This window comes from Oreochromis aureus, linkage group 4, assembly GCF_013358895.1.
Source record: "Oreochromis aureus strain Israel breed Guangdong linkage group 4, ZZ_aureus, whole genome shotgun sequence".
Classification (NCBI taxonomy): domain Eukaryota; kingdom Metazoa; phylum Chordata; class Actinopteri; order Cichliformes; family Cichlidae; genus Oreochromis; species Oreochromis aureus.
In genome coordinates, this window is record NC_052945.1 from 13505627 (window position 1) to 13627522 (window position 121896).

Consider the following 121896-nt stretch of genomic DNA (forward strand, 5'->3'; position numbering starts at 1 on the left):
TTAAAGGGATTGTATATAGAACTTTGAGGTGGAAATCTATTTTGGAATATGGCACAATGTGGCACAAATAAAGCCCTATGAATACTTTCTGGATGCACAGTGTAAAGAAATCAGAAAACTATTATTTTCATCTTTATTCTATATATCTTCATGCATCCTTGAGTCCGAGGACAGACATGACTCTGGGAGATGTTGCTGTGCATTTTGAGGGTCTTGTTGCAGGATGTAGCGTCAGAGGTCATGGGCCAAAGGGGAATTTCAGGTTCCGCATCTACAACTTTGCCCAGACTGTCAGGGCCGCTGTCAAAGTGGGCAGCCAGCCGCGCTCTAATGTGAATTAGCAAGACAATGGGAGAGTTGAGGGGCGGGTTTAAGATGGGCTTTGATTTCTCAGAGATTTATAGGCGTGATGAAATCAGCTTTGAATAAACAGGGTTTGGCCATTTTCTCTATCGTTTAACTACATCTGAAGGCTCCAGGGTTTGTTACGGGAGACAAATACTTTGGATAAAAAGGCAGAAAATCTAAAGAGAAAGAAGAAAGGCGGGCTGCAGCTTCTTCTGAAGTCCACACATGTCCCATCCGGGGACCCATCAGCTGGCTGAGGCCCATTGTATGTTCTGCTTCACGACTATTACTGCCTTTCCAGAGAAATTCCCAACTGAAGACTTATGGAAATTATTCTGATGTGTTCCTGGGATACCAAGAAAACATTTGGCTGCCAACATGTAAAGGTCCTTGGCTGCTGTTAAACAGTTTAATGCTAAAAAGAGTCAGACATGTCAGTGAAGCATCCTGGTCTTTATCAACCAGTTAAACAATTTTTATGTATGTATACCTCAACCACATTACCCAGTGTATAGTGATAAGGTTTGCTTCCTCTCAATCCCCTCTCCTCTATCCTCCATGTCCTGCAGTAAATACTAAGTGCCCCCAGTGACCCTAGCAGTGATAAATAACCCTTAAGGTTAACTACGTTTCAAATGGAGCAGTGAGGCCATTATAGGCCTCCAGAGTTTTCTTGACGTCCTCAATATGTTATCTGTATGCCCAGGGACCTTTACCAGGGTAACATTAACTGAGCGCTCTTTTGTGTCCCGACAGATGAAGTTGGAAGAACTCTTTTAACCCAAAAACCTGAGAAGAAGTTTTCAATCTTCCGTCTGCATGTTTTTACATGTTTAGCAAGCATAATAAGTCTTGGAATAAAACGCATGCATTGTGTGTTGAATGTGACACGTTTTGTGTGTTCTGAATTAACCTGCATTTATCACTGAAGGAGCACACGCGCATACAAGTGTCTGCAGAGATAGTGCTGGGTAATGAATTCATGATAACTGCAAATTGATGTCTTGGAAGCAGCTTTGAGTTTATCTTTCTCGGTTACCGAAGTTATCTTTGAAAACGTCTGGAGCCTGGAGATGTTGTGATTCATGTCAGAAGTAACATGACATAAAGTGTCACTTCTCCTGTAAATGCTGTTGAAAAAAAAAGAAAGAAAAATAGACAGCGACGATCAACCACATTAGTCGGGGGAAAGTAGCTGTCAGGAAGTTCAGCAATCATTTTGTATAAACACCATCTGCACACTGTAGTTTTATGCAATTTAGAGCTTTCACCCATAAACTGATGTGAAGTGCAAGACATCTATAGACTCTTGTAGATCAAAGACTGTCTCAATACACTGCGGTGGCAACTTCTGAGAGCGAGCACGAGAGAAGATTAGCGTCATATTACCCCAGTACATATGCTTTAAACAGGAAACAGAGTGGAGATGTATGTCTTCCTTATGATTCGAAAAGCCAGTAATATAACCTATACCGTATGTATTAAACAATGTACTAACTTCCAGCTATAGCTTTATTATTTTCTGAAAGCCATAAAAATAAATCTGGATTATCCTACACCACTACCAACTCTTTGTAGTCCAACACCTCCAAATTTATCGCCTGTCATTTGTTGGAAAAACATATGTACTGAAAATGTTCCAAATGTGTGTATTGAACCTCTCATTTGCAAAGCAGACAATTAACACTGTGTGTTCTCTCAACACTTGCAATTTCAACAGTATGTCACAGTGAAGCTACAAAAGCACAAAAGCTCCATATGTTACAACTTTGAATAGAAAAAAAAAAGATTTGAATTTCCACATATTTACACTTACTGTGTCCTCAAAGCAGAAATGGCTGTGCATCTTATTAGATGATGATGAAGAAGAAGCTATTTATGAGTTCACTGAGACACTTTTTACCCTCTGCACATTTAACACCCATGACCTAATGGACAACAAAAGTGTGTTGCAGTCACCACCTAGTGGCATAGCATCATTGTCTGCTGACAGCTTTCTCTTTTTTTGACCATGTTACATTTGTGACAGGTTCTGTCATACACAGCTCTATTGCTATGTCTACCTATGGACAATGCATGTCTAAGTACACTTTTGCATCATATGTTGATATGAAATAACCGAAGACCCACCAGCAAGAATGATTAAATATGTCGAGAAGTAGTAGTATTTTTTCAATCTGATCAATCTTACAAAACCTGGGAATATTCTGACCACCCTTGAGACAGTCAACTTTTTTTGTGTTATTTTACATAAAGCAGTTAAGCACCCAGACGATTAATGATCATGGAAAAAGAAAAATGTTCTGACGTCTGCTTATGATTCCACTAGGTGGTGACTGCAACACACTTTGTTTGTCAGGTCCTTTATTTTTGCTCCTTCAGACTTGTTTTTGTAGTAAAATGATTCATTAAGCTTTGGTGCTCTTTAGTTTTGTGTTAGCATACAATTTAAAAACAAATGTCGAGACAAAATTAGAGAGGCAAGGCTGAGATGGTTTGGACATGTGCAGAGGAGGGATGGTGGCTATATCGGACAAAGGATGCTAAAGATGGAGCTGTCAGACACCAGCAAAAGAGGAAGACCGCAGAAAAGATTCATAAAAAGTGAGGAGAGACATGCAGTGGATAGTAAAGACAGGGTGAGACAGAGGCAGGCAGTTAGGGTGGTGACCCCTTGAAGTAACCAGCTGAAAGAAGACGAAAAAAGCAATAAAAATGATGATCAATCTCATAATTTATGGGCTTGGGGGTAAAATACATCCATTCATGAGATTAACTCTGTGTTTAATAATCTAGTAATAGCAACAGGATCACTGATCAGTAACAAAATCTTTATTGCAATTGTTTATCATTAGCAAAAAATATATTGCTGTTTAAGTGTTTTATGTGCCTCAGTGTCATCAGAGTGTAATGTTATCTTATCAGCTCGTAATTCAGGACTACGATAAAATAGTAATCATAAAGCAATGTTTTGCCCAAACAAATAAAAGTAAATAAACTGATCATTTGACATGGTCAGATCATGTTAATAGTATAAAGAATCTAAACTTATTCTTAGCCAAATTGACATTTTGTTTTGTTTTGTTTTGTTTTAAAGATATAGCATATGTAAATCTACTAGTATGCTTTCAATATATCACATTAAATAGAAAGTTAAACACGGGATGCTGGGGAGAAACTGTCTAAGCAAATTCTAAACAGATCAATGTCTTTGCGCTATTACATTTTTCTTGTATTTTTCCCCTTTTTATTTTTGGTTTATCCTCAGAGATGCTGTTGAGACATTTTTTCCTTAACCACGTTTTAGTGGGATCTTTGATTTACGCTGTTTTGCTGAAATAATGTCTGCATGTGGTGCCAAGTTTCCAGAAGTTGATAAGCACGTCCTCGAAATGTAGCCAGGTGGAGCTATTTGCATTCATAAAGTTGTTTGTTCTCATTTCACCCATACTTGACAATCAATGGAAATTAAATGAAAGCTTCATGAAAAACTGCAGATCAGCAGTTTACCTCTATTTACTTCCAACTGTATAAATGAACAAGACAGAGACTCCTAACTTTTCAAAACCTTTGATTTACATGATTGTTTAATCTGCACCATTCTTCTTCTAAGATGCCACACACCATGTAAATATAATGTAGCACCATGCTTACATAGCGAAAGTATTTATCACGGTAGTTTGTGGCTATGGTGAACACTCTTATTCGCAGGCATTTACGTGTTTTGTGTGTCATGGCGCCACCAAGAGGTACAAAAAAATATGGCGTAAAGAAACAACTGTGCCATTTCATAGTATGCCCTATACCTACTAAAAGAGTGCAGATAGCCCATCCTACGGACGTCTGTGAAGCGTGCACATGATTAAACTTTTCAGCAACAAGCAGAATTATTTTCAAAAGGTTTATTTAAAATACTGACAAAAAAGGCAAACTCGAGTTTGTACAAAAGCAAATTAATCACAGGACATGACACACTTGCAACACAAAGTAGGCTATACAGTTCAAGGATAGTAAAAAAAAAAGAAAAGAAAAGAAAAAAAAGCACCATTTTTAAAACTAGGTTACAAAATGCAAAACATTTTTATTTGGTATATCAAGTACAATGATAAGTCAGGAAACAAAACTTCATGAGTATTAACACTTATTTTCAATTTGGAGGGTTTTCTTACTTCCTTCAAGAATTAAACAGATTAAGTAAGGCACATGGATCAAACATCTGACAGTTAAAACATAAAAAACAATGTTAAAAAAATAGGAAGCTTGATATTCTGGCTTTTGAAGCGACATCTCTTTGGCACAGCTGCATGACTTGTGAAAGACACAAACTCTATCACATAACTGAGCATGACAATGTTAACTTGACGACATTATGTACACAATGTATGAAAAAATGTTATAAATATGTCTAAAAACCACAGACACTATGTACATCTTTGTACTGAAGCAATGCAATGTTATTCATCTCATCACCGTTGATGGATTTGTTGAAATCAAGTGCCAGCATGCATCAAAAATCAATATGTCACCAATGCATTTCCAAACACACTCTGATAACACAGGTGTGCTGTTGAAATTCCCCCCAAAAAACAGGTGTGATGTTTTCAGAGAAATAATGGATACTGAAATACAGCAAAAAAAATCTATTTTGTGTTGGTGACACATGCACTTTTGTTGGGATGTCAGTCTATGGTCTGTGGGTAGTAAGCACAGTGCGCTGTTGTAGTAAAGGGCCTCCTAACTACCCTTCCTTATTTCTCCTCCCCTGATTCTTTCATTCTTTCTTCCTCAGGACGATATAAATTAGGCCACTGATGAGACACAAAGGGAAAGCCACCCAAGCCAGCACGTACGCATACCCGAAGTGTGTATAGATTTTTTTATCCTCTGGACGCATCACAGTATAGATGATCGCCCCGCACATCACAAACACACCTAGGAAAGATGAGAAGAGAGGTGAGGGGACTCTGAAGCAAATTGGCGTGAATGTAGATGATCTCACCACTCCACCCTATTCTTCTCGGGGTGTGACCGTCAGCATGTGATGAAGTCATACTCACTTGCTAAGATCTGGAAGATGGCAGTGAAGAAGAAGCGTCCGCCCTTGACCAGTCTGAACAGCTGATATAAAAACGCAATGAGGGAGAAGAAGCAGAAGAGGACTGACAGGATCATGAGAGCTTGCACTGCCTGAATCCAGTCTAGGAGACAGACAGAAGAGATGAATGGCATGACATTTGATTTGTGTATCGCTTTTCAGTAACAAAGCATGCTGCATTTTGTTTGTTTTTCTATAAACATGAACAAACCTTCATTGCTGGATGGTAGGCAATGGTAATCTCCACTGTTTGAGCATTTGTACCATAGATCTTTGCGACCACTGTTAGCTACAGACCAGGCCTGACAAACACAACAACACGGAACCATTTAACCTGTTACTGCTGTACATCCAGTAGCAATATTACAAAGCAATCAATCACTGAAACAACTCCTTGTCTATTCAGATCACATCCCCGTGCTCCATTCTGTATTTTTCACAATTTAAAAGTTGACCAAAGGTCTCACAGAACTTACAGTGGCAGCTGTCGACACGATGAGGAGAATGAGAATGATTACGTGCAAGATCAGCACTCCAAGCAGGATGAGCAGCATTTTTTTTTCAAGTAGGTCTGCAGGGATATAAAGAAAAGAGAAGACATTTCACGTGAATTTGCCATTACACCAACTCTCTTCTAGGTGTGTTCACTAGCCTATCTCCACGCCAGAGGGCGGCATTACCTCACTTATGCTTCGACCGCAATGTTTACCTCAATGTGAAAGTATTCCCTTACATTCAAACACAGGGCGAAGAAGGGAGGACCATTGACTATTTCCCGAAAATAGTTAATAATTAATATGGAGTTTAACGTCGAGCTGCACAAATGAATCTATTTTTTTCAAGGTGAGTCAAGTATTGAACTTTCGATCTATTTAAATCCCCAAATGACTTAACTAACCGATTAAAGTAATACAGGTTTGCATAAAAAATCATTAAAAAACGTGGTTAAAAATCAGCTGTCGATGTGAGTAAGGGAGACGGTTTCTTGACTAATCGGGAGCACTGCTGGAAAACAAACTCAACCCATCCGCATGAAAAAACATTCCAGCAAAGTACCGCCATGCGCGAGCCACAACTTTTCCTGTTTGGTAATCTCAAAGCACCTAACTTTAAAACTGGGAGAGACGAGCGAGACACTCAGGCAAAATCGCAGCTTCAAACGGTTTAACGGGTTTTGCGTCATAAAAGTAAAATCCACGGTCGATTTTAAGTCCCGGGGAGAAGTCCTGCTGTATGAGGGTAAAACTCAATGGGAAAAAAATGAAATCACTGACTAAAACAAGAGTATGGAAAAAGCCAATATATTAATCCCACTTACAAAAAAAGGCAAAACAAAAGTTGTTGGCTTTTTTCTCCGTTTAACAAATCGAGATGAAGAGCTGGGAAAGTATCACCTTGCTTCTGCTTTCGGACTCTCTGTAGATACTATTCCAGATGTAGCTCACACACCCCAGTCTGTCTGTTTCTCCGCCTGAACACCGCCCTGCAGGCCCTGCACGTCACCAGAGGCCTACTCCTTTCTTTCCCCCCTCTGTCTCTCTCTCTCTTTCTCTTTCCTCCCGTGGAGGCCCATCAACTAAAGTGAAATCTACAGGACTGTAGTATAACCTGTGGCACTGCTGTGCAAACCTAAAGCCTTCCACAGACACTCAAACAGAATTCCACACTTTCCAAAACATTAACGTAACCTGTCGATATAAAACTATGTAAAGTTGGTATATGATCGAAAGAGTCATTACATCCAGAGTGCTCATTCATTTTCTTATTTGTACACTGACAGTCAGGATGATTCTTGACTTTGTTGCATTTGATTGCAAACTAAACTCATTGATCGTCATAAAACACACGTGTACACATGTCAAGCATTATGTGTGTGTTTGCATGTGAATCAGCGAGGTGCGCTGGGGGCCCTGTGGTATGCCCAGAATGCCTGTGTGTGTGTGTGTGTTTGTGTGAACTGAGCCTCGTGTGTTCTCTCTCCGAGTCTATGAATAAACGGGGGAGTTTGTCCAGTGCCAAAGGGAATTAAAACAGTGCAGTATTTTGGTCATGCTACACTGATGGAACGGCTTGACTCGAGGTCCATCGATGGGTTACTAAGATTGCAGGCCAAAGCCCGGCAGAGTTCTGTATCCCTCATTACACTGCGGTCTCGTGCCATTTCCTCACAGTGACAAAGCTGTAAACCCAAATGAAGAATGCCAGTGACAACAGCGATAAAAGAACAAGCACACACTGCTGCTTTGAAACCATCGCAGTTCAAACGTGATAGTCATCACCTGCTGCAGTCAGAGAACACAGCTCGTGCCTGCCCTCTTTCCTCTCCCTTGCTGTTCTTGGCCCATCAGGTGGATTCCTGTGGTCTGTGTTTGTAAACACGCAAAGGGATGAACTGTGGGCTGCTGTACAGCCTCCCTGTGGGATGCCCGGTGAGGCAGCACTGTGTGTCCTGGCAGAGCTGGAGAGGCAAAAAAAAAAAAAAAAAAAAAAAGACAGCTCTTTGACAACCGCCCAGACCACTGGATGGACGTGCCACTGTTTATGAAGATGTAATTGGTGCAGTGGTCAGTGGGGGCAGGCTTTGCCAGCAGCAGGAGAAGCAGGGGGGAAAAGATGAACCTGGCTGTGCAGCTGGAGCAGGTGTGAGAGAAGACTACAAATGTCACTGGTGTAACACTAGTCTGTGGTCAGGGAGAATTCACAGGCAATGCGGTTTTGTTACTTACAAAAAGGATACAGAGCAGGAAGGATAAAGCTGGATCTGGCTAAAAATACAGAAAACTTCAAACAATAATATCAATGAAGGACATGAATTATAAAGTTAGATTGTTGCTGCTGCTGTTGTGAAACCTCCTAATGTAGTATAGGTGATGCATTCCTTAGCAAATGAAGCATTATTGCAGTAAGCCTTAATGTGCCCCACCCTTTACTTTTTTACTTCATGTGATTTAATAACCTCTAATAAGAAAGCATTTCATTAATGCAGCTGTCGGATTTTTAAGCATATTTATAAAAACAGACAAAAATTGCTTTTCTAATGAAATTTTTATGCGGCTGTTTGATGTTTTAGTGATGAATATTTCAGTGTGAAACACACACTTGGACTACAACAGAAGAAGAAAAAATCATCACATACTCCGGAATGCTGTAAAAGCTATTGCTGCTCGCTTTGACTGATTACTTGGTTCGCTCAGTGATAACTCAACTGTAACCCTGTTGAGTTATGATCTCTGTTACATGGCTGATAGCAAACCCAAAGCCATCCAATACCTCCCCACAAAAAAAAGCCAAAACAAAACATAGAGCTTGTCCTTTTGTAGAGAGTGATTACAAAGCAAACAGGCAGAAGCAGCTCAACACCAGCGACAACAGACCGAGGTTATTGCAGCTTGGCTGTAGCTGAGCTTAATACTGGTACAACCTTTTAATTAAGACTTTCACTAAAAGTGAGGTATGTTAGATGGCTGTTTAAAATGTCAAGACTGCAAGGTTTTCAGACATTTACTGCGCATGCTCAGATTTATTCTCTTAAATAAACCTCCCTTATTTTTGAGACCTACTTACTTCAGGCAAAACAGCTGACCTGAAACCAAACCACAAAGGCGTCACAGTGAGTGTACTGTTTGGTTTGTATTTATGAAAAAAAGAAAAGAAAAAAGTTTTAATACAAGATTAAAGTTACCTCACAACAACATGCAGCCTCCCCAGTATCAATGACTTTATTTGCACTGCTGCTGACATCTTTATTTGATTCTATTCAACAATTTCCCCTACCTACCTACCTACCTACCTACCTACCTACCTACATACATACATACAATTTTCTGGATCCAGTGTTAATCTCAGAGCTAGGTGAGCACATTCTGCGTTTTCTTTCGTAGTTTGATACCACTTGGTGTTACTTTCATTTTCGTTCTTATATTCTCAAAGTAGACATACTAAGACTCAAGTTTAGACTTGTGATGAGCTCGGTTAACTGGAACAATTCGCTATTTTGTCATAAAAATGACTCAGCCTCAGCTCAAGCCCAGCCTAGTTTTACAGCACTGGTCTCCACCTGCAGGAGTGGCCACGGGGCTTTTTGGGCTGCTTCCTCACCAACAGGAAACATATGAGTGAAGGAACAGTGACACAACTGGGGATTAGGGTTTGGTTTTGGATGTGACCCTGAATTGGCTGCCTTGAGGACATATTAGTGGGACAGCTAATGATTTTACATGTGGGAATATGAAGGAATGAAGGAAGCCCCTCCACCTATGGGAAGCTGAGGACAAACTGAAGCTCTGACATCAATGTTGAGAAGCTAAAAAAAAAAAGAAGAAGAAAAAAAAACATCTTTGGCTCATCACAGCTGGAAATCATTGGATGCTTTTCTGCACTATTCACAGAACTTTTTGTTCATTTCCTTCGTGATTCATTTTTAAACATATGATGCTATGTGAACCTGCTGACAGTGACATTCCTCTTACAGATGCTGTTTACGTTTTCCAGGATGTTCATGACACTTTCTTGTGTTTCTTAACTCTCCGAGCTGAACTGGTCTTATCCTGTGTTCACTGTTTATGTTTTACACCACTGAGTGACTATCAAATAATATCCCATAGACAGAGAGAGCTGAAGCGGAACCACAAGTTGACCTGTGTTAAAGATTTGCATGGTAATGTGTTGACACCCAGTGACACCAACAGCAGAATGCATGTTGACAATGATACGCACGTTGAAAATATGGCCAGGCTCTATAATACACACCCCTTGTCGCCTCTTTAGTTTTAAATTTCAAAACTCCAGGAAGCCTCATAACTGAGCTGAAGAGATCCATTGGCCGGGTGTTAAATCAGATAAAACAGGCCAGGTTTAAAAGGGGTTAGGGCTGTTGTTTCCTTCCCTTTAGAAAAGGCTCTGTCCTTCCCCATGAAGAATCAACAACCAAATAAATGAGAGACATACGGCATGACAAACTCCAGATTGTGGCACCCTAGTGATCCTAAACATGTGGTAATCATTAGCCCCTGGCTTCCTGTTGGAGTCGATGTCATCAGGACACACATCCCAACAGGCAAGACCGTAACACAGACTGTTGCTTGGAATCGGAGTGCGACTGGCCTCGGGGGTTTAGAATGAAAAATGAAGCAATAAAAACTATGAACGAATTCAATTTGAATTGCCTTGCTCTCCTCTCTACTTGGTTCTCACAGCTCTGATATCTGTGGATAAGCATTTAAGTTGCGTCAGACATGCTCCATTGCTATTTTTTTAATTACAATCAAATATGTCGCAATAAGCAGTCGTGATCATATGATCCAACTTCTCTGAGATCTGCAGATCTGTAGCTAGAATCCACTACAACTCCCAGAGAAGAAACTAATTCCTGTGTACTTGCTATCAGAAGTTTGCTCATTCCAGTTGCTGTGTTATCTTTTCCAAACTGTAGCTGTCCTTCTTTGACAGCTAACATTGCAGCATTTCCTTCACAGGCTGCCAACTGAGATTTTATGAGAATAAAGGTGCTTGGAAGGAAACATTTTCTTTCCTGAAATGTTGCCAGCACTTTTGAAGCTTTTGTAAATCGGGTTTGCCTGGAAGAAGTTGCCTCTAACTGGCTATTAGCTCACTATTTGTTGCAACTTTGTAGGAATTATCCGCAGAACTGCTTCTGAGGTCAAATGCCGTGATATACCAGTGTAGAAACTAGAGTTCATTTACTTTCTGAAGGAAGATGTGTTTACATAGTTAGCCATGGAGAATATATGTGTCATCGTCAGACAGGTTTTACACACCCTTACTCTTGGCCCTGACTTTTTGTGAATTCTTTATGCAAAACAGCTGAGCTCTTTATAGGACAGTTAACAAAGGCCAAGCTATCAACTTGTGTGGAAGAAATGAGGAAAAAGAAAAAAAATTCAAGAATACAATCCTCAGCATGCTGTTAAACAGGTATCTCACCAGATCAGATTCACTGCCTAAGTTATGAGTCATGACTGCTGAAACATGAAACCAAAAGGAGATAGTGTAATCCACAACCCACATGGTGCTCAGTTCAGTCTCAGTATAGAGAGTAGTCTGTCTGATCGAATGTTAGCGAATGCGGTGATACCCATACATATGTGTTGGGTAGCCTAGCGACTGTGGCCTGGCCAAAGGAAACTGTGGCCTTGCTGTAAAGCCTGGCTTGAAGCGAAGATGTTGTATGTGTGTGTTCATCTGTCTACATCAGTCTGGGCGGCAGCCCAGAGCAGCCACTCATAGAAGATCTGCGCCAAACCCACTGACAGCTCCTCTCAGTGGTTGAGTGAATGAGGAGGTGAGGATGGACTGATAAACTCTGGCAGACACCTCAGTGCATCAGCATGTGCTACAAACACGCAATCCACATACTTAAAAACATCGACAAACTCACAGCCAGCATTTTTTTTTACTCCTTCTCTGACCCCAATATGCCTCACTTTGAACTTGCAAACAGGATAACACTCAGTCTGCTGGTCAGTTCATCTGTCATTTTAATGTTTATGTAAACGTATTTTAGTCATTTTACTCTGAATTAAAGTCCCCGAAGGACAAATTCTATCATTTTAACCAGAAGGCTCACATTTGTAGCTTCGAGTGAATTGTGCCAATAACAATAACTTGTTTTATAATAGTACATCAAGAAGGCGTTTATGTCGTTTCCTGATAATTGTATCTTTCTAACATCAAATAAAACTGATATATTGGTTTATGCGTGGGAAAATTATTACTTTGGGGCCACAAGTTGTAAGAAATGAAATTGTGGCCAAATCTTAACAGGGTACAAGATATTGAATTTGACCTTGGTGAGCACTGGGAACTTGTACAATTTACAATAATCTCAAAGCAGCCCTGAGCCTATGCTGCCACATAGGCTCCCTGTAGGATTGATATTTACGGTGCTGTTTTTCCACATTGATAATCTGCAGTGTGTAGAAGTAATCGTTATCAGAACTGATTCAACCTATGCTGGAAATGGAAAGCATAGTTTTACTAGTGGTGAGTAGTTTAGACCATAACATAATATTGAATTAATATGTGACATGAAAAGATTACAGGCTGTCCACGGGATAGCCCCTGTGTTGTTCTCCAGGACTATTTTGATGGCCCACACACAGATTCACAATATACCAAACCATTTAATGAAACCACAAGATGACTTAAAAAAAATAGTGTCCTCCCCCTGAACTCTGTATGCTTTGCAAATATGTGAAGAAAGTCAGAAAGAACATCTTGATCTATACAGCCTACACCATCATCCTATACTGCTCTGGGAGGATTTAAGTCATAACAGTTCCCGCCCACTCTGTGGGATGTATTGTTGTGCTTTACGCATTCCAGATGAGACCATAGCTTATCCCCCCCACCCCACCCCACACCCATTTGAGAGTTTCAAAACATCTGTTCTTTCGAGTTCCTCTAAGAAATGAATTTTACAGACAAAAAGTAGGGTGTGGTCAAGAGAAATGATGCAGAGCTGTGAAGAAAAATGATATTCAGCTTTCCATTTTTAAAAAATATTTATTTTATTCAATAAAAAAATGGAAATGGAGGACTGTAAATGCAGACTCAGGCAGTTTCCACGACCCCAAAACTGTGGTTTAGAATGTGCAGCCGGAAAAATTACATTAAATCCCATACTTGGTCATACGGAGCAGGCAAGTGGTGAACGGCAGAGAAGAAAATATACATGGCAGCTTGGACGGAACTCCTCACTTTTTCGGGGTTGTGGGGGATGGGATGGAAAGGCTTAATTGAAACCAGGGCTTGTTTTTATATTTTTCCATTATAAAGTTACCCTTTCAAAACAATTACCTGGGCTCCCATTACACTGAGCCTACAATGCAGCTTCAGCCTTGTTAAATAAGCTCTGCTCCTGCAAGACAGTCTTTTTAATAACTTGTGTGCTATACAAATACCACAAGTACAAACATATGTTCACTATATAAACAACAGCGGAGAGATGCAGGCTCGTGGAAAATAGTCGTGTATTTGAAGTTGCAAACAAAATCTCTTTTTTCTCTCGCTCTTTTTGCTCTTTCTTACACTCACACATGGAAAAACTACACATACAATGCAGCTGACAAGCCCGAAATGCCACTTTGGGGATACGGGGGTTTTCCACTGAGAATATTTAATTCTCTGAGGTCATGGTTGGGTTTGTAGATCTCGAGTCTGTAAAAACTACACACATGGTTGTGGGAGGAGGGAGTAGGCAGTGTTAGCCAACCTCTGAGGATCACCGTTGTGCAATGCATAACTTGAAACTTCATGGAAAACTGGAAAGCTGTTCTGCTCGCACTATCACTTCCAGTAATTACAGTTAAATATCCCTCATTTTCATTAATGAATGCAACTTCATGTATCACTTTTACAGCAATGTGAGAAGATCAATGAAAGTTTAAAAATGACCCATGGATCATTTTCAAGTGAAATTTCTGGTGACCAGGAAATTCCAAACAATGTGTACAGTTCTTTCCATTGACTACTTCATCCTCTGTGTGCGTGTGTGTCTGCTTGAGTCACTGTCTGGCTGGCTCTGCTCCTTAAGTGAGAACCGATGGGACAAGCTGGAGACGACAGGCAGCTGGAGCAACGTTACTACACATACACAAACACATACACAAAAACACACATGGCCACTCTGGTCACACCCAAGGCATTCCAAGCATGTAGGGCCAGGCGCTCACACAGTGGTCTCTAAATATGCCTGGGGCTCTGTGGGTAACTCACTTTCACTACGCACATGTGTGTGTACATGGCTCCACATGTGAAAGAGAGGGTCAGTGTTTGATAGTGTTCAAAATGGCAGCTCTGTGTGGAGTACTGTGTGAAAGAGTCTGAGTATTTCTGATGAACGGTTCAATAAACAGTGCGATCGAAAACAGCTGCAACACTGAGCTAAGTGTCTCCTCTTTCCCCACAGACATCCTTCCAGCCCAGGTCCAACAACAGTGTGACCTCACCCTGCCTCCACCCTGTATCCAGCTCCAACACTTCCTGGCTGACCTAAAGCTGCAGCACAGCTGGATCATGCACCAAGAGAATACGTATATATATATTTACATATATTTTTTTAAAGGGGGTGGGGGAGAGATTACTGAACCATTTCTTCCCTATCTGATCCACCCTGCTCTGATTCGCTTCATGACCCTCATGCATATAGCTCACCAAATCGGTCAAACACCCACATAAGCATTCTTACATTCCTAAATACACAGAGATATACAAGTCCCACTCACATAAAGATTGATGCGTTTGCTGTCAACATTACATTTTTCCTGGGATGGCGGTGTGCGTAAACCAGTGCTTCGCTTCAGATGAATCCTGAACAACTTTCTTTGAGCATTGCAGAGCGCTGCCAATCAAAGTAAACAGCTACAGATGGAGAGGGCGGAGGGAGCTTAAACCAGGCTTTACCATGCTAGGTACTCTGCCAGAAGGCAGTTGTTTGATACAGGAATTTTAGGAGATGGCCTCATGCTCAGCTGGATCTTTTGAGCTGAGAGCCAGACACGCCTCTACATCACATGCAAAGCGTCACGCTGAGTGTTTATGTTTAAAATAAACACTGCAGATAGATTTAAATTTCAAGGCTAAATCTTCCCAGAACAAAAAAAGAAAAAAAGTCTCATGACAGATGTGAGAATGTTAAGGTTGTTTAAAAGATCAAATAATTGCACAGTGGTTTTTATCCAGCATTTACATTTATAGCGTGAATGCCCGTAGGATCGTAGCGGATGTTTGCCACTGTTGCTTAAGCTTTATGTGTGACTTCTGTAGTTCAGCATAAGGCAGAAATTGTATATGTGTGAAATGCGTGCAAGAGATGATGCACATTATTCCGGGATGCTGAACTCAGATAACATCCTCTTCCTGAGTCAGTATGATGCCTGTTTTGAATTCAAAGTCACATCTTTAATTGCTTTAGCAAAGTAAAAAGTAACCCAAGCCTAATTCAATGATCAAATCATACAAAAAAATAAAATAAACTCAAGTCAACCCAACCCAACAGAGAACACACTAGTACACACAATACATCTGTTTATGGTCTGTCAGCTCTGATTGGCCATGTCAACTTGGAGGAGGAGAGTCAAAGCCTGGCCAGTAAGACGATAAAAAGATCCAGCATCTGTTGGAGTTTTCCCCCTCTCCTCTCCAGCTCAATCCTGAGGGGACCATGGCCAAAGGGAGTAGTGCATAAACTGGATGACGGAGTTGTTAAATGGAAGACCAACACCCAGTACAGTGTGTTTTAAAAATCATCTCTACACATGGAGCTCTGGGATTCTTCACCCTAGTGTTGTTTTCTATCTCCAGGCACGCCTTGATTTATAATGCTGCTGAGATTTGAGGAAAGCGAATGAGGCTTTAGGTTGCGGCAGTATTTCCACAAGCAAAAGTAGAGCTTGCGTATAAAGTCGCATGAAAACAGGAAGGTGATTGCTGTGACTGTAATGGAAAGTCTGTCTGGTTGCCCCTGCCAGTGCTGATATTAGTAAGAGCAGTATGAAATGAACAGTGGGCTCTGTGTTTTCTAACTACAGAAACCTGAACACATCCCCATCCATCCGACTGAGTGATGTGAATGAGAATTAGTTTAAATATCTTTCATCTTGGCTGGGAAATCAAACATTTTTTGAAGCAATACCACAGCTATTGAGCTGCATATTTTTTTTTCCACTTTATTGGCTGAAAAGGGAGAAAAAAAAACATTAAATATCAAAATCTGCTCATGTAGACTTTAATTTTGAAGAACAGTGATTGATGTGACGGACTGGAATTACTTAGATGCTTATAAATGTGCTTTATGCGGGCTAATAAATATTCAAAATAACTTTAGATTGTTGAATAGAAGAGATGTTTAATGAATGAAATGTGGTGCATGAAAGGATCCCCTTATTTCCAGATTAGCGTCAGGCATCAATCTCTGTCTGCCCTTCAGCGCGCTCTGCCCTCGCTGTGACGGCTGGACTATTATTACTCATAATGTCAGGAGAAAAAAGAAGGGCTGGAAGGTCAAAGTTTAAAGTTGGACAACAGGAAGTGACCCTTTGTGTTCAATCTCCAGGTCTTTTTTTGCCCCACTATGGGCATGCTGTCGTTACCAAACAAGGGGTGCATTGTGTGGACACAGTGCCTCAGTGGAGATGGCGCCAAGTCTCACTGTGTGATCAACACCTGAAGGCTTGTTTTATCAGTCGTGGGTTCCCAGTATATATATATACATGTATATATGTAAATCAAATAACTTTATATTTAAAGAAGCTGATGAATTGCAAATGTGTATTGTTTTGCCAACAACTGTCCAAAACTTTATGTGCGAAAGCTTTACGTTTGACAGAGACCGAATGTGTGGGTGTACGGAGGAGTGCAGGAGCCGAGGTATACAGAGTGCTCGCCTTCCTCCAGTTTCAACCAGCTGTGGACGACTGGCATTGGAAGGAAAGTGGCCTCTGGCAGAAATAAGTGTAGAGATGAGCAGAGCCTCCAGCCCTGTCTATTGTGGTCATGGGTGCATGAGTGCAGACTAGGCCAGACCTCCTGGGGACACACTCGGCTGCAGGACCTGTGCTCTGCAGCAGAATGAGATGGGGTGAACGCAGTACCGCACAGACAGAGGCAAAGAATGGAAAATGAAGGGATGAATCATGTTTTCTATCCTGATGGCAAAAATGAGTCCTCCATGTCGAAGTTTAAGTACTACATGGTGGATGCAGAATAAAAATTCAACCACGTATCCTTGTGTTAAATTGTTCCAGTTATTTATGGTTAATTGATTGCTATAACAGTGATAAAACATACCGAACAAGTGAGCTACGTCTACGGTGATTTCAGGAAACGTGGTTCGGCTAAAGGGGAAAAAACACAATTTTACCAATGAAGATTTGAGCCCAGTCCAAGGAGGCTATGACAAAGTCTCCACATTTATAACGGAAACTGCTCGTTGCACAACAAGAGGAGGAGTACGAAAGAGACAGAAGCGGCTTCCTTTCAAATAACTTTTCCATATGGGGAAGCCATACCTACACTCCGAAAAACCTGCAAAAATCCCTAAGCGGGAAAGCCACACAGATGTTTGGAGTATGGTTTAATTTTTCACAGTCCTCAGTTAAGGTATCTGAAGCTCTTTACAGCAAGGACACCAGAGACTTTTTGCATCCTCTGTACCCCTCCTGCCACCACGTGTGTGTGGTCTCCTGCTGCTGGTCGTGGAGAGCCAGGTTTTAGAGGTCAAGAGGTCAATACTGGGTACTGGAGTGTTTATGTTAGCAGCTCCTGTTAACGCCAATATCCCTAGTGCTCCATCTCGCTCTCCTGAAGGACCAACTCAGTATTCATGATAATAAATAAGATTGCGATTCTATACATTTTTTAAAAGCAGATCTTCTCAGCAGAGTTTAGCACACCCTTCTGTACATTATGCATATATTTGCTCACAGATGTTTGTATCAAAGCATGGGAAAGGATGTCTGGATTGCATCCAGGTTTTTTTTTTCATTCTCACTACCAACCACAAACACACAGTTGGGGCTTTTCAACCCTGGCACTAGCCTTCCACTTGTGTTCCAGCAAACATCTCCCTACACTCTCTCTCACACACACACCACAGTACAGCTATATTGGAGAAACGACTGTTTGTTTATGACCCATTAAAAAAAAAAGGAATTGCGAAATACTGCTGCAGATATAAAAAAATGTAGCATATATAGCTTCTTGGGGAGTGGTCTGGATTTTTTGGGGGGAGGGGAATGTAGCAGAGGCAGGCAAAGGGCGGTATATGAGCAATTTTTTATTCTGTTCCTATTTTCCCCCATCCCCCCATTTTATTTTTTTTTTGATTCCCCTCTCTCTTACTCCTTTAGCCACCCCCCCCCACCCTCAATCCCCTTCACCAGCAGGTTGTTTAATACTTTCCAGATTTCAGCATGCCTTCAGCCTCCTGGAAGAGTTGCAAGTCTGCTGATGGAATTTGGCGGAAAAGGGCTGTGAGTCCAGGCAGAGGCTCCTAACCTAATAAACCTAAAGGCAATGAGCGCCTCCCATTGGTGGCGCAAGTAAGAAAATACAGCATTCAAAGAAAGTTGAAAGCGAAAGGGAAATTACATTTGACAGCCTCCGAAGCAGATGAAAAGCTGTATAATGGGCGCTTGAGAGAGTGTAACAGCTGCAAAGCAAGACTCAAATTACAATGATTTTCTATGGGGGAGGGAGGTGGCTTGAGCCCCCTGAACAAATCAGCAGTCTCCAGTGTGGGACAAACAATTGTGCTCACGTCCAAAAGATTACTCACAAGAAAACTCATTTGAATATTTTCCTTTTGGACTTTGTTTTCTGAATGCATTTTTAAAAACAAGTGCAACATCAGCTAATATGTTCTTGGGTTTATAATGCCACACAGGTATTACAAAGATCAATTTACAACGCTCAAAGTCAAACCAGCCCTTATCCTGACACACCCATTTTTGCATGCGAGTTTCGAACAACCATTAGGTGGCAGTAAATAACCACTGCAACCATTAGATGGCAGTAAATGACAGCTTTTCGGCTTACAGCAGGCAGCTGTATAATAATAATAAAACAGATGGGAAACAAATTAAAGGAAAAAAACCTGAGCCCTTGACCCATACAGTAAGGGAAACTGGGGCTCCATTATACTGTGCAGACCTAAACCTGTCATCATGTAGGTACATCTGTCCACTGTGAGAGAATGGTCTCTTCAAAAAGATCCACCTTTATCCTATGATGGAACATTTATATCCCAATGCGATTTGTCTATTTTAAGCTAAAAAAGGCTCTGATCCATCCGCCATAAAGGAGTTACTTAATGGCTCGATGAGTATCAAAATTATGCAAAACACATGCGATGGTGTGTGCTGCAACTCCTTTTTTGGAAATGACTCTAGATAGAGGTCTCACCATCATCATCATGAAAACGTCAAATGAGCGATTACCCGTCAGTGACCAGTAGAGTTCCAGGGACTTGGGGAATCAGTGGTAAGGTACACTGAGGTAGTTCTTGGTGACCCCGAAACTTCATTCCAATGTGATTTTCCCTTTACTGTCAACCCTTTATACAACCCAGTTATAAGAAGTAATTCAAATTGAGATTTTCAGAATCAAATGCCAAAGTGGTGCACGGGGAAGATTTAGTCTCTCTCAAAGAAAAATCCTAACAATCTGAGAGAAGAATAATGACTTTATAAAGGCAGAGAAAAGAAGGATCAATACCACTACTGGTTTGTATTGACCACAACAATCAATATAAATGGGCTGCTTTACCACAAGTGTAAGAATAATGACTTTTTCTAGCCCTCTGGCAGATTGGACACTGGCATAATGTGACTATGAAAAACTCAAAGTGGAAAGAGATTAAACATTCCCTGAAGTGGAGATGAAAGAGTAGAATCGAAATGAGACACCAAAGAGAAACGGCGCGCTGTTTTCTGAATGCAGTTTTAATGCAGAGGGATGCAGGATAAGACCTTGAACTGTCTGCAGCAAGCATTAACAAAACAGCGCGTGGACTTTGCCAGTGCTGCGAGGGGGCTCACCAGGGCATGAAAAGCCAAAGCACTGCCTTTAAAATCAAAAGTGACAGAGCAGCTTTGAGTCAGCGATGATGAGCAGGATCCCGGTCTCAGGTGAGTATAAAGCTCATCCATCCTCCAATCACCAAGGTAAGAGAAATTGCCCGTCTTTGCTATTTGTCAATGCAGCACTCCTCGGTGATAAACTTTCCCCCCTGAATCCATCTTTCACCCCTCTCACACCTGCACGATTTAAAAAAAACTAACTAAAACATTTTTTTAAATAAGATGCTTTTCTCCTCCACATGCACAGGTTTACTCATAATTCTTTGACATTGTATATTTAAGAAAAGTGTACAACTAAGGCCAATAAAGTCTCAATTGCTTCCTTCCTTCCTCTGCTTGGAGAGATGGTGAATGGCAGGAAACACGAGGCACTCAAGGAATTCCTTTGTTAATGCTGCTGAGTGGGTAGCACTAAAAACACACTGCTTTTTGATGTACTCAAATAAAAAAAACAATCAAATATGAAACAGTGAAGGTATTCAAGCTTTTATTGAAAAATATAGGTTATTTTGAGCAGTACAGAAAAGAGGCTGTAAATATACAGTGGGGACAAAAATATGGTGTAATATCACACAGAAAACACAGACAACTTCTCATTCGCACCCAATTAACAGTTGGATTTACTTGCGTGTATTTTGTAGTGCATGAGTGATATATATCCAGTTATGCAAGCTCTTCAGTTTCAGGACATCACACCTTATAGCACTTGTCTTAATTTGCACGCTGAAACTTACACAGTGAATACTGGTAGAGAGAAGGAAGTGAAATGTAAGTGGCAGATTCTCCCAAAAGCAAAGAGAGAGAGAAAAGAAGAAGAAAAAAAAAATCATAATTTGGCACATCTGTCAGTTTCAGTTAAGGCAGTGAAATCAATCAGCCCAACTAAGCCTCAATACTTTCTGGCCATGGCTTTTAATGATGCAAGAAAGGCAGTCAAGCTGCAACGACTATGCAACTTGCACAAAAATAGCAATCTTTTCTTAATGCTCTTGCATCCATTGCTGGCTGTCTTTTCTTTTTTCTTTCTTTTTTTAAATCCACTCTCCAGACATAACAAACACAGTAGAAATGTTTTTAACAAAGACTATAGAGAAAACATGTTTTTAACACCAAATACTAGTAGTGTCTGATTTACTTGTGCCTCCTGGTACACGTAATTCGTCCGTCACCTATTCAGTGAAGCCCTACTCATACGTAGTGGTGAAAATAGTTTACACATATAGGTAGTCCCCTTGAGTAATGAAAATCTTCTACACAGATCACTTGCACCGCTGCAGTTGCTCGGATGTAACGAAAAAAAAAGGAAGGAAGTGGTTATTCGGTTTCAACTCGAACTTGACACGACTAAAGGAAAGTCACTTTGTGCTAATTAATGGAGATCATCAGGAAAAATGCATCAGAAAAGATATAAAAGACAACTAAGAGTGGACTACACTACATCACACCTCCAGTTTGCTGTAGTAACACCTTGCTTTCTATTTAGTTCAGCCCAATGCATCTCCATTAGCTCTACTTCCCTGCTTTTCTCCAATTCACAGAGTGAAACTCAGTGAATTACAAAAAAAGGAGACAATTTGGTGTTGGCTTTGTGGTCCAGCTTTACAGCAGGAAACTGTATTCTTTAAACAGTGTCACAAAGACCCTGAGATACATAAGTTATACTAAGGGAGAAAGAAATCTGATAGATCTATGGTACTGCTATAATATCTTCAGATGAAAGAGGCTCAGTGCAGGGCCTCACACACCAGTGACAACCACAGCTCCCTTTATTGTGACAAGACACCCACCAGTGATCCTGTTGTGACAGAGGCCTTCTGTTTAGCTCAGGCCTCATGATGTCCCACAGCCAGAGCGAAGAAAAGAGGCGAACCGAATGAAAAAAGCACATGTGACACATCAAGCGAGAGGGGAGAGAGGGGGAAAGAGAAAGGCTGAACTGAGTTTTACTTGTGGAAAGTGTTTTTCCTACAAAAGTTCCTTTCTAACCGCTACTCCCTGCTTACTTCTGGAATGTTCCATATTCAGAAAGTGTGTTCCCTTCCATGTCAGTTCCCTCGGTGTTCAAAAGGGAGTCACAGATTGACAGAAAGAGAGTGGAGGGTAACGCTCTCTGACAGACAGAGTTTGGGCACATCCTAAAGGAGCAGTCACTCTTTCTTTGTAGCCCTATAAAGGAGGAACCCTCCATCTTCTTCACAGTCCCATTCGCACAGTTCCTGACTACAGTATCGTCTTCCCATTTAACTGCAAATCCACACTGTCAAAGGACTTGCCAGTTGCACATAAACCACTTCCACAGCTTATTCTTATTTTTTTTCCTTCCAGCAGACTCTCATACATGAATCTCATCATCTTCATCCTCCAAGAAAGAGGAAAAGTTGCTCTCCTCCTCTGGTGGGGCACTGAAGGTGGCGCTATCTGTATCTCCTGCAAAGATCAGGCTGCTGGGTTTCTCATCCAGAGCAGCAGACCCAGAACTGGACATGGAGCAGCTGTCTAGGTGCTGCAAGTGTTTGGGGCGTATCTCAGGAGTGTACTCTGGAGTGTAAGGCCCTCCGTCCTCCTGCCTCAGATCAACAGAGCTGGCTGGATGCATAGAGGCCTGGTGCTGCAGCTCTTCTGCTTCTTCATTTGCCTCCACCTGCTCCTCATCATCTTTTTCACCCTCTACATAAACCTCTTCCTCACCATGGGCGCCAAGCAGTGGCGAGGTGCAGCCCTCGCTGCTCTTGCCCTCCTCGTAGCCAAGATCATCATCCTCCTTCTCCATCACACCCAGGATTTCACCCAGCATGGAGGGACCCAGGTCAACGTGGAAAGACATAACCGACACTGCATGCTTCATTCCACCTCCGTACTGAATTGAGCTCTCTGGGAGCTCAGTCAGCTCACCAAAACTTCGTTCTTCCAGCTCTAAAGCGTGAGTAGCTGCAACCGCACCTCTCCCATCCAGGTCGCTGTGCAGCTTCAGCGGACTTGAAGACAAACTCTTTGCCACCATGCTGTCGCCTCTGTCTTCATCATTGAGAAACGGAAGGGACATGGCATTTTTTACATAGGTGGGTGATCCTCCGGGGACCACCAGAGCGCCATCTTTCTGTTGGTCCACTCTGTTCACCGACTGGGAGCGCTTGCTGCTCCTAAAGGTGCGTGACAGGAGCCCAGGCCGAGGAGAGCGAGGAAATGTTGTGGACTCGGGAGGGGGTTCCCCTGAGCGTGTGCTGAGAAAGGAGGTGTCACCAAAAGCATCACCGCTGCGGCCTACGTGCATGGTGTGGCGAAAGTCACCCAGGGGAGCACTGATCATCTCCCTGGTCAGGTCCATACGGGAGCGGCGCTTTGTCTGGGAGGAGGACGACACTAGCTGTTTTAAGATCGGCATGGTGGCTGATCAGGGGTTTTGTTGTGCACTAAGAGGTAGCTGGTTGGCAAAAAGATCACCTGAATCTTTGGGAAAGTCCTTTTTTGAAATCTTGGAATGAATATTGATGGTCCTCAAATCCAGTCAGCCAGGGAACCTGGAAAAACACACAATAAGTTAGAAATAGACATAATCGAATCAAAATGTTTTATGTTTAGATACTTTGACAATCAAAAAAAACTTCAAAGTGTGTCTTTCTAACTTGACTCAAAACCAGCAGAACGCAAAAAGAAACAATCTATATGTTCCAGCTAAAGCATAGATTTTAAATTATGTTGCCAAGAAAGTCAACATTCAGCCCTTTAATTCTAAGAAAAAAAACAAAAAAAAAAACATATGAAGGAATTCCAAATGTTGCCACTAATTGCAAGAGCTGAAGCTATCAATTATTGAGTCTATAATGATGAGCAGAACTCTGTGAGATAAACTCTAAAATACACTGCAGAGGAAAAAAAAGAAAAAAAAATAGATGTAGACCATCACAGGATTTTACTTAAACAGCGCCATAACTTAGAGGAAAACACCAACCACAGGCCAACATGAATCAAGGCAAGATAACTGAGAGCTGCCACAGATTTCTTTTTTTTTTTTTTTTTTTGCAAAGTATAACTTCACTGCAAGACCGAAAACTATCTTCTAGTGACAAAAGGACAATTATACATGCATCAAAAACAATGATACCCCTGTCATCTAACTATAGAGCTGGATTATTGCAACAATGAAATGACAATGTATTCCTCATCTTAGGCAGTGGTGTTTAAGCCACAGAGGTTTATGACAGCTGACAGAAATTGTGTTTCTACGTTACTGAGAGCTCAGACAGAGGAAACCCCGCCACAGGCAGCCAGCCGGACACCGCTGTTTCCTCAGGTGATGCACTGGAGGGCAGGAGCAGGGTGTCTCATTAACCATCAGTCCAATTATATAAAATACACATGAAAAGAGCACTCTCATGGTGGCCCACAGAGTGAAGCGCAAGCGGTTTCCACACAAAGACATCAAAAACACATGCACAGCTGACGTGTGGATGGAAAATCTCTGTGGTTGTGCATAAGCATGTCTGAAGAAAAGGTTTACCTCGCCGGCTTTAGCGTGCGTCTCTCTAGCTTGCTCATAGTGCCGTTTTCTTTGTTTACTTAACCTAACACAGGGATATGAACACTTAACCTTGACTTTAGCTTTCTTGCAAGAAAGCCCTTTAAAACATATTTAAGTCACAGCTGTTTATGCTGGAAGAGATTTTAGCTGTTTAAAGTGGCAGGCTTTTGCGTGCATTGACCTCATTCTTCGGTCTCCACCCCCTGTCTTTGCCAGCTGAGTCTCTTCTCTGCTTCCTGTTAATGTCTTCACCTGCTTCGGTTTCCATAGAAACACCCTCCCTCGTGCAAGCGACAGCGTTTCCTGTCAGAGGCTACGGGCGGCTCCAGGCCTCGAATGCAACGTATGGCCTTCTGTCAGCCATAGCCTGTGCTCACTCACCTTGTGTTATTACTTTCTATTGGCCAAAATGGAAATTGATTAAAACTCAGAAATATTCCGGTGCTGTAAAAAAAACAAGCTCGATAAACCAGAGGCTGAGCTGTGATGACAAAACTTTCCATGAACTCCAAATGATTTCAACAAGATACATAAACAAGGTCACTTTTTTGCTGAAATGTGTTTATTTTTGTAGCTGCCTGTTCTGATTTGTTTCAGGGAAGGCCAGATATTCACACCCAGCCAAAATAACAGCCTTTTCTTTCCTGACTAGTTGCTCCTGGGTGGCATAAACACGGGAAAGAAAAAAAACAAAACAACAACTACTGGATCAAAAAAGCGGAGATAGTGAAAACCTCCCTCCCACTCCTCTATATCACCCTCTAGGCCAGGATCAAGCTGAAAAGCTCTATGGTGCCCATCGCAGTGATATGGATGCAGAAGCTTGCTATAGACCACCAGACAGACTTCTCATTGTCAGCTCCAAACCACATTGTACCAGAAAAAAAAACAAAAACACTGCAGTTCCACATTTACATCCAACCCAAGACCTTCTTCTATATTTATGGCTTTGTCATATTTGCGGAAGTGCATGCACGCACGAGTGGGGGGTGGGGGAGTGGCAGATATAGATGGAGAGTGGAAAAGGGCCTGAGAAGGCAGCAGTTAGCGTGGGAACCGCTGGATCGCAGCACCAGGGGTGAAGGGGGGGAGGATTAACTTTATAAACAAACTTTCACAACACTCGTGATCTAACTGCAACAGAGCCCACTAAAATGCGGGACAGGAACGAGGATGAACAGCAAATGAAGCACATCTGCATTTTTTCAGTTTGACAGTTCAGCTTCTTGAAAGCTAGAGCTGTCTTAACTGATGTGTATAGATTATGAGGTTGACTGACCTGCCTTGATGTGGTGTTTGTCAGCTGCTAAGTAAAAGCAGCAGTACATGCATGCACACATACTGCAGCAACCACGAGTACATTGGAATGTTTCCAAACAGTTGTGGGTGCTACTCCACTTCTTCAGTCATCTCATGTTGTTCTTTTTTATAAGCGATATTATAACCCATTTTGCCAGATGTATTTATGCTATGGAGTAGTTCTAAACCTGGAGGGGGGCAAAAAGAGCCAAAGAAAAAAAACACAATCTGCTGTTTTACTTCTACTAAAGAGGTCAAAAGGAGCGCACTAAATGAAACAGTAACCTCACTAAACCTGCAGTCATTTCTTACAGCTATAAACAAATGCCACACTGGAGGAAGTGGGGAAAGAAAAGTAGCTACGAGTTTAACCTACGAGTCAAAATTCACTGAGATAATTAACCTGCATCCAGTACGTTTTCTACAGCAAGCCTTAGACGAGCATAACTTCTCACTTCTTGTCAATATTCTCGCACCAAGCCAATCAATACTGAAACACAAGAGATCACTCGCAGACACATAAACCGAGTCTCAACCATGACTTATGGGCCATTTCCGGAACTGAGTATTGATGCGCCTTCTTTGTGCTCTGTGCATTCTGCTGTCTGGAAGACGGGAGGGGTTCAGACTCTCTGTGCGCATCATTTGAAGTCACTGACCTGGACGGACAATCGAATGACCAGAGGGTGGACTGACATTAGGGGGAGGAAAAGCCACATGATGGACCCTAAATCTGTGCGAAAAAAAAAAAAAAAAAAAAAGGTGAACAGCTCTGCTTGAAAAATACTCCAATTATCAAGCAATTTGTAAACATTCTGATTGCTTGTGAAAACCCTAATTTATTCCCAAATGTTTAAGTGCAACACCACCAAGAGGTACACAGTTGCTCAGTAATAGGCTAGCACAGACTCTCACACACATACTCTACTAATTACGCAGACAAATGGCCTCTAGTAGATAGGTATCTGCCATGCAACTCAGTTAGCGGGCCTGAATATCTCATTTAGGAAGGAGCAGCCAAAGGACAAACAGTGGAAATCACATTATCTCTCAATCACACAAACGGGGGACAACAGACATCAAGCTGATGATGCCCTCTGAGATAAATACAGCAATGAGAAAACATACTGCTCTAATGAGAAAATACAAATAAAGCCCTTTTTCTTACGCGAAGGCCAAATTTAGCCGTTGCTTAAATAGTCCATTTGGGGCAATCAACTAGACGTGCCATTCGCTTGTGGTGTTGCAGCTTCAGACGTGTTGACCGAGAGGGTATCTTTGGTACGTTTACACCCCGCCACCAATTTCCCCATGCAGATCCAATATAGCACGGAAGCTAAAACATTTCAGAACAGACACGATCACACTAAATAAGCCCTGAGAGGTTTTGTTTGCTTGTTTATATATTTAAAGAAAAACACCAATGTCTGAACAAAACAGGACAGTTGGGCACATCACCAAGCACTCCGGGAAACTTCAGTGCACGACAGCCCCAAATGGACATGCAGTCAAATCAGGAAATCGCACACCCTAAGACAACCCATTTTCCAGAAAATGATGAATGCAGAAACATCAATAATCACAGAGAGTTTAACAAAACAACCACTCAATTCCTCTGAAAAATAACACAGGGACCAGAAGATAAAATTGTTTCTGGGGGGTTTTTTGTTCTTTTTTCTGTGACCACAAATACCTCACAAGCTGCTGTGAGGAGGTATGCTGTGTTAGTGTCACACCTCACCCAGTGGGGCACACCGTTCTGTAGGGATCAAAGAACAAGAGGTTTTTAGAGCCTTCCTGCTAATAAAAGTGCCTGTAGGTTTTTGAATTGGTATTCATGTTGCTGAGCACTAAATCCGTTTCTATCCTTAGATAGACAGTGAGGGGAATATTGAGAGAAGCGGCAAGAACAAACTGACAAGAACTTTTAAGAGTGTTAAAAATATAACATTGCATTGGTAAACCATCGTTTAACCAAACAAAGCTCACGGGCCAGAATCCGCCCAACAAAGGCTCCAATCCCGCCCACTGACAGGCTATTGATAAAGACCTTTGTCATGACATCATTCAGTACATGTAAAAAATAAAATAAAAGTGTCATATTGTGAGATCATACGTTTATGTTCACAACAAGGAGAAGCACGTTTGGGAACAAGAGCTACAAATCGATGACATTTTGTTACCCAAAAAGAGAACGACCTCAAAAACCTCCAGCAAAGTGCAGTACTTTGCAAAATATGTGAGAAAACTCTTCCTGCTAAAGGTGGAAACAACAAACGAGTTACAGACTAGGACGGCACAGGAGGAGGAGATACTAGTAGCTGGCGATGTGCAAAAATAAACAAACTAATCAATCAAGCATCGCTAGCACTCGCTGGTTGCGCGCCGTACGACAGGAAGAGCAAATGATGAATGGAAATTACTTGGATGGATTAAATTATGCGGTAACATGATGGAAAAGCAGGGCTTTAAGCAAGAGGTAGAAAACGTCGATTCATTTTTTTCATGTGACAATATTATGCAGGCTCCAGGTCAATGGACTTTAGGTTTTGTTATACGAAAGTTTTACGCAGCTATTTTATACTTTTACTTAGAAGTTTATCTTACATTTAATTTATGCAGTGTCATGATTGTTACATGATACTGATGATGGCACTGCTGGCACCTTGTTTCAATTGAAAATTAGGAAGTGTGTCATCAGTGACAGTAGCTGACTTGAAAATAATATAGGATGGAAAACTCCATTTATTTATATGTATCTTTTTTTCTATATCATCATAAATATCCTTTCTTGAAAGATCAGGATGTATATTGAGGCTATAGATCAATATACAAACCATGATCACTAAAACTAGCCTGAAGTGGGTTACGCTCTACCACAAATATTCACATTTGACATGTGGGAAATGTGCTAGCTAGGTTTCAGACTTGTGGCTTAGGTCTGTTTGCATGACAGACACCAGTGTGTGCCGGTTTCCTGCACAACTGTTTTGTTTTTGCTTATTTACACACATTTGTTCATTTACGACAAAGCTAGTCGGTGTTTTCTCAACATAAGAAGTGAAAGCGGCTAGCGTGGAACTCTACCAACATTCACGAAGCAACACTTTGAAATTGAAAATGCCACTGTATTCACCATGCAGACTATTCAAGTCGGTGCTATTTACAAGTAAAGCAAATCATCCAGCTGGAAGGAGGAAAAGTGATGAAGACCAGGACAGAAGGTGACACCTCGGCAGTCACTGAAAGGGTTTGTGGCAGAAAACAGGCGTGCTCGACGTGAACCAGCTGAACTCAGATACCCAAGAGGGGATGACTTGTCTCTTTTACATTTACAGCCAACACAGCCTCCAGACATGACACAGCATCTCTTTCTCTCCGTCCTCTGCTGTGATCAAACTGACAGCTTCTATTACAGGCACAATCAGTGGATGGCAAACAATAATGCTGCATTGCGCTTCAAGAATGAAAAGTATTCTGTGGGTTAAACAAGGCTGATAAACATTATTTTCATGGATCTACAATGCCTTTTTATAGACAAACAATGCTATCCATCCCGGCTCTGCTATCATCTCTGATCGGAATAAAAAGTTACTATTGCGCTACTGAAAATGGAGCCAGTATGGCTGGACACCAACGTCATTTGTGTACTGGGCATGCTATCTAAATACAAACAGAGGGTGGGAGGCACAACTTTGGCATTTAGAGTGTCTCGGAATAATTACAGGGAATTGACGGAAAGCAGGTTCACGCTGGCGATATCAACGAGTGAGCATGCCAGAGGCAACCACTTAACATTAAGCTAATACCTTTCCAACTTTTTCCATCCTGTTCCAGCTGGATCTACAAGATCAACGACCAGTCTTAAGTCATTAATAACTGTCCCCTTCTGTATGCACAAAGATATTTGAGCATTCTTAAAATGTGGATGCACACAGTTGCAAAAGCATAACTTAATTACCACTGAGACACATCACTGAAAATCAGTCTCTTCAAAACAAGCAATTAGCCAAGAACTTCCCAAAAGGACAGACTGGACATACATAGCTGCACATGATGGAGCCGTTTAATGAAGACACGTGTTGGAGGGTACATCCACAGGAAGGGCAGGGAGAAAATTAGGCAGTAAACCCTCCCATCACTCCGGAAATCTTCTCAGCCTGCCCTTCCTGATCACTCATAATGTAAACAAGGCTTTTCTCCACCATACTGTGTTACAGACAGGCTAGTCAAACAAACAGCTCATATCTCCATCGACACCCTGTTTTAATAAGCCTGTAGGACATTGTGTGTGTAAAAGCAGACTCCAAACGCAATATGTATCAGTACATGGAGAGTGTCAGGTCCGGGTGACTTTAATCGTTTTCGAAAACGATCACAACCGGATCTTTACCACGCCAGGTAGCTGAGTCACAACAGCTGTTGACAGCTCTGGCCTCCGGCCCAGCTGTCTGTGTGGTGGGTGTTTTAAGTGCTGCAGAAGATGAATGAGGTTCTATTTTGAACCATTTGGGAAGAAATCTGTTTGCCTTGATGGAAAGAAAACCAGAAAACATTTTAGAAATCAGAAAAGCAATAGGTTTTGGAGACTCCTGTTTGAAAGCGCTGCAGTGACATAACTATGGGGTCAGACAAGCAAAGGAAAGCACAGGCTGGTGGGACATGGACGAACTCGGTTTATTTTTCCATTTCTTATTTTAAATAAAAGAAATATGCTTGTGTATCTATGGTGCAATTCTAATGGACAATGAATGTCAGGCAAATACCGCACAACAAATCAAATAGAATGAAAGAGGACATCTCTGATCACATTTGGATTTGAACAGAAGTCCCTGTCATTGTCTTTTGGTACAATGACATCAACTCCATGCAATACGTGCATCCAGTAACAAGGAAACAGGATGGCGGAACAGAACAAACATTTACCTCTTTGCTAACAGGCCCCAGCATACAGTGCAACAAAGCAGCATGCTGGATAGGACTAGAACACAATGAAGCCAAACAAAAGGCAAAAGAACCAAACAGACACAGCATTCACACACTGTCATATGATAAACTCTCAGTATTTGATATTTGGACAAGGTAATAAAAAGGTAAGTAGCAGAAAACTAATGACACTTGCCATATGTCAGAAGCCAAACTGGCTAAAACACATCTGTACTGTGTAAGTGCTGAAAGAAAGTTCAAATCCAAGGCTCTTCTCCAAAGTAACCCAGATATTCCCTACTACCATCCTCAGAGGAATTCCGGGAGGAAAAAAAAAAAAAAAAAAAAAAAAAAAACACAACACACGAAAAAAACAGTTTATATTGGTATTTCCTGGAATGTGAAGGGGCTGGACAGGACACACACACAGCCTCAAATGAGCACACAAACTGCAAACATGTTCAAACATGGGTGCAGGACTATTTAGCCAGTAGCCACAAATAACTGAGTTTCCCTTCAGCATTACCACAGACTTATTTTGGAATATCCACATTAAAAGTGAGCAACTTTGCTTGCTCTTGTAAACAAACTTATTAGCAGGTTGCTCTTCCCGGGATACGAGCCAACAAATCCTGTCTACACTGTGCTGTGCATAATAACAGGGTGCTTGGCGCAGTGTCCAACAACACAAGAGGGAAGGATAACTTTCACCTTCAGGCACTAACCACCTCCTGCAGGCAATTAGACACCAACTTTGTAATTTAAAAGAAGAAGAAGAAGAAGAAAAAAAGAACTCTGCATAGGGAGCAGAACTTGTGCGGGCTGGTTTAAAATCATGTCACTTTGTATTAAAGACAAAGTAAACAGGCTAAAGAAAGCCTAAAACATGTAAATCTGGTCAACTATGCTTGCATGTTTGCAGTGTCATCAACCTGAATCCATCACACCGCTCCAAGACAACCTCACATCTCATAAAAGGCCCTTGCACATTTTCAACAAGGCAGGTCAAATTTCCTGAAAGCCACCGTAACTTCCTCACAAGCACAGACCTCTGATAACATCATCTCTTCAGACAATTGCTGTAAGTTCTTATCAGTGCAGGGTGATGGAGAGATAGCCGCTGACCTGAAGCCCATTACCTCACACTACCAGTCAGTGAACTCATCAAGTGCCAGCCTTACCAGGAAAACTGTACAAAGACCTGGACAAAGTGAATGTGCACTTTAAGTGGAGGCAGAAACTGTATAACGTATCTTTCTTTCCCAGCCTTATCTGATAATGTCAAAGCCACCTCCAACTTCGAGGAAATGTGCCAAATCACGTCCTTCTACCACCTTCCATTCACTCTAGAATTAGTTCCCAGAAGCATGTCAAAGTGTTTTAAGAAAATATGAAGGACCCCCAATACGCACAGCCATCAAACACGTTACTGGCCTAATTATGAGAATTTTTGAAGTTTATCATGTGTTCTAAAGATCAGGCCTATGGGAGTTGTCGTTTGTAGTAAAGTCAGGGGTTAAAGCAAAAGGAAACATGGTGTATCCGCTTAAACCTCAAAGCATCCCCAAATAAACAAACAAAAAACACAAATAAACTCAATTTGTTTCTGAGAGGACAAAATGGCTCGATTCCTTCGACAACAGACACACAAAGAAATAAGCGCTAATTCCGCAGCACTTGATTCACTCTTGCGCTCACTGCCGATCAGCGAGCTTCGATCACATTACAATAAAGCGCTGATTCTGGGTGGGTCAAAGGCAGGAGAACAATAATAGGCCAGCGGAGTAGAAGCATGAGCAGCCCCGTGCGCGCAGGTGAACGGCCCGATAAAATGTCGGTTTAAAACGCGTCCTTGAAGTGCACACACAACCCAGAAGATCAGTTTTATGTTAAGTGCAAGTACAAATATTAAAGTACACACGCTTACCAAGCATCCCCATTCATAAAAGCCGGGTGCTGCTCCACTTTTAGGCCCCCAGCAGACCAACAATGGGGGTGCATTCATCAAACGAAACGAGCTGTGAGGCGCTCAGATTAGTTCTTTCTACTCCAGACAACGCGGATGGACCAGTGAGTGTGGCGGTTTTTTTAGAGAAATATTACAGCTGCTGTCACAACATCCTTACAAACGCTGCTGCTACTCTGAAGCGCATGAACTCACTACAACGCCTGCTGCGGTAGTGTGCTTGAACACGCCCTCTTTACACGGGTCCTTAAAGACACAGGGTGCCAGCATGGGGCCAGACTGCCTTGACACACTGACACAAAGGAAACCTCGAAGATAATTTATCAAATATTTAATAATAAATATATAAATAGGTTAGCCAATTTAAATACTTAATAATTAATGTACCAAGAAAATGTACTTGAAAGCCGATATTGTTAGACCCAGGCACATATTAAGCCTTTTATTGATGCTAGTATATTCCAAGGCGCAATAAACATTTATCAATAAGCAGTGTTGTGCATTCTTTAAAATGATTCTTCATATCCTTCCTAGTATTATACAATACTCATTTACGTTTGCGTTATTAGATATTTTCGGAGAGAATATCTTCGTTCATTTGTCAAAGGGGAAATGATGTCATCGTTTTAGTGCCTAGCATTGCATGTTTTAAGATTTAAGTAATAAATAAATCTGCAAAGACAAATTTATACGGGACTGGTGTTTTCAGAGGGATTTGAAGTAAAGGCATGACATTGCCAAGCTGCTTAAAGGTGAGCTTTGCCCTGGCTTCATTTCTTTTACAGTTCCAATAAGGATTTTAGTCAGAATTATTACACGTCCACACATTTTTCTCTCTCTGACAACAGCAAAGACTGTATTGAGTTAACAAACCCTTTGATCTTGTGCATTGATCTTGTGTATTGAACTTGTGGTTGATAAGCTGACATCGGTCAGTGTCCACTCATTAGTACCTTCTGTAATGCAAATAAGCAGAAATATGCACCCCAGGTTTTACCTCAGGAGAAAGGTATGCATGAATGGTTGATAATTACTAAAGGAAACAAGTCACTCTACCCAATGACATGACTATTCACTTTCGTACTTGACAAGGTATGTAGTGATGCAAGTCTGTCTCTCCAAGCTATTCTCTGAAACCACAATGTTCCGTATTTAACTGCATGGCCTTGCGTCCTTTACAAATATTTGAAAGTTATTTCCGCCTTTGGCTTTTTTCCCAGGATCTGTCCCACCAGCTGATGAGAGAATATGGCTTTTTATGATGAGAGTAAACTTAAACTCCCTTAGTATTTAAGCCCTAGTGGGAGTTGTTCCTAAAGAGTGTTGCTGACCCACTATTGATCATATGCCTCATCACATGATCCACATACCTGAGACTCGAACTGAAGAAGCTTCTCAGATAAGAGGTGAAACATCTTCAAGTAACTTAAAGAAGTCCAGTCGTTTTTCTTTCCAAGCTCCTTACATTACTGTGACCTGGATGGGCGAGAACTTAGACACACACTCTACTATCCCATCTTCATGTAACAGCAGCCCGTGGTTTGAACTGAGTGCTACTAACAAGCCATATGTTCATTCTTGTCTTTTGTCCAGAGGTTACAGTGTCCATGTTTTTCAAAAAATAATTTCAAATTTCAATTTACCTGACCACAGAACAGTTTTCCACGTTGCCTCAGTCCATTCACACGAGCTTTGGCTCAGAGAAGATGGTGTTTCTGGATCATGCTCACATATGGCTTCTTCTTTGTGTGATGGAGCTTTAACCTGCATTTGTGGATGACATGTTGAATTGTGTTCAAAGACAGTGATTTCTCAAGTGCTGCATTGGGTAAATTGCTGAATCTCTGCCCATCTTTACTTCTGTGAAACTGTTGCCAGTTAACCTAATTACTTGAAGCTAATATCATTCATAAAACAGTAATATGACTCATTTAAAACATTTTATATGAGTTCTGTTTTCTGTTGTAAATTATGGGTTTGTCTGATTTAGAAATCATCACATTCTGTTTTATTAACATTTCATGCCGTACTACTCTTCCTTTTCAGTTGGAGTTGTATGAAGTGAGTTTTTTTTAAGCAACTGTCAGGTGGCTATAAGGGAGAAAAAATCGTATTTTCTTTAATAGTGGAGGTGATTTCCTTTCTTCTATCCATTTTCTGAACCTCTTATCCCACTTAGGATCGCAGCTCACACTGGGCAAGATTAAAGGGACACATTGGACAGATAGCCAGCACATCACAGGGCCAACGCAGAGAGACAGATAATAACACACTCTCACATCCACACCTGCGGTGCGCTTCGAATCACCAGTTAACCTATCTTTGACACCTCTGTCTAATGGAACATCAGAAAATGATTTTTTATCCAATATTGTCTGGGCCTGCACTCCACCCCATTCTTTAGGTATTCTCGGTTGTTCTCATTTCTGGTGTTTGACATTAAGGGAAATCATCTGGCTTTTTGGTCTCATTCTCAAACGTTCAATTTAAACTTTATAGTGTTAGCAGACTGGAGTAGGGTGGCTGTGAAGCTACTGGATGCAAGATGACCATTTAGCCATGTCACCTCTCCCCCCAAAAACTTAACTTTGCACAGTTTGAGATCAAATATTACACTATAAGGGCAAATATAATGGCAAATGTTTAGGCAGTTCTGCTTGATTGAACTAGTGCATAAAAAATGTCTGCATACTGCAGAGAAGTGTTGTGAAAAGAAAACAGTTGGGGGAGCTGAAATTAGCATCTCCTCAGGTTTTTAACTGATCTGGCAGAAGAGGCTTGGGCTAAGTGTATGTAGTGGAAATACACTATGTGTACTGTATCTATGAGTGAAATAAGATAAACCAGAAGACTTCTGGTTTAACAACAACTCTTCCTTCATTAAAACAGTTTGAAAGCTGTGACTTCTCATTTTTCTCTTTATCACACACCATAACTTGGCCCCCACCAGTCAACCAGACAAGTTAACTGTGCTGCCAATGCGGTCTTATGAACTCCAACAAACACAGTCAGAAATAGGACAAATTTTGTTTAAGTCAGTCCCATGAGGAGACGTTTCACTGAAATGTAAAACTGTGCCAGATTTGCAGATCTATCTCTTTCCTGCTCTCTGTCCCCATCTGCGTGAGTGCCTCGCTTTCTGTTTCTGTCTCACTCTCTTTGGCTTGAATGTGTGTGAGCAGAAGATTTGTCTGTGATCTCCTTAGAGTGAAGAGCTCAGTCGAGTCTGAAGAATTACATATTTATATATAATATATCCATGGCAGAAAAGATGTTTTCCACTTTCACCTTACCCCTAAACCTTTGAGCCTGATCCTTCTGTTCTTTGGTTAAGATCAATGTTTTCTGGCCCGAAATAAAGGGATTACCTGTCCAACCATCCCCCAGATTTTCAGCATGCTTGCACTGGATCAGGTTGTTCTTCATATTCTTCCCAGTATCTCATGCTCTTTTGCATCCCAATTATGGTTTTGTTTGAGATTCGGGTCATTTGTGCACTGTAGGATTAGGTGTCACTTAAAAATGACTTTGCATTCCAGATCATACAGAATGCTCTACTTAAGACTGGCTGTGCAAAATACATTTCTACAGGTTTATAATTGGTTCAGATTTCCTTTATAATGAGTTCATTGCTAATTCTCTTTATGCCACAATCATAAAACCTGTAATTATTTTTATTACTGTTCCACCATTTCATTATGATTCATGAGGAAAAGGTCATTACAAAATAGAATGTTTTATTTTAGCATTAACATGGCTATACTGCTTTTTTCTCTTTTTTTTTAATGATGTATACAATGATTCACGTTGGAAATTGGACAGATTACATTTTTAGACCTTGAAAACTGAATGCTTTAGTGTGCACACTATAGGTCAAACTCCAGCAAAGCAATATCCACTCACCTTTTCTAAAGAGCCAGCTTATGCAAAAAACATATGCATACGGTACCATGAGCTCTAACACAAATCATGTATTCAGAAATTATAGAAATGCAATCACACCTTGTAACATGAACAAAAAAGGTGACAATCCATATTGATGGATTTCACACATCATCATACTTTTTTCTCCTGCTGCACATTATCATTTACTCTTTTGTATCTTTGTAAGTGACTGATTTCCTGTTTTCTTCCCAGTATGTCGAGAAACACCCCAAAATTTGAGGTAGTTTTGAAAAGTAAAGGTTTCGTGCTAAAGAAATCAACATGCGGTAAAATCTATTGCATTGTAAAACCCTTGGATATGGATACTCTCCATTCTCTTTTAAACTAACCACAATGAGTGAGTATTATTTTCTTTCATTGACAGCTATTAATATATAATGATTCATATGCTCGTTAATAATACACACACTGGATGCTTTATAACATGACAGCATCTCACAGATGTTGAAGATTTTTAAGCTGCACATCAGTTATATGAATCTCCTACTCTAACCTATCCCAAATTCGCTCTATTGGATTGAGATCTGGTGACTATGGAGGCCATTTGAGTGCAGTGTATGCACAGTAGTGTTCAAGAAACCAGTTTGAGATGAGCTTTCTGATATGGTGTGTTATCCTGCTGGAAGCAGCCAAATAACTGGGGTTTTAAAGAGATGGATGTGGTCAGCAGCAATACTCAGGTAGGCTGCGGCCTTAAACGATGCTCAGTTGGTACAAAATGGCCCAAAATATGCCAATTATTTATTGTTGTTTACACCAAATCCCAACCCTACCATTGGAACCTTCTATTTTAAATTTTGGTGAGGCAGTGCAAATTGTAGCCTCAGTTTTCTATTTTCTGTCTTTCTGACAGAAGTAGTACCTGGCGTGGTCTTCTGCTGCTGTAGCTCTTCTGCTTCAAGGTTCAATGTTTTGTGCATTCAGAGATGCTCTTCTGCATACTTTGGTTCTAACAGGTAGTTTTTTGAGTTATTGTTGTTTTAATTATTATCTTAAAGCAGTTAGGCCACAGTTGGGCACCAACACAGCATTTTCACTGAACACTGCAGCTCACTGATTTTTCTTTTTAAGACCATTCCATGTACACCCCAAATCCCAGTAGATTAACAGTTTTTGAAATACTCAATCCACTTGACACCAACAAACATGTCACCTCTCTTCCTCATTCTGATGCTTGCTTTGAACTTTAATCGTGATCATGTCTACATGCCTAAGTACACTGAGTTGCTGCCATGTGACTGTCTGATTAGATGATTGAGTTCAATGAGAAGTTGAACAGGTGTACCTACTAAAGTGGCAGATAAGTGTATGTATCTAATGAACAAAGGGGATTTGTGCTTCTGGGTCTTAGTAATTTTCTGTGAATAACATTAAAGCAAACAAATACACATTATAAAGCTTGCCTTTGCTTGTATATCTACTGACATGAGCACACAATCAACATCCTCAGACTACTATAAAGGTGCCACAATGCTTTAATGTGATTCATAACATTTTCACTAGTGATGCTCTGAAAATATTGAGCTTGAAGCTGCTTGATATAAATATCTGGTAAACAAGATGAGACAAGTACATATAGTAAATACACAATGCATTTCCAACAATGATTAGGCAGAGTGAGAAACTTAAAGGCAGCTGAGGGCTACAGTGACCGCAAGTGCCTCTCTCCAACTCAGAGTCATTTTCTCACAACATTTTGTCCTTTGTTAGGCATCGCTTGTTCCATAAGAGTCCGTTTTTCCATTGTCCAGTCTCAGCAATCCAAGTGGTCCATACTCTATATGGTTCTAAGGTGGTTGTTTTCAATAAAGCTCTCATGTTAAACAATAATACAGGGGTTGAAAACAAGGATTTCTTTTTCAGAACTTCTGGTCCTGTTCTCTCTTGTTTACATCGTTGATCGTTCAAATTAATTTGCTAAAGCAACACAAAAACCTTCAAATGATTGTCTTTTCATAAAATACATATTACACAGATTGACCAACCATACGCACTCAGCACAATCATACATACACTCTTCACAGAGGAGAAAGCACTATTTAAGATGCCTGCAATGCTTAATATTGAGCAACAACTCTGTCAGTAAGACAGAACTAAAGATCAAAAAAAAGGAGCAAAATACAAATAAACCAACAACAACAAAAATCAAAGTTTCGTCCTCAGGGTCCTGTTGTTATTGGAAGGAGAGCTGTGTGTCAAACAAAAGAGGAGAAGCCCGCGGTAGGTGCCTGAGCGGCACAGCCGAGGCTGCTGGGGGGCCGGTACAGGGTGCTGTGCTGGCTGGGGGGGTCGGAGGACAGCAGGGAGGGGGTGGGAGTCCGGCTTCCCTTAGGCCTGAAGAGGGTGCCTTGGCCTTGGCACTGAGGCTGTGGTGACTGGGCGCTCTGGGGGAGGAGAGGGGGAAGAGGGGGCAGGGGGGGTACGGGTGGTGGGTGTTGTCGTGACTCTTGCTCCACCAGGGGCTCGGGCTGGGAGTAGCCGTATGCCGGTGGACGAGTGACGCCCTTCTGCTGCCGCCGCCAGGAGTTGTAGTAGGTGGGGTCGCTGATGTAGTGGTTAACAAAGGAGTGGGTCTTCTGCCGACTCTGATCCATTTCGTATTCGCTGTCGCTGCCCTGTCAGTCAACAGTTCAAAGTCACTTTGGCAAAAAATGAGGACAGTAAGCAGAACACATGCTATGATGCTCACTACAGAGTATAATGACAGCTACACTTTCATGGTCTCAAATCAAGGCTAATTCTATTTCCAGTATTGTACAGCTGGTTGACAAACAACACAATAGCTACTGAGTCACGGCACAGCAGGACATATCTATTGACAATGGGAAATCTATGAATCCACGTGCATTTCTATGGGCCAGATAATCACTTCTACTGAGAATCTTTGAGATGTAGAAGCTCACCGATAGCTGTATGGAGTGCAAATATGATACATGTAAACAAGTGTGTCCTAGAATTAGAGAAAGATAATGTTTACAGAATTAATCTCCTTTTCTTGTAACACCAGACCATCAGGCAAAAGCTTGTCTGACTGAATCCTCTTGTTATTCTGCTACATGTACATGCTGAGAAACAGAGAACTGTTTAAAAAAAGATAGTAAAAGCCTCCCACAGAAAGCATTACACATTTGGCACATTTGTGTGCCTGATGAGCACTTGCCCATCTACTGCTCTATTGAGACACTGTAGCTCAACAGATGTTGAAGCACCATTTATTTGCACAAGTGTCAGGTAAACAGTGGGAGGCTACGCAGAGGAAAAGAATAACACCAGCCTGTGTCTCCTGGGAGATCTGTTTTTTTCTCAAACTGGCATGAACAATGTTTTGCCTGTGCAGGTACCAGACAAATTGGCCAGGGAGACACGGCGCGAGTGTGGGAAGACAAATGTTCCGAATCTGCTACAATCGGCTTCTCTGCCATTTGTAGGTACCATCCCTCATCACTTCAAGCCTCCCATCTCCTCACTGGGCCAAGCTATTCTACGCACACACTCATCATATTGCGAGCTGAGACGTGGAAGCCAAGATTAACAATTTCTGTTTGACAAAAATTAATTAGTTGTGAAGATATTTCAGCACACGCGAGGCACGGGAACCGGCTGTGTATTCCCCTGCCATGAAAGAAATCAGTATTAAAAGATCCAGAAACGTCAGCCATCACTGCACGACGCTAACAGAGGGTATTTAATTTTGAGGTGATCCACTTGAGGCAGATATTGCTGCAGAATGTCATTAATTTATCGTCACAAATGCTGCTTCATAATTAGACAGCTGTCTTGCTTCTGCATCTAGCAAAGCGGTGACTGTGACAAGCTGAATTGAGCTTATCAAGAGGACAGTTGGCAAATGTAACAAAAGAAAAGAAAGTTGAACCAGAGAAGTATTTTTTTTACTTTAAAAAGGTTACAGCTTTGCCCTGAGGATTTTCTCCGTGAGAAATTTAAACAGTTGAATTTGACTTTTTAATTTAAGTTCATTGCTTATTCCAGACGCAGGGTTGGGCATAGACTGTAAGCCTGGGTCAGCGCTTACCTGCGAGTCAGATATCTCCGAGGGTTTTTCAGTCAGACTGCTGCTTTCTGCTGGGATCAGGTCATTATACTTAGTGCTGACATCCTCATCTGAGTAGTGCAGACTTCCAGGACTGGGTCTTGGAGGAGAGCTGAATTAAAAAAAAGAAATAAAATACATTAAGAAAAGTAGAGAGTTAAGAAGGAGAGTTATAAAAGCAAGAAGATGATAAAGAGCTAATGTTATATAAGAAAAAGAAGTTTCTTTTGATCATAATTGCATTCTCCGAACTGATTTTCTTAAGCTCTCGCTTTTTTTTTTGGGAGGGAGTAAAAAGCTGTGTCATTCCTGTGACTGACACCACAGAGACAACTAAAGAAAGCCTACAAAACAGTTCTAAAAATGAAGCTTCAAAAGCCACAGGGTGTTCAGTGGGAACAACATGAATAGATCCAGCACAGACTTATTGATTATGAAAATGATGGCCCAGTTCAGACAAGCACAGCATGGGTTATTTGTGCATTCCTGGAAGCCACTACATTAGGCAGGACAGAGATTAGAATTGATCTTATACTTCTGCTATTCTTTTCTAATCTTTCAAAGTGTTTGTGGAAGTTTGGCAGTGGACTTGTGCCAACCTCATGAACAGAATATATGCAAAAAAAAGAAAGAAAAAAGATCATGAAGATCACGAAAGCACTCTGTGGCGATTAGAGCTGAATTAATACACAGAGCGACTCAATCAGAGTTTTAGACTTCCTGCAGAAAAGCTGGGTAACTAAGCGTGGACTTGAGCTTTGTGAGCATTAAGAAGTTCTCATACAGTATGAATGCAAGTCAAGTAAAAAAAGAACTCCTTAACTTCTTTCGGCTCCAGTCATTAAGTCCATGAAGTGAAGCAGAGAGAAACATCTGTGCAGACAATTATTTTTCTCCTTCTGCTGTAATGACTGCTGCTGCGTTCAAGGTCTGCTGAGATTGAATTGGATGGTCTGAAAGCCAAAACTGGACCACTACCCTCGCATCACTGCGCTACATCAGTGGGCTCAGTATGCATCTCAGGCTAATACATTAAAAGAAGGGTTTGCTCAGTTGGTTTCAGAAAAAGAGACTAACGAATTGCATAAACTAGAGACTGCATGAAAGTAAATGTTTAAATGATCCGAAATGGAAAATGTATGTGGGGGCAGAATAGACAAGCATAAAATGCTGTGATGTCAAGTGTAATATTAAGGCATAAAGAAGACAACCTTGACAACCTCTCCCCCCCCCCAAAAAAAAAGTTAATATGTACACACAGGCGCTAAATCACTGGGAATGCCAAGAACAGGCTTAGAAGACACAACATGACAACGGCCATGAAAAGGTTGACACAACAAAGGGATATCTCCTCTGGGTTAAAGGGGATGACGTGAGGGGGTGGACTGTGGAAAAAAAAAAAAAAACTACATTAAGACAAGGTTGAACCAGACATAAAAAGGATGGAGCCATGTGAGTGTAGGGGAGGAGGGGCAATAGATTCTGAGCTTTGAATTATTTAGGAGCACTGTATTTATCCCCCTTGCCTTATCTGTCTAATTCATCCTTCTTTCCTTCACCCTTTCAAATATCCCACAGGGAGCTCTTCTGCTCTTCCTCCCTTAGTCTACAGATCATTAACAAACAGTACGGTACCAGTTTGGAGCTCTTCAAAGAGAGGGAGCTACTCAAGGCTCTTTGATCCCCTTGGCCTCCTTGGTCAAGGAGAAAATAACAGATTCCTCTGCCCTTTAGTGCACCCCTAACACATTCCACCACAATGTGCACACTAATGTGCAAAAAAACAACATCTATTTTAGTGCTGTGACAAGAAGCAGACGCTGAAGCGCCATCCCCCAAACACAACCAACTGACCATTCCTCCAGCCCTGACCTATGTCTACACACGTGCTTATCATGCTGCAGCGTTTGGGAAATTCCATTTATCTCATGTTTGCATAATCATTACCAAAGGCACAGCCTACCAAAGTCCTGCTGACATTATTCTGCGCCGTGATAGCCTGCGTAGCACTGCGTGTAAGAGAACCTCTGAACTCAAGCCCAAAAATAAATAGTCGGTTCTGTCTCATAAGTCCACTTCATGTTATTTCCTGCTGTCTTTTGGATTACCTGGAATAACGATTACATTTTTTGTTTACAAAGTCTGTTCCAGAACTCTGCATTTGGGTCTGCAACCCGCGATCCATGACAGTCCTTGCCTAAAGCTTTGATGAACAGACAAAAAGGTTTTGAATGTTAATTAGCCAGTATTGTGCTGTCCCCCAATATGTATTTTTGCGCCACTCAAACACTGAATATCAATGAGAGGAGATGAAGGAGGCTCAAATCACCAGCTGGTGCCCTCAAGGTTCAGTTGTTTTCACTCGCAACTGTTGAGCTGTTGTTGAGGGAAGAGGGGAACACACAACACCAAATACTAATTCTTGTATATATTGTAACTAATACAAAAACACTTGAAAAGGAAACGTGACAAAACTGACAGAGCAATATATCTGAGAAATGGAATATCTGCTTGCAAGCTTTAAAAGCAGTGGTCAGCTGAATACCATTGGTCACAATGCACACAGGAGGTATTTACGGTGATGCTGACTGACCGGGTATAGATGCCGTTTTTACGGCAAAACGAGTTCTTCACAGAGAGGCGTCGGTTGTTCAGCTCCAGGGCCGGGAAGCGTCCCTCATCGAGCCGCACCATCTCTCCGTGCGTCAGAGGCAGCGACGTGCAGTTGGAGTGGTTGCCTGGACGGGGGTATGAGGATGACACTGTGTGGGTTGTGGAATGGAATAAATGAATCAAATCTAAAATACATTTCAATCCCTTGGATTATTTTATCACTGTATTCGGAAAACAAACAAAAAAAGAATTGCACAGTTATTTTGTTAATGGTTTCTCCTTAATTTATATTTGCAAAACCTTGCTAAAGGTCAAAATGCTGTTTAAGTACAGGACAAGCTGAGGTAAATACCACTTAGTTAGGCCCAATGTTCAATACTGATTCCAGATAAAACAGCCTCCAGTTGGCAGTACAGGTTCACAGCTAGGAAAGCTGGGAAATGTTTGGGAGGGACTAAGAGGTCATCTTTGTGTCCTCACACACATACAGTCCTTGTCTGAGCTGGCCAAGCCTGATAACCTTGGCACCATGCTGAACACTGGCTAAGCTAAAAAGTCAGTAGTAGGAGGCATTAGGAAGGCTTGCCCTGACTTTCACTTCTCCCCCAAACATTGCTCCCATCTGTCTAATGCGACTCTTGCGTGTCAGTCATAATGTATTAATGATAATACCAACAATACGGCTACTTACAATGATTAACTTCCTGTACCGTACCCTTGCGTTTAAAGAAAATAATTGACTTGTTGATACAGTGATACAGGAGCAACCTTTGCTGTTGTTAAATAATTACTCTCAGTCTATCTAATGACCTGAGCATTAAATCACTGCCAAGCCATTTATTCCGGTATTGATCCTTGCTGCAGTAAAATACGAACAATAATATTTATTCATCTGCCAATTTCAGCTGTTCACTGATAACATTAACCCTCATATTTCCCCTGTCAGCCAAACAACGGAGGGAAATCAAGGCCATTTGTCTAACTGTGTGAGCCTTTTTGCTCCCATTTAATAAGATAGACTTTGGATGCTGCAGTCATTAAAATGCAGCGCTCAGCAGACCTGTCTAAGAGGAAGACAAATTCCACTCGATTGCCTGGGTTGCAAACAGAGAGAGAGCCTGAGATATTAGCAGAGTTTAAGGTGTGTTTCATACCTGAGTCTGTTTTTTTGGTATACTTTTTACTCTGGCCTCGGATGATGAGAATGAAAATAAGGAGGAGGATAAAGATGAGTCCCACAAGAGCAATGACTACCAAGAACCACCACTCCTCATAGAAGGGAGACACTTTCTGGGCTGAAACCAAAATAATAGATATTAATATCTGATATTTAGCACAACACTGCGTAAGTCTTCATTTTATATTACAACTGACCTGATATGGAAGGGGACGGGGCACTGGGGGACCCGTAGCCATAGTCGTTGACGGCAATTACTCGAAAGTCGTAGGTGACCCCTTCTCGTAGCATGTCCATATTAAGAGTGTAGGATGTCACTTCTCTGGGAATGTCTTTAATGAGAATGTCCCACAATCCTTCATCTAAAGGCAAAATAAGAAAATATGTGAATAAAATTAAAGTGTACGGTGGACAGATTAAAACTCAAACAACATGTATGTTTGTAATTGGCCCACCAGATGGTCTGGCCTCTATGACGTATCGCGTGATGGGTGCACGGCCTTGATCGCCACTTGTCCAATGCAGTGTGAGAGCTGTGCCATATCGAGAAATAAAGGGTTCTCCTGGAGGGCCTGGAGCTCCTGAGAAAACAAGAACGGTGGATAAAAAATGACAAGGGAGTCCTCAAAGGATTCGATTATTGACGCTGTAATAAAGAAAAGCTGTAGCATCCCACCTTCTCCGGGTCCAGTGGTGATGTTGGCCTCAACCTCGGGGCCGTAAGTGAGAGTTTTGGCCCGGATGCGAAAGTTGTATGTGACACCGTCGGCCAGGTCTTTGATCTTCATCCACTGGGGAGCACTGCCCTTCACATCTACTGTCACTATCTTACTGACACCTGGAGTGCGAGGAGAGGAGTCTGTACAGGAAACACTAAGACTCTAGATACTGCTTTCTACAAGCGACAAAGAGCCAAGCTTTGTGCATAAGCGCAGACATACAGTCACACACAAGACCAGATAAACTCACTGTCAGAGACCAGGAAAATATCTTTATTGCTTTATCTAGCTTAACTCTTGGTCGATTAGCAGATAGCCACAGGACCACAGCAGCTCAGCGTTCCACCTCTGCTCCCAATTACTCGACAATCTGGTCCAGGCAGCCGCATTTAGCTGGCTGTTAACTATGTTGCTCTCACTGTGAGTAAAAACTGTACAACACTCCAACATATTTTATCAGCCATGCCATATATGTTACTGCAGGGCCTACACTCATCTGTAACAAATTAGAGCATAAGCTTAAGCAGCGCAGGTCAAAAAAAGAGTATGGTTAAGAGGCTTGAGGTCGTAAATCACTGCGTGAGAAAAGCAAGCTGAGGAATGTCAAGCAATGGCAGAGTTGTTAGGTTCCAGGCGGAGTTTCTCACCATCAACTGGAGTGCAGGGCTCATAAACCAGGCGGTAGCCCTCAATGATGCCGTTGGCCTGCTTCGGCTCTCCCCAGGACACGTTGACCGAAGTGGTGGTCAACTCACTGAAGTGCACGTAGCTCGGAGCACTTGGCGCTTTTGTCAAAGAAAGTGGGAAAAGGTGAGATGTCAATTGGAACTTTATCAGTCGTGAGATAAAAACAGCGTATACACTGAAGACTCGGTCACAACACTGCAAAGTACTGACCAAGAGCTGTCACAGTGAAGTAAATATGAATTGAAAAAATTACATTTGTGAGTTGTCTTTAAAAACATTTTTTATTAGTTACTTGCCCTTTTTCCTTGAAAGTTACACTGGTAACAAAAAGTTTTGGTTTGTGGATCAGCAAATCAGTGAAATCCATGGGCAGTGCTTATTGTCTACAGCCAAGAAGAACATTTGCCAAATTCATAAAAGACAAGCTATGCAAATTAGCACAGAACGTGAATACTAGGACAGTTCAGAAAAAATAAATGAAAAGAATAATCAGCAAAAAATAAATGAAGAGGACCAAACAAAGTCCTGCATAGCAGTATAGGCAACTAATTCCCCAAAACCCAAAAGAAGACACTGAAGTGACACTAAAATTCATTCTGTGACCTTGAACAACAGCTTTGAGAAATTTGAGTGCTGAACCAACCCAGATCCAGCTAAGTGTCAGGATTTAGACACAATTCTGCATAAAAATCACAAAAGCTTGTGTTGGCTCACTTCCCAGTACCCTGTTGTGTGAGGAGCCAAAATTCCTGCCTGTGTTTTTAAGTTCTCAGCACTTTGTACCCCTTGCCAATGTCACAGCCTTCAAGGGGGTGGGAGAGACGTGAGAAATATACACTGTAAACCATTCTCTGCAGAAAACGCAGAGGAGGGACTTTCACTAGCTGGTAAACACAGACATCTTTGTTCAGTTGTAGCCAAAAAATACTAATCTACATGTGTCCCCCGCACTTTGTATTCTTTTCTCCCCTGCCGTCATTAGGCTGCTTCCCCCATGGTTTGTCCAGCAGGATGTGCCAAAAAGACTCAGATCTCTAATACTACATCTCACAGGACAAAACTAAACAGTTCAGTGAGAATGTTTCCTGCTGAATAGGAGGGAAAGCTTTTATGTTATTTGTCTTAAAGCTACAGAAACACAATGAGTCAATATGAAAACACTGCCTATTCTCTTTCAGCCACCTTTTGTACCGCTCTACTCTTCAAAAGCTTTGAGAACCATGTATCCACCGAGCGATGTGGTTAAATAATGAGCAGTCTCGTTGTGCAGATGACAGGGGGAGGGGGGATTAACGAAAGATAAAGAGGAATAAGATATATAGATCCAAAGACTGCAAAAAGCAAGATGCTGCAAGATAAATCCCTCTGGTCTTTTGAAGGATCACTGTAATCTTTCTGTCCACGTCTGGATTTTGCGTGACTCACCTGCTTGCTGAGTGCGCCCTCTGGTGGGCAGGGAGCGGGGCCCATCCCCTGCAGCGTTGAAGGCTGCCACACTGATCATGTAGGTGGTGTACCCTGTCAGATTTTTAAGCTTCACCCCAAGCTCTGGCAGGAACAGGGTACGCAGGCGCTCTGTCTCATTCTGGAGCTGAAACTCCCAAAAATAGATCTGGAAAGAAAATGAAAGAGTTTAGGATTCATAAGGTTTTCAATGAAAATATATAAACATGAACATAAATACACATTATTAATACCTTGTAACCCTGTATGTCTCCATTCTGGGCATCCAGAGGAGGTGGGTCCCACGTAACATCCAGCTGTGTTGCTGTTGAGGACTGGACCACCACATTTTGCGGAGGGGCTGTTGGGACTAGATAAGGGCAGGATTTAAGTAATTGAGCTATTATGTGTTATAACTGCTAAAAATTGAATAAAGATAAAGGGTAAGTAGAGTTGCAGACTTGCTGCACAGAGAGAAAAGAAACATACCCGCCTCTCCAACAAACACTTCCTGTGGTGCACTGCTAGGACCCTCCCCCACTGCATTATACACACTGAGACGAATCTCATAGCGTTTGTGTTTACTCAAATCTGCAAGCAGAGAACCCATAGCAGCATTTTAATAGAACAGTTAGGATGAAAGAGTAATAAGAAGTTACTCCAGTGAGAGACAGTCACAGTGATGCCCGTGGCAGAACAATGGAGTGTGAGAATTAAGAAGCAGACTGATGAAAAGATGAGGTTGTTGTGGGGACACGTGGAAGATTTGTCAGTGATTAAAAAGACGGAAAGCATGCTGAAATAATGACAGGGAAGCTTGGAGAGATTAAAGTCATTTGCACACAGTAAGAAACCGCGGTGGTCCCTTAGTGGCTACAGATGAGTGGGAGGATGGAAGGCACACTTGCTGTAAATTAGTATACAAATGGCATATTTTGTGCAAATAAACTTTCACAGATGACATGCAAACAGATGGAGGGTAATGGAAGAGAGGGGCATAAAGAGAGATACGAGACTTACTATCGAGTTCATACTGGGTGAGCGAGGATTCACTCAAGTTCCTGACGCTGTAGGGAGCTGGAGTTTAAAAAGGAAAAGGGGAAGATTGGGAGGAATAAAACCGGGTTTAGAAAAATGGGAAAGAGCCCATTTCTGTTTATATTTTTTGGATCGCCTGCAGCATTTGGTGATGCTAAAGCAGCACAATTAAGTGAAGGTATTTAAATAACAGGCAGAAGCTTTCAAAAAGTAGCTAACTCACCCGTAAGATCAGCCCAGTTGGTTGAGGGACTGTTGACTGTGCGGACAGTGAAGCTGCGTACTCTGTCATAGTGTAGCTCCCTGTACCTGACTCTGAACCCCAACAAGACTCCATTTATATGGTCCTCAGGAGGAGGCTAGGAGGAGAGGAAGTCTGCTTAATGTCCAACATTTATGATGGCCAATTAATATTAGTTTCTATTCTATTATCCTTTGCAAAATAAAAGAAAGAAAAAGCATTTTCAAGCTACCAACCTACCTGCCATCTGACCAGTACAGAGGTGGTGGTGTGGGGTGTAACAGACAGTATTGTTGGTGCTTTGTCTGGAGCTAGAAAAGATAAAAAACAACAATACTGTGTTACCAATTCAGCATAGCTGTGGAAAGCGATACGGCGTTCAAACAGTGTGGTGGAGAACAGCTCGAAAGTAAATACACATACTGTTGACGTAAAGTATTCACTGCGATAATTCAAAGTCAAAGCTTAAATGTAAAGGCATGCTTTCACAGTTAGAAACTCAATGGAAAAATCAATAGATAATGTCTCTGTGGTGCGTGCTGGCTTAGTCACAAATTCTTACCATCCTGTAGCGTAGTGATGGCCTCACTCTCCTCACTGTATTCACTGTCTCCAATGTCATTGGTGGCTTTAACACGGAACTGGTAAGAAGTAAATGGCTTTAACCTTGAGGGAGAGAAGAAAGCGTGCATGTGTCACACAGAGCTACTGACAATAATAAGGGTAATGCAGTTACCAAAGCAGACTTTTATGTTTACCTGTCCACTATATAGGAGTTTGTTTCATGACTGACTGATGCGGAGTGAACAGTCCAGTTGCTGTCTGGAAGCTCTCTGTACTGGACTGTATAGTAACGAACTGGGGACAAGCCATCGCTGCCTGGTTCCCATGACAACAGCACTCTGCGAGCCTGGACTTCCTCTTGAGGCACTGTGGGACGGCTCGTGGGCTGGGGTCGAGCTAAAGGGCACAGACAGACACACACGGTCCCTCTCAGCCTTAATATTTAGAGGTGGATCATTTAAATAATACATTTTAGCTGCAGCATTTTACACTAACCTCTCTTCTCTGTTGTGACCACCAGAGCCTCAGCAGCCTCCCCCCAACCCTTGCGTGTTTGAGCAGTGAGGCGGAATACATAAACCATCTCTGGTTTCAGTCCAGCTGCTGTGTACTGTCGTGCACTGGGGCTCAGCACATCTACGGTGGCAGCATTGCTATTTGAAGAGTTTCTTCTGAATGTGATCTGATAAGCTAAGAAGACAAACTCATATCAAAATAAAGCCATGCATAAAAAGGGATAAGCAAGAAGAACAAATTGGCTCCAGTGCAAAATCAAACCAGAGGAGATGTGGAAATTTGAAGGGAAATTCCACTCTTGGTCTAAGACTTTGTTTTAATCATGGCTTAAGACTTAAGGCTCTTTTTCCCCCCTGATTTTTATGAAATTTAATTTGGGACACTCCAGCACTGAAGCTGAGCTGTAAGTTTTTATTTTTCTGTTTAATTTGTCTTTTTTATTTTAGCTGATTTTCATCTTCTCTTATATTTTACTCATTTTACATCCCATTAATTTGTGTCTTTTTATTGCCTTCTATGTCTTTTATACCTTTGCTTAATGTCTTTAATATATCATTCACTGCCCTTTATAACTCCTACATATTGAAAGCTGTTATAAAAATAAAATTCCACTGCCTTGACCAGCCTTGACTTTCTCTCCCAATGCTATCAAAGTCCATAGCAGGTCTCCTTATTGTAAACTCACCCAGTATAATTCCATTAGGCTGTGCAGGAGGTTGCCAGATAAGCCTAACAGAGGTGGTTCTGACTTCTGGGAACAATATGCCAACTGGAGGGCCCGGTACTGTCACAGCAAATGAAAAATCATTAGGCAAGATTATCATACATGACAGAAATCCAGTGATTTAAGAAAAGCAAATGTATACATTTGAAAAAAGAACATTATTGATATTGCATTTGTTTAGAGATGAAACATGAACAGCTTCAGCTACAGCAGAAGTTGCTTGGAAAAGTTAATTTACCATCATCCAAAGTCCTCTCTAGAATGGACGGTGAGCTGCACCTTCCGTCTCCGATTCGTGTGAAGGCTAATACCTGGATCTCATAGAGGACATACTTGCCCAGACCAGTTAGCTGGACACTATGACTGGTGTTTCCCTCTACTGTCCAGAAATCTGGAGCTGTGTCTGAGTCCTTCTCCTTATAAACAACCTGAAAGATGCAGAAGATTTTACATAATGACTTTAGGAGTATTAGTACTTAGAAGCACATTATTTATTTGAATTTGACTCTGAAATCTGTTTCAATTTCAGACAAACAGTCAGAGCTGTTACCTTATAGCCCAAGATGAGTCCATTGCGGTCAGTCTCTTGGACCTCTCCCCACCGCACCAATATGCTGCTGGAGGTGGTGGCGAATGCTGAGACATTGGTGGGGCCGCTGGAGGGGACTGCAGCAGAAGATAAAGGAGGACATTTAAAAGGCTTCAATCACATTTATGTGATTTATGTTGCCATAGGATATTTATTTTCTCACCAGACTCCCTTGTCCTGCAGTGGACTGGCTGACTCCATGGTCCGGAGCCAATACCGTTGATGGCCTGAACTCTGACCTCATACTCTGTCCATTCTTCCAAGTCCTCTATGGTGAACTCCCTCTCTAGGCGGTCCATTATGACGTGAGAAAGGACCCCCCCTTTAGTTCCGGCTTTGGCGTACTGGATGCGATAGCCAACCAGATCTGGATTGCCATTGTACTCCCACTCTGGAAGAGGCTAAGATGATTTTTTGTTGTTGCTGTTTTTATATCCACAGTTCAAGCAAGATCAACAGAAATTACATCATAATTGACAGTAGGTATAATGTACATAATTTACAGTAGGTACAAAGTGTTGCCAGAACAACAAGAATTAGTTTGAATTGCAGGGATTAGCTTAGATTTTAAAATATGATAATGTTTTAAGAAAACTGCAGAACTTTAAATCAGGCACTACAGGTTCACATTTAGGCTACAAGTCTTGAAAAGCAATTAAAATGTAGTTGCTTAGCAGGGCATAAATACAGCTTTCGGGATGTTTTAAAATATATTATTACTGAAATGCAACAATATTCTTACAATCACTCCTTAACTTTGTCTCTCACTACTAATAAGATTAACATAGATCGATTATTTGAGAATTGCATCTATCACCAGCACTTGCAAACATGATAAATGTACTTAAATGCACTGAACATAAGGAGCTGTAGTTTTTAAATTAGCACGGTCCTGATTCATAGATGCTTCTATGCCACAGCCATGAAGTGAGCCACAAAATTTTACGACAGTTTAACACTCAGCTTGTGAAAGGAGGCCACGATCAGTGAGCTATGTCATCAATTTGTAGAGCCTATTACCCAGCTGACATCTATTTGCTGGTATATCTACCTTTTTTAATCCTTTTTAAGGAGTTGCAGGAATGCCACGAGTCTCTTTGTCTCAGTGCTTAGGTGACACCACGGTGACGCAAAGAGAACCTCACTGACACAGAAATTAGCCATAACCAAGGACATAGTGCATGCGGCTTTCTGAACCATCATGAATATCATCTCCTTTATTTATTCATCATATAACAGAATCCAGAGAAGAGCAGCAAATTTGCAGAAGCAAAAAAACAACATAAAAAAGGTTTCTAAACTGAGGCTTTTGAAAACAGGTTTATTTATTTTAAACTTTCAAAGTAATCATTTTATTGCAAACTTTTTAATATGTGATTTTTCCCCACGGTTTTTATGGGACCTTAAGTTGGATAAGCGATTAAGTAATGGATGGATGAATTTTTATGTCCTTCACCAAAATCAGATTTTTACAAAGCTTATCTTAATAATTTTAACAACCCAAGGGCATTTTCCCAATTCTGTCTTATCCCAACATTACTTTCCAACATTTCCAGAAGAAAAAAAAGTAATTTAAAAATAGCTTTTACATGGTGCATGCAAAAACATGCTAAAATCTACATATCCAAAATTGAGTCCTGACCTAATAATATCTGATGAAACTCAATAAACTTCAGACTGACTGAATTGGGACCAATGTGAAATGAAGGGTGGCGGCTTACCACCCAGCGAAGCCACAGGCTGGTCTCACTAGCTGTGCGCAGGGTGACATTTGCTGGGGCGATGTCTGGAGGAGCCTGCAGGGTCTGGATCTTTCTGGACGGCTGACTTGGAGGACTTGTGCCCACGATGTTTACCTGACGCATTCGGAACCTGCAACAAAAGAAACCAGATAACTGCGGATAACAGTGTGGATAAACTGGTGTTAATCATGATACAGAGGATTAGAACTGATCTGTTTCAAGTCTGATGAAATGGGACTTTAATGATGTCCAAAAACGAAGTTGGTCAATGTAGCAAAAGGGAACAGGATCTTTTTATGAGCAGAGTTAAAGGCTAAAATAATTCCTAATCTAACATTAGACAGGAGAGACAGTTTATTTTCTGTGTGTGGAGGGTGCGCAGTGGTTTGATGCGTGTGCACTCACCTGTAGTAAGTATAAGGGTTCAGGTCCAGAACCTCCAGTGATCTAGCATCAGGTTCATTAGCCAGCTGCTGAACCATTAGCCACTCTTCATTCTCTCCAATTATACCAATCTGAAATGCATAGGGAAATGGAGTGATATCAGCAGCTGAACAAATGAAACAAAAACGACAGTTCAACCTACGCATGAAAATAAAGATAAATACAATAATCTTAAAATGTCTAACTAAATCATACCTGAGCTTCAACCTGCCAACGGGAAATGGATGTTTTGCCATCATAACCAGGTTTGAACTGGAGAGTGACAGAGCGGGGGCCGATGTTGGAGATGGCTAAATTGGTTGGAGGGCCAGGCAGCTCTGTAGTGGAGAATTGAGGAGAAATCAAATGAACACTTGAATGGTATTAATTGAATTGTTCATAGAATTTAGAGGTTGCTGAACAGAAACCTGCTCAGTAAAATTACTATTCTAGTGTCTACCGAGTACTAATCGTTAAACTGCTCAGTAAAGGCCTGACCTGGGGGTACACCAGAGGAAATAGTGGAAGCAGAGAGCTGGCCTTGGCCCTTGGAGGTCATGGCTGCCACCTGGATGGTGTAAGTAGTGAGAGGAGTGAGCCCAGTAACCTTGTACTCCTGAGTCAGGTTGGGCAAATAATGGGTTACTCTGGTATTTGTCCTGTTGAACTCCTCCCAGGAGATGCGATAACCTGAAAGCGGTGGGGAAATATCAAACAGTTACGCAGTAATCGCAGTTTTATGTCTTGGTGACTTAAAACAGCGGACAACGCAAAGGGACATAATCGGGCTATATAGTCATCTTTAATGGTTACCTGTGAGAATACCATTTTTCTCTTGTGGCTCCTTCCAACTAACTTTTAGAGAGGTGTCCAATATGTCAGTGAAACTAAGGTGTCCCACTGCACCAGGGGCTATAAAAACATAATAAAAACAAGTAGTGTATGAGTAGGACAACAGCCTGGCACATAATGATCTTTAAATACCAAAATAATTTCCTGAACAGGGACACATACTATCCTCATGTGTGCGTAACCGCTGAGGCGGACTGCGGGGACCGTCTCCCGGGGTAGTGAAGCATAATACTGAAGTGTAGTATTCTGTGAACCTTTTAAGGCCTGCTATGTAGCCAATGTGAACACTGTCCTGAAAGTTGGGGCGTACCATAACCACAGCGACTTCGTTGGGCCGACTTGGTTCCCAGGCCAAAAGCTAGAAATTTTATAACAGGAGACGAGATGTTATTGTGGACATTTTGGGTGCCAAAGATTTTTTTAGGATTTATCAAGTGAGTTAAAAAAAATCTGACTGACAGTGCTTGTATACTGTAACAACAATGCCCTTCTTGACCACTAGAGTGCACCAGTTTACAGAAAGGAGCTGCTCACCTTATATCCCTGGTTGATTCCATTGATAAACTGCGGGCTCGGGGCAGTCCAGGTAAAGCGCACAGTAGTGGAGTTGACAGCCTCGGCTTGTACATTTCCTGGTGGCACAGTGGGCACTGATCCAGGGGAAGTAAAAAAAAAAAAAAAACATTAAGAGGAGCAGGGAGGGTGAGAGATTAAGGTAGAGGGAGAGAGGGGCAGACATAAGCAAAGGAAGAGAGAAAAATGGGAATAGTGATGAGACATGGAAGGAAAAGCCTACAAGGGGAGCTTTCAGACCAACCTCATTTAGAGCGTGAGAATCAGGCTCAGGGAATTTTTATTTTTGCTCATTTGGGGAGGTAAGAACATGCCAATCACACCGGGTGTGAAAGCAGTTGCCTCAGGCAGCTTCCAGGTGAACCCTGCAGCAGTTTGTTTGAAGCGAGCATGCCACTCTGATGTAACACCGGAAAACAGTCAGGGAGTTGCACATTAATGAAGCTGATTGGCCAGTACTGGTCCTCCTGTCCTTGTGCATTTCTTAATTCTCTTGTATTGAAATTCACAGCATAACCCGCTCTCCTGCTCTTCCGTCTTTAATGGCACGAATGATGGAAACATCCAATTAATGAGAGCTCAGCTAAACATGTTCACTGCTCGTGTTCACTAACAATGACATGGATGATGAAACCATTTTTACATTTTTTTGCAAGTGAAGAGAAAAGGGAAATAAAATTGCGACATATGCTATACTTTCCAGGTTTCATAGTTTTGCTAATTCGTCACAGCATGGTTGTGTTTCTCCAGAAATCGGGCGCATTCGTTTAATTGCAGATGCAACGGATTCTGAGCTGGACTCGATCGTTAACCGACTAATTGATCAGACATTACACAAAATGTGTGCACAAGTTTCCAAGGTTTTAAGATTAGGTGTGCCAGACAGATTCCCTCATTTCAAAATAAAAGTTTGTCGTTAGACAAAACAAAGTGTTCAAAGAGACAGCTTGTATTCATCTCAAAGACACATGTAGGGCTCATTATACAAATGAACAATATTTATACAAAGGGATATGTATGGAAGAATGCAAAGAGGAAACTGAGGGAGAAATGAGAAAGCACTTGAAGAGCAGTGTTTCTTAAAATAAACAAAAGGCATGTGCTGCTGAAGCTGCACAATTATAATCATAACTAAGACAGACACAAGAGCTCTGTGTATTTATTTCCATACTATAGGAACAAACTAAGAGCCTGCTCTCACTCTCTTTTACGCTACCTGACATTTAGAGTTGAAAAGAATGTAACAGACTAGTAATGCAAAAACCCGAGCACCTGTAAAATCCAAAGAAGTCAAAAATAACTTCTGAATTTTCCTTGAATAACTGTTTCTTAGCAGGAAATGGAACATATGATGAAATGTGAACCCTCCCAGTTTTCTTATGGATGCTCAAGGGAATATTTATTGAGTATGGTGCAGAGATCTCTGTTCATGTAATGGATTTACCATGACAGGCATCCAGAGATATGTGAGTGTGTTAAGCCTGTCAGAGCTTTATATACAAGTTAAAGGAATTTAAAATCACATTGAATGTCAGCACAGTGCATCTGAATCAGAAGGCATTTGGTAAAGTATAGAAGGAACATTTCTACAGATTGACCTTGACTGGCAGCAATGATGACATCATTAAATCTTAAAGACAAAACTCAGATGAACCTTTCAACACGCTAACACAAAAGCTGGAATCTACAAAAAGTCAGCATGTTACTGTGTTACAAAGTCACGTTGGAAAAAAATATGAAGCCAGATTTCCGAAAGCTAAACATCTAAAAGCTTGTTCCCTTTAGATCTGCTGCCACAAAGGCAAAAACAGATTTTGCTAATTTGACTTTTATCCTCTGAAGATTTTGAGCAGACAGGGAAACAAGAAGCCTAAGGTGTTGGAATCAGTAGGCGTGTCGAAATATGTAGCTGTATGACACCGGGGAAAGTTCACAATATGTGTTCTAATTACACTACTCAGCATGTACAATGAGAAAAGAAGCCAACCGAGACAGGTTCCCTCTGCAAAAATCAACAGATATGTCACATATCTGACACTCATCATCACTCGATAGTTCATGTGCTGAAACAATTAAATCTGTGCTGAGAAAAACAACCAAAGTCTTTGGGCTGTCAAAGTAAAGGTTATGCTTATGGAGACTGAGATGTCTGTAACCAGTTAACCTAATCTCACTAACTGCATGTCTTTGGATTGTTAGGAGGAAGTTTAAGTACCTGGAGAGAACCTATGCAGACATGAGGAGAATAAGCAAACTACCCATAGAAACATTGCCGATTCAAAACCACAACCTTCTTTGGACCTTGTTGTGAGGCAACAGTGCTAATCATAGCGCTGTTCCTGCTGCTACTACTGTATAACATATTATTATTATTATAAAAACCAACCAACCAGCCAACAAACAAACAAACAAACAAACACATTCTAAAATAAAAAAAAAGGACAAATGCAAAAATCTGGTAACTATGAAACTTTTCTTTTAACTGTTGCAGTCAGAACAAAGTCTGAATAACAGCATGCATTTTAATGGGGCACTCAGTAAAAAAGACAAACATTTTCAAAGAAAAAAAATATATTAAAAAAGTAGTAAGCATGTGTTATGCATAACCATACAGAGATATGTGATCAAAATAAGCAAGGACAAAAGTAATGAATCTAGATAAATGTAAAACTTCAAACTAAAAGTTAAGTAAAAGCCTGGGCTGAATTTTACAGAATATCTGATGAAGCTTTTGGGCTCATAGCTGTATACAGTGTTTATCGCGGCATTTATTAAGACTAAAAATAAGCAGCGTTGAAAGGAAAATAGCACTTACTTATGACTTGTCATGCCTTTTACAGACCTTTTTGCTGCTCTGTACTGAATGCTGATTTATGACTCAAGATATGAAATAGAAATAAAAAATGTAGTGGCTGTACTCTTTAAAATGTGTACACATCACCATTTCAGTGGTAAATAAAAAAAATGAAAACATGATTGCATGATTGATAACTCTTAATTTGACATTAAAGACAGATAAATGTGTCAAGTTTCATGTTTCAGGCTTAATTTTAAGTAAAAAGGGAAACTTTGAAACCCATAGCGTGATGCCTGCAGACAGTGATTAACTTGAGCCCTGCTTTTACTATAATATTGTCTGTTTGCTACTCTCACCTCCTTGCAGAGTCCACTCAGTGACTTTGTGGCTGTAGGTGCCCCGGCCTGCTCCATTGTAGGCTGCCACCTCAATCTCGTAGTTGGTCCAGATGATGAGGTCCTCCAGGAGCAAACTTGTTTGGTCTGGGTTTGTGATGTTTTTCATCTGACAATCAACTGGAAGCCCAGACAGACAGTACCTGAGAGCAGAGTAATTGAAGGATAGAGAAAGACAGAAAGACAAGGACCACACAGACCATTCAATTCAGTTCAGTTTTATTTATATAGCAACCAAATCACAACAACAGTCGCCTCAAGGCACTTTACATTGTAAAGACCTTACAATAATAGAGAGAAAACCCCAAAAATCAGACCACCCAGTGACCAAGCACTTGGTGACAGTGGAAATGAAAAAAACCCTTTTAAAAGGAAGAAACCTCTGGCAGAGCCATGCTCTGAGAGGGGCAGCCATCTGCTGCGATTAGTTGGGGGTGAGGAAAAAAGGAGACTAATAACTAATAATTAAACACAAAGTGTTATACAAACAAATAGAAAGTGAAAAGAGGTGAGAAGAAGAAGAAATGCTGAATCCATAATGGAAACCCCACAGCAGCCTAGGCTTATTGCAAGCGTTCAGGCTAACCTGATCCAGTCCTAACTTTAAGTCTAATCTTAAAAAAACAGAGGATGTCGCCGATATCCAAACTGGGAGCTGGTTCCACAGAAGAGGGGCCTGAAACATGAAGGCTCTCTCCCATTCTACTTTTAAATATCCACAAGTATATTAAGGAATATCAAGTAAACCAGCAGTCTGAGAGGGAAGTGGTTTTTCAAGGTGATATAGTACAATGAGGGTTTTAGAATAAGATGGGGCCTGACTATTCAAGACTTTTTATGTGAAAAAAAGGTTTTTAAATTAGATTCTGGATTTAGCAAGGAGAACATGAAGACAAGCTAAAATGGGAGAAAAATGGTCTCTTTTTATAGCCCTGTCAGTCCTCATGCTCCAGCATTCTGGATCAACTGAAGGCTTTCAGAGAGCAGACAGAACACAATAAACATATGTTAGGATTTTACTGGCATTTTTTTTTGCCGATAGTGAGGGACTGAGAGTAGTAAGAGTACGAAAAAAAATCATGCAGAGCAGTTATAAAATGGTTACAAAAAGAGAGGTGACAACAGATGGATGTAGAAGAAGGTATTTAATTTGCACCAATTATTCTACAGACACAGTGAGCAAGAATGAAGCAAAATGGAAAAGGAGAAAAGGGACTGACATAACAGTTATTATCGCATCTGAATGGCACAGGGCCAGACAGGCACCTATCCTTGGATAAAAAAAAGAGAGAGAGAGAGAGAAACAGGCAGGTTGTCATGGTCTTTTTACCTGATGATGTAGCCCTGGAGTGGACCATTTTGATGACTCTCCGGGGGTGGCTGCCATTGGATCATGATGGACTGATTTGTGCGTCCACTTGCGATGACTGTCTGAGGGGGGGCGCTGGGAGGTTCTTCGGGGAGAGTTAGTCTGCAGCGAGGAGCAAGGAGAAAAGAAATAAGAAAGGAGAGGTAAAAGCAGAGACAAAGTGAAGCCGTGCATTAATTATCCTGGGTTTCTGCATATTTCTATTCCATTTCATCATAGACATCAAAACATAATAAAGACTGCTTTTTGTGTTTTTTTCAGAACACCATAAAGGAAAGTTGGGTTAAGTGTTGCTGTGTCTTTGTCCAAAACATATTCTCTATAATACTGTCCGCAGAGGGACAGCTTGCTGTGGCATGAAAAAAGATCAAAGAGGCCTTGGTAAAAAATGGAGCAGCACAATGGAGAGACAGGGCGAGTGAGCGAAAGATATAAAAGAACAAGAAAGAGAGATCCAGGCAGACTTTTCCCTTAAGTCAATTTAAGATGACATCTTGATTTCTTCCCAGTGCACCGGAGCACTGCTCTGGAGGAGATAAAGCAGAGTGTTTAGGATCAAAGAGGTGTGCCAGAGAGATGCCTCAGAAAAGCCCTGCACTCACTGACGCTCAGTCACCCTCCTGTGGTGCATTCTTGTCTGGGCAGATTCACACTGGAATTCGGCTCCGCGAATGAGTGTGTGGTGCAAAAGGTGCGTAATGGGTAGTGGTGGCTTTTAGTTTGAGGAGGGTCTTTCTGCAGTTAGAAAAAAAAAATCCAATGGGTTGTGTTGATGCACACAAGGTCAGACAGTAGTGTGCATAGGCGAATAGTGATGAGCTAAGAATGTGTGTGAGAGTGTGCGGAGGTGGGCCTGCATGTTTATGACAGCTTCTTCTTCCTAGTCAAGAAAATTCACTTGAGATTTGAGTCTGTGTTGAGCTCTGCCACTTTCAAGCCTCTCTGTATTTTACTCATGAAGTATGGCAAAGGAAGTTAATAGGAGGGAGCGAGACGAAGCTGGGTCAGCGCACCCATCAAGTCTTCACAAAGCGCAATTTCAGCTCATTCACAGTTTTATCTTGAAAAGGCCCATCCTGAAGCCGGCTCATCTCTCCCTCACTCCCAGAGGAATGAAGACCAAAAAGTGGACTTACAGGAAATAATCACAGGATTTTCTATTGAACTGCCAAGACGAGCGAGGAAGAACGGCTTGTTCCAGAACAGTAAAAGCCCTCAAAGTGCAACGCTTGTCTCACAGCCAGTGTACACATTAAGAAACACAGTCCACAAGCAATATTCTTAACATTCAGCAGATGCATAACAGCTAAGTGAAGCACCCACCGGTCAGTCTCTTTGCTGAACTGGCCTCTGCCCACGTCATTTACGGCACACAGGCGGAACTGGTATGAGCGCGCCGGGATGAGGCCACCAACAGTAACCCCAGTAGACTCTGGCTCAATGTTGGCCAGCAGCACTGTCCAAGGCGCGTCTGAGATAGAGAGGACACACATAAAGATAAAGCTGTGAGCAGTAGCTAGAGAATGATGAATGACCTTGTGAGGTCATTAAGACTCTTGAGAAAAAAAAAATCTCTCCACTACTTGCGAACTTAAATTTAAATTCATTGTTATTTCTGACTATCATTGCACACCACTGTTTCATTTTTTCAGTAATAATAGTGCAGCTACTGATAAGAAACAAATAATTTATTTTGCATAAAGTCCCTCTAAATATCAAATTGCAATTCAATTATCCAAAACCCAGATCCCATCTGCATCCTCAGATTCATTTTCCTTATAATGAGTTGTCATCTACTCAGTTAGCCTGAGCTTCGATGAGAAATGGTTGAGCAATTTAGTCTCAGTGGGTGAAAACATTCCCACTTCTTTGATTTTATCAAGTGAAAGGAAGATAAGAGTATTGGACAGCAACACAATTTGGTCTCCCTGTTCATTTGTAAGGAAACGCACAAGTGAGGCAATTGAGTTATACAGATTGAGGAATGTATGAGAGCGTGCAACTGCCAATTTTAGATACACAATTGAAATGTAATATAATAGGAGGGATTGCAAATTAGTGTTCCCTTTGAGAATAAACTAGTAATATCACCTTCGAAATTACTAATAAAACTATTACATTTGTGAGTTTGCATTAGGTGTGCATGGTTAAAGGTGATAGAGGTGCTTGGTGGAAAAACTCACTGTTTTCTGAGACCTCCAGGATGTAGCGGATAAGGGGGCTGTTGCCATCGAAGGCCTGGGCCCACGTTAGGTTGATGGCCCTCTTCTCCGTGGTACTCAGAACTGCTATTGGGTTTTCTGGAGCATGAGGTAACTGCCTGTACGTGCAAATGTGGGTGAAAGGGAACAAGTGATAAGAGAAATAGAATCAGACAAGAAGGCAGAAAATAACAGAACTGAACAGTTAGAGTGAGAGTGAGGCATTGTAAATATTAGAGGTGTTTGATGGATTAGAGAGGAGAGCAGTGATAAACCACAACAGTGGAGAAAACATCCATCCATCATGTCCTGGTCGCATGTAAAAGAAAAAAAAAAAAACAGAGGAAAAAACCCCAACTAAAAACAGCACGATAAGACTGGGGAGACATGGGGTAAATATGCAAACCTGACTCGGAGGTGGGCGCTGCGAGAGTCATTGCCACCCACCGAGGTCACCCTGCAGGTATATGTTCCAATGTCACCCGACCACGTTTGGGAGATGTGCAGGGTCCCGTCAGGATCCAGACGCAAACGTGGGGACGTGTTCACGTCAATCACAGTGCCGCTCTTCTCCCACACATGTCTGAAAGCACGTGCATGAGAACGTAACTGTGTTACCCATGAAAAAACAGACACACACATACGCAAACTTTAACACTTCACAGTTACAGCAAAATTGTTTGCCCTTTATAAGTTCACACGGCAAACACAGAAGGAGCTAGCAACAATGAAAAGCGCTACAAAGCTGGCAGCAAAGTGTTTGGATAGAAAAATCTCTCTCTGTGTCACACGTGCAACGCACAACTTATCATCCACGGATTTCACTCCTCGTTATTTAACCCACCCACACATATGGACACCCCCCATTACATGCGCACATGCATGCAGGCATGCAAATATTAGGAGCTCCCGTGATTAATAGCGACTATTCGGGCTCTGCAGCTAATCTCCTCTGTGTTGCGTTTAATTAAAGGCGCTGTCTGAAGTTATTACTCTGTTTACATATTCATCTGTTTACCCTGCAATCTGATCAATGTCGTAGGCCCACAGGTGACAGGCTCTCTAATCACTGGGCTCCATAGACATCATTTCACTCCCTCTGAGACAGATGCCTGTACACACACTCTGTCATGCTCAAGACTGTCTAAAGAATGAGGGAAGGCAATGGACTAATTCCTAAATCTGACTCCAAGCGTTTCGGATGCTTCCCATAGGAAGTCTTCTAAGGGTGGATAAACACTATGAGATCTCTTGCAGATTTCATAAACTAATTAAGTACAACACTGATGCCCAAGCTTGTTCGCAAGGCTGGGAGTGATTAAAAAATATGGGATGGCCTTGGCTCAGGTAGTAGAACAGGTTGCCTACAGTTCCCATTGTTGACACGATCTCTGTCAACTCCATATGCCAAAGTGTCCTTGGGCAAGACACTAAAATCCAAGGTGATCCTAATGGCACGTTACTGGTGTGTGAACGTATACTGCTCTTTTTGAAAGGTGCTATTTACTTGCACAACATTTACTTACATAAAAAGAATGAGTAAGACCGACAAGGAAAGAGAGCATATTCCAAAAGATTACCTTACAGTGACACTGGGATCATGGGTTACACCACAGGTCATAACAGCCTTGGTCCCTTTGATGACACTCTGGTCTTGTGGCGGTTTAGTGATGCGGGTACGTGCTGTGAAAATGACCAAAGGCTGTTATTCAGAGACTGTTTGATCAGTGAACTGAACAGAGATTACAGGAATTGGTCTCATCTTTCACTCAATATCTCTCTGAAATAGCATAAATTATATTCTATTTTCAATTGGCAAAGTATTTTGCAAGGTTTCAAAGACAGGTAATGTGAATTTAGTCACAAAAATGAGTTCAGGCGTAAGTCGAAATATCTTGACAATGACCTCTAGGAGAAAAAAAAGCATGTACTTCTTCTACAATTTAGCACGTCATGTATTTAATAATAACAATACCAAAAAAGACATTTTCTCCTTTTATTTTTTCACATATTCCAAAGGTCTAGACTAGGTCTCATCATTTTCAGCAAGTTATACAAGTGTTGAACAATGTAAAAAACAAAGAGAGAGATTAAAATAGAATAAGCACATCTATATGTATATATATATATAAATAGCTTAGATCACACAGTCTTATGATGTGTTCCAAAAAACTTCTATTCTGTTCTACAGAGGGTGTCCAGTTGCTGTTACGCTTACCCCAGACCAACAGGTCAGCTGAAGCCTCGTCAATGCCCCTCGAGTTACTGGCCATGCAGGTGTATGTTCCAGCGTCAGACAGGTGGGAGGGGCTGATTAGTAAGCTGCCCGATTCCAGCAGGGTGAACCTGGGCAGCTGGACCGATCCACTGGCCAAGACACGTTCACCTGCAGGGAAGGGTGGAAGTGATCGATGATATGGGAGAAAGGACGGGGAACAAAAAAAGGGGGGGGTGTGGGGAAAGAACAAGAGAGATTAGAGTATTGGAGAAATGTCAGGGAAAACAAACAGAAGGGAAAGCAGCACAGCAACAGTAAAGAAATACAGCTTGTTTGGAGAAAATATATATTCTGGATCCTTTTTATAGCTCTTGTCTAACTGACTAGTCAAAATGCAGCATAATAATCTCCCCAATACCTCATGCTGTTAGCCCACGCACCTTTCTGCCAGGTGATGGCTGGCCGCGGGGCTCCCGAGGTTTCACAGTGTAGGATGACTGACATGCCGTCAATCACTGCACTGTCAGAGGGGCCAGCGGTTATGTTAGGAGCAATACCTGGATGGGGAGGGGTCAGGCACATGAGACACACGCACAGACATGGAGAAAAACGCATACGTTCAAGCAAAATCAGGTAAGACAGAGGTGATAATGAGAGACATAAACAGCTTTCTCCCTAATAAAGCAGGCAGCAGCTGAAAGCTTAATGGACTTGACAAAAGGGGCAGCTGTCAGGTCTCATTCTCAGGGACAGCTCTGAGAATCTGACAAGGCGCCTCCGTCTCTCTGCTTCTCCTGCTCATTCTCTCATTCAAAAATAGGCAATAATTGCCCGAGCATCCAAGGCTGACAAATCTGTCACTGCAAAGAGATATATAGATAGATGGGTGTAGAAAGGGAAGACACAGAGAGGGACAAGAGAGGATTAGGAAAGAGAAGAGAGGAAGGACGGAGCTGAAAGACAAACAGAATGAATCGGCAGACGTGTGGATAACGTTGAAAAAATTTTTCAAGGGGGACATACTAGTAACGGCAAGGTAGGTGTTTGTCTGGATCTCTCCTGCTAGATTGCGAGCAAAGCACTGAAACATCCCTGTGTCATCTGGCAGGAGACCGTTGATCTGTAGACTGCCTCCTACCAACACCCTGTACCTGGGGATCTTCACCGGGCTGATGGGCACTGCATCTTTATACCACACTATCTCAGGCTGTGGTGTGCCTGCAGAGGGAGGAAAGGATTTATTTATTTTTTGTCTCTGGTCACTGTGACCCTGTAGTCTATTTTCTTTTCTTTTTTACTGCTTTTTTTTTTAGTCTTTCACACATGCAGGAGCATAGTGGAAAAAAAAACACCACAAACCTCGAGCCTGACAGGGGATATCCACTACCTTCTCCATTTCTGCGCTGATGTGACTCGGCGGCTCTTTTACAAACAGAGGATATTCTGTTCCGAAGAAGAAAAGTGATTGCTCGCTAATAGCCTTTAAAAACAGCTCCAAAAATAATGCGTGCTTTTTATCATCACCCTCATCTGGCAATAGAGCATTTGCACGACTTTATATAACAGCATTAGCGTTAATACTGAAATATAAACTTTGAATGGAGACTCTGAAAAGTATCTCAGCTTGAAGATTAGCACTGATCATTTAGGCTAAGCTGCTTTCTGTAGGGTCAAAATGTATGTTGTAGTGTTGTTTACCAAGAACATGCAGGTAGGCCCCGGCCGTGACAGAGGGGACACTGCTGCTCCGAAGTGACGCCTCACACTCATAGTAGCCACTATCGCTAACTGCAGGCAAGCTGATGACCAATCTGCGGCCAAAATCGCGAATCCCTGTATTGACCACTGCCCCATCTTTTCTCCAAGTGATACTCATTTTGACAAGAGGCCTGAAAAAGAAAAAGATGAAAAGGAGAAAAAGAGAGCAAGAGACTGAGAGCGTGGTTTTTAATATAGATTTATATTCTGTTTCAAGGTTACAGAGCACTGGGGGAGCAATGGGATACATCTGTCATTCTGATTAAGTCTTTGAATTTGAGATAATAGTCAGAATTCAGAACCGGGATTGTGCAAGATTGGAAGAACAGAGTGAAGCCCCGAATCAAAGGGAAGAATGGAGGAGAGGTACAAAATGAGAGATGTGCAAAACACTTTTTATTATGTTCAAACAAAAGATTCCAAGATTCATTTAAATCACAAAATATCAGATGCGGGGGTGGGAGAAGGTGGTGGTGTTTTGATAATGTGTGAATGCCTGACTGTGTGTATTTGCAGTCTCCTCCTCAGGATCTGCATGTCTCTTTGTGAACATTTACCTTGCATTGGCAACACACTCCATGATAGCTTCGTTTCTCCCGACTGTTACACTGGTGTTCTTTGGGGGGATGATGATGGAGGGGGCAATGGGGTCTGCGGGTCCTCCCACATCTATCACACACACAGAAACGCACAAAAGTGAAAGAAATCTTTAAATTGCATGCCAGTCTCAGATTAAGCCTGTGCCTCTGCCTGATATAGCCAACTGAGCATGACTAGATCCTTACACAGAGACTGACAATTTGTCACCATCACAACCAAGTAGCCAGCATGCTATCAACCAACTATTAACGCCCCTGTCTTTACTTTAGATCCTCTTTCTAGTGCACACAGCATTTACTGAGCATGGTGTTAGCCCAGGTGTTAAGAAGCCATTATGTAACATAATTGAGACAAACAGAAAAGGCGATTAAATGCGGCACCATCACTCACGGGTTTCACAGAGCCTCCAGCCAACCATCGATTCACTGCCCTCAATCAGTGATCTCTCTCTGAATCTGATCTCATTTTCCCCCCACCTCCCCGGAGTACGGGTACGGGCCTGTGAACTTGTATATGTCTGAGTGATTGGACATTTACAGTGTGTTGTGTGCATGCATTGCTTTGAAGTTCGTTTCCGGATGCCTGTGTGAGACCATTTTCGGGGCTATCTCAGGTTAATAAGGGCTCTAATTAAGTTTTTATTATTGTTGTTGTTATTTTGCAGCACCTGATTATAAATCTCAACCTTTCATTGCTCAGTCCTGTAGAATCTCTACAGTACTGTAGCACTGCTTCCTCTACAAACACTGACTAAAAATAGACCTCCTGTGAGTTATTACCACTTTGACTCTACTCGCCATGTGATTACTGCATAGTCTCCTGATCATCAGTCAAATAAAAAACCTAAAAAACAAATATAAATATATATATATATATTTTTAACAAATTAAAATGCAAAGTATCTTCAATTTTTTTTTGCATAAATTCTTCTTCATGCAAATCAAATAAATACACGCATTCACAAAAGTTTGGCTGATCTAGATATCATTAATTACATTAAGCTGTGCACTTTTCCAGAACATGGAAGGAAATAACAAACAACACAAAATTAACATGCTGCTGACATTTCTTCAGAACGAATTCAACATTTCAAAAATAAAACATTTAATTTAACGCCAAAGAATTCCCAAATATCCAAAGATTTTCTTCATGGCAGCACAGAGATTTAAAAACACACACACACAAAAGAGAAAGCAAAAATCATTGGTAGGATGTTTGACAGACGGAAATAAACAGATAGAAATGTTTTGCAGTCATCATCTCGGAAATTTGATGAGAGATCGAGATGAGCAGTTAAATGTTTTGCTCATTTGAACCTTATTCAAAATTACTTTTATATTTCTAGGCAACAAATTACCTATTGATTAACTGGTAAATACATAGAACTGGTGGTACTGCAGCAGTCTGAAGGCTTGGTATTATTAATTAAATCCTTTCATCAACGTGATACAAGTATCATCTTGAGTACATTGTTGACATTATTAATAATCAGCATAATGAAGACCAATCAATCCATCTATAATAGCTGCCTTTTAGTCCCTAGAAAGCTAAAACACACAGAAAAAAAGAATTAAACATGCTACAATGATTTGCCTTTGTCCAAGAGCTTAGTGAGGAAAAATCAGAGTGACTTGGTTCTGCAGTTACTGGCTATACTTCTGTGAGATTACAGAATTTGGCAGGTCCGTGTACATTTTGCGACTAATTAACAAGCAAGACTTTGTGTAAGGTTTGATTGGCATAGGTTTCAGTCGAGAAGTAAGTGTGAAAGTGAAAAATGAGAAGAAAGAAACTGATGGAAAAGAGTCACTCAAACAGCATTAATATTAATCTTCTACAAAGAAGATTTAAAACTGAAAATCGCCAAGATCCCATATAATTTATGAATGATTTATTAATCAGAACTCTTGACAGAGTCATGTTGACGCTGCTGAAAATGTGATGATTGGCATGTTGTGTGAAGTACTCGCCTTTACACAGAGTGGCTGTTAACACTTTAATTTCGATTTGAGTTTTACTAAATGTTTTACAAATCTGTGTAAACACGGAAATTGAACAGTTTTGTTTAATTAAGTGAAATGTCCCACATATTTGGCTGGAAATGTAGCCCGTGTTTGCCAACAACGCAGCAAAAAGTGGGATTCCATTTGACTTATCAAAGAACTCATTTAATTTTCCAATAGACACGACTGGTTCCTCAGCACACGGTAATTAATGCATTGCAGTTCATGAACTCCCAGTGTTGAGGATACCTCAAGTGTGTAATGCAAAAATTGATGTGGTGACTTGCATAGCAAATTCTCACTACTAAGGGTGGCACCCTGTTTACATCTGTCTGTATCTAAAAACAACTGTAAATCCAAGTCAACTACAGAGCAATTCACAATCTAAGGAATATTAAAAAGGATGCCTGAATGTCTGCGTGCATGGAGCTTTACCCGACTCCACTTCGCGTTTCACTATTACACCCAGCTCTGTCTCATTTGTATGCTCCCTTAGGAAGATGGTGCTCCCTCTACTGCATATTGTTTAGTCTTTTATCCAGAGAATTGGTACAACGAACAAATGCAGTTGTAAAATTAAATAAATAAACTTATTGGCTTTCAGATGCAAACTACAACAGTGTTATCTGCAAGGTCAGACTGGGTGATATCCAGTGATATCTGATCCCCGGGGATTGCTGTACCGTGCGTGTTGAGCACTGAATTACAAATGCTGCATTAAAGATATGATGAGCAGATGCTGGCGCGAGAAGGAAGCTGTCATTAAAAGTGCGCAGAACAAACAGTTTTTAATTTTCAATATTACAGTTAACATCCCACTGTAAACCCTATGGTGACTTTTATCACAGTTGCTATCATGTGGAGATATTGTCCAGATAGCTAGAAAAACACGCTGAGTGACTCCTTTAATTGGGTCGTCGAGGTAGGCGAAGAAAGACTGATTTTGTTGAGATGAAAGTAAATAGGAGGCGGGAGCATTTGTGTGACTTTGTTTAGATAAGAAACGGTGACAGTAGGTGGGAGGATAAGGAAGCGGCAGGTTCAGTTAAACTACATAATGATTTGACTTAAAACCATGCTTCTGCCGCCAATGCCGAACTTTATTTGAAATTGTGCACATGTGGGTTTTATAATTGAGGCCGACCTTCTGCTTTGATTTGTGTGTTGATGTAGGCGTGTGTATGCTTAATCATTCCCTGTGTGCTCAGCGTCATTTTCATGAATTCATTTTTGGTTTTTTTGTGAGGAGGATTTCAACCAAAGGTGTACTTCATGGGGCCTTTCTGCCTTTTCACAGAGGTGCTGCTGGAGTTCCACCTAAAACATTGTAATTCGCCATTGAAGCCAGAGGTTGGAGGAGGTCTTGGAGAATAACAGGACATCTATTGTGCTGCAGGTAATGAGTATGATAAGCATGTATTTTTTAGAAAGAGAAATCGGGAAATAAAGAAAGCACCAGTCAGTAGAGGGCGCTATCTCTGTTTCTACTGTTTTGCCTGAGCAACCTGTTGTGTTGCCACTGTGCTAAATAAAAATGTGTATCTAAGTGATGAGCCAAGAGGAAATACACAATTTTAAAAAAAACAACCCAAAACTACATTTTCATCTGCAACAACATGTTAATGCAGTCGACCGATGACACAAACAATCCGCTGTGTCTTTCACTCTGTTGGCGAAGAAGTCTGTTTCCTGTGTATACACATGTACACATGTATGCGCACGTGTGAGTACTTACTCTCCACTGTGAGAGTGATGGGCTGACTGGTTTTGTTCTCCCCGTTTTTATCATTAACTGCCTGGGCATAATAACGTCCTGCGTCAGGGGCCACGGTGGACAGGATGACGAGCGTGTTGTCCAGGGCGATGGCACTGAGTATCCATGCAAATAAAAACACGCATTAGTTTTAAGGACAGTGCATTAGTGAATAATAATTCCTGCAACAATCAACCCAGTCTCAGAAAGCTACAAACTGCCTTTAGGTAGTGTGCAGCTGAACCAAATTAAGGCCACCAATTTGGCTTCCAATTAAAAGGTGCTAAGAGTGGTCAATAAGACTAGAAATTTCCAGTCGATTTCATTTCAGCCAACTGCTATACATTGCAAAATTCATCCTCAAACAAACTCAAAACCGTACATTCGCACACATAAACACATTAACAAGCACACAGAAACACTCAAATCATTAAACCAGTGAGTAGTTGTTTCACACAGTCAATAAATCTGAAGGGTAAACTGACACATATACGCATACATATCACATAAATTACCACTGAAAAGAAGCAGAGAGAGACAATTTTACGAGCACTTCTCTCTACAATATACACAGTGTGTTTAGGAAATAACTCAAAACATGTCTTGCTTTTTATAATCTGCTTAATATATAAAGTACTTCATTAAAGGGTTCACTGTCATATTAATTGTTATAGATCCCCGAGGGTTTCTACAGAAACACACTTGCGGCCAGTCTGAGTTTTGTCCATGGAAGCAGTTGCTTGGCTGGCTATTGACGCTGTTGGCTATTTCTCTTAATAGTTTAACACAGCTTGGTGCAACTAATGAACTTTGATTTCAACATATTTGAGGTATAGAAGAGACATCAGGATTAATCTTTATGCAGTTCTTCCTAGTTGATAGAGATTTGAAAAGAAAGTTAAAAAGCGGTGAAGTAGAATGTAAAGTTTAGGCTCTCACGACCGATACTGATGTTGATACTTGGTTAAAAAGCCATTGATTCAGACTTATTTCCTTAACATTTGCTGGTTGTGACATCTATGCTTAGTAAGGACTCAAATAACTACACACAGTAATTATTCATTCGTCCTTATTGAGATGGTATGATAATGCAGTTTAAAAAATAATGAGCTTTTATTGTTTCAAGTGGATTACTCATTTATAGATGTCCCATTTTGGCTGGTTGTTGTATTTGTGGCATTCCCTATTTTTTGAATGAGGGAAGTGAGCGTAAGAGGGAGAATACCTTCTGGTTGACAAACTATGCAACATCATCAGTCATGGTTGAAGGGTGTTTCTCTTCTTTACTTTTTAAATTTGTTTATTTCATGGACTGAAATATAGGCAAATATCAAATATTGGCTCTATTTCACAACAAATATAACAACCGCTCGACTGGTTATTTATGCACTTAAAATGGATTTTTCTCACGGTAATTGCATTTGTAGTATTTATGACAATTTTCAGAAAATACACACACAAAAAAACAATGAATGTGTAAAAGGTGCAGTTTTCAAGTCCAATCTTTTCTGTCACTGCTGTGGTCCAGCACCCTCTTGAATGACTAAATGTAGGTTAGGCTGATGGTTTGTTGAAAATGAGAGCTGACGCCAAGCATGGGGCCAGATTAGGCTCATTGTATCTGCCAGCATCCACCTGATCGGTGCAGGATAAACAGACAGACTCCTGGACAATTAGGAGCTGAGGCTCTTACAGACTCAACAGACACTTAAAGAAACGCACATTGATACACAGACACACACCTGTGAATATCAATGTGGCCTGACACAAAGCGAGCAAACAAGCGGTAAATGTAGAGTATCCTGTCAGTGACTCACATTGTCACGGTGCAAAGTTTCACTGCTTTGCTTCTAATAAGATTCAGCTCTAAACAACACGATAACTAGCTCTGGGATTGGTTGGACATTCATGGAAAGGACTGAGATTTTTCTTACCATATTCCTCAGTGCTTCTACTGCAACTTTTACAGCTGGACTCAGACAGCACTTTCACCAAATCTATGCTTTAACCAACAACATGCAGCCCAGGGTTAACCTCTTCATGTCAGATATGACATGATGGTGATCATAGATAAGGAGGTGCTTTCTGTGAAATTATAGACAGCCTACATCTCTTTTATGGATAACAAATATTAATTTCACAGTTTTTATTAAGGAATATTGGATATCTTAACATAATTCAAAAAACAGAAACAGATAAATTAAGAAAAATCCACTACACAGACTTGCACTTGGAAATGTGTTTTCCAATTGCAACTGGCCCTGTGTGAAATGTGTCCTCTGAACCTAATAACTGGTTGTGGCAGCAAGAACTGCAATCAAGCATTTGTGATAACTGGCAATAAATCTTTGAGATCACTGAGGAGGATTTTTATCCCACCCTTCAATTGCTTTAATTCCACAACACTGGATGGTTTTCGAGCATGAACAGCCTGTTTAAAGTCATGTCAAAGCATCGAAATTTGACTGAAGTCTGGACTTTGATTGACATTTATTTTGTTTTTGTAGCCATTCATAGATGGGCCTCTTGTCCTGCTGCATTACCCAAGTGCGCTAGAGCTTCAGACGTTCTCCTTCAAGATTTTCTGGTACAGAGCAGAATTCATAGTTTCATCAATTAGGGAAAGGCCTTAAAGTCCAGGTCTTAAAGCTGCAAAGCAGCCTCAGACCACCACACTGCCACCACTATGTTTGATTGCTGGTATGATGTTTGTTTAAAACCAGACATCAGAACTCGAACCTTCCAAATAGTTCTGTATTGATAGTCCACAGAGTTCAATTCAATTCAATTCAATTTTATTTATATAGCGCCAAATCACAACAAATGTCGCCTCAAGGCGCTAGAGTATTTTCCTAAAAGTACTGGAAATTCTCAAGACATTTTTTGCAAATGTGAGATGGGCCTTTGTGTTTGTCAGCAGCGGTTTTCATCTTGGAACTCTTAATGATGCTGTTTTTGTCCAGTGTTTTTCCTATTATGGAATCATAAACACTGACCTTAAATTAGGCGAGTGAGGCCTGCAGTTCTTTAGATGTTGTTCTCGGTCTTTCTTTTGGGACTTCCTGAATGAGTTGTCAGTGTTCTTTTGCAGTAATTTTGGTAGGCCTACCACTTCTAGGAAGGTTGACCACTGTTACAAATTTTCTCCAATTGTGGATAATGGCTATCACTGTGGTTTGCTGGGATCCCAAAGCCTTAGAAATGGTTTTATAACCCTTTCCAGAATGATGGCAGTTGGTGAAGTGGTTTCTAATCCGTTTCTATAGTTTGTGGCATGGTGGTTTTTTGAAATCTTTTAACTTACTTTACTTTGTCAAACAGGTTTTACTTGATTTAGTAGGTCTGGCAGTAATCAGGCCTGCTTGTGGTTAGTGAAATTAAACTTAGCCTTCCAAAAATGTGGTTAATCATAATTAATTTTTGATTTAACAAGGGGGGAAATTACTTTTTCAGGTATGTTTGGATAGCCTTTTTCCGCCTTAATAAATGAAATCATCAAACTGCATTTTATATTTATTTTGTTATCTGGTTTAACATGAAAATTATTTGTTTGAAATACGTAAACGTAATACTGGCACCAACTCTGCAAGATATGCACAGACACACAGACACACACACATAGACCCTTCAAGACAGAAATCTAACCAGGGGTGAGTGCTGTCAGTCAAACCTATCATCAATTGAGGCCTTTTGTCCAATTTTGTCTAATTGGTTCCTCTGCTGCCTGCTCTATCTCTACCCTTCAATCATTCTGCCTCCAAAGTCAATAGGGCCAATATAATAACCCGCTTTATCACTGAGAGGCGATTCAATGATGAACACAAGGCCTGCGCCAACATTCGTTCATCAACTATTCTGCTCAACTTCACTCATGGTGTGTGGGGGGATTGGAAAAAAAAATCTGTGAGCAGTATTGAACCTCTTAGAGTTCTCTGAAGTGAAAGATATTCTACTTCAACAGCTCTGCATTCATCTACAGCTCATATATGAGAGAACTTTCTGAGACAGGCACAGAAAAACACAAGTAAGATGCATAAATGCTTTGTCTAAACTAAAGCAATCAAATTGGGGTGAATGGAGACTTACATGCGACTGCTGGAGGGAATCTTACGCCCATCTCTGAACCAGGTAATCTGAGGCCTGGGGAAACTGTGTATACGTGGTGCACGGATTAGAGCACCCTCGCCCTGGGACACAGTTTGAGACCTCTCACCCTCCACAAAACCCCCCATATCTAGGAGACATAAAAAGTGAGTTAAAAAGAGGGAGACAGAGAAAAGATACTAGAACAGAAAATGCTGAAAATGCCTGCCAGCAAAAAGGATGGAAATAAACAATTGCCATTATTAGCATTAATGTTATGTACCTTTTTCACAAGCTAAGCGCCTTAAAACAAAGTGACTCATCCACATAGTGTGCATGACGAGCTTTTTACAAAAACAGTGTCTTGCCCTTAATCTGCCAGAATGGATGATGTATAGAAAGAATCCTTTACTCACAGGCAACCTGCACTTCAGTGCTGCACTGCATTATAGCACCAACTCGGTTTCTCACAATACAGCGGTAATGGCCAGCGTGCGATCGGTCCAGCGAGGGGATCAGGTACCTAATGGGCACACGCAACACAACTGCAATTAGTCATCATCAGCATGACAGACAGCAACATTTGTCATCTTGCTGCTATTATCACCCACACTCAAGATGCTAAATTAATTGACATGTTTCAGTGGGCACCTGAAACGGTGCCTTAATGACATTCCTCTTTGCAATAAGACATAAATGGTCTAAAAAAAGGAAAATAACAGCGCATCTTTGAAGTGTTATTTGCTGCTGATGTAATCCTGGACAGTGGATAGTAAACCAGAGAAGGAAGAATGAAATTTTAATGTAGAGATAGCGCAGGTCCTGACTGGCAGGACTCACAAAACGCGATTCCTCCATCTTCAGCCTGATGAATCAAACAAGCACAAATCACATGTTCTGGCCATCCACAGCTCCGTCTCTCCCCCTTGATGTGCATTCATGTTAGATGGTGCATGTCAAATACTAGCAAAATAACCTAAGCAGTTACTCCCCTTTAACTGGTTTGCTACAGCCACTTAGGAGTGTAGTTTCCACCCCAGCCATGTTCCCCCCTGCACTGCAATTCGGGGGGTAAGGGGGGTGGGGGGTCTGATTAAATGGATTCCAGTTCTCCTCTTTGATCAGGGCTGGTGAAGAATAACAAGCAGAGGGCTGGCCTGCAAGGCAGACCCAGAGACTAAGCCACGTGAGAGCGCACCCAAATGCTTAGGAAAGACAGGGAGAGAAGAAAAAGATGAAGGGGAGAGAGAGGATGTGTGAAAGAAGGTAGGTATAACAGGCAGTGAAGGGATGGTGGGGAGGGGGGCAGCGATAGCAATCAGACACTACTACCTTAGCGTGTCTGCCCATGTCTAGGGTTCTAGTCTGACTGTGAGTGGAGTCTAGGAAACTGTGCTAAAATTGGATTGAAAGTGACTTTCAGTGACTGCATCTGTCACCTGTTAACTCGCATGCAGGCATAATGCAACACAAGCATACTGTACATGAAGAAGTGGGCACACACACACACACGCACGCACAGAGGACTTGTTAGTGCAGGGTGAACACTTCTTTTACCACGCTGAGTTGTTCCAATAATTCAACATTGTTTTTAGAGGCTGAAATATGTAATACGAGGTGTCCAGAACAACTCCAAAATAAGTGAAAAGCATGCTACAGCTCACAGATCAAAGTGGCCCATCCACACCATATAAGCTGATAAAAAAAGAATTTGCATTGTCTGATTTTATTACGCCGGTGATAGTTTCAGCAAACCGCGAGAGAGGGGAGAGTAAAGAATATTTATCTGCACACACCATCTCTGAATGTTGAATGCAGTGTGAGATACAAATCGGAATAAATTTGATAATCCCTTGAACACAAGATGCTATGTTTCAAGGGAGATATGCAGCCAAATCAGTCCTGAATAAATCCATAGAAATGAGTTTGGAATATGAATAAAAATGAGCAATTGTGCTATTAGTTACAATTAAATGCCTCTGAAATGTCCTCATGTAGTAAGATATGTAAGGTTAAGATAAGAGGAAAAAAAGAATTATTGCTGGCAAGCAAGGTTGCATTCCTCACCTGTATTCCAAGGAGAAACGTGTAAGCTCAGTACCATTGTAGATCCATTTGAATTCCAGGGGCCAGCTGCCCTCAGCCATGCAAGTAAGAACTAGGCGATTTCCCTCCAGGTGAACCTGGGTCTGAGGAGGCTCCATCTTAAAATAAGGTGGGACATCATCTACTAGAAAAAGAAAGAGGAGAAGAAGAAGAAGGAAAACTGAGTCATATAAAAACATAAAGGAAAAGATGACTAAAAAAGGAAGAAAAAGAAGGAAAAAGCAAAGCAGTTGAGTGAGGGTAGTAAAAATGGCAGTGATTCAGTGATTCAGTAACCTCTGCGAGGAGACACAACACAATTTGAGCAATTCACAGGGAAAAAAAGAGGACTCAGAACAAGCTATTTCCATTTTTCTTCTGCACTGATTGGGAACTTGAAGGTCAACAGAAAAGCTTGCCAAAAAGCACACGGAATAAGTTGTTACCGCGAAAGCAGCTTACTCCTTTATTTCAAATTGAAATGTGCTGGCATAGAGGTAGAAGAGCAATTTGTGCAGCAGAAGAAGTGTAAATGAACACTTCCATACCTCTACATCAGTAAAAGAGGATGGGGAGGGAGACAGGCAAGAAGAGCGAGATGGAGGGAAGGGGGAAGAGGAATAGGCCAAAAGCAGATGGAGAAAAATACTGCGAAAAAACACGCAAGCTAGAGGTGGAGAGAGTGAGAAATTAGGAAGCGGTGGGGGGTAGGGGTGATAGGGGCTGCTTTAGAAAACACAAAGTTTCCCCGTCTTAAAATCCTTTCTGTGACAGGATGAGTTATACTCTGTGCCTCCCTTCATTTATCTTTATAGTTCCCTAATGCAGCCAGATTATACAGGCCTCATCCGCAACACTGCACACAGCCAGTGCAGCCACAAAAAGACTTTAAGGTGATATGCAAAGTCCAGGGCTGAGCTTGGAGACAAAGTGCTTTCATTTGAGCTGATGAAAAAGGCATGATCAGACCTATTGATCTGTCTGCCTCACGAGCCATGGGCGACACTGAGCTGATTGTGCCAGTGTTTGTGGCGGGCTAATTAAAGTCTGTATTAATAGCTGCAGTATGCCGCTGTGGCCTGGAGCATGCCTGGTTCTATGTCTACTAGCTGACTCACTCTCATGGCTGATTACTGGAGCCACCCTTGCTCTCCGCACCCATATGCAAGTTCACAGCCAAGATTTATGGCAGTAAATGCAGAGGATGGTGTGGCGGAACTGGGTGAACGTGAGGGCAGCCTTCGCTGGGCAGGGAAGGGGATACAGCAAATTGGACCTGATTGAAATAGAAAATAAAAGAATGACTATGCACCTTTGTGTTTCACGTCGGCAATCATGCTTGCCACAAATCACACAAATCACACACTATGCTTAGCTGCAGCTTAGTCCATTTTCTATCCTACAAAAAGATCAAAACTTGCCATTCTTTTCGTCTTTTTTTTGATTTGATGAAACTACCTGGGTAATCCATTCTTTCTACCACCCTTACATGAACTTTTCAAAAACAAACACTGTTAAACCCAACAGCCACTTGAAACTGATCTTTGCCTGAGCCCAAATGGAGAAGCCGTCCCTATTTTTCCCCAGACACTAGCTGCTGAGTGGTGGCTTTGCTATAATTCCATCCTCTAGTAAATGCATTTGTACTTGACACACACACATATCCACACACACACACACACACACACACACACACACACACACACACACACACACACACACACACACACACACACAGAAAATCCCAAAACATACACTTATGGCTGAATAAACACACACCCAACCACTTCCAGCTGGTTTGGGGTTTTGGTGGCTATGTGCACTTAGCGGCATGGCTCCATCAACAAGCCACCATTAGAGACCTGCACATGCAAAACCTAAACTCACACATCGATCGTCTGGGGCAATACATAATACCGACTTACTGATGTGAAATTGTGGACTGCGGAATTGAGTGCCCTGTAATCACCACCGCAGTTACCTGTTTCAGCACCATTCATGCATTCATATTTTTTTCTGCCTCATATGACACATTCACACGAGCTCTGATAATGACTCCCCGAACACTGCTTATCTGTAGCACTTGTGACCAATTTCACATCTAGAGCAAGGTGTATATTTTCAGGACCAAAGCCAGCACGAACAGGAAATAAGTCTTGCATGACATAAGTGTGCAGAATTTCTGCTGCGTACCCCAAGAAATGATTGCTATCCACACAACACCCAGCTGAAGTGATCTTCTTTTTGAGGCTCTGTAAGAACTTAAATGACCTGTGACCGCCAACAGTTCTTAATGCTGACAGAAGACAAGGTCAGCTCCTCCGAAGACTGGCCTCTGGGATCTAATGAGTTTCCAGTGGAGAACCTCTTGTCTGATGTGGATTTCGCTCTCCCTCACTGTGCTTTCTGAACTTCACAGTGAAACGCTGAGGACACACGCTGCTGATCCATGTTGGTGTCAGTGGTAGGCTCTGCATGTGTGGTGTCAATGGCAGGATTACATTTTCAAGTGTGTTTCTGTTTTCTTTCCGTGTGTGTGTCAGCCATGGCAGAAAAATACACAAGTGTGAATACATGCACTGTCGTTGCATAAGTCAAGGTTAGGATATCTTTTTTTTGCATGTGAAAATTGACACGCATGCTTTTACAGGAGCACAAGGTTCTGTCAATACAGAGTGTGCACATTATAACACTCAGCATGCCAAGACTCAGTGAGAAGTATTCTTCTTAATATTTATTGTTTAGCAAGACAAATGTGCTTTGCCTTTGACATATCAGCACGATGTATTTCTCATCATCAGTCTAAATAGGTTCATCTTGCCTAGCAATGAATACTAAAAAGAATACTTAGCAGCGAGTGATGGTTTTCTGTTTGTTTTCACATTTGATAGGCACAATAGAGTTTTAAGATTTGGGGTTCAGTGTACCGCACCTGTGTATTGTGTCTTACTACACTCTGGTGTCACAGGTAATATTTCTCTTAGGGGTCATCTCTTTTTTTAAACCACTGTGGCCATGTGGAGCAAACTCTACAGTATAATAGACTTGCACACACATATTATACATATTATATCCACTGCATTCAGAAAGTGTTCAGATTCTAATTTATTTCACATTTAGTTTTCTTATAGCTCAATGCTAAAATTTCTTTATGCCTACATTCAGTTTTTTTAATCACTCATCACAAATCACCCAGAAAGACAAAGAGAACTTTTAAAATGTTCTTAAAATATTAAAAGAAAAAGCACAGAAAACTATTACAGACCCCTTGCTATGACAAAGGATGTGAATTGGGTTTGGGTTTGGCAGGTGCATGAAATTTAACTTCGATCTCTCATTTTTTGCTTGATTCTCTGTGCTTCAGTGAAGAAATCCAGGAGTGGCCTCCAAAAGACCTAAACAGAAGACATCTGTAGAACATCTATGATATTTCCCAGAACTTGGCCAAGCTAAACTGAGTAACCAAGGAAGAAGAACCCTCGTAGGAGAGGTGACAAAGAACCCCAATATCTACTTCTGAGGTCCTGTGTGAAGGTGGGAGAAACAACACTGGACTGATTTTGGGGTTTTATGTTAGTGCAATGAGACAGATGAAGTCTCAGTGAAAAACATAACAGCAAGCTTTGAAGTTGCAAAAGATTACCTAAGGGAGTCTCAGGATGTGATAAACAAGATTCTCTGGTCAGATAAAACCAGAACTTTTTTAGCCTCAGCTCCTAACATTACATTCTGAGGACACCAGACACATTACCGGCTAGGCTCATTACCTGCTTGATACCATCCCAACAGTGAACAATACTGGGGGCAGCAGCATGTTGGTCATGGCTGATGAGATGCTATGGAAAACAAGTCAGAGTGTCCTTAATGCAAACCTGCTCCAGATTGTAAAGGATCTCAGAATACAAGTGTTTAAGGAAGCTGAAAAGTTCTTTTTCTTCCAGAGACTGGAATTAGCCAAAGAACAGTTCCCTTCTTATGCATGAAGTGATAGTACAGTTTGGCAGGTGCACAACATTGTTACCTGCAGGTTTCAAGTCCAGATGGAAACCTAGGGGGAAATTCCTTATAGAGGAACAATTCTTACACCACTATGACCAGAGGTAAAAGCTAACTGAAGCAAACATGTCTATGGATGACCGAAAACTGGCGTGGAAGGACCAGTAGGGCTTTTATAATGTGGCTGCTGTGCAGAGCAGCTGCCCCTAACAGTCAGTCTGCACCACCACAGCCCATTCACCACAGATATAAAAACACCTTATTCTAACCTGACAGCTGAGGTTGAATGGTGGCATGGCTCCAGCCGGGTCCCCCGCTGCATACACAGAATTTTAATGGCAGTGAGACAAAGACCACAGGCACTGGGGTAGCTTTATAAACCAAAGGCCATTGTGCTCCCCATTGCACCATGCTGGCATGCAATCACACAAACGGTGTTCACATTCAGCTTTTGTCTTATATTCATTCTCTAGCTTATTTTTTTTTTGCCTAACCTTCTTACCCCAGCTCCACACCAGCAGCAGGGAGCTCTTCTGACCTCTGTTTAATCCTCAGCCACCTGCATTTGAGCCGACGTAACAGCATCCTAGCTGGCACTTGGCTCAAATGCATCTCTGATATTCAGCTATAGTGGTTAGCGGTGCCTGTTTCCTTTGAATGCCCATTTGTATTCATTTCTCACTCTACCTTGGAATCTCAACACAAATGCACTCATACTGTATATGTGTGTATAACTTCCCACCTTCAGTCCACCCATGGTGCATCATGTCATCCTGGAAAATTTAGAGCTGTCATTAGGCTCTTGAATTGGACCTTAAGATACGAAATGGGTCATGGTTACCCTCTGATGGGGGTTATGCAACTGTCATGGCTATGACCTTGGCCTAGTAATGGGATGGTGTAAGGGCGTGGGTTGCGGGGTTGATGGAGAGGGGTTAAAAGCATTTTGAAAGGTGATGAAGCTCTTCCCTTATGAATTCGCACATACAGAAGAACACTGACACACATGTATAATAGATTGTCTTAATATGGTGCTTCATGAGTTGAGGTAAGAATGCTGGAGCGAGGATACAGAGCTCTTTTAGAAGTCACATAAGCGCACACTCCTAAAAAGTGTATATACCCCTCAGCGCCCCACCCCCACCATCACCACCCCGCCCACCTGCCCTTCAGAACATGGTTGGTTCTGAAGGGCAGGTTGATCATGAGGTGCCGTCACCGTGACAGCAGGTACCTTGTCGATTTACACTCTATCACCTAGTCGAGTCAGAAAGCAGACCGACACTAAAGGAAGAATTAAGCAAGAGATTGAGTGGGAGAATACAGAGAGAAGGAAGCGAGAGCGGCATTGAAACAGATGGTAAAAAGAAACACAGTGCTTAATGATAATGTCAAAGATAGATTGAGAATTGATGTAAAGAAATGATGAGATGAGGAAAGTGACAGTAGGGAGGAGAGCAATGAAAAGAGAGAGGAGGGTGTCCTCCAACACAAGGCACCAAGGTGAAGTGACCCATTAGAGTAGAAGTCAAGCAAGCACGCCAGACCTGAAACAGGAAGACGAGATGAAGAGCCTTCATTTAGAGAAATGGCCCATAGTTCAACATCTGTATGTGGTATTTGATAGGCTGATGTCCACCCACAACTCCTGCTTACGCTCTTTTGTTCACAATCCAGAATGAATAAGCCCCCTATGAGATTTTATGCTGTGGAAATATAGAACCCGTGACATGCTATTTAAAGCTCATATACTCCTATAATTATGCTCTCTGCTTGGAGGAGGAAATGAAGAGGGAATATGGATTTTTCATGTTAAGTTGATCTGAATTTTTGAATTTCTTTTTTTTCTTTTTGATGCTGCGCCTGCTTTGATGTTGCAGAAAGAGTCCTCAGGTTGCTACAGATGAAATGCTGCCTGCATCCCAGCTGTGTTTAGTGGATTGCCATGGGTTAATTGATGTGTAATTGATGTGATTAATTGAGGTGTAATGTACTGCGGTGACGTGTCTGGGATCCTACCCGCTGCAGGGCCCGTGTGTGTGTGTGTGTGTGTGCGTGTGTGTGTTGAGGTGTGCCTGTGTGTCTACAGGAGGCTAGAGCAACACAATTAGAAGCAGTAGCATCCAGCCAACAAATGGAGATTTAATTAGGAGTGAAGACGGAGCGGGAGGCCAGTCAATGGGCAGCAGATTGAATTATCTGGACACACACTCCAGCCGGCAGCGTGGACAAATTCACAGTCACACACACACTCAAACGCACACACCCTTTCTGTTTGGAATTCTTCCCTGTTTGCCTCACTGCTCCGCTGAGTGCTTTCCTCTACCTCTCTGCTATGCTCTGCCTGTCTCAAACTATCTTCCTCTTTTTGATTTCCTCCTCCTTTTTTTCTCTTCCCATCTTAAGTTTCTTTTCTTTCTTTTTTCTCCCCCCTTTCCCCACAATAACAGTTTCCTTTCTGCATGTTGTGACTGTCTCTCTTTCTCGGCAGCCTTGATCTCTCCCAGTACAGTGGTTTTCATACTTTCTTTCCCTGGCCTCTCATCAGTTGTCATCTCTCACACACTCTTACTCTCCATGTCCCTTCCTTCTGAGCTCTCCGCCAAGATGTCTCTCCATCTTTTTATGTCTCTTTGCACCCCTCCTCACTCTGTATCCTCTATCCTTTAGTCCCACTCTCTCTCACTTTCCTTACCAGTGTTACTGAGTCACTAGCAGTATATTGTATGGCGTACCGAGGGACGTGTCTGTGATATCCAGGAGCCTAATTAGCAAGTCCAGCTCCTGGCAGAGAACACGGCACGCAGAGGAGCACAGGCACAAGGCCCGGCATCAATTAATGAGACCTCGCACACCCACAACCACCATTACACACCCTCTGCAGCATCGAGTCTCTAGTCAGCTCAACCTTGTCCGATGAGCAGTAGAGGAAACCGCAGATGAACAACTGTAGCTAGATTTCAGAAAGTTGTGTCTTTAATCATCAAGGGATAGTCATAGCACTGTACAAGATAAAGCTGGGATTCCTGCCTGACTTTGTGGCACTCAAACAAGATTTATGCACTGCAGCAGCGAGCTGTGAACATAGTCTTGCAACCAACAAATCAATGTATCATAGAAATGTACGCTAGACACAAGGCAATTTCTTCCTTTCAAAGGACAAAATATATGAAACTGTTTTGGTCTTAAGGAAGTGAGGTTTGGAGAACTCTTTTGGGTTCAGTGCAATGGGAAATGATCCAGACTTCCCACCTGGTGTAGTGTGACTGACATCACAGTATTATTTCCCAGCTGTGACAGACAGCCTCTACAGTTTGGAGGAAGAAGTGAGCCTTTGTGCGCAAGATCACATACACGTATCGTTATGACTTTCCCTTCTTTTTTCTATCCACTAGAGAGAAGGCAGGTGGTTGTAGGTGGCGGAAATAGGTACACATTTTTACTTGATCTTTGTGAGATCTAATTGACATTGTTCAAAAATAAACCCAGAGAAAGCAATACAAAATAGATAAATGCCAGATACAAGAAGAAAAAAAAAGGACTGTAAGAGCATCATTGGGAACAGGAAGGGGGGCAGTCTTTTCTCAGGGAATGAGAAGGTTGAAAACAGGCCTAAGTGAATTGAAAAAAGAAAGTAGGGCGAAGACTAATGGAATAAATAAATAAAATAAGCAAACTCGTTGAAATGTGAATTCTACAGGGCCCCGGGTCATTAGAGTTAATACTGTGCATAATGCCATCTGCCGCGATTGTTTACACTAGGCTGGATAATTAGATCCTAATTAGTAGATGGTATGGTGGGGGAAACATTATTTCACACGCACTGAGACAGAGATAATCAGATCCACCTGCAATGCTGCCTTGCCTGTCCATCTTGGGACCTGTGGGCAGCTCAGTAAAGATGCAGCTATTAGACAAGTCTTGATTTAATTGCTTGATGCGCAAAACAAATCTGGGCTGTTTCCCCTCATCATTAACATACAGATAAACTTGTACGCTTTTGGACTCACTCTCTTAACAATCTGAAAACTGGTGTGGTACTTGTACGCCTCTGTCCCTCATGCTCCTGTGTGTACAGGTGTGTCCCTGTGCATAAAAATGTGTGCTCACATTCTCAACCTCGCGTGCTTGTGACAGTGTGTCTTTAAGATAAAGACACCGGAATTTTTATGAGGCTGAATGCGTGGACTCAAACTGCCATGTCCCATCCGTGCTTTTCTCCCCAACCAAACCCTTTGAACCTCTGAATGGGAGCGATGCCACTGGCATGCTAATAGTGTTTTGCTAAGTGCAAGGTATCACGGTGCCTGCCATTATAATATATGCGCGTGGAATAGCTGGTGATTGTGATTCTTATCAGTGTGGCAGAGTGCATGGGCGCCAAGCAGTGAATGGCAGGGGCTGGCAGTAAATGTTAATGGCAGAGAGCAGCTGACAGAAAAAAGAATTATTATCTCCCTTCATTACATTTACACGGCCTGCCTGTCTGTCTCCCTTCCTTCCGCTGAGCCCAGGAGTGAACAGCAATCAGTGTTGGCAATGCTTTATTTACCTGTTTTGCAGAGAACAAACACCTTCTTTGGTGTGAATGCATAATCCACTCAGGGACTGGGAGTTTCTCACACTTACGATAGGTCAAACAGACTCGATTACTTGTGAGCAATAACGGGTCTTTGACGGGAAAGAGTCACAGGTATTATATTAGAAGAGCCAGAGAGTGTATGGAAGGTGGAATACATGCTTGTTTTCATGTTTTCTAATTTTGGTAAGTCTGACGTGTAGCAGATGCTCCCACAGGGTGCCCTGTGCTCCTACTAGGCAGTCTGTGGGAGCACAGAGCTCCTGTTCCTAATTGAGACCTCTGGAATGTAAGAGCTGACAGAACGAGCTTGTCACATCACTCCCTGCCCAGAACACATTAAAGAGAGGCCCACGACCATTATTTTCTTCCACCATCCATGCTGCTGTAGACCACCAAGTACTTCTCTGTGTGGTGTGACAGCTAACCCCCCCCCCCAATTTTGAGTTCCTTCAGATGGCCACTCAAAACTGCCAGCCTCCGTGCAGGTCACTCATCTGACCTCTGAGACATCAACACAGTTCTCTTCGCCGGTTCTTTTCTCTGAAGTGCACGCGCACCTCAAGCAGGAGGGAACACAGAGGAGAAACACAGCTCTGTGGCACTGTCTGAAGACAGGCAGCCAGCACTACGCCAGCAGGCAGACAAAGATCTGAACGCACTGACATTATGCTAATGGTAGCGTTTGGCTGGTTCTTACATGACTTCACACCACATTGCTCATCTCAATTACCCGATACAGTAACGGGTGCTGAGTGGGAAGCGTGCAACTTGAACAAAGCAGGAAAAATTCGCAGTCAGAAATACTAATTGTTTCGCGCTCTTCTTGACAATCCTTTAAGATTGTTGTAGTGCCTTGTTAAAACTGGTGCGCATAACAACGTCCTATGTGAATACTATAAATGTGTGCGTGCTTGCGAGTGAAAATAATGAATAATGATTAAACGCTTAATTCTTACAGACCACACAAGAAGATTAAAGGTGTGTTTTTCTCCTCTCTGATTAGGTAAGTACACAATTTAAGGTAACAAAGCGGAATATCTGTCCTCTAAATTTGATTACATACAGCATTTGTTACACACACACACATATCTGTGTACCTTACCACCCATCTCCTTCAAAAATGCCTGTCATCGCTTCTCCTCATGATTAATGCAACAAGCCAGCATTTCTACTTGAAAAGACTGTGTCATTTTGATCTATAAATTGCAATCTACCTCACAGGAAAACCATACCCCTTAATCAATAGCTTTTTTATAACACTCACAACATAACTACAGCTTTGAGCCCGGTGCCAACAATGCTATCTAATATATGAGGCTGATGATGTTTTTCTAATTATACACTTAAACCCGCACTCAAAACATTGCTCCAAGTGCTGCAGTGATATTGGCAAGGATGTTTTCTTCCATTTTGGAAAACAGCAAAGATTAAGAACCAGAATCCAGCCTGTCCTGTCCTAAACCTTTAACTCTCTGCACTGCAGCATACCCAGTTCCCATGCAAAGGAATGTTGAGTGGAAAGGTGCTAGGAAGTTTTAAATTTCTGAAAGTAAAAACCAAGGTTAGCTCTATTTGTGGCACAGTCTTATACATATGCAAGTAGCACTTTATGTACAAAAAGGAATTACAACCACAGCAATTTTAGTCTTCACACAATGTCATGTATATCCTGAAGGTTATCGTTAGAAATTACATAAATTTAAATAGCAACACCATCTTTCATCAGGTTAATGTATTCAGTGAGCATTTTTTTTTTCACCGCTGTGTTATTGAAATGTTCCCACCAGTGCTCTTAACACGCCAGTGTAAAAAAAATCATGTTGGCAATTCTCTGAACTTTCTCCGCCTCTAAGGACCTACAAAGTGGAGGGATTGACTGCTGTTGGCTGCAATAGCACACTGAAATATGTGCAGACGATCAAGCAGATATGGCATAATGTTACTGGCGCCCAAGCAAAGGCATGAGTGATTTGAAGGCTTAATGTGGCCCTCCACACCACACAGAGTTATAGCTTGTGATTTGCATCATAAACGTCTGTTAAATTTCCACTTTTGGAAATGAATATCGTTAAATGACAACCTGACAGGGAGCCAGATGGGGGAGGTAGGAGTGACACTTTTTTTTGCATTCATATTTTCCACTCATGATGGGACCTAATTCCATATTACTACATCTATAAGCCGTGCATAAATACACATCAAATAGTGCATTTTTCAAACCTCATAATCCCTGGATAATCTTCATCTACAATATGAGCAGCACTAAATTGGAGAGAAGATTTGCAAATGAACATATTTACATCAGTCCCATTAGTGAGACACTGAGGAGATACTGCACAGAGATCTGCTGCTGCTTTGAAATGCCTGTAGGGACTTAAGAATTTTATTAGAAGCACTTTAACTTATCATGCCATGGTAAGTAATGCGCTTTAATACACATATAATGCTGTGGATTACAACTCTGGATATTAATAAATCATCAGTTTTTTTATTTATTATTGCTCTTTTAACATATTGAGTAAATGAAGTGCTTTAATGAGTAGCATGGATTCAAGGACTTTTTGTGCTTCACTGCATGTGTGTCTGTGTGTGTGTGTGAGAGAGATGTGGCAGTAGTAGTAGAAGTGTTCACATATTCATTTAGGTTTTAGATAATATCTGCCCCGCCAATCACATGGACATGAAAAATGTAGACATGTTCAACATAACCTGTTTAAGGTCAGACCGAGCATCATAACGAGGAACAAAGGTGATTTAAATTACTTTCAATATTGGATAGCTGTTGGTGTCAGATGGGCTGGTCTGAGCAGTTCAGAAACTGCTGATCTACTGGGATTTTCCCACACAGCCGTCTGAAGTGTTTATACAGAATAGTGTGAAAAGGAGAAAAAGGTATGCTGTGTTGGGGGCCCAACCCATTTTTAGCAAGGTGCACCTAATAAAGTGTCCAGTGAGTGTATAGCGGATACAGAAGCTGTGACAGTGCGTGTATGTACATATCTTTCTATAAGGTGCTAATGTATATTTGAATTGCTGATCAGACTAAAGGGATGTGCAAGTAGTCGACAGCTCTTTAATGACAGACAGATCAAAGCCTATCATGCTCTGCTTTGAGATGAAAGGGATCATTAGCTGTGGGTCATTATCAATGAGCGAGCTACCCATGTGGCATGTTTACTCTGCTTTGTGTGCACATGCGTGTGCATGTGTTCATGTGCCTTCAGATGCCCATCACACACATCCATATTGCTCTCTGATCTCTGCACAGCATGTGGGAGGTTCGCTGGTCTCTCCTGGGGCCCATTTCCCCACAGACAAATGCCGCTCCAGCAGTGAGAGCTAGCCTCATCTATTGTACCTCCTGCCTCCATCAACTCACTTCCCATCTATTACGACCCAACAGTCCGATCTTCATGGCTGAAGCTCATTGTAAAACCCTAGCCTTGCTGATTCAATAGGCTCTGGAGGGTTCTGACAATGACCAATTCACTCATGACTATTATTCATCACAAAACCTTTCCAGCTCTCCAATAAAATCCACCACCCACCTTTCCTACTCTGTTTGGTATGCTGTAACAATCCATCACTTCCAAATGTTCTGTTGCCCCTGTCGGATGTAGCATGCACACACAAACACACGTTTACACACGCACATAACTTTTCTCATACAACTCCACTGAACAAACTCTTTCTCACCTCAGAAATTGCTATTTTGGTGCAGGGCTATTCCTTCCCTCAGCAGTTTCACATAAATTCTTTCTTCCTTTACAAACATTCGCTCCTGGCTTCTTTCTATCATCCACCCTTCTCAACCGCAAACTGCTCTTTTCCACTGCCAACCCTGTCTCTCACCCTCCCTCTCACCTTCAGATGCCACCCATCCACTGCCTCCATGCCTGACTGCTTTGACAGGCCTAAGACTCAAGCGGGGGAGATTTGATCCCTTCCTGAAGTGGAGCTCTGGCAGTGGGGTCCACTCTCCAACCGCTGGACGTAGAGCCCTGAGCCACCAATTAAAAAGTCATGAAGGCTTTTAGGGCCATGCAGGGCTGTATTTTGCCACTCTGCTGAGGATTGGCTGCCTGAAAATAGTCTTTGTGTTCCTGAGACAACAGTAGAATATGCAGGGGGTGGGGGTTGAGTAGATGCGGGTTAACAGAGCAGCAGTGCGTGGGCCACTTTGCTCTCCCTTGTGCTCTTAAGCAGCACTCTCCCGGCCCTTCATTTCCTCAGATTGGATGAAACACCCACTGTTTATATGTATGGTTCATCACTGGCCCCTATATGAGCGCTGCATATAGGTTTCTAGTGGTGTGAGAGTACAATTGCCTTAACTCATGAGGGTCCCCACTTCCTTTCCATCACATCAACAACAGACTGAGCTGCAAGAGGTTACATCCAAGGTTTATGCCTTATAACAACATACCTATTTTCTGATAGTAACTAGCGTACTATGGCATTTTTTTAAGATGAATAAATATACACAAAGCTTGTATGTCATCCAATCGTTTGTTTTTAAAAACAAGCTAACAAATCAAGCAGGTGACCATTTGTGTCACACTGTTCCGCAAAACAGGTTATATACAACATTACACATGTGAAACAAGATGTTAATGCGCTGTGAAAAAACCCACTGGCCTTCCACAATTAGTTTAGTCTCACCAACAGCAACCATCCATACCACTGTCACAAATAGCAGCCAGCCGTTAATGGAATCAATAAAGCTTTGCAAATATTTACAGGACAAGAGAGCCTCAAGGCAATCAATTCCAATCCATAGAACGATGGAAGGTTCTTCTGTGGCTATGTTTCAGGTTAGAGAAATCAATAAAGTCAGCTTTGGATAAAAAACAGGAAAAAAAATAAAGAAATAACAACTGTAGTTATGGCTGTGCCCTTCAGTCTTCCACTCCTAGGTCCTGTTCTTCCTTTCATCATCCTGACCCTTGTGTTGATTCTTCTTTATTCCTCCAAAGTTGTCCAAGTTTGACATCAGCGGGTGTGACTCCCAGCAGGTAGCGGGAGCCGCGGGGAGTGCACACAGTGAGGTATGGGGAGACAGCTTTTGAAGAAGGAAGCAGGTAGTGGATGTGACAGGCTGTTGAAAGCCAGGAAGATAACAGCATCTGCTTCCGGAAGTCTTAACAGGTAGAAAGTAAATTATAGGGTGGTGGCGGGATGGATTGGAGGGGTGAGAAGGCCAGGCGAATTCTCTGGATAATGGGATATAAAAACAATGTTGCTCGGTTTCTGCATACATTCACAGCCAACAAGGATGGCAGGCTGAGTGACAGAAGTGCGGAAACGCTGCAGAGAATGAGAAAGAAGGGTATATTAAAAACAGATTGCTTCCATTTCTCTCCGGGGGCAGATTTTTTTATGCACAAGGTTGTAATCCCTACTTTATGTTCTGTAGTAACTAGCTCGATAAAATACATCAACCCAGCACATTAAAAGTGAATAAAATGGAGTATATAAAAGTGTGTCAGGGTGGCAGGAATCTATAGAAGTCAAAACCCCCAGGGTGATTTATTGATGCATTGATGCCTGCTAATACACTGATGAGTTCAGCAACTTTTGATAAATAGGCAATAATATCAGGATTGCCTTTGCTAGGCAGCCGGTTACCAAGTCTCATGCAGCTCCCTGATCTCCAGCCTAACGATCAGGTAGTTGGAGGGAAAGGATGAACTGATCATAAAGAGACTGTTTCCCTCTGATGCCACTCTGTTTTTACTCTCTCGTACACAACAATCCTCGAGAAAAGGAGGGAGGTTCACAGGGAGCTACGGCGTCTGCCAACGGCCTTCAGCGTCTGTTTAACAAATCCAACCTCCCTTTCTGGTAACATGCATGTGGGGGAAGTGAGTGTACATTAAATAGCCACACAAAAACCCTCTGGTGGCCAGATTTAACATAAATGGATCGTTCTCAGAGCAGCTGGAAGGCTGTACAAACAGTGCTTCTCAAGGGCATACTGCACAACAAGTGCACGGATAACAGTGGAGCAGCATGTGACTGTACATATCACAAAGCATCCCACTGCCCCAGGGCTTGAAAACCTGGTTGAATGCTCCATCACCTAAAGTGAATGCCTTACTGTGTGTATGCGAGTTACCGTACAGATAAATCAGGCAGATATGTGCATAAATCAAGTGTTACCAACAGTTTATATTTTGCACTGTGTGTGTCAAGGAGATATGAATACTGCATGGTTCGCACTCTGAAAAATGACTGCATCCTCATCTGATAGATATTTCACAGCATGGCTCAATTAATGGAATTTTTCAACTGAGCTGCGAGAGAAATCCATAAAACAGATCAAACTGAAAATGCACCGGACAGAAAGCGCGTGTATGTGTGTGCACAGTCTGTTTGAGTAAGAGAGGAAAGCAGAGAGACACTGACCACACAAACTTGAGGGTCCACTTGGCAAAGCACATGTGGTTATGACTGCCAACTTGTGAAAAATGTCAATTACTTTCTCTACATCTGAAACTTTTATGAATGCTTCTAGGCTGTATCAAAGCCTTCCACCTCACCAGCTCGCTCAAAAATGTTTTCTCTCGGAGAAAATCAGCTTTAATTATTAAAAGCGTGGCTTCAAGTTTATTAGTGTTTTTCAGGACTTCCTTCAAAATGCCGTCCAAGGAGATGTTGTGCATATCAAAATGATTCTATTGATTTTAACCTCCTTTCTTTGTTGGGAACAGACAGACTGTCAAAATCCTCAGATCTGTTGCCTTCAGTGAAAGGCTTGTGATGCATTACAAAGACAACTGTTTGCAGACACACAAGTCATAATAATAAGGAATGATGCTAGTGATCAAAGCTTGGAAATAGCAGGTGGTCTTTTAGTTGGCCACACAGGGATTCCGATCTCTTGACCCCACCGTGACTTGACCCAGACTCATAGCCTTCTCCACAGCAGAGAGCTGTATAGCTTTCCCAGCAATGCATCAGATAGACAGAGAAACAGACAGGCGTGATCTTTCTACTTGTATAAGCAAGACTGTTTTAATCCCTTCAGGATCAAAGGCGGCAGCAAGCTTTGCCTCACTTTCATTAGGGTGTGACAGAAACCCTCCCTTTTATTCAGGACTGAACGGCCAGGTTTGATCAATCAATAGCAGTCCACTAACTCCGGCCTAAGTGGCCCCGGTCTAATCATTCCTTTCTGAAAAATGGAGGATGAGGTGGTTGGATCAGACACACTCCCGCACTGTTTCATCAAAACAGCCTCTGGTCTGGGAATGAGTCAAATTATACCATGCTTTGTTATGTTCCGTTTCAGCAGAAAATCTGCTGCCTGACAAGCAGAACCTCAGACTTTAAGTCCCATAACTCAAAAAAACGAAACTCAGAATTCTGGTGAAAGGACAGAATGGGGATCAGCCAGGCTGTTAGAGTGGCTAAGTACAACTGGGCTGCTGTCTGACTTTGCTATTGTTGCTCACTGGAGGAATGTAATCTTCTTAATCACAATCTAAACCTGCAGAACAATTGACCCATTTTCATATGCAGCTTCTTATCTCTCAATGCATGCCCATATCTCATTTAGAAGTGTTAGAAATCCCTTTTCAATCTAGGTGATCTCTTCTCACCAACCTGCCTCCACATTCCTCTAATCCACTCTGATATACTCTAATGCATATCAGCCAAACAGTGTCATGTTTATATACTGAGTAGCAGATTCTGCTTTGCTATGCTATTCTATGTCTATTCCTATCTGCACTCGTCAGAAAAAAATGCAGGTTTTCGCTACTTTTTTCTACATACTTGTATTTAATTAAAGTGTAATATGTCATTGCTTACATCCTGTGAAGTCTAGGTTACATTTATGGAATGTATTAGGCTCTTTTGTACAAAAAGGACCCAGTGAGTATTTCAAACTCTGAAAACAAATTCAAGTATTACAGAAGGTTGGAAATAGATTTTCAATTTTTAATTGAAGAGTTTTAATTAAAGTTGTAATTCAAAAAAATTGTGAACTATTGTGATATGCACCAAAGTCATAGACTTAAACTGACTTTTGAAACAGGATTACAAAGTCGCGCAAGAACGCAATAGCATTAATCTGGACAAATCACACACCCGCATTTGAACGCAATGAATGTGTGCATGTGTCTCAGTATAGTGCATATAACATAAATCAGTCATGATTTGTTGGCAGGTTTCCAATGGAGTGAGTTTGACATATTTTCTGCACATATTGCACAAGGCAAAAAGCAAATGTCTAATGATTTTGGGTGCAAACAAGCAGCTGTGCTGAAACAGTGACCACATTGACATTTGAGGACATTTGAGGAGTATTTTGCTGACATCAAACACTTCCATGTACATATGTGCAAATGAGGTGATTTTAGACACAACAAATCTCCTACTCATTCTTCTTCCTGGGGAAAACAATGACCTTTTGTCAAAGCAGCTGGCGTGTCTCAGTTAAACACACGGTGTCCTTTTGTTATGTTGCCCGATGCACTGGGTTATGGCTACTGGGTTATGGTCTGTCACTCCCAATGTGTCATTTTTCATTGTGCAGGGTTACTATTGTAAAGAAGCATTGTAACAGCGATCAGTCTTTTTCTAACCAAATCCTAGTTTTTAGTGACTAACGAGTCCCTTAAAAAAGAACCCATTACTTTTAAATACCTAAACTGAATACTTTCTATGGCACAAACTTAAACAGTCAGTGAAACTAAGTGAAAAGGAAATAAATCTGCTGGTGAAACAAAGCATAAAAAAGAGACAAAGTGCAAAACAGAAAAATCCAAAGTGGACATCCAGTCCTGGTTGATAAACCAACAGGAGAGGTCTATAAAACATGATCATAATCATAAACATAATCTCTTGGTGTCTAATATTGCAGCAGCTGATACATCAAGGTACCAATGAGATGCAGGTGGCGTCTAATAAAACAGCATTAAGTGACACCCTGGGAGAACAGTGCATTGACTGCTCCTACTAGAACCAGCTCAGTGTTCAAAGCAAATTAAAATCTCCAACCTTCATAAAAATTAACAGACCTCCAAGCTTAGTTGGTCATCATTAACAATGCCTGTTTTTTTCTTGTGTAGCGTTTGGATCTGATTATTATAATCATTAATTAATTTCCATTGGTACTTGTTTATCTATTACTAAAGGTGTTATCATGCATACAAGTCGACTATGTGTGCACAAGCCTGGTTTATATAATCCATGTTTGTGTGTGCATGTGTTTATCAGTCTGACAGTCTACCTACACAGCAGAAGAAGGGTGTTGCTGAAGGATTACCATAGTGGTGGCAGACCGTCTGGAGATCAAAAAATGGTCTTTTTGCCTTGACTGGATGCCAGTCTGTCTCCCCCTTCTTTCCCAATACTCCATTTCTTCCCCCCTCTCTCTCTGCATTCCTTCTCAATGGAATGAAAGGGGACGGGCTCTCTTCAGTGTGAGCAACGGTGGCATTATTGTCAGCGTGAGCTGCCTATCGTTGTCATGCGTCTGGCTGGACCCCTCCTGTCGGGCTGTCACCACGGTGTGAAGATGAGACGTGAAAACTTTGGTGAATTTGTCGAGGGGGAAATAAAGCATGGCGGCCCACTGATCTGACACCCTTATCTTCATGGTATCAGTCCCCTCAGACATAGACAAGTCAGTCAGCTGAATCAAATGTAAGTAATACACATAGGCACACAGATACGCACACAAATCAATATAAAGTACATCAAAGATTGCCCATCTACTAGTCCATATGAAATTAATATGACATAAGCAGCTGATGCCAAGTCTGGGAGTATCAGAGAGAAACAAAGCCTGCTGCAAAGAAAGCTCTGACCTACATGAAACTGTTTCGGCTAAACAGTAGACTGGACAGAACCAGAATAAACTGATCTGTTTTCCTCTATTGGTTTCAGTATTGATCCAAGTTTAGAAATCTGGAAAATTGTCTGGAAAAAGGGGGAAAATGGGGTTTCAAGAAACCATACCCGTGTCTATAAAAATGCTATCCATTCTGCATACATTTATATATATATTTATATATATCTATATATATAGATAGATATATATATAGATATGGTAAGGCTGTTGTAGATAGGAGTGAAGCCACCAGCTGCTGACCTTTCCTAGCATCACAAATCTGCAGGGGGTGCCTTGGTTTACCTGACTTACAGCTTGAAAACAGCTCATCAAAAGGTCTCTAATGGGTTACCTACCACCTGTGTGTGTTTGTGTGTTTGTCCACTTACTGATGTGTCTGTATTTATATACCAGGTCATAATGTGTGGACGTATGTCTCCGCATGCATAATTCTGCTTTGCATATGCTCATGTCATCTTTTGATTATAAGTCAAGAAGGAAAAGAAAATTACCTTTTTTGATCCACTAGAAAGTGGATGTGGGCTGTGCTGTGAAGGCCCTCAAAGTCAATGTGAGTCAGTAGACTTTAATAAATCTGAGCTTCATGCTCATCCTTTAATTTGTGATTACCAAGACTGTTCCAAGCACTTTCGCATTTCAACAACAAAACCACTCATTAAAAAGTTGCAAAGGTCAGATAAGGTCACAGTCTGTTCAGCATGGAGCAAATAATTTTAAATAAAACTACATCTCATTTACAGTTCTGCTTTCATTATGCAAAGCCATCTTAATATTTGACACCGTCTTTGCGAGACTTGCTATTAATTAGCTGTGAAAGTTTGTACTTGCTGCTGAAGTTTTATTGTTTTTAACCACTGGAACTGAACAGTCATTCCAGCAATGAAAATCAAAATGAAATCAGAGAAAAGTGTCAGCATTCAGTGGTACATGCAAACTGTTTCTAATTTTGGCTTAATTCTCCTTCAATGCTAAGGACAAAAGTACTGCTAGAGAGAGGAGTGCAATTAGGCTGAATAAATCCCCTTTCCCACAACCTACCCTACTTCTGAGAATTATTTTGCCCTTTTCCCCAGCAAAAGAATCCATTCCACCTCGTGACTCTTCTAGCAAACCTCCTCAAAATCTCTCATAATCATCAAGTGTTCCTTGACAGAGTGTCCCTGCGGCTGCTAAGGCTGTCCTGATAAAGGTGTGACTCACCTCAATAAGCCAGGGTTACACTCTAAAAGTAGCCACTTATCAATTACATCAAAATGAACCAAAGAAATCAGCTTGCTTTTAATTTATATTTTCCACACTGTGAGAAGAAATAATGCATGAAGGGTGGAGAGAAGATAGGCAGGGAGGGAAAAAGAAATAAGGATGTGATCACTGAGGAATAAAATCTCACTTGTGTTAAAACGTGAAGCCCTCGTATGAGAGAGAGCTCCATGAAGACTGGTGAAAACGGAGCATGGACGTGGGGTAAAACGGGTGCGGGTGGGGGGGTGGCGGTGTCTCGGCTGCTATTATAGCTCCCAGAAAGCAGGAACTCAATCAGCGGCCAGGCGAGAGGCCCATTGTGCTGGAGTGTAATGGGAACTGTGAGATTTTATTAAGAGAGAGCAATTGCATGTGCTCCTCATCAGGGTTTCCATTGTGACACTGGTGGTCACAATGACGTCTGGGAAAGATAGAAACAAGGTATTTACAGTCTTATATTCAGGAGAATAGACAGCTCCCAGAAATAGGGTTCCACTTTGACGTAAGGGGCTCTGTTACCTATAATTGTCATGGCATCCTCTTGTTAGGACTGTTTTCTTTTTTTTTATTCCTTTCCTATTCAGCTCAGTCTATTTTTCCTACACTCTTTGTCTGTCTTAGTTCCACTCTTCTCTGTTTCTCAATATTTCATTTCGATGCATTTTAATTTGTCTATCGCTTTCCCGAATCCTCCTCTTTGCATTGTAGCAGAAGTATACTGCAGAAAGTCGACCTTAGCAAGTTTTGTCTTTACAGTAATTGCATGCATTGCAAGGCCCTATGTAGATGAGACGACTGGAAGGAGTGGAGAGAAAAGTGTGGGAGGACAGCACTGAGAGAAGGTGTGTCAGCTTGACTAGTGATGGGTTGATGCTGTCAAAGCTGGGCTCTACAAAATCTGTTCATTCTCCCTTGGTGAGTATTGCCAGCTGGAAAAAGGGCATGTTGTTGACTAGCCTTTACTTGCATACAGCTTCATGGTTAGAATATAATGAATTTTTCAGCCATTCAATTATGAATTCCTTCAAATCATAATATGCTCTTTGTTGAGAATTGTCAGACGTTCAACAAATGTGATTGATATTAAAAAAATCTAATGCATTGTGTTCTTTTAGACGATAGTTCTGTCTGCGTTTGTGGCATTTTTTCAGTCTGAACTTTTATGTACATACTTATATTACTCACAGTGGGTTTCAGCAAATCGCTGGAGACAAGAGTTTCCTGTGTTTTGTGCTTTCAGCTCATTTGATACCGTGCGCTTGAACATGTCACCTGAATCATTTCTTTGCTATTCATGACCAATTACTCCGAAGAATGGACTGTCTCCCCCCATAAAGTCACTTTGCTTGTTCTAAAACACGGTAACGTGAGATTAGATAAATTGCTGCGGTTATCCGATCAACAAGCAATTTATTCTCGCTTTATAAAAAAAGATTATTCTAACATTGCTTTTGAGGTTAGACTTTGCAGGCAGTCATCTCATTTGACTGCGAGATGATATTCTATTAAATACCAAGCCTCACTCATCACTCTCTGTCCTTATCCTAGCGCTGTCCAAATGAATTCAAACCTACTCCTCCCTGGTCTCATGCAGCCACGACTGCCACTCCATCACGGCCAATCTGATAAAGGGATGAGAGAGGATATCATGTGTTCCTCACACAAATCCTGCCTGTAATCCGTACATTGTTGTTGTTCTGCTTCCCTCACTGTAATCTCCTTGCAAGTCCTTTCTGTCCCCCCAGTCCACCAAATATAGTATATCAAACATCTCGGTCAACCACAATTTGAGGGAGATAAAAAAAACAGAAAGGAGACAGTTAACTGAAAAAAACCTTTATGAAGTACTAGGTTCCCTGTGAAAGACGGTTGCTGATAGTGCCAGTATTTGGCATAATACTGCTACAAATGCTGGCCATCTGATAATGAGGCAGGGCAGAAGGGGGTGGGGGTGGGATTACATTCCCCAACAGAGATAGGGACCAGCACAGGCCGTATGTGGTCCAGTCCCTCATAATCCCATTTGACCACAATTCATTTAAAGAGGAAGAGTAGGAAGCAGAGTGAGTGATGGAAAGATGTGTTTGATATGAGTGGATCGCACAGTCACAGAGACCAATGTTACTTTAATAAACAGATTAATTCTCTACCTTAATTCCATCAACGCAATCGGCAGCTCCGAACAAAGCCTGCCAAATGTTGTTTTCTCTATTACTTTTTCTGCTCTTCCCCCTGCAAAGGTGGCTTGATTTTACCAGTGCTATTCACCAGTGAGATTATTTCACTGTATAGCATGCTCCATCTGTTAAGGTCTGAGAATGCAAAGTGATTGCTGTCGCATACTATTTTTCTGATGTGACTGAATATTTGTTGCAAGTGAGGCCTCAAAATGAGCCACCCGAAGCCTAGGTAAAGTTGCATGCACGCACACTCACAGATAGCCGTTTGCTTCCAAATACACACCTGCAGAAGCACACGTGAAAACACATTCTCCATCTTCAGCTGGCCTTTATTTTTATCCTGATGTTGACAGTCTGGATCGTGTATGGCATCTAAGCCCATTAGCATCAATAATACGGTTTGACAAAGGGAACAAAAACCTGAAAATGGATACAGACACGGTGAGAAGCACAGTGAATTAGACTAACCCGCGAAAAGGCGCATTGCAGCACAGCCGACACGGACTACAAACCTTTAGACATGAACTGTTTCCGAAGCCTAAAATATGTAGAACCGTGGTTTAAGTTAGACATGTAATGCAATGAGTACACAGACATTAGTGTTTGGATTGGATCCTTGCCTGTGATTAACAAGGGAAGAGCCAGGTGTTGTAGAGCCTGAGGGTCAGTTTGAGGCTCTGCTGGCTGGTTGATAGTGGCAAAGCTCCACTGAACACTGTAAACTTGACTGTATGCCACAGGATTCAATTTACAAGCTGCTGGTTTAAGCTGGCACGAAGAACCACCCCGTTGTTTGCACCAGGACACGCTGTCTGTTTTGGAGGCTTTTTGTCCTGCAGTTAACGAGCACTCTAGCGGGAGAGAAACTGTAATGGTCGATTATGGCTGTGATAATGGCAGACTCTTTTGTGTGCTCACAATGGTAGAAAACCTGTCCTCACTGAGAGGAAGGAAAACAAATGAGGAAAAAAATAAACTCTCAGTTTGCAATCCTGCAAAGCCTGCTGCTTTTATGTGATGTGCTGACTGAGGGCTCAGTGCTCTCTGCCTGTGGATCTGGATTCCAGTCAAGGGGATCGCGCATGCCCACACCCCACCAACCCTTGTCTCATCCATTTTCCTCTTTCCTCCACAAACACACATTTGTCACACATTTTCTCACTTACAAAGGTGTTCTTACAGGTACACCAGAGCACTGCTCTGTATTCCTGCTATATTCTATGATTTTTTTTTCAAATTCATAAAAGATGCTGCAGGCATTCTCTTGCATTTGAGCAAAAAAAAAAGAAAAAGAAAAAATGCTGATTGAATACATTAAATGAATATTCAGAGTTGACTGCTTAACTTTGAAGCACTGGATAAGTAAGCAGTTTCAAAACCAGCATATGGTAAGTGAGCAGGTGCAATCACAGACTGTAAAGTAATCAGAATAGTTTTCAGGAACAAACACAAAGGCTGCTTGTTATTAGAGATTTTAGAGCAATTTATGTTGCGTATGTGAACATCAGTTGCTTATAATAACACACACTGCAGGATGTTCCGTAGAGAAGAAGATTATTATGCATTTGGCATGAGTCTTAAAAGGGCTAGAATAAAAATATCAACTAAAATTTTACTCAAAGAAAGCTAAAAGAGCGAGAGCGCTCACCTGGTGAACGAACCCAAAGCAGAAAATTAAAGCTTAACACAGCAACTACAATAAGCGAAGCAAATTCATGGCGTGTCAAAGAACGGGTGCACACAATCAATCCTAAATCTGTTAGAGATTAGAACCCCTAGAGATAAAAGGGTTTGAAGAGGACCACATAGATTTTTCACAATCACGAAGAGTTCACAGGTGTCTGGGGTGAAGAACCATCTTTTACCGACAATGCTGAGATGACAGTCTCAGTTAGAGAACTGCAATGAGAGTTCAGCACAATTAATCTCTGCCTGGGGCCCTTTAGCAGCAACTACAGTGTCAAGCTGTTGATGAGGTTGTCCAGAGTGACCATGCTCTGTCTTCAGCTGATTAGTCAAGAGTGTTTACAAAGCCACCACAACTGTGGGCAGCCATTTGTCAGATGCCCTGTAATTAATCCATTTCCATGGGAGCCTGTTGGGAATCTGTGGGGATCACTAAGGAGGCCCTTGAAAGGCAATTATTAGACACACAAAAACTCAGCTCTGAGACACACACACACACACACACACACACACACACACACACACACACACACACACACACACACACACACACACACACACACACACAGGCTCGACAAAGAGATACAGACGTGTTTTGAGTGACACTGGACTCTGATGTGTTCCTAACCCTTTGACTCTGAGTAAGAGGTTTGATTAGAAAAAGACCACAGATCAGAGCCTGAAGCAGCTGCTGCTACAAAAGAGGCAGTTGGGAAAGTGCTACAGAAGATGAAAAAAAAAAGAAATGCATGCGTTGTTGTCAGAACCATTTTGAGGCAAGATATGCAACAACTACAGTGGTAGCTTCATTAGTGTGTTAAAGTGACATTAAAGTGCTGTGAATGTTTCTCGAGGCTTTATTTAGAAATACCCACAACAGTGATGGAAAAAGCCATAGTACACAAGAAAGAATTGCCAAACGCGTGAGACTGGACAAAAAGTGGGTGCCAGTTTCACCCACTTAAAGACTTGTGTGCAGGACAAATGCTGAACATCATTTTTCATCATTTCAGCACACTTTAATTATAATTGCGCATCTCTTACTAAACAAAATAAAGCTTTTTCTTTTCTTTTTTTTTTTCCAATGAACACATAAAACTCAAAAAAGGCACAAGAGAAATATAGTCACAATGTTCCTTGAGTCTATCCATTATTGTGACTGCATGTGGTTCGCTCGTGTGATACGTTAATATTACTAGGTCTGAACTACCCTGATTGCTGTTACCGGGGTGCTCATTCAGACATGAAGCCGACATATTCAGATGCCATCAGATTAACAGAAAAAGGAGTGCATGACTGAAAGGGGCTTAAGTAGGCTCATTTATCCAGACACTTTAAGGTCAGCTGGTCTTTTCGCCATGACAGACAATATTCGAGTATAAATGGCTGACATTTTCAGGAGGGTGTCTTGAAGATACCTTACAGAGGACTGCGATGATGGGAAAGGCAATTCACAAGCAGTATCTACAGGAGTGAAAAAGGCCTGTTGCCTAGAGAGACAGCAAAATGGTCAAGCATGTTTGAACCAATGTGAAGCTATGCCACGCTAATAGATATATCCTCTGATGATAGCATCTGCATGCCACGAGAGTTGATTTATGCTTAATAATGGGGAAAACGTTTCTTCAATCACTCAGGTGTTTGAGACCATGCCTGAGTGCACAATGCTATCTCCTAGCCAAGCAGAGAAAACAGATGTCCACTGTCTCCCTATAGTGCAGTATCCAGCTCCCACGGGGCATGCACAAAGTCACCCAGTCACCCATGCATTAAAGAGAGGCAGCTGCCAGAGTGTAAGTGTCCAAAAACTCAGTAAGAGACAGATATAAACAAGCATGACAGTTGGTTTTGGGGATGCGAAGAACACTGATTGACAGAGCTCTGTCGGCCGGATTAGAGACGTTCATTTCGTCCTGAACTCAATTATATTTTACAAAGGCTGACATCCCCAGTTAATTGCAGCCTTTCCACATGAGGGAATTATTTGCACTTCTCAATTCCCTGGCCATGTGTACTCTGTTCCGCATGTACAGGCTTCATCTAATATGTGGAAATATTGCAAATTAGATCAGTAAAAAAAAAAAAAAAGTAAAAAAGAAAAAAAAGATGGGTAAAGAAAAAACTTAGGGAAGTGTCGAGGGGCAGAAAGCAGTGAAGTACTAGCACAAGTTCAAGAGAGACGCATCTGGGTGAGTCGTCTGCCTCAGTCTCTCAAGAGTGTCTGGATCTTAACTCTGAGACAGCTTAGTTCAGAGACAGATGTAGAGTGACAGCGCTGAGATGATTGACACGGTGATGAAGAGACGAGGAAGAGAGGAGAAAAAGGTTGTGCAGCGCCACTGGCTCCACCGTAATGAAAATGTGAGTCTTGCCCAAGGAAGGATGTGACAGGAATCCCAGGCTGGATTTGTGCTGAGGAGGTAATGTCAGGGTGGTAATGTCAAGAAAGCCCACAGGCCCGGCACAGGAATTTCTGCATATGTGTGCCCAAATGCCTTCGTACCTGTGTGTACGTGTGTGTGTTTTTGTGCATCCAGGGAGTGGGAATACAGGAGAAAAAAAACTCCAGGGCGGTATATCCTGGATTAGCCAGCCATTTCTAACTTACCCTCACTGCTCTCAGCAGACATCCCATGGCTGACATGTGTCACCACACACAGCCAGATTATCAGGCCTCTAATCCACCTCTGAGGCTGACTGGGTGGGTGAGAGGGCTTCGGAGGATCTGCCGCACCAAGAGTAATCCAGGACCTAGCATTTCAGGAGTGAAAGGGAGGGGGGACATGTTGTTGCTCCCCTTACTGTCACTGTCGCTGTATGTTTGAGGTGACATGTGGCCTTGGATTAGATTTGTTGCTCTTGCTGACATTTGGACAGACAGCTGTCAGCAAACCCAAAACACTATGGAGGCCCATGTATCTCTGCTGTCCTTGGGCTATCCCTGATTGTGGGGAAGCTAATCCTGTATCGATGTTTTTGCGGTCTCCTTTGTTACAATGGGTATCAGTGACATCACACGTGCTGACATTGCCTCACCAGCAAACAACACCATTGTTTGTCTGTGAAATACTGGGTCGAAAACATTTCCAAATGGGAGCAATGTACTGCCAATGATGTACCAGAGTAAACAAGTAGACAGGAAATATTTACTGATAATAATCTCATCAAACAGATGAATGAAACTTTTCTGAGGAGTAAACATCTTTTGTGTGTTAGATTTGTGGAGATACGACATGGTATAATATATTCCGCAGCTATCCTCGGAGTGCAGCCACATAGACTCCTGAAAAAAAAAACACACAAAAAAACAAAACAAAACAAAAAAATGCTCCTTAAATGGTAAAATAATGATTCATTTTTACATTTAATGATAGTGAAGATGAATGGAGGCACAATAAAAGTGCCTGGTCTGTTTAGCTCTTGTCACTTGACACTGATCTTTCATTTGGTCACAGGGGCTTTGGTAAGTGGAGCTGCAGGAGTATATCAGTGTCACACTACACAACCATGTGAGAAATTAAGAGGATGATATCATGTAAATGTATCTATAGTTTTTTAAATGGTTCCAGGCAGAAATGCATGCTGCTAATTGTTCATGTTAAATATTGGCCAAACTTTTCAAACACTTTTCCTTCACATACAATGAATAAATGAATGTATGTATGAATTAAAAGTGTTTTCTTTGAAACGTTTTTCCATCTATTTTCTTGGTGTGAGGAAGTTTGTCTCATACGATTTATGTTTTTATTTATTTATTTATTTAATTTCACTTGGTATCACTAGTACTGAAATTTGCTTACCAGCAAACAACATGAACATTGATCATTATCTTTCCAGTTTTCGAATCCTAATAAAACATTTTTTTAAGTAAAAATATAAATAAATGGACATTTCCCTGGCTATATAGTTACGTTGACAATACATATGACTTTGTACAAATAAATAACCTTGACTATTTTATACTGAGGGCTACTTGTGGATCCCCACATGTTTCAGTGCTGGGTCCCAAAGTGTTTATAGCATATTGTTTAGAAATAACATGTCTAAATTGTTAAAATTCACTTTGTTTGCTGATGATGCTGGAAAAAGCTTAGAAAAGCTTGTGAATAAAGTGGAAGTCAAACTGAAAGTTTGGGACTGGTTTGACTTTAATAAATGATCAAATTTACCAAATTAATAACAAATTACAGCAACAACAAATACTGAAAAGGAAGCGAGTTAATAAAAAGTACAACAAAAAGGATAATCTTGAGCAGGATAAGTGATCATAAATTATGTTGGAAAGCTCAAATAAACAATGAAATATTGAAAAATGTCTAAGACTATTGTGCTATTACATAGAATGAGATTATTATTATTATTTTATTATCATAAAAAGAGATCTTAAATTAAAAAAATGATGAATGGCTCTGAGAAGGAATTAAGATAGGAAAAATCTAATAATATCCGGTAGTAAGCAAATACGAAATTTAAGAATAATTATCGCTGTTTATGAAATATTATTTTTTCTCTTTGTTTATTTATTTATTCTTAATTTCTCATTTCCTTTGTTCTCTGTTTTGATTAAATCTATTATAAAAAGAATTGCCATTTAGATTATGCAATATAAATAGTAGAGGTGTAATAAAGAAAAAATTCAGCCTGCTCCTTTTCCATCAATAATTTCTGTTATTCTGTTTCATTATTATTATTTTGTTTTTCATCAGCATTTATTTTTATAGGGATTTTTGAAAAAAAAAAATTAGCAGTGACTTTAAAAAAAATCTTTAGCATCCTTAACTGTAGCATTATTGTGCTGTAAAAACAAACAAACAAACAAAAAACTGATACCATATGTTGACTTTTTTGTGGAATGAACTGCCTAAATGGCATCAAGTCTTAGCGGATAAAAAGACGCTACTGTTTACCACAGCTTTAGCTTCACATGCTTGGTTGTAGAGTGTTACACTGGAAGCCCTTCCTGACATAACCCCAAAGAAAATTTTTATCTCCAGCTGGAATCAAACCTGCGATCTTTCACTTGTCCAGGTAACGTGTTAACCACCACACTATAAAATATTCATTTTTAGCATTTTGGATTATAGTTGTCTCTTCCAGTAGTTAAACTTGACTGAGAAACTGCAAAACACCCTCTTACTCAAGGGAAGTCAGAAATTGAGTTGGGCAGCAGGGCAGTGGGGCAGGTTAGGTGTGCGCCAAGGACAGGGACTCCCTGCTGCTGCAAGGCACTCCACTGATTAAGACAAGCCAATCACTCTTAGTGTCAGGTCTGCTAAGGACACAGCCTTTCTCTCACCTCATAGAAGATGAGTGGCTTGCCAGAGCACCAACACCAGTTCATCCAACTCCCCATTAGTTGAAGCAAACCAGTGAAATCTGACCTCTGGGGACCCCTGACTCAATACTGCCAGCTTATTAAGCTTGGGCAGTTTCAGGTTAGACAATAGTGCTGTTGCTGTAATGATGTAAACAATTCATAGTGGTAATACTGTGAGACAATTATTTTGCAAGTTATTGTTCTGTCATTGTTTTGAGTGTGGGTGTTGCTCTCCATCTGGGAGATAGGGAAGTCATTAACTCTGCACAGACAGTTTCCAATCACTGAAATTGTAGGAAATTGCATAAAACTAGCATCCATGCAGCAATACTTATAACCTTCCTGCCCATATTTTGTTTAAGGTCAGATGTCATATAATAGAGCTCAAAGATAGTGTCCACTGACTAACTTTCACACATGTAAGACAATTAAATGCAAAAGAGAAGAAAAATAACACCTGAAAACTACTTTTGCCGAGCCTCTGTGGTTACCAAGATGCATGAATGATGTGGAGACAATCATACTGTAGACATGGCATGGCTGCAGTGGTGATGCAGGAGATGTAATGTATTCTATGTGTCCGGACTGAGCTGTTGCAATACTATCTTTATGGTTAAATGTGTCCCTGGAGAGAGCAGTGCAGAGGTTAGAGCGCAGAACCACACATTGAAGACTGCCCACCTCTCTGCTGGAGGGCCTGGCCACCAACCTCACAGATTTTTTAATAGCACACTAAAATGCTGCGTAAAGACTAAATTGCTGCCCTCAATGGGCAACAGATGATGGAATTAAAGAGATTTAGAGCTGTGGGGGAAACAGGCTGCGGAATGAGGGAAGAGAGGAAAGAGGGCAGCAGAGCTCACCAAGGCAGCATCTGGCCCTTGTAGGGGCAACTCAGCTCTCTGGGAAGTCTCTATGGAGCGAGAAAGGGTCTGACTGATAGCTCTTTCTAACACCCACTATGTGCACAGACTGGCACACACCTACTAGTAACACCTGCTGCACCCATATGGTGCTACAATATCACCTTATCACCTAAACAAAACTAGAACATGTGAGGCGTAAAAAAAGTTCTTACCGTGAAATTGTGAGGGCATCGCACAAAAAAACCACTCATTCCAACCCTACCCCTACTCGGGGTAACCATAGCAACCCATCACCTGTCGTCTCCTTGACAAGAATAAGCACAGAGCCAGGTCAGAGTGACACATTTTCTCTAACTCACAAACATGCAGGGTGATTTTTCATGTGCTGTGCAGTTACTCATAATCTCTCTTATTCCTACCAGAACATGAGCAGACACATACAGCCTACTCTATGCACACCAGATTTATCATCTGTCTTTTCTCATACCCTCCCTTTGTTCTCTGCTGTGCTCTCCACTCTGTTTGCCTCTCATTAACTAACACTTGTACTGTCACCGACATACACATAGACACGTGCACACAATGACACATTTCAGCATTACTACTCGTGCCAGAGGAAGCTGGTAAAAATGGCAACATTTATCCTGACCTGGCATATTCCGAGCCCAAGTGAAAATCTGGCCCACTATAAAAGGCCGGTGGGCTGCAGCGGCCTCTCTATTCACTGGAGACAAAACCTGGATCTGTTGCATGATCTGGCTGGCTGGACTTATGAATAGAGCTAACAATCCAGCAATGGCATACCCCCTTTTTACTGTGAGGTTCTGCCTGGACGTATATGTGTCGTAGTTTGAAAGTGGCGATGCACGTGTTTTGTACTAGAGACAGGGTAGGTATTTAAGAAAAAATGAACCCGCTGATGACAGCTTCGTGCTGCTTAATGTGAACTCATGATATGGCCACACACAGTACAACAGCTGCAATATACTGGGCGACAAGTTAGGGAGAACTCCAGCAAAAATTTACTAACTGCAGCCTCATCCCTGACTACTCTCCCACACAAACTTGTGCTTTTATCTCATCCCAAGTGTGAAGGAAAGTTAAAAATAATTCAGAGTAGAAAGAGGGGGCTAGCAAACTGACACATTCCAACAAGCTCTGGTGTAAAGGATGAAGCGAAAGCACAGTGCTGTTGATATGTTAGGATGGGACAGGCTTTGTCCCAGGTGATAAGAGGGGGATGGGTCTCACCACCTTGGCTCTTATTTTCCCATTGCTTTCATCTTGCTGAACAGCGTAGACCCAGTGAGTCACCCAGTGAGCAAAACACAGCCAAAACCAATAGCCAGCAGATAGCATCTCTTACGCTAACAAGCTTTTCACTTGGGGATACCATCAGCTCCCTGGTTTTCTCGTACAGCTAATTAGGGATGGACTGAGAAGCAGACCTGCAGCTATCTATACACCCTGTTTTTTTATTCTCTCTTCTCTCAATCCTTTTCAAATGTGATGCTTTTCTGTCTCCGTCCTGCCCCTCTTTGTCTCACTCTTTCTGTCTCCCTCTCTTCCCCTCATTCTCACTCTCGAAGGATATCGCTCGCTCAATTCCATCCACACTTCATTCACTTTATATGCCCTATCTACCATCTTCCAATCCACTACCAACGCTGCCATCACTGCCACTGTGTCCAGCCCAAGGCCACTACTGCCTCTTAATCCCATTAGACCAAACACAATCAATTATCCAGCCAGCCACAAGGATCTGAGAGCATTAAAAGGTTAGCTCAGGAGATTTAAAGCCATTGATGTCTATGACAGCAATGCACCCTACACCTCCTCCTTCAAGTACTCTCTGCTTACCAACGTAGTAGTGTGTGTGTGTACGTGTGTATGTATGTCAGCATGTGTTCGTCAACATGACACCCTGGCACCAACTTGAGCCACCATGCATCGCTAGCGGATCTTTAATCATGTCCCTGCAAGTCCTGGCAAATTACTGCCTTGTGATGGTAATCGATAAAGCGATAAACACAGCCGGGGACCGAAGCTGCTGGAGCGAAGAAATACCACTGCGGCCACTGGTTGAGGTTTTTTTTCCCCTCTCATAATCTGATCCGTCTCTTGCAAAGAGTAAAAGAAAAAAATAGTAAAGGAGAAAGATTCCCTTCTTCCAAGAGGACTCTTGTAGGTGAGAGAATAATGCACCCTGATATACTCTACTTGCATTGAGAGTTGGAAAGTTATGAGATGCAGGTGTAGGTCAATTTAATGCAGGCAGGTAGAGTGACATAATCATATTGTAATCTGTAGACTCATCTCACCTCCCTCCATATGTCCCAAACTCAATGCCCCAGTGCTGCTCCATTCATCGCTTGATCTAATTCTCCTACTCCCTCACCTTTATCTTTCCCATACACTCTTCTCCTACACTCTCTCCTCGCTGACTTGTTCCTTCTCAGGCGAGAAAATTAAATATGATCATTCCTCTTCAAAGGCACCACTATTAGCCACATAATGAATATTCAGTTAATGTAGCAGAGAGGAGAGTGTGTGAGTAACAGAAATAAGTGACAGCAAAAGGTAAATCTCTTCAGACGGTGCCACAGCACAACTACTAAAATCCTATGAATGCACATAGCATTCCATACATGACTTTATAGCCAATAAATTTAAAGCACAAATTAATACACGTATCTTATTGCCATGAACAGACAGCTCTGTGGCATTTAACGGTGTGATTGTACATCTACATCATCAGAATCTAATACATCACTTATGGCTTAATAACATTTTGAATGATGAATCACTGATTATGGCGCTATTATGAAAGACTTCCTCAAATCACGTGTCCCTGAAGCAAACTCCACTGAAAAATGATTTTTCTATGGCTTGCGAGGAACCGAAGCACTTGTGGCTCCACCTTAAACTCCCCCTGCTAAGAACTTGTCCGCTTGTGTTCCAGATGCAGCTGCCAAGCACCTTCTCCACTGGGATTCAAATGTGTTTCCTCATGCAGACACGATAGCCACTTTCCAATTTCAACTTCATCCTAAAGCACCAATTCCTACTGCCGTGCCGGTGATTGAAATATGAAACCCTGCATATATACAGGCCATTACAGAGAATACAAGGCTCCAGCTGCTGTCTGTCCGCCCAGGGAAGTGAGAGGAGAAGAAACAACAGGGATCAGCTACGACCGGAACACATTTCTATTTATTTATTATTCAATAAAGCTGAATTGGCCCCTGACCCCCAGTAGCAGCTCACGCCAAACTACCCTCAGAAGAAAATCGCAGTATTGCTGAATCGAGAGGAAATCAAACAGAATCCCTGGGGCTCAGTGGTATGAGAGTTCAAATCTGACAGAATTTGATGAGTCTCCCTTTTGAGTAATTCCTTTTTTGCTGTTTTTGATTTATGTGAACATGTTTCAGAAGCACAAACATTCACTTTCTAGGGCAGTACCATCAACACAGACATGCCGACATAGAAATAACAAGTAAATAAGTGAGTCGCCCCAATAAGCAGAGTCGTTGTAGGCATCCTAAGTGATGAGCATTTCTCTAAGATTGCTTTTGCATCTGCTCTTTCCTTCGCTCTCTTTACAACCCTGCAAACCAATGTGTTTTTTTTTTTTCAGGGACAACAGATATTGTTTTTTTTTCTTTCTGTTATGTCCCTCCAATTTTCAGCAGAAAGAATGTGATGAAAAGGAACTTCTAACCTTATTTCAGCTGATGAGAGAGAAACAAAAAGAAGTAACTGTTGCTCAAGAGCAAAAAGGAATGAATTGAGTAGCACGACACCTAAAACATACAGCAGAAAATATTTGGGGAATGAATGTAGAAGGGTGAGCAAATGCTGCAATTACACTGTTGTTTGCAGCTCCCAAGGTTGTTTCGGCTGTTAATTAGTTCAACTTGATGGCTTGCATCCATTGGTGCAGTCTAACCCAGTTAAGTCAGTTGCTCAATGAGTTTTTTCTGGGCCTTAAATACTGAACCACTTCTCTACAGGAACCTGGCCCAAGGTTAGCACCATGGTGTCAGTCATGCCCAGTGTCCGACACTGAAAGTCTGCCATGCTCCTCAAGTGCTTGCCAAAGAACACTCACCAAGGTTACGTCTGTCAATGGCAATGAATATCCTACTTATCTCAATCAAAGTCCTTCACAAATCTTTGAGGAATTGGTTCTGCCTGTGCTTCAAAAATGGAAAAAAATAAGGACATTAACTCTTATTGATGAGGGGGAAACAGTCACGCTGTTGCATCTAAATTGAACAGCTTGACAGATAACATCTTGAATTATTAAGCCGCAACCAATCAAATAAACATCTTCAATTAATCAATTAAAATAGTTGCCAACCAAGTGAAACAGATGAAAGCATTTGCATATCCTTGTTTGTCATACCTCTCATCTGTGTAAGGGGAAGCACACGCTATCCAGTTTCTCTTTAGTGTTTAGGATGGGAAGACTGACAGACAGAGCTTTTGATAGTGATGAAAAGAAAAAGAAAATACATTTCATACTGAACATTTAAAAAAAAATCTGCTTCAAGCAGCTCCAGCAAAAAAGCCAAGTACAGAACTGAAAGCCTTTCTCCTTGCTTTATATACTGTATGCAATATGAACGCTCATGTTGAGTTAACAGTGGTTCATTATTAATGGGCATGTACGGTAATGACTGTGCTTAAATGCCAAACCACAGAGAGATAAATTAACATATCTTCATGTCCCCAAAGTCAATCTCAAAGAAATGAATCGTGCGGTAATGACAATAAATTGCTGCACTTTGTTTCCACAGGATATAATCTATAAGTTGGTTGACAGGCAATGTAAATGTGTTGTTTGTGCAGCATAAATCACAAGCTAACAATGCAACACCTGTGGATTTTCAAAAGTAAAAGAAATCCTCTTTCAAGCCTCCCAACTGCTCAATATTTCACACATAATATTAACCGATCTTTTGTGCAGTGACATCGTGCACAAATGGAGGCATAAGCTATGATGGATGCTGTGATAATTATAATTTCAGTGATATAACAGCGAGGTAGAGAGATGCTTGATACATGGGTTTGTTTGCATCCAGTGAGTAAACACGATCATGAAATAACAATGAAATGACAAGCGTGTCTTTCTTAAATGTTGGAGCCTTTTTAAGTATGATCATGCCGGGGCATTCACCTGTGTGTGTGTGTGTGTGTGTGGTTGTTTGTCTGATCCCTGCAACATCTTCCATCTCCAGGGGCAGCGGTTCCCTCTCTCGTCAACCATGCCCAGCCAATGTGACTGTCACTCCCAATCTGCAATGAGAGGGGAGCCTGTGCCTATTTTTATAAATGTATTCATATTCATTAGTCCTGAGTGTCATTCATAGCAGCAGTTCTTTAATGCGGTGCGTAACCATCAGAGGCTGGAGGAGCCTGCCTCCTCTCATCTCACAAATTAATAACACAGGCAATCACTGCAAAGGTGCCTACTGTCAAACAACAATGGCTCCTGATTTCCATCACCTATGCACACTTCCTCACTTCCAGATGACACACAAAAAAAACACTCAGCGGTTTTCCCTCAGGGAATCACACCAAAAAATGCTATTGTAACAGCCTTTGAAATATGAAATCATTAATTTAAGTGAGAATTAATTACAGCCTTTTTTTTCCCCTTGACCCACCGCAATATTCTGCGTCATGACATCTTTGTGGCAGCCGGTTAATTGTGCAGAATAACTGTGTGAACGCTGGCTGCTAATGAGAGCAATTAGGCATTAGGCTCGCACAAAACTTCAAACGCTTGCTCAAAGACTCCACACTTTGGCTTGATTGGCTTGTATGCGCCACATAGGGCACATGATGAGCGCATGATCCTTCTCTGCACTAGCTGGGATAATCGGCTCTCCCGGTAAGACCGACACGACTGTACTTTTTGAAATATAATAAAGTTTACACGAAGACACGTCATTTGCGGATGCTCTTCTGTATGCCGCCCATGCATTTTGTTCTTGCACCATTTTAGGCACTGTGCATTCCTAAGTGATGGAAGTGGGCTGCTTCTCACAGCCTTGCCATGTTTTTTTCATGGCCATTGTTTCTGCTCCACCTTGCTTTAAATCAACAGCACAATGCACCCCACACCCCCATTCCCCCACACCCCCCATTACTCCACTGTACTTCACTCTGGACAACATTAATAAAACAGGCTTTCAATGATGCAGCAAGGAACGCCACATTGGGCTCTGAGCAGTGGTGTGATTAAAGCTTTTAAACACCGCCACCCTTTGAGTTTGCATATGTCAGCTCTGCAGTCTGTTTGCAAGAAGGCTGGTAGGGTAAATGTTCCCTCTGTAGTTTCCCTTATCATGTCTTTTTTTTTCCTTTTTCCCTATTTCTCACTAATGCAGTAAGGCCAAGACTGGGTCCACTTTAACATACACAGTAATAAAGCAACATTCAGTAATAAAATTGGAACATCAAGAGCAAAGCCCACAAAGGAACATAAAAGCAGAAAGGTACTTGCTGTGCAATAGTGATGGATACGGTTCTAGCAGGTCTACATCCTGTACTCATGTATCATGCAAACCTATTGTTACACTATCTTTGTTCCTTTCTGTTTCTTTGCTTGACAATTAAGTTGCAGCTTTCTTCCCCTAACAGAGCAAGCATATTCATTCTGAGACACTGGGAGATCGGCGTAACAAGGACTAAAAGAACACATTTTTGACTGGTCATTTCTTCTCACAATTCGCTCACTGTAATCTAATGATGACAACCCCTTGAGTGATCACAGAAATGGAAATCAAGACTACTTATTGAATTCCATGTTGGCCAGAGCAACTTCGTTTAACTGATACAATCCAGCTGATTCCCATTTTTGTAGGCGCCACAGGCAAGGAGCATGTCCAGTATTGTTAAAATAAAATATGTGCTCAAACATTTTTTTCACAGAATGAGGAAATTATTCTTTGAAAGCACACCCACCCCACCACCACTTACAAATTCAAACAGCTTGACCAGCAGTTTGACAAAAGATTTGGGGACAGTGATGTGGAAATGTAGCCCGAGGCCTCCACGTGCACAATCTGCTCACTAAGAGGGACAACAATAGCCAGCCCTTCTTTTGTTGCTGCGGTAATGCTTTCGGTTAATTCGGGCATCACAAATCAGTTTTGAGCTATCATATGCATCGTATGTGATGCAAATCTGATTTGGCTTTACTCTCTTGAGTGAAGCTCTGTCTCAGCCCATAGTGCATACAAGAGGTTGCAGAGTCTCCAGTGTGGAGACAGACGTCCAATTTTGTCAGAAGACCTGCTGGTGCAGTACAGTGCATGTCCCCAATAGGGCACACTGGGGCCCGTTTGTTTAGCTACTTCACTCTGGCTTTGAGACAAGAGGAGACAGTGACCGAGGCATCTGGGATATGGTAGTCCCCTGCAGAATTAAACAGGCTGCGTCTCAAGCCCCAGTGACAGGAAATCTCACTCAGATCACAAAAGGCAGCACTGATTGCGTCTGACATGTGCATCCTTTTCCTTCAGATGCAATGCCTTTGTTTTGTCTGGATTACTTGCGTGTAGGCATTTGTATTTTAGTGTAGCCTCTTTCTGTTTGTGTGTTTATGTCTACGGATGTGCGTGTGCGTGCGCACAAGTGTGCAAGAGTCCATTCAGCCTGCTCCTCATCTAAAATTGAAACCGTGACCTTTTTATAAATATTGGCTGTCTGTGAGAGTACGCAAAACCTAAAGAGTGTGTAAAAGGGTGATTCCAAATTAAAAAATTAGACTCATGGGGGATAACCAGAAATTGGTTGTGTCTAATCAGCCGAGTAAAGCGCTGAAATACAACAGTAAATGTATAAAAAGGCTGGCAGTAGGAGAAGTGGAAGGGTTACTGTTTGGGCTCAAACTGGGCACACTAATCCCTTTGATCCCCCCATTTTACTGTCAGCTGTTTCCTAGCTACCGTCGGATCTGCACAGAATTTAGGATTTGTGCTACTGTACACCACAGCAATCTCTACCCCACTGATGCAGCGCTCTCCTTTCTTTCCTCCATCAATACCCCACCCAGCATCAACATCCGTAGCAATATTCATTTCTGTCTCTGTTCCTCTTTCTCCTCCACCTCACTGCAGTTGGCAGTGACTGCGACATGGCAATGAGACAGGTTAAATTGGAAAGTATTTTGCACAGAGGACCATCAGAACATGACGCTTCACACTGAAAAAGCTGATTCTGATTTTGTCTATTCACACGAGACACCATGGCTGTGCCCCACTTTCATTAGTTGTGCCGAAAGTAGCATTCAAATACTGGTCTTTTGAGAAAGCTCTATTTAGCGGTAATGAAACAATCTACATGTATTTGTGTCAATGCATGTGTTTGAATGAGGAAATGTGTTTGGTTATTAGCATACTTGCACACTTTTGCCGTGTGCATGCTTGTGCATCTGCTAACATGCATTAAAGCAATAAAGACACTTTATTGGATTCCTCTTTCAAGCTGCCTTTGAAATTAAAATAAATAGGCAAATGTATCTGCGCAGGATCTCTTTCATCCTTGTCAGTATTGGTTGCTTTTAGAGGTGCAGTGCACCACAGACTTCCCACTTAACCTCTGAGGAGCTCTCCCAAACTGATCCTAAATCATTCCAGGCAGAAACACATGGCCAACTCGATTTGCGTATTGGCAGATTCATGCTTCATTGTCAAACACTGGCTCTCCATGGCTCTGCGCCCATTAATCCTGTAAGCATGTAAAAGAATGAATACCACAAGTTTCTCAATTTGCCAATTTCAATAGGAGCTGCCAGGCTGTATTGATTTTGTATGTACGGTACACTTGCATAATTTGTATCATTCACACAGTCAAACTCTCAGGCCACCTTTTTTTCCAGAGGCTTTGTTCATTGTGTGTATTTTGATTAAGTACTGTAAGGTTTTACCAGTCATTGCTTGCCTTGGCAGATAAATGAAAAAGCAATGATCAAGGACATGGTCAAACACAATAACACTTAATATATTTAGGAAAAATGGCAGAAAAAAACATAAAATTCCAGGACTCGATCAAGTTGAAGTTTGTATTTTAGTTGTGACTATATCTACCTACATGCAAGCTTCCTTAGAAGGAGTAAACAGCATTTGTCTCAGCTTTCATCTGAAGTTGAACCCCTTCTTATGCTTTTAGTCTTGCACCTGAAGCGCTTTTATGGCTTGTACTGAGGGGCCAAGGAAAGGGAATCCAGATGTGACACAAGCCATAGAGAAGAAGCCAGCGGTACCACTGTCAGTGCCTGTCACCATCACACTTCTTATGAGACACTCTGCTGATGTCACAGGCAAGGACGCCGATCAAAGATATATGTACATTAAAGTGCCGTCATGCTACAATGACAACCTGCTCCACTCTGCCATGCCTACCAGCTCAGAATTCCTTATCAACAAACACAAAAGCTCTGCTGGATGTGATGGTAGGTATGAGTTTCTGTAGATTTATCTCAGTTGATGCCTTTGGCTGTTCCATGCTTTAACATCCGCAATGATACCCCTGATGCAAGAGAGATACTCTCTAGCACACCATTTGTTTTTTAGTGAAGGTGGAGTACTGTCAAGCCATGACATGAGAGGGGAGGGGAGGACCTGATGTTGAGCTCCCTACTATCTTGGAGAAGTGCAAAATGGCAGGTGTAAGAAAAAAGAAAAATCAGCCACAAAGTGAAATCCCATGTGTCCAAGAACAGGACAATGGCGAATGAGGAGCAACTCTGGCCCTAATCAATAATGAGCACAAGGCATGAAGATGCATTTTCTCAGCCCCCCCAGTGGGTCTGGTAAGACTGCTGCGAAGCAGAGCAGCAAACTCAGCCCTGCGGTTGGGGAACACTGAGACTCCTTCTTTACAGACAAAACCTTGCCTTGATCGAAAATATGCCTCGGATTGGACTAGTCTGCCCAACCAATTCAATTCACTTTTATTTATATAGCACCAAGTCACAAAAGCAGCTGCCTCAAAGCACTTTATATTGCAAAGCAAAGACCCTACAATAATACAAAGAAAATCCCAACAATCAAATGACACCCCCCCCGTCGACAGTGGGAAAGAAAAACTCCCTTTTAACAGGAAAAACCTCCAACAGAGTCAGACTCAGGGAGGGGAAGCCATTTGCCACTCTGGAAAAGAGCCAGAGATTAATAACAACTAATGATTAAATGCAAAGTGGTGTATAAACACAGAGAGTGAAAAAAGGTGAGTGAAAAAGAAACACTCAATGCATCATGGGAATCCCCCAACACTCCAGACCTACTGTAGTGTAACTTAGAGAGGATATGCTTTATCAAAAACAAAAAAGTTTTAAGCCTAATCTTAAAAGCCACCAACTGACCCTGCATTCATACATGGTCGAGGAAAGAAGAAGAAAAGAAAAGGTGCCTATATCACCTGAAAACACAGCTTTCACTAGAAACAAACAAAAAAATGCACTGAAAGCAAAAGACAAGAATATACATACTCCTTGACTTCTTTAGCTTCATATGTTGAGGAGCTTGTTGTTCAGCAGACTCTGGGTGTCTGTACCAAGTTTAACAGCAATATCGGCGTGCCTATTCATGTCATCACTTACTGCAGGGACTCGCAGCTGGTAGTAGCGCCGTTATTGGCTTGGTTTGAAGTCAGGACAAGAATGGAGCAGAATGTCAAGATGTGAAGTCATTCATGTGAATGGACAAAGAAAATAGATACTTGTACCGCCAGTTGTTTTTACTAGGACAGGAGGAAAAAAAATGTACCCGCCACCCCCGCCTCGCCACAGTTTTTTCCTCCATTTCTCTACGTCTTTGTCTCTTTTGCCATTTTATTCACAACACAAGAATACACTCACCAGTCCCCAGGAGGGGCACGCTGGATGAGAGCAGAGATTCAGTGAGCACATTATGCTGTAAAAAGCATTGTTTCTCACCATGGTTTTCCTTGAGTTGCCTTTGTGTTGTTTAAATGTTTACATGGAACAGCTTGGGGGCTTGAAGGCAGATGTATGGTCCAAGAATACTCGGTAAGTACAATCTCTCTTTTCCCTGGACAAAAGTATTGACACAATTTTAAAGGCTTTCATATGGCTCCTTACAATAGTACTTTGATGAAGACGCATGCACAACATCTTGCTTCCTTTTCAAAATGATCTTAGACAAATTAACCAAAAAGTGCCCCTTCACATTCCCCTCCCTTTAGCATTCAAGGTCACATCCTCTTTGAGCTTACGTCCCGGCTCATTTTTTTTTTTTTTGTTGATAGTTGAGGTGCCTCCCAGCCTTGTGTCAAATTGATTAGACATTTAGCCAGGAGAATTAATATGTGAAGAATTTGCCTGTTTCCCCCTGCAGCACTCCACCCCCTAAGTCTCATCTGTAAACAAGGAGACATGGAAGTGAAACTACTCTCAGCTATGTGATTAAAATAGGCCCCAAAAGAAGATCTTGCCTCCAGATCAATGCCGTTATTATTGAAAAATTTAATTTGAGTACCCTATACCTTGCCCAAACTGTATTTTTGACTCAGTAAGACAAGAAGGACTCTCTGTGGGTAACGAATCAATCTGGATAATACAATTTTGTTGAGTGAAGATCCCACAGGTTCTTCCACATCTTGTATTCTCAGGCTCACACTAAGTCCTGAACACTCACAAAGCAAAAAAAAAAGCAAAAAAAAAAAAACTTCATTCTTCATAGAAAGTATTAATTTCTGCTATGCTGATAGGCAGACATCAGCATAGCATACATATGGAAGGAGATAGGACTATTTCCTGCATGCAAATAGCCATTACCATAGCCCTTTGGGCAAATGGCAATTACTGGGCAAGGGGCGAATGCCAAAACCCTGCAGTACAAGTTAATTTGATTACATTTCCTTTATGAACTATAAACACAGTTTTGCTGCTCGACTGAGCCAATTAAAGGCTTCCTGAAGCTAAAAAGCGTTGACAGCACAACAGCCCCATTGTTCTTCAACAATAAACTTGATTGTAATCATTTGTCACACTTAAACCCATTTGAGGCATTTGTATTTCCTTTTTTTCTTTTTTGGGGGAAAATATTACCCTTAATTTAGAAGGAAAAAAGTCTGCCTTTTTCATTCATTCATTCGAAAACACCATTTAATTTTTTTCCCCAGTTAAGCTGTGATATGTTCTATCTTGAAGGATAAAGCCTCCTGTGGTAACAGAAACAAAAAGCACCCCCACCCCCACCCAAAAAAAGAAAAAACAGACATGAAGGCAAGAAAAAAAGGCAAGCTGTTTGATTTGGAAGTCGTAAGGCTGCCACCACATTTCACCTGAGGCTGTGCAAGCCACTAGCAGGTCTCTCCTGGCATGAGCCAAATTGAGAAGTAAACAAGCATTTAGTCCAAATTTCAGCAGCTGTTAGCTCTCAGGAGCAGTCAACATGTTTAATTAACTGCATTTCACCAAACAGGGAGATACATATGTCATAAATATGTACACCATGTAATTATGCCATGGCAGCTGAGAAGTTACAGCACTCCCAAATCACCAAGCCACATATAGGACTTCCAACACAATCCAAAGAGCTTCAGGTTTTGGAATATGCTGTGATTTTGTCACTGATAGATCTCATGATCTATTGTCATATCACAAAATCAGATGCCAGAGGCCAATGTCGAAACAATGGGACTATGCAGGTCTACTGTTATGGAGCTACATGTGAAACAGATTGAGCTTTCTATTATTTGTGATGGAGGGTTGTATGTGTGGGTGCAGACGAACAGGTCTGTCATCCGTCTTTGTAGGAAGATGACTTTGATTCCATTAAAACTGTATTATATTTCTCTTGATGGAGTTGTGTAATCTTGTACATATTGATTTTTGTATCTTTCTGTGGATGCGCTTTGCATGCATGCATGCGTATTTGTGTGTCACTGATGTAGATGAATTATGATCTGGTGCCCGCATTAGAGCAGGGAGTTTTAATCACACAAGGATTCAGAGTGTTTTAAACAAACGCTTTTTTTGTAAGCATGGTGGATTATCATAAGATTTAAAGATTTGGAAATGGCTGACAGCTGTCAAGCTGCATAATAACGTACGTCCAGAAAATTATAGCAGCTGCCGGTTGGCAGAATGTCAATGCTGCTATCTAGATTAAAGCTCAATAGACAGGAACATGAGCACCACTAAGCATACACACACGCAAACACACGCACACACACACTTTTACAAATGCACGACAAGATGCACATAAAAAACACAATCACTTGCAAGACAGATTTCAGCAGCAGGGGCTTTGAGGAGGAATGAGGAGATACAGAGGGGAAGACAAAAACTCACATCAATTTACTTGGTATTTCGATGAGGGGCTCTAAATGAGTCTTAAAATGGCTTGCTGAGAGCAGCCTGTAGAAAGGTTCCCCCGTGGATCTATCATGTATCCTCTTGTGCACTGAAGCAACCAGCTTTTATAACACAGCTGGAGCCTTGCTAGGAACTTGCTGAAAAACAAGTTCACACCACCTATGGCTCCCTGGGGAAAAGCACGTGCATCTATGTCACCTAATTTATGACATCCTCAGAGGTTCTCCCCTCTCAGGGAATGACTACAGCATGTCTAACTTTATCCAGAGGCACTGTTGCACTGCCACTCATTTGCAAACAAGGATTCCCCATGAGGAGATCTGCTTCCAGCTTCAGAAAAACAAGACCTCTCTGGATGCTGAGATGACCCCCTGCAAAGACTGCGACTGCATCTTCACTAAAGAACCAAAAGCAGCAATTGTGCACCATAGAGGAGGCCCTTCTCAATTGAAAGAGCGGGCAGACTGAAGAGTGAATCTCTCACCAATGCTAATGCACACCCGGGAACATTCAAGGGGCCAGAATACCAACAGCAAGGATGAGAAAAAGGTCCATTTGGGGAGAAAAGGTATGGCCCTGTCAAGTAGCCTAGAAGCGCTCAACAGATCCTCACAGACTCCAGGCATGTTAGTTTGAGAAAAGGATGCTAATAACTGCTAGAGGAACTGTGCTCTGCATAATAAGAGACGCCTGAGACTCTTTTCAGATAAGGTTGGGAGCACTTTAGAGCAATGCGACCTGTTCAAAGACAAACAAGCAAAGGGATTATGCTGCTTTTAGCACTTTGATTCACTGAGCATTGTGATTATAAGATGGAGCGCACATAGGAGAGCCACTTCTCATATGAACTAACTTCCAAAACAAGACTTTCTTCATCCTTTGGGATCTATAGAAGTAAATGCTTCACGGCTCTGTATGTCAAACATGAATCTTTCTGCGAGACCTGCTGTCCAAAAAAAAGATCCTGTGTTTGAATTCCAACACAGTAAAGTTAAACACTATTCAATACAAATATACTCAGATTGCTAATGAAATTCAAAGTCAAGTGAGCCCACAAAGTACATTTTATCATTTAGAAACGTATCTTCTGTTCTTGTGATAACTGGCTTTTCCATTTGTGAAATTAGAAAGCAAGGTGGAAATGCTCTCTCTGGTTTTCTGTCTTTATTTAGCTTCTACTATATATCTCATTATCTTCTCACTGGCCAAGAGGACATCCACTAACAGATGTAAAGTGAGAAGTCATACCAGTTCTCAGTAATTGTTTAATTAGTGCAGATAGTCTCCCTGCCTCCTTACATCTTTAACTGTGCAAGGAAGAAATGAACACCACATATTTTGTGATAGATTCATTTTGTGTCAAGCCCGCTACTTTCACACACTCTCTAAGTGGAAGACTACAAAGGACCAAAAGAGGCACAGCACAGCAGCACAGCCTTCAAACAAAGGCCTTACATTACTGTCCCATAGCCATATTCATGCATGTTAATAACAGCATCTGCTGAACTACCTATAGGCGGATGGGGAAGATCAAACTTCAGCAACGGTGAAATGTTTTGAGGTTTTCAGGATCGATTGATTTTATAAGGCTTAATCTTCTAAATAATACATTGTAAAGCAGTTATAGCATGGAATACAACACGTTATGGCATGAATATTAAGTCACAGACCTGGTGTTTTTCTGCTATTATGACACAAAGACAAAACATATCTACATTACACTCTAAATATTAGCGACTTTTTTTCCTTTCTTTTTCTTTTTGAGGAGGCAGGCGGTTCTCCTTGAGCGGTTGGAGCAGTCGAGTGGCCCCGTGGTCACAGTGGGGGTACGTTGTGGAGAAGAAACCCCGACAGTTTATGCGTTGTCTGAAGCAATTAATTTAAGTGACGAATTGAATTGGGGTTGTCCTGTAACAGATGTGACTTTTCCCCCTGAAAACGCACACAGTTTTGGCACAGTTTTTGTTTGACTGACATTGGTCACATACCTACATCTCCCACAGACTTTCCTGCGCGCTTCTTTGCTTCTATTAACAGCAGCAGTCCGGTGTGAATAAAAACCACTGAGTTGCGCGTCTTACCTTGCGCCTTGGCGCCTAGGATACAAGTCGTCAGCAGCAGAACCCAGCAGGACACCCACACCTGTCCGACCTGTTCAGTCCGTCCAGCTCTAGTCATGGTCCGCAGTGGTACCGTCGAGCTCCCGGTGCGGTTTCCCCGTCTCCACGCTGGGAACATGTTGCTCCGTGGGCACACACTCCCGGGAAGAGTCCTGTTTGCCGTTGGTCCTGTGCGTCAGACTGCTCCTCACTGGTGATGTGGTTGAGTGACTGGAGGAGAACGGAGAGACTTCGTCAGAGAGCACCAGGCGTGCATCAGATAGGCACGCGGTAGTATGAAAAGCCTGTGGACAAGTCCCGCATGAGCAAGGCGGAGTCAGTCCAATTGAATTTGCTCGGCTGTCAAGTGTGCGAGACAGAGTATTGACATCATCTTCTTACTGCTCCGAATAGCCTCTGAATATATCACAGGGAGCAGTGAAATAAATAACAGGGAATGACGGGACTGACGAAAAACTGCACACAGCCTCCAAGTTCTTGTTACAATTGACAGTTTTTAGCCCCTCCTAACTAAAAAACAAACAAACAAAAAAACAGGTATTTGTTTATTTGTTTTCTAACCTCAATTCTCACTACAGCTCTCCTTGAGCAAGGCACTTTAGCGACCGGTGGCAGGCAGTAAGGTTTCACACTAACTCGCTTGTACGTGTGCTCGTGTGTATGAGCTGTTGACAGTGGGAATAGACTAAATCTACCTTAATACAGACGTTAACAAGATTTTCTTACATCTTAAAACACTGAAAAGAAAAAAAGACCCATATGCTGCTCAGAGT

At 41.6% G+C, this 121896-nt stretch overlaps 3 protein-coding genes across 4 annotated transcripts; all 3 read right to left on the reverse strand.

Annotated features, from left to right (window-relative positions):
• Window positions 1–4235: 4235 nt before the first annotated feature.
• LOC116317700 (peripheral myelin protein 22-like) lies at window positions 4236–6918 on the reverse strand. Of its 2 annotated transcripts, none has more exons than XM_031736553.2 (5): window positions 6762–6918; window positions 5920–6014; window positions 5655–5745; window positions 5406–5546; window positions 4236–5280 (listed from the first exon to the last, which is right to left on the reverse strand). In XM_031736553.2, exons 2-5 carry the CDS (start codon window positions 5995–5997, stop codon window positions 5120–5122), a joined length of 471 nt encoding a protein of 156 aa, XP_031592413.1. In that variant the 5' UTR covers window positions 5998–6014; window positions 6762–6918; the 3' UTR covers window positions 4236–5119. The 2 variants fall into 2 exon arrangements, with proteins under 2 accessions (XP_031592413.1, XP_039466513.1); XM_039610579.1 differs by having other exon boundaries at window positions 6838–6881.
• A 13595-nt stretch (window positions 6919–20513) lies between these two features.
• On the reverse strand, window positions 20514–32987 carry cdc42ep4a (CDC42 effector protein (Rho GTPase binding) 4a). The gene is made up of 2 exons (XM_031736508.2): window positions 32715–32987; window positions 20514–23561 (listed from the first exon to the last, which is right to left on the reverse strand). Exon 2 carries the CDS (start codon window positions 23423–23425, stop codon window positions 22376–22378), a length of 1050 nt encoding a protein of 349 aa, XP_031592368.1. The 5' UTR covers window positions 23426–23561; window positions 32715–32987; the 3' UTR covers window positions 20514–22375.
• A 5179-nt stretch (window positions 32988–38166) lies between these two features.
• sdk2a (sidekick cell adhesion molecule 2a) lies at window positions 38167–121370 on the reverse strand. Its single transcript, XM_031736532.2, has 45 exons — window positions 121085–121370; window positions 75895–76057; window positions 74244–74350; window positions 73831–73978; window positions 69727–69860; window positions 65946–66057; window positions 65329–65519; window positions 64990–65073; window positions 64654–64848; window positions 64071–64187; window positions 63631–63798; window positions 62993–63095; window positions 61819–61995; window positions 61395–61531; window positions 60535–60682; window positions 59173–59313; window positions 57804–57985; window positions 54612–54727; window positions 54240–54435; window positions 54039–54137; window positions 53724–53915; window positions 53442–53563; window positions 53208–53317; window positions 52782–52932; window positions 51224–51461; window positions 51022–51137; window positions 50710–50899; window positions 50433–50531; window positions 49727–49921; window positions 49426–49627; window positions 49230–49333; window positions 48908–48978; window positions 48650–48785; window positions 48409–48465; window positions 47878–47979; window positions 47643–47758; window positions 47371–47557; window positions 45906–46043; window positions 45216–45377; window positions 44995–45120; window positions 44737–44901; window positions 44517–44657; window positions 43343–43487; window positions 40732–40861; window positions 38167–39313 (listed from the first exon to the last, which is right to left on the reverse strand). The coding sequence occupies exons 1-45, from the start codon at window positions 121239–121241 to the stop codon at window positions 38894–38896; spliced, it is 6690 nt and encodes a 2229-aa protein (XP_031592392.2). The 5' UTR covers window positions 121242–121370; the 3' UTR covers window positions 38167–38893.
• Between the last annotated feature and the right edge of the window lie 526 nt (window positions 121371–121896).

Excerpts from the sequence above, each read along its gene's own strand:
- LOC116317700 (XM_031736553.2), bottom strand. The coding sequence starts at position 5,997 with ATGCTGCTCATCCTGCTTGGAGTGCTGATCTTGCACGTAATCATTCTC. Across the intron at positions 5,746-5,919 it reads TCGTGTCGACAGCTGCCACT|GCCTGGTCTGTAGCTAACAG; the intron begins GTAAGTTCTGTG and ends TGTGTTTGTCAG. Across the intron at positions 5,281-5,405 it reads CATCTTCCAGATCTTAGCAA|GTGTGTTTGTGATGTGCGGG; the intron begins GTGAGTATGACT and ends CATCTTTCCTAG.
- cdc42ep4a (XM_031736508.2), bottom strand. The coding sequence starts at position 23,425 with ATGCCGATCTTAAAACAGCTAGTGTCGTCCTCCTCCCAGACAAAGCGC.
- sdk2a (XM_031736532.2), bottom strand. The coding sequence starts at position 121,241 with ATGTTCCCAGCGTGGAGACGGGGAAACCGCACCGGGAGCTCGACGGTA. Across the intron at positions 61,532-61,818 it reads AGCGCCCACCTCCGAGTCAG|GCAGTTACCTCATGCTCCAG; the intron begins GTTTGCATATTT and ends TTGCACGTACAG. Across the intron at positions 50,900-51,021 it reads GACTCATCTTGGGCTATAAG|GTTGTTTATAAGGAGAAGGA; the intron begins GTAACAGCTCTG and ends TGCATCTTTCAG.